The 139,887-nt window shown below is 37.2% G+C and overlaps 17 protein-coding genes, 2 non-coding genes and 5 pseudogenes across 36 annotated transcripts in view; 12 read left to right on the plus strand and 12 right to left on the minus strand.

Annotated features, from left to right (window-relative positions):
• The first annotated feature begins 7,656 nt into the window (after positions 1–7,656).
• Positions 7,657–12,902, plus strand: LOC125218916 (protein CORTICAL MICROTUBULE DISORDERING 2-like). 2 transcript variants are annotated; one of them, XM_048120720.2, is made up of 4 exons: positions 7,657–8,928; positions 9,115–9,411; positions 9,851–9,942; positions 11,740–12,902. In XM_048120720.2, exons 1-4 carry the CDS (start codon positions 7,978–7,980, stop codon positions 12,599–12,601), a joined length of 2,202 nt encoding a protein of 733 aa, XP_047976677.1. In that variant the 5' UTR covers positions 7,657–7,977; the 3' UTR covers positions 12,602–12,902. The 2 variants fall into 2 exon arrangements, with proteins under 2 accessions (XP_047976677.1, XP_047976678.1); XM_048120721.2 differs by having other exon boundaries at positions 7,657–8,913.
• Positions 12,903–13,089: 187 nt separating this feature from the next.
• On the plus strand, positions 13,090–13,162 carry TRNAE-CUC (transfer RNA glutamic acid (anticodon CUC)). Its single transcript has one exon. It is a non-coding gene; the product is annotated as a tRNA-Glu (tRNA).
• A 2,690-nt stretch (positions 13,163–15,852) lies between these two features.
• Positions 15,853–16,689, plus strand: LOC125199996 (glycerol-3-phosphate acyltransferase 1-like). Its single transcript, XM_048097815.2, has one exon. The coding sequence runs from the start codon at positions 15,868–15,870 to the stop codon at positions 16,687–16,689; it is 822 nt and encodes a 273-aa protein (XP_047953772.2). The 5' UTR covers positions 15,853–15,867.
• Positions 16,690–18,014: 1,325 nt separating this feature from the next.
• LOC125220417 (3-isopropylmalate dehydratase small subunit 1 pseudogene) lies at positions 18,015–20,506 on the plus strand (annotated as a pseudogene). The gene is made up of 2 exons (XR_016135492.1): positions 18,015–18,823; positions 20,248–20,506. The product of XR_016135492.1 is annotated as a 3-isopropylmalate dehydratase small subunit 1 pseudogene (transcript).
• A 4,949-nt stretch (positions 20,507–25,455) lies between these two features.
• Positions 25,456–26,875, minus strand: LOC125222621 (RHOMBOID-like protein 13 pseudogene; annotated as a pseudogene). Its single transcript, XR_016137643.1, has 2 exons — positions 26,708–26,875; positions 25,456–26,617 (listed from the first exon to the last, which is right to left on the minus strand). The product of XR_016137643.1 is annotated as an RHOMBOID-like protein 13 pseudogene (transcript).
• A 1,093-nt stretch (positions 26,876–27,968) lies between these two features.
• LOC125222619 (fructokinase-2-like) lies at positions 27,969–29,609 on the minus strand. The gene is made up of 4 exons (XM_048125335.2): positions 29,111–29,609; positions 28,688–29,020; positions 28,491–28,607; positions 27,969–28,359 (listed from the first exon to the last, which is right to left on the minus strand). The coding sequence occupies exons 1-4, from the start codon at positions 29,498–29,500 to the stop codon at positions 28,171–28,173; spliced, it is 1,029 nt and encodes a 342-aa protein (XP_047981292.1). The 5' UTR covers positions 29,501–29,609; the 3' UTR covers positions 27,969–28,170.
• Positions 29,610–32,531: 2,922 nt separating this feature from the next.
• Positions 32,532–34,549, minus strand: LOC125222620 (putative fructokinase-4; annotated as a pseudogene). The gene is made up of 4 exons (XR_016134623.1): positions 34,097–34,549; positions 33,323–33,644; positions 32,839–32,955; positions 32,532–32,766 (listed from the first exon to the last, which is right to left on the minus strand). The product of XR_016134623.1 is annotated as a putative fructokinase-4 (transcript).
• A 3,180-nt stretch (positions 34,550–37,729) lies between these two features.
• On the minus strand, positions 37,730–41,608 carry LOC125222622 (phosphopantetheine adenylyltransferase-like). Of its 3 annotated transcripts, none has more exons than XM_089065369.1 (8): positions 41,452–41,608; positions 40,224–40,367; positions 40,074–40,145; positions 39,524–39,583; positions 39,138–39,232; positions 38,563–38,632; positions 38,379–38,484; positions 37,730–38,034 (listed from the first exon to the last, which is right to left on the minus strand). In XM_089065369.1, the coding sequence occupies exons 2-8, from the start codon at positions 40,332–40,334 to the stop codon at positions 38,009–38,011; spliced, it is 540 nt and encodes a 179-aa protein (XP_088921495.1). In that variant the 5' UTR covers positions 40,335–40,367; positions 41,452–41,608; the 3' UTR covers positions 37,730–38,008. The 3 variants fall into 3 exon arrangements, with proteins under 3 accessions (XP_088921495.1, XP_088921504.1, XP_047981295.1); XM_089065378.1 differs by having other exon boundaries at positions 40,074–40,162; positions 40,224–40,293; positions 41,452–41,591; XM_048125338.2 differs by lacking the exon at positions 37,730–38,034 and having other exon boundaries at positions 38,036–38,484.
• Positions 41,609–48,985: 7,377 nt separating this feature from the next.
• LOC125220414 (putative protein phosphatase 2C 22) lies at positions 48,986–50,373 on the minus strand (annotated as a pseudogene).
• A 4,065-nt stretch (positions 50,374–54,438) lies between these two features.
• On the minus strand, positions 54,439–54,512 carry TRNAW-CCA (transfer RNA tryptophan (anticodon CCA)). Its single transcript has one exon. It is a non-coding gene; the product is annotated as a tRNA-Trp (tRNA).
• Positions 54,513–57,390: 2,878 nt separating this feature from the next.
• LOC125220413 (uncharacterized) lies at positions 57,391–58,300 on the plus strand. Its single transcript, XM_089062184.1, has 3 exons — positions 57,391–57,809; positions 57,889–58,010; positions 58,152–58,300. The coding sequence occupies exons 1-3, from the start codon at positions 57,391–57,393 to the stop codon at positions 58,298–58,300; spliced, it is 690 nt and encodes a 229-aa protein (XP_088918310.1).
• A 657-nt stretch (positions 58,301–58,957) lies between these two features.
• On the minus strand, positions 58,958–60,785 carry LOC125219696 (perakine reductase-like). Its single transcript, XM_048121738.2, has 6 exons — positions 60,631–60,785; positions 60,112–60,282; positions 59,817–60,020; positions 59,585–59,740; positions 59,399–59,495; positions 58,958–59,313 (listed from the first exon to the last, which is right to left on the minus strand). The coding sequence occupies exons 1-5, from the start codon at positions 60,688–60,690 to the stop codon at positions 59,466–59,468; spliced, it is 621 nt and encodes a 206-aa protein (XP_047977695.1). The 5' UTR covers positions 60,691–60,785; the 3' UTR covers positions 58,958–59,313; positions 59,399–59,465.
• Positions 58,996–59,431, minus strand: LOC148934096 (perakine reductase pseudogene; annotated as a pseudogene).
• Positions 60,786–62,258: 1,473 nt separating the features above from the next.
• On the plus strand, positions 62,259–71,642 carry LOC125221869 (clathrin interactor EPSIN 2-like). Of its 2 annotated transcripts, none has more exons than XM_048124181.2 (14): positions 62,259–62,549; positions 63,009–63,091; positions 63,411–63,462; positions 63,649–63,728; positions 63,813–63,891; positions 64,112–64,195; positions 64,288–64,433; positions 65,148–65,501; positions 68,306–68,347; positions 68,435–68,542; positions 68,620–68,831; positions 69,439–69,614; positions 69,846–70,794; positions 70,870–71,642. In XM_048124181.2, exons 2-14 carry the CDS (start codon positions 63,057–63,059, stop codon positions 71,343–71,345), a joined length of 2,793 nt encoding a protein of 930 aa, XP_047980138.1. In that variant the 5' UTR covers positions 62,259–62,549; positions 63,009–63,056; the 3' UTR covers positions 71,346–71,642. The 2 variants fall into 2 exon arrangements, with proteins under 2 accessions (XP_047980138.1, XP_047980137.1); XM_048124180.2 differs by having other exon boundaries at positions 62,260–62,549; positions 68,617–68,831.
• A 185-nt stretch (positions 71,643–71,827) lies between these two features.
• LOC125221870 (uncharacterized) lies at positions 71,828–73,885 on the plus strand. Its single transcript, XM_048124182.2, has 4 exons — positions 71,828–72,590; positions 72,658–72,916; positions 73,250–73,338; positions 73,425–73,885. Exons 1-4 carry the CDS (start codon positions 72,534–72,536, stop codon positions 73,725–73,727), a joined length of 708 nt encoding a protein of 235 aa, XP_047980139.1. The 5' UTR covers positions 71,828–72,533; the 3' UTR covers positions 73,728–73,885.
• Positions 73,886–77,483: 3,598 nt separating this feature from the next.
• On the plus strand, positions 77,484–81,571 carry LOC125220412 (2-isopropylmalate synthase A-like). The gene is made up of 12 exons (XM_048122586.2): positions 77,484–78,091; positions 78,237–78,450; positions 78,516–78,596; positions 78,940–79,032; positions 79,108–79,194; positions 79,891–79,991; positions 80,388–80,421; positions 80,508–80,582; positions 80,653–80,736; positions 80,812–80,946; positions 81,043–81,176; positions 81,248–81,571. The coding sequence occupies exons 1-12, from the start codon at positions 77,484–77,486 to the stop codon at positions 81,363–81,365; spliced, it is 1,764 nt and encodes a 587-aa protein (XP_047978543.1). The 3' UTR covers positions 81,366–81,571.
• A 1,008-nt stretch (positions 81,572–82,579) lies between these two features.
• LOC125185666 (protein CYTOSOLIC ABA RECEPTOR KINASE 5) lies at positions 82,580–87,280 on the plus strand. 6 transcript variants are annotated; one of them, XM_048082234.2, is made up of 8 exons: positions 82,580–82,931; positions 83,981–84,158; positions 84,908–85,161; positions 85,273–85,399; positions 85,471–85,744; positions 86,309–86,441; positions 86,559–86,642; positions 86,756–87,280. In XM_048082234.2, the coding sequence occupies exons 2-8, from the start codon at positions 84,065–84,067 to the stop codon at positions 86,873–86,875; spliced, it is 1,086 nt and encodes a 361-aa protein (XP_047938191.1). In that variant the 5' UTR covers positions 82,580–82,931; positions 83,981–84,064; the 3' UTR covers positions 86,876–87,280. The 6 variants fall into 6 exon arrangements, with proteins under 6 accessions (XP_047938191.1, XP_047938190.1, XP_088920865.1 ...); XM_048082233.2 differs by having other exon boundaries at positions 83,987–84,158; XM_089064739.1 differs by having other exon boundaries at positions 82,580–82,870.
• A 1,131-nt stretch (positions 87,281–88,411) lies between these two features.
• Positions 88,412–89,485, plus strand: LOC125185668 (uncharacterized). The gene is made up of 2 exons (XM_048082238.2): positions 88,412–89,182; positions 89,318–89,485. Exons 1-2 carry the CDS (start codon positions 88,774–88,776, stop codon positions 89,374–89,376), a joined length of 468 nt encoding a protein of 155 aa, XP_047938195.1. The 5' UTR covers positions 88,412–88,773; the 3' UTR covers positions 89,377–89,485.
• Positions 89,486–89,676: 191 nt separating this feature from the next.
• Positions 89,677–91,294, minus strand: LOC125185667 (chitinase-like protein 2). The gene is made up of 3 exons (XM_048082237.2): positions 90,813–91,294; positions 90,348–90,507; positions 89,677–90,274 (listed from the first exon to the last, which is right to left on the minus strand). Exons 1-3 carry the CDS (start codon positions 91,189–91,191, stop codon positions 89,863–89,865), a joined length of 951 nt encoding a protein of 316 aa, XP_047938194.1. The 5' UTR covers positions 91,192–91,294; the 3' UTR covers positions 89,677–89,862.
• Positions 91,295–98,949: 7,655 nt separating this feature from the next.
• Positions 98,950–107,996, plus strand: LOC125222463 (putative E3 ubiquitin-protein ligase ARI8). Of its 2 annotated transcripts, none has more exons than XM_089064758.1 (14): positions 98,950–99,394; positions 100,029–100,153; positions 100,396–100,501; positions 100,589–100,679; positions 102,263–102,435; positions 102,714–102,818; positions 102,903–102,991; positions 103,830–103,937; positions 104,120–104,210; positions 104,332–104,421; positions 105,282–105,329; positions 105,855–105,926; positions 106,298–106,397; positions 106,497–106,627. In XM_089064758.1, exons 1-14 carry the CDS (start codon positions 99,161–99,163, stop codon positions 106,625–106,627), a joined length of 1,563 nt encoding a protein of 520 aa, XP_088920884.1. In that variant the 5' UTR covers positions 98,950–99,160. The 2 variants fall into 2 exon arrangements, with proteins under 2 accessions (XP_088920884.1, XP_088920888.1); XM_089064762.1 differs by lacking the exon at positions 100,029–100,153 and adding an exon at positions 107,520–107,996 and having other exon boundaries at positions 99,223–99,394; positions 106,497–106,623.
• Positions 107,997–111,092: 3,096 nt separating this feature from the next.
• GUN4 (protein GENOMES UNCOUPLED 4) lies at positions 111,093–112,041 on the plus strand. Its single transcript, XM_048124074.2, has one exon. It carries the CDS (start codon positions 111,230–111,232, stop codon positions 111,977–111,979), a length of 750 nt encoding a protein of 249 aa, XP_047980031.1. The 5' UTR covers positions 111,093–111,229; the 3' UTR covers positions 111,980–112,041.
• Positions 111,217–118,243, minus strand: LOC125221812 (protein FAR-RED IMPAIRED RESPONSE 1-like). 5 transcript variants are annotated; one of them, XM_048124077.2, is made up of 4 exons: positions 118,040–118,243; positions 116,869–117,296; positions 114,168–114,384; positions 111,217–113,123 (listed from the first exon to the last, which is right to left on the minus strand). In XM_048124077.2, coding segments are annotated over exons 1-3 (645 nt in total). In that variant the 5' UTR covers positions 118,041–118,243; the 3' UTR covers positions 111,217–113,123; position 114,168. The 5 variants fall into 5 exon arrangements, with proteins under 5 accessions (XP_047980034.1, XP_047980035.1, XP_047980033.1 ...); XM_048124078.2 differs by having other exon boundaries at positions 111,217–113,167; XM_048124076.2 differs by having other exon boundaries at positions 111,217–113,171.
• Positions 118,244–131,495: 13,252 nt separating this feature from the next.
• Positions 131,496–132,901, minus strand: LOC125217909 (uncharacterized). The gene is made up of 3 exons (XM_048119482.2): positions 132,830–132,901; positions 132,405–132,757; positions 131,496–132,280 (listed from the first exon to the last, which is right to left on the minus strand). Exons 1-3 carry the CDS (start codon positions 132,882–132,884, stop codon positions 131,681–131,683), a joined length of 1,008 nt encoding a protein of 335 aa, XP_047975439.1. The 5' UTR covers positions 132,885–132,901; the 3' UTR covers positions 131,496–131,680.
• Positions 132,902–139,777: 6,876 nt separating this feature from the next.
• LOC125223972 (CRIB domain-containing protein RIC4-like) overlaps positions 139,778–139,887 on the minus strand; it is a 1,438-nt gene continuing 1,328 nt past the window's right edge. Inside the window, exon 3 of the mRNA XM_048127297.2 lies at positions 139,778–139,887. This exon is cut by the window's right edge and continues 173 nt beyond it. Coding sequence (XP_047983254.1) covers positions 139,843–139,887 — 45 coding nt within the window. The 3' untranslated portion in view covers positions 139,778–139,842.

Raw genomic sequence — 139,887 nt, forward strand, 5'->3', positions numbered from 1 at the left:
TATTCGGTCTGTGAATTTTTCGGGTTATAAATTTTCGGCCCTAACCCTAAATCTCCGGGTTTCGAGCTAACCCACGGGCTATTCGGATCAATAGTAATCTTATATGTTATACTTTCTACCCAATCCAATATTCTAAATTATTAAAAAAAAAAAGATTGTCGCAAATAGTAGAGTATTATAAAAATGATCAAGAGAAAGAAAATAATGGCAATTGAAAATTGAAACAAAATAGATAAACATATCATTTAATTAATAGCACATATGAATCGACTACAATTAAATGGAAATCATGCATTTCATATAACTCTAACTTTCAATTTGAGAGAGAAGACATAATTACCATATATTGAATATTCTGCATATCAATGTTGTATTTAATATTGATATTACCATATATACTTCATATAAGTATATATAATCCAAAATTTTAATTACTCCCTCCGTCCCCCATTAGGAGTCACACTTCCGTTTCTGCACTCGTTTTATAAAAGTGATAATAAATAGTTAAAGTGGAGAAATGGTAAAGTAAGAGAGACAGAGCCCACTTCTGAATATGAGTTGCGATTTTTCGGCCCTAGCCCTATGATTTTACCAGGTAATTCGGGTCGACCCGTGGGTTTCAGGTTAGATTGACATCCCTAGCTCCGACCCTTCCACTGAACATGCGCGATTTTCTGGGGTTCGCCGGGACCGGCGGCATGCACGAGACCACCCTCGTCTGCATGTCGCTGGCCGATCGCCTCCCTCGCTCCCACTCAACTCGACAACCCTCTGCACATACTTCATTCAAATAGTTTATTACAACATTCGATGTGCTTATTACACCATTCAATGAGATTATCGTTCCATTTTGTTATCAGTGTCGTGGCAGCGGTGATAGACATTGCAGAGAGAAACGGTACGCGACGGCGAAACAACATGTACGCACTGAAATGAAGTAATAATCCTATTGGAATGAAGTAAAGACATATTTGAATGAAGTACTCTCTCCGTCCCAATTAAGTTGAGACAAATCTTTTGGACATGAAGATTAAGAAATTGTGTTGAAAAGAAGTAGAGTGGAATAAAGTAGGAAAGATAAAGAGAGATTAAAGTAGATGGTAGAATAAAGTAAGAATGATTGGATGTTTTGTTATCTGTTAAAAAAGGAAATTACTCAACTTAGTTAGGACATCCCAGAGAGGAATATGACTCAACTTAGATGGGACGGAGAGAGTAATATATATTCTGGAATGAAGATAAATTCTCCTAATATGTTATGACTTATTTATCCCAGGCTGAAATATGATAGGCTCGTGATAAAGACGAAAATAATTTATACTACATTTGTTCATCTCATCCATAAAAAACTAGATCTAAAAACTTAAATTTGGTCTATTTCTATAATTTTGCAATAAAGAGTGAACTTGGGAACACCATATCAAATTAATTAGAAATAAGTATACCATCCAATGATACAATATTTTAAACGATAAATTACTATCGATTTATTCATTATTATGACAGTAGTAAAACTGTAAAAGTCCATACGTGATGAATGTAACATAGAGAATTATCTCACTAAAATAAATAAATAATTACACACTGACACCATGAAATAAAATCCAGAATTAGGAATTTGGGAATATATTGTATTTATATAATTTTTATTAATTAAAAATTATGGTTTAGATATATAGAGGCACATAAAAATACTATGTGCATCTCCATTCTTCATGCACATGCTATCGCGCTAGAAATGAACAACCTGTGGGTGCTCCGTCTCGTCACTTAACTCGGGGTTGAGGGACGGTTGGCGGGCTGTCTCGCCACGCGCCAGCGCCATGTGGAGAGCTTTGGTGTGCGGCGTGACGCCCATTCACCGGCCCGCGAGTGGCCGTCGATTTTTTGCTACTTTTTTTTAAAATATGAATAAAAAAAATAACCGTTTTTTAATGTTTTTTTCTGATTTTTTTTTTAGAATTTAAGGGTGCCATTTTTAATTTCTAGTATTTTAAATTTTTTTTTTTTTTTGTTTTAGGATTTTAATTATGTGTTTTTTTTTTGTTTTTTTAGGATTTTAATTATGTGTTTTTTTATATTTTTTTAGGATTTTAAATTGTATTTTTCTTTTATTTAATGAAGTGTGTTTTTATTAATTGAATTTGTTGGAAATAAAAATAAAAATGAAATTGAATGAATAGTTAAGAGATGAGATGGTTACGAGATGGATGAGTGCAGGTGGGGCCCATGAATAGTTAAGGGATGAATGATGTCTCTTAGTTAAAAGATGGGGTAAAAAGTGCAGTGGGGCCCATAAATAATGAAAAGATGGAACGATTAAAAGACGGTATTGAGACACGGATGCGGATGGCCTTAAGAGCATCCGCAATGGTCGGCTAGCGACCGGCTAGCCGATTCGTCGCGCTAGCCGATCGGCTAGCCGAACCATTGCAGTCGGCCAGCGGCAAATCGGCGAGCGCATCGGCGTGGGCTGGCCGATCGCTCGTCGCTAGCCGATGCGCTGGCCGACCGGCTAGCCGCCATTGCAGCGGCCCGATCGGCCAGCGGCAATTTCCGATTTTTTTTTTTTAAAAAAAAAAAAAAACCTATATAAACGCGATTTTCGTTTCATTTTCATTTGCACCACTTGTTTTAACGAGTTTTCTCTCTCTCTAACTTTCTGTACAAGAGCATTATCGAGCGATGAGTAACGCGGGTAGTAGCGGTGGTGGTGGTGGTGGTAGTGGTTGGGATGCTGAGGAGTACGAACGGAGGATGAACGAGGCTATGAATGCCTACATGGACCGCGAGATGGAGCGGTACATGCGTATGGTGGAACAGCAGGGGATACCTCGCCCTCCACCGGTTATCCACCACCGAGCAGTGATTGAGCGGGATCACGTTGCTGCACACCAGCGGCTGTTCGACGACTACTTTTCAGAGCACCCGCGCTTTCCCGCCAACATGTTTCGACGGCGTTTTCGAATGCGCAGGGAGTTGTTTATGCGCATCGTTGGCGCATTAGAGCGTCGCTATATGTGTTTCCGCTTCAGGCACGATGCGGCTGGCAGACCCGGCCACACACCTATTCAAAAGTGCACGGCGGCAATCAGGCAGTTGGCCTACGGAGGCGCGGCAGACATGTGGGATGAGTACCTCCACATCGGCGAGTCGTCAGCCCTGAAATGTCTGAAGGAGTTCTGTGGGGGCGTGATTGCCGTTTTCGGTGAGCAGTACCTTCGAAGCCCTACTCCCGAAGATTGTCAGAGTTTGATGCAGATGCACGGGGAGAAGCATGGGTTCCCCGGGATGTTAGGCAGCATAGACTGTATGCACTGGGAGTGGAAGAACTGTCCGACTGCCTGGAAGGGGGCCTACACGACCGGCTACAAGTCAAAGAACCCCACGATAATCCTCGAGGCCGTAGCTGATTACCGGCTGTGGATTTGGCACGCGTATTTTGGGGTAGCCGGGTCGAACAACGACCTCAACGTCCTAAACTCGTCTCCCCTCTTCAACGAGAAGTGCCAGGGCGTCGGTCCAGCCGTCTCTTTTGTTGCCAACGGCAACCGGCATGATATGGGCTACTACTTGGCGGATGGGATATACCCTCGGTGGCCGGTCTTTGTGAAGACGATCCGACAAACAAGCGATGAAAGGAAGGCCTACTTTGCGCAACGACAGGAGTCGGCGCGCAAGGACGTGGAGCGCGCATTTGGTGTGCTCCAGTCTCGATGGGCGGCAATTAAGGGTCCCACGCGTTTGTGGGATGTCGGATGCGTTTCCGAAATAATGTACGCCTGCATTATCATGCACAACATGATTGTCGAAGACGAAGGCGTACAACTGACTAGTTGGGTCAGTGACGATGAAGCCGGTCCAAGCCACGGAACGGCCACCCCTAGTGTACGCCAGGGGGTACCTCTCGATGAAGCCGGCCGCCTCAAGGAATTTGCCAACATGCGCCAAGTTGAAGCTCATATTCAACTCCAAAAGGATATAATTGAAGAGTTGTGGGCACGGAGGACTCGGCGATAGTTTTTTTTCTTTATTATTTTTGTAATTTTTTTTTTAATCTATGTAACTTTTTTTAAATGCATTTAATGAATTTTCCCGTATATGTGTCGTAAATTTAATTCCGTATTTTAATTCCGTAAATGTAGTGTATTTTGAATTATTTTTATTGCGGCTGGCCTAAATTTGATGTGGCAGGTGATTTTTTGAGTGTTGCTGACGTGGCAGGGGAGAGAATGGCTGGCCTATGGCTGGCCTATTAACCATTGCGGATGCTCGGGGTTGAGGGACGGTTGGCGGGCTGTCTCGCCACGCGCCAGCGCCATGTGGAGAGCTTTGGTGTGCGGCGTGACGCCCATTCACCGGCCCGCGAGTGGCCGTCGATTTTTTGCTACTTTTTTTTAAAATATGAATAAAAAAAATAACCGTTTTTTAATGTTTTTTTCTGATTTTTTTTTAGAATTTAAGGGTGCCATTTTTAATTTCTAGTATTTTAATTTATTTTTTTTTTGTTTTTTTAGGATTTTAATTATGTGTTTTTTTTTTGTTTTTTTAGGATTTTAATTATGTGTTTTTTTATATTTTTTTAGGATTTTAAATTGTATTTTTCTTTTATTTAATGAAGTGTGTTTTTATTAATTGAATTTGTTGGAAATAAAAATAAAAATGAAATTGAATGAATAGTTAAGAGATGAGATGGTTACGAGATGGATGAGTGCAGGTGGGGCCCATGAATAGTTAAGGGATGAATGATGTCTCTTAGTTAAAAGATGGGGTAAAAAGTGCAGTGGGGCCCATAAATAATGAAAAGATGGAACGATTAAAAGACGGTATTGAGACACGGATGCGGATGGCCTTAACAAAAGGCTAGATTGCTACATGTACTTGATTTCTAATAGAATCTCGATAAGTAGTGGATAACGTACATGGAGTATTTGTTTTGAACTTTCTGTTAACTGTAGGCACCAAACTATAGCTGCTATTCAATCTAATTAGGTAATTTCTTGATTCATCAATGTTTGTCTAGTTAATTTAAGTGGGTTTGCAAATTAAATTCGATTTTTTTTAACTTGGCACATATCCTTCGGTTTTAATTAAATGGTTGAGATTTTTCCATCACATGTATTATTATTAATAACAAATGCAACGAAAATATCAATTCGAATTTATGCAGAAACTACCAATTCATTAACAAATAAAATTCTAATCTATGAGAATGGGCAGAAAATTATAGTATACTATAAATTGAATTGGTACATTAACTCAAATCAATTACTCCCTACTATTTTATTTATTAATATTATTAAAATATATCCCAATTATTGCTACCATCCATATTATTGCAGTATAGTATTTCGCGTAACGAAAATAAAAGGTTCCCTCTACAAGAAACAAAATACAACGAAAGGTAATTAAATCTTTAAATATATATGAAGAACCGGAAAAACCCCTACAGTCCACCATTCCAATTTATAGTTTATCCTACTATTACAAAAATGCATGATCATATGAAAAATAATTTGTCAAATATATAGATATAGCTTCACGAAGTAAAAAATGGATTTTTTTCAATGACAAATACTTGAAAAAACTAATTCCATTCACAAAAAATGAGCAACGTGAAGTTTGTTGCTTTGTGCAGACAGAGACTTAATAATTAGTCCATATGATTGTTTTATAGTAGGTCATGCCTATGATTCATTTGTAAATAAAGAGATACGAAAAGGTAATTTATAACTATTGAGTAAGCCTCTTTTTTTTTACCAAAAATGGAAAGTTGTTGGAGATACATAATGCTATTTCATCCGTTTTCTTTTTCAGCAGAGTTTTCATAAATGTTTAATTGAAAAATAACTCTATCGAACGATGTAGTAGCGTAAAGTTAATTAATTGGACATTGTCGACCAATGGTTAATTTTTAATTGAAGTCAATATATTATTTCTTTCTCTCCAAAAATACATATATCCATATTTTTTACTCCACTCGTACTGGAAAAAATAAAATAATTTGCACTGAAGCCATGCAATAATTTAATCCCTAAAATCATGCTTCACCTCATATAAATAACATCCAAAATCAGACAATTCACACACGCGCAACAATTGCACAAACAAAGTCATATGTTCATATTAGTATGCACTACTGCAACGAGTGAAAACGACACTCGTACCAAACTCCAGGGCCAAATTGAGAGCTTGGATCCCCTATTGTGGCAAAATGAACAACAAGAGATGCTGTGTAGATCAAAGTCACCAATTTATGAATAAGAGAAAATAAAAAAATGCACAGTAGGAGATCCAAGTCCCCAAATCGAATACCAAAATTCCATTTGCAAAAGATAGGAAAAGGATGATTTTGATTGATTAGATGGATTCCAATAGACTAATTTTTTTTTGTTTGAGCACGTGTGTACCGAATCTGCCTTTGACGAAATTCGATTAATCGTGCTCAATCGGATTTGCGAATTAAGGCCGAAAGTCTTCCTATAGGTGACGGAATTCCAATAGACTATTTTAATTGCCGCAAACGTTGACCAATAATTGATCCAAGCTATCAATACCATGCTACTCTTATTTCACTCTTTTACTAAGTAGAAGTATAAAATATTCTACTCCACTAAGAAAAAATATACTGCTCTCTCCGTCTCAAAAAAAATGTCACACTTTTCTTTTTAGTTTGTCCCACAAAAGATGTCATATTTTCCTTTTTAGAAAAAGCTTTCTCTCACATGAATATAAAAATTAGAGGGAACATCTTTTTAAGTCCACGAACTTTGCCAAAGTATCATTTTAGATCCGTAAACTTTGAAAATATCATTTTAGGTCCATCAACTATGGGTTAATATTATTTGAGGTATTTTGGATTTTTTTTGGACGAAAATGCCCTTAAGACCTTCAAAGATCAATTTGGACAATTCTTTCGCTAATCATCTTGCGTCAGAGACATAGAATCCAACTATTTTTAACGGCACATTTTTATATTTAAATTCAGTTTAGATGTTAATTGATCTCCATTTTGAAATTTATCTCCAAATGACAATCCAAATTAATAGCTATCCAATTTCAAAATAAATAAACTAAATAGAATTCACTCATCACCTATTGCAAGTTATTAAAATGCAGTTTAGATTGAAAAAATAAAATAAAGTATCAAGTCCCAATTCACTATTATTAAATAATTAGTCATCTAATAATTGGAAAACTAACACATATTTTTTATGGCAAATTTTAATTATATTTAAATTCAATTTGGATGATAACTGAATTAAATAGTAGTAAAAATATTGTTGGAGTCTAGGTCTTGGACGCAAAATGAGTAGCGAAAGTATTGTCTAAATTGTCCTTTGAAGGCCTTAAGGGCTTTTTCGTCCAAAAAAAATTCAAAATACCTCAAATGATATTAACTTGTAGTTCACGGACCTAAAATGATATTTTCAAAGTTCACGGACCTAAAATGATACTTTGACAATGTGAACCTAAAAAGATGTTCCCTCTAAAAATTATATTTTCTCTCTCCTTTTAACACATAAAATAAAACCTCCTAAAATCCTGTGTCGTCTCAAGTGTGACATTTTTTGCGGGACGGAGGGAGTAGTACGTATGAATATACGCACACAACACGCAGTGAGTTGTAAGTCAGATAATCTAACTGAAACCAGAAAAAAAGGATGTCTGCACCAATCATTCATACTCTTCACTATTGCATGCTGTTTGTTAGCCTATTTTATTTGTCTTGCTTCCAAACCTTATTTTATTAATTTTTCCAATCAGGGCTGACGCCTTTGAAATGCATTTGCCTCTTCATCTAATTCACAAATGCCCTTTTAGTAACACCACAATAAATTAGGTATTGTTTTCCCAGCAATGAAGAATCACCGCAGATTTGGCTGATCCATATGCATCTTTGAATGAAGAAATTAATTGCTGTTTTTCGGTTGTCAACAACCATAAATGCATTTGAGGTTGGCTTGTGAGTGAAAAATGGCAACTTTAATCCCCGGGGTTTTGCTAAAGCTACTTGAGCACGTGAACACGGACGTCAAGGTCGCCGGGGAGCACCGCTCATCGCTGCTGCAGGTCGTCAGCATCGTCCCGGCGCTTGCCGCCGGCGAGCTCTTCCCCAATCAAGGCTTTTACCTCAAGGTATCCGACTCCTCACATGCTACTTACGTGTCTTTGCCTGATGAGCATGATGATCTAATTCTTAGCGATAAGATTCAATTGGGTCAGTTTGTTCATGTTGAGAGGCTCGAGGCCGCCTCCCCTGTGCCCATTCTCAGAGGCGTTAGGCCGGTGCCGGGCCGCCACCCGTGTGTAGGAACCCCTGAGGATATAGTTGCCACTCACTCTTTAGGATTCTTGAACAATAATGGCAATCCTTCTAGATCAATAGATAAGAGTAGATCAGGGTCCATCTCATCGGGCAATGTAGGGCTGAGGGATGGGAAATCGAATCCTTCGCCATTGGATGCTGGTTTGAAGAAGGCTCGTGGATTGGCTCGATCCAAGTCTCAGCTGTCGAAGCTTTCTTTGGCTGTGGATGTGAAGAGGGAGTCTGTTGGTGGTAAGGTGAAGTCCTCAGTCTCAAGGTCGATACCCTCGTCTCCCACCAGCTGTTACTCGCTGCCGACGTCTTTTGAAAAGTTCTCCAGTGGTGTTAGGAATCAGGCGAAGATCAAGGGGCTGGAGAGGTTGGAGAAGGCGAGTGGTGTTTCGGGGTCGAAGGAAAAGCCTAGCCCTCTTCGTGGGGCATATTCGAGTGGGAAGAAGGTCTCTAATGGGAACTTGATGAAGAATATTGTTCAAGGACTTGAATTGGGGCCAAAAGTATTGAGAAAAAGCTGGGAAGGGAATATGGATGCCAAGAATAGGGAGAGCCCCAGACTGAAAGTTCACAGGCAGGAAATTAAGCCAGATGTAAGAAGTAACTCCGTGAGTATCTCTCTCTCTCTCTCTCCCTTCGTTTCCTGGAAGAATCAGAAATTAAGCCCCAGATTTTTCTCATTTTTAAGGCTTTTGTCCTTATTTCATCTGCTTCTCTTCATGTTAAATATGGTGTGAATTATTTTTTCACAAATAATATTTCTTACATTAGCCATGTTATTCTTCACCGTGTAGGCACCAAGAAAATCAGTGAGCGAGAGATTGCCATCTAAAGAAGATAGCAAGCCTTCAAAATATACCAGAGATGAAAGCAACGTTAATGCATCTGTCAAGAAGGCTTCTGTTAATGGGGATGCACCTGGTGCTGTTAAGGCATCTGCACGAATTTCTATGGGAAAGAATTTATCTTTAGAAGTTGCTAAGAATGGACTGCCAGGAAATTTGGTCAAGGTTTCTGTTAGTAATCGGCGACTGACCGAAGCAAATGTTTCGTGGGCCTCACTGCCATCTACTCTTGCAAAGCTTGGGAAGGTGCGATACCTTGTTTGTTTCAATATTTTTTAACAGGGGCCTAGGTCTGATGACTTTCTAGAATATGATCCAGTTAATTTATGACCAAGTTTTCACCAGTGTGTGTAATATCTGTAAACAATCTGTTAGAAAGAGTTATGAGGTCTTATATTGTATGCCTTTCTGTTGGACATAAGTTATAGGTGCTGATGGTGGCTTTTAGTTGTACTGTAATGACAAATTTTACTACACACTGAAATTGAATGTATGCAATATGCTCATAATAATTTGGAATCTGTTGGGACTCGTGGAGATTCTCTTAGCTTAAGGTTTTCCATTCATGAGAAATGCTTGAGATGTATATTATCCTTACCGGCTAATTCGCATGAGCTTCTTTGTTAGATTTCCGGGGAATACTTTTTTTATTTCTGATTGTGAAACTTTCTGACCTGGATAACAGGAAGTCTTGAAGCACAGGGATTCGGCACAGACGGCTGCTGTAGAAGCAATGCAAGAGGCGTCAATTGCTGAAACTCTGCTTGGATGCTTAAGGTATTGTCTTTATAAAAGAAAAAACAACTTACTCCATCAAACTATGTATTTTGAGATTGCACATATATGAGAAAAACCAACATATATTACATATTTATAATATTGTGATTGCACAAATACCTACCGTACTATATGGAATTCAAATTTTCTCTAGTCATGTGCATTTAGGAAATTTTTTGTTCGGGTCAAGTATTGTTAGGCATCTCACTTCTATCGCAGTTTGAGCATATGGCTACCAACAGAATTTGTCATGACTAAATGCTTCCAGACACTACACATGTTAGATGATTATAAATGTTTTCTAGCTATGTTTTGTAATATTTGACCCATTATGAGCGCCAGTTCCTAACCTGGCGACTGTTTTGATTCTAAATGCAAAGAACTTTCTTTAAGCCTGAATATAAGTTTCTAGCTGTATTTTTGTTTTTCCGGGACAAAGGATCGCTCATGAGAAATCTGGAGATTCTTGATACTACTATATTTTTAGAAAAATGAAGAGTTAAGTTGTGGGGTTATACTTAGGAAGCATTATAAGGCTTAGAAGCCTGAAAAGGTAAGCAGGTATAGACTAATAATAGTAAAATTATTCAGTTCCTTTATGTTTTCAGTGGTTGATCTTTATAGGAGCCAAAAACACGATTTAACACACTGTATATTTTGTATAGTTTCAATAGAAAGGAAGCTTAGTGTTCTTTATGATACTTAACTTGAAACCCTACTGTTTTAATGCTGAATTGACACTAAAAGACCTTTGAATTTGAACGAAATTTCAAATGAAAAATATGCTTAGTTATATCCAAATCTGTTCTTTATAATAGTAACAAAAAGCTGCCTCGATTAAGTTATTAAGTTCAATGGGGTTCCCATTGGAACAATGAGTCATGCTACAGTGTGATTCTCCAATCTCTGATATGTCTGATACAATGAAGGTTTTTGAGTTCTTTGTGTTGCTATCCACTAAGCAACCTTAAATCTAATCATACACGTCCTCAAAGGTAGGCACCTCACAATCTTCAAAGGTTCTCTCAGTTCTTTCTAACCAAAGAGACCAGAACATTGCCTGCGGTAGTAATTAGTACTATGTGACTATGTTGTCATTGATCTAGGGATATATCTCCATTCTACAGTTTCATTTCTTTGAGTTCTGTATCCATTTTCTTTAAATGAAAGAGAAAAGCTCTTCATGGAAGTATGGCTCTTTTGCTTAATTACCAAAATTCAAGAAGACCGTATCAAGCTTGTGGTTTCAACTCTTATAATCCCAGCTCCTTGAACCCTGTACCATAAAATCAGAGCGATGGACAGGTGTAAAAGTATGTGGTTCGATCTAATCTTAGTCACTTCTCTTGTACACGATCAGGATGCTTTCACTAATCCTAGAAACAACTTACCCTGTTTTTAGAGTACAGTATCATTGTGAAAAGAAATTAAACTATAGAATTTGATGTTTCCTTAATCATTAGTATGAAAACTGTCCTGCACACTGCTATTCTCCCGGTTATCCTTTTTTCGACAAGGTGACAAGCACTCATATCTGAATTCTGTTTATTATGTATCTTGCAATATTGCTGAGGTAGCATTAAGAAAATGATTGTGCTTGAACCTATGATCCAGTAACTTTCCACAATTAATTTGAGATATGATGCACTTGTTTGTGCAATTTCCTGGGGATCAGAGTCCATCTATCTAGTACTTGATTGCTCTACATGATGTACGCATATTATCATATTTTCTTATCACGGAGAGCCTTGAGATAGTATAACTAAAGTTCACTCATCCATTGCATTTACTTGGCAGCACATATTCTGAGTTGAGTTTGTCTGCCAAAGAAGATAGCCCACAGCCTGCAGTGGATCAGTTCTTACATCTGCATGCACGGCTGAGCAAAGTGCACCTTGTTGCAGATTCTTTATTGAAAATTCTCTCTCATGATCCAGATAACGAAGAAAGTCCACCTGAAGAGGCATTAAAGGTGACTTCAGATGGGAGTAAACAAGCTGCTTCTTGGGTTAATGCTGCATTAGCTACCAATTTGGTTTCCTTCACGGTGTACAGAAAACCTGGCAGCCTCAGCCCGGTTGCATCATCGGCTCCCTCTCCAGTTTCAAAGACAAATACAGGTAGCCAACCTGTAATAGTCCTTGAAACCTCTGCTAAGAATACAGCAGCAGCTCCAAAAGCTCTTTCAAAACCCCGGCAGACAGCAAATTCCAAGAATGCTTTAGCTGGGGCACTGCGCAAGCCGATTGACGGGGTGGCTGTCGGTCAGAGCGTGAGAAATTCGCCTCCGATAGAGTGGGCTAAAGGAGATGGCCTTGATGAGGCTGCAGAGCTCTCTGAGAAGCTGCAGTTGGAGTCTCAAGATTGGTTCTTGGGATTTGTGGAGAGATTCTTGGATTATGATGTGGACACATCGGCTTTGTCAGATAACAGTCAGATAGCTGGAATGTTGAGTCAGCTGAAGAGTGTGAATGACTGGTTAGATGAAATAGGATCAAGTAAGGAGGAAGAGCCACCTCCCATACCCACAGAGACGATCGATCGGATACGAAAGAAGATATATGAGTATCTCCTGACTCATGTGGAGTCTGCAGCAGCGGCACTGGGTGGTGGTAGCACACGCAACTCTCCAACAAAAGAAGCAAAAGGAAGAAGGTGATATCAAACTAAGAAAATATGTGTAATTCATCTCCTCTTATTCTACCTGCCAAGCAGTTAGACACATCATATATTTAATGTGTATATAATTTTTTAGCAATGCGTTAGAGGCTCTCTTTCTTATTTAGGTCCCTTTTTGTCCTTTGGGTGGATGGAGAGAGGTTTCACTTTTTTCACAGGAATTGTTTATAAAGTGTTTTGCAGAAATTAGGAATTTGTTGACCTTTTAAGTGCAGTACTATACTCTTGTAGTGGGGCTTTTTATCTTATTTATATTGGTTAAAAAATGGTGATTAATTACATTTCCACCTTCCGAAGGCGCATATTGATGAAAATAAAAATAAAATTTTTATTTTTAGATTTTTGATACTATATCATATAGATGCTCAAACGATATGAAATTAATTACTATGAATTTCTGGGCAGTGTGCTTATTTTAACTCGTCATTAGATCAGCTATGATTACATTTATAGAGAAACATTAACAAATCCGTTGTAGTCTAGTCGGTTAGGATACTCGACTCTCACCCGAGAGACCCAGGTTCAAGTCCCGGCAACGGAATTTTTATCCTTTTGTATCCTTGTTTTATACGTATTAATATATTTTTTTGCTTATTGCTCACCATTATCTTTCGTCACACCCATTAATAAAATAATGATAATAGTACTAATTAAAAGTAGAATATGAATCTCACTAACACGTAAGTATATTAACTTTAAATGAAATGTGAATGGAATTAATAAGTAGAATGTTGAGCCATATTACCATTTATAGTAAAAATTAATCGGGACAGACTCAAATGGAAAAACGAGACTCCTTTCATGAAGAAAAAGGATGCACCAACTGACATGGCCAAGAGAGAAAATGCCGTAGTATCATCTCAAGTAGTAGCATAAAACTAGATGCATTCTTGACTGAGAACAACCAGAACCAAAGCAGGAAATATGCATGCATTTCAACTAGAATGAGTGAGTTAAATATATCACAAACTATAGAGGTTCACTGCAGAAAGAAATGCAGCCACAAACTAACTAAAGTTATTATGGTTGTCTCCTATGGCGCCCTTCCCGTTCGCCCGTCGGGCGCCATAGTGTGCGGGAAGGGCGCCCACGCCCGTCCCGACTGCCCCTGCGAAGAGCTCGCCCCTCCCGTCGACGGGCGAGTGGGACGGGCGCCACTGTGGCGAAGGTCGCCCGTCCCAACTCGGACGTCCGACATTTTTTTTTTTTTTTTTTTTTTAATTAATAAATAATAAACTCTATAAATAGGGCTCCCCCAAATTCATTTCATTCACCCCACTTGTGTTAACAAGTTTCTCTCTCTCTACACATTTCATTTCTACTACAATGGAGTACAACAGAAACTCCCCCACCACGAGCGGAGGGAACACACCCTCGATTCCCATCGGCGCGGAGGGAAATGTTGCGGGGATGAATCCCCAAACGGGGATGAATCCCCAGATGGCGGGGATGGGCGGTATGCCGACGATGACTCCCCAAATGTTCTACAATATGTACACTTGGATGAGTCGAATGGGTCAGATGATGCCGGGGGCAGCGGGTATGCCGGCAAATATGTCGGGGATGGGTGGGACTGCGGGGATGGGCGGTATGCCGCCAAATATGGCGGGGATGGGTGTGACTATGCCAGGGGCAGCGGGGATGGGCGGTATGCCGCCAAATATGGCGGGGGTGGGAGGGATGGTGCCCGGGGCAGTGGGGATGAGCGGTACGCCACCAAATATGTCGGTGAGTGGGTCGATGCAGCACAGGAGCCCGAGGACGCCTGGGGAATCTGTCTATCGTCCATATATAGATTTGTTGGCCGATGACTCCCCTTCTTCTGTTCCGGAGACTCAGTACGCCGGCATCGAGACATTCTCTTTTGAGGATCTGGGGCTATCGCCGATCCGTGAGACTCCCCAGGAGGAGGCGGGGCCTGTAAGGGGCCGGAGAAAAAGCAAGGCCACGGCCAGGAGCGCGGGTAGGGGCAAGGGCAAAGTCCCGAGCTCTTCCTCACACACGGGGATGGGAGGGGAGGAGGGTGTGGATGAGACTGAGCGGAGGACGATCTGGACCGTGTGGGAAAATGCCGCGCTTGCGAAGGCATGGGTCGGTGTTGTAGAGGATCCCTACACCGGAGCGAGCCAGTATGTTGACCGAATGTCGCATCGCATCAGTGCCGCCTACTGCGCCAACAAACCGCCTGGGGCGAAGCCTCGCATCCCCGAGATATGCCGGAAACAGTGGCTCCGGTTGAGGCCTAAGCTCAGTCGTTTTGCCTCAATCTACCAAAACAACATGCGCATGGTATGCAGCGGCATGTCTGAGGATGATGTGCGGAGACAATCCTTAGCCCAGTACCCCAACAAAGACTTGGGGATCAAAGAGTTTGACCAGTGGGAGGCATTTCTCGCGATCAAGGACTCGCAAAAGTTTGCGGTTGGCGTCGAATCGGGCTGGAAGCGGACGAAGATCAACTCTTCCGGTGAGTACAGCAGCAGTGCTGGTTCGCACGAGCTCCCCGAAGCCGATGAAGTGGCCCCGCTACCACGAACAGACACTCACCGTTGTCGTCGCCCGATGGGGCATCAGGCTGCGCAGCGGATGGCGAGGGGAAGCGGCAGCGGGTCCTACGAGGTCGAATCGGAGGTCCCCGCCAGAGAAGATGACGACAGCCTCGCCCGCGCGCAGCAAACGAAGACCCTGATGCAGATCACTTTGAAGTGGTATAACACGCACGATCCAGTCTTGAGAAGGCTGTGCAAGGAGATGGTCGACCGATGTCGGCGCGATTTAGGGATGCCGCCCATTGATGATGATGGCGTCGAGATCGGGGGCGGGGACGTCGGAGGTGGCAGCGGCACGGGCGACGGGGACGAGGACGAGGAGGAGGAGTGAAAGCCGAGGGGATTATGTAATTTTATTTACTATGTTTTTTTTTTAATTATGTAATTTTTTTAAATTATGTAATTTAATGTAATTTTCGTATTTCCCGTTCGTATTCGTGTCGAATTTTATTTCCGTGAATTTACATTGTGAATTAATTTAATTGTGGGAAGGGCGAGTGGGAAGGGCTAGTGCAATGGGAAGGGCTAGTGATGTGGCAGTGGAATGGGAGGGGCTAGTGCTGACGTGGCATGGGAAGGGCGCGTGGGAGGGGCGAATGGGAGGGGCGCCGCCGGAGACAACCTAAATGAGGCATATTTTTTGTGAACATATAAACAGGAAGCATATGTTATAACAGGAGACGACGACGTGGCAAAAATGTCAAGAAGCCGTTATCCGAAACCCCTAATTTTCCACGACGGTCGGCTGGCGTTCCTGCCAACGCCAGCCGCGAAGTTATGGATGTTCACATGGCTCCCCGTAGGGATCCCCATTGCCATCTTGCGTCTCTTCATCGGCTCTGTTTTCCCCTGCCACCTCATCATCCCCCTATGTGCCGCGACCGGCATGGACCTCCGTGTCTCCGGGCCCACGCAGCCCGCCAACGGCAACAACAAGGGCAAGGGCATCCTATACGTCTGCAACCACCGCATCGTCTACGACCCAGCCTTCCTTACCGGCGCCCTCCGCAAACCCCTCACTACCGTCACCTACGGCCTGAGCCGGACATCGGAGATCATATCGCCAATGAAGATCGTGCGCCTCACGCGCGATAGGAAGCGCGACCACGATACGATGCAGCGGCTGCTGGTCGAGGGCGATCTCGTGGTATGCCCCGAGGGGACCACGTGCAGGGAGCCGTACCTGCTCCGGTTCAACTCCCTTTTCGCGGAGCTCGCGAACGAGATCGTGCCGGTGGCAGTCGACTCGGAGGTCAGCATGTTTTACGGAACGACGACGACGGGACGAAAGTGGTTGGACCCGATTTTGTTCCTAGTGAATCCAAGACCGGTGTACAGTATCCAGATTCTCGACATGGTACCAAAGCAGCTAACGTGCGCAGGGGGGAAGACGAGCCACGAGGTGGTGAATTATATACAAAGGGAGTTGGGGAAGGCGTTAGGGTTTGAGTGCACCAGTCTCACGAGAAGGAATAAGCATTTGATGATGGCCAGCAACTATGGCAAGAACAAGAATTGATGCAATATTCTGATTATTCTTGTTTTTTTTTTGTGAAAATTTATTAATGGTTGCTTGTTATAATCACATTAGTGTTTTTTAATTTTATGACTGGCTGAGCATATATACTTTTGCAAAATAAGATGTTTGAGAAATCATTTCATGGACAAAATAAATAAAAACAATTATCAACACGAGGATTTAACATTGAAAATGCTAAATAGAATTTAATTTGTCATTGATTGTGGCATAATTTTGAAGTTATGATTCAATGTTGATTTTGATTTAAATACTAGAATCGATTTTGTGTGATTTTGTCGCATGCAAACCCCTCAATAGTATTATCAATATACTCCTTCATCAGTGTGACCTTCTAATCTAACCACTCAATTTACAATACATTTATCTAATAAAAAAAATGGAGGAAAGTGAATATTGTAAAAATGCGTTAGTCACTATAGCTTTGTTTAAATTAACGATGCATGAGTGATGGATATTAATTCGCGAATATTGATTAGAATTCAAATGCTATTAGGGATGAGAATTCGGTCAGTTCGGTTTCAATCGAACCGATTAGTCAGTTAACCGACTCCCATTTTTTCCAAAATTCAGAACTGAAACCGAACCCTCTGTCGGTTCGATTCCTCAAGGAACCGATCGGTTCATTCTTTGGTTCCAACGAAGGAACCGAACTCAAGTGCAATATAATACATTAAGTAATAAATCGTGAAATCAAAAGGACAAAAGTAAAAAACCATGATCATCAAAAACCAAAATTCCAACAAAGTTTACAAAACTAAGTCCAAAACCAATATAAACCAACATCATTCATCAAACTAATTTTTACTTTTCTAAAACAATAATAATAATACTAAAACAAATATATATAAATTAAATATTTAGAAAATAACGATTATTCGGTTAGAACCGGAACCGAGATTAGCTTAAACTTAATAACCGGAACCGAACCTTAACCTTATTTTTTCGGTTTCCAATTAGGTTCGATTCTCGATTAAACAAGAACCGAGAACCGTTTCCCCAGTCGTAAATGCTACAACGATATTATACAAATTGGATGATCAAAAGATGACTAAGGCTGTCATACAATTAAAAAAAACAGCCATTCATGCATTAAAAATTGAAATTGGATGATAAAAAATGATTAAGGCTGTGATACAATTAAATAAAAATTGAAATTGGATGATCAAAAGATGATTAAGGCTGTGATACAATTAAAAAAAACATCCATTCAGGTATTAAAAATTGAAAATAATATTATTACTTGTAAGAGTTACCAAAACTTATTTTTATTTATAATAATTATAGAAGATGAACACTATATAAATCTTACTCCATTTTTAATCTCTCTCACTATCCCACAACAATGGCGGCTATCTCAACAGTAACACCACCCACTTTCAACCTCTCCTCCTCTTCCCGAAACCCTAATTCCCCTTCCTTCTCCTCCCTCAAGCTCGCCTCCTCCAATGCCAATCGCTCAATCCCCAACCCCAAATCCCTCAAGCTCCACCGCAATTCCCGATTTGTAACCGCCGCCGCCACTTCCCATCCGCCGCCTCCCCCGCCGCAAACCCTACCAACACATTCCACGGCCTGTGCTACGTCGTCGGCGACAACATCGACACCGACCAAATCATCCCCGCCGAGTACCTCACCCTCGTCCCCTCCAACCCCGACGAGTACGAGAAGCTCGGCTCCTACGCCCTAATCGGCCTCCCCTCCACATACGAATCCCGATTCGTCGAGCCCGGGGCCACCAAAACCAAGTACTCGATCGTGATCGGCGGCGATAACTTCGGCTGCGGCTCGTCCCGCGAGCACGCTCCCGTGGCGCTGGGGGCGGCCGGCTTGGCGGCGGTGGTGGCGGAGTCGTATGCGAGGATTTTCTTTAGGAATTCGGTTGCTACTGGGGAGATTTATCCGCTGGAATCGGAGGGGAGGTTGTGCGAGGAGTGTACGACTGGGGATGTGGTGACGATTGAGCTTGGGGAGAGTAAGCTGATCAATCATACTACGGGGAAAGAGTATAAGCTGAAGCCGATTGGGGATGCTGGCCCTGTCATCGAGGCCGGTGGGATCTTTGCTTATGCTAGGAAAGCTGGAATGATCCCTTCCCGCGATGCCTGATTCCTCGGTAATTATACAATATTATTCCTTCAGTATCAACGCTGTTCTGTTGTGTTATTTGGTGAACCTAAATCATGGACTGGATAAAATCTATCTCCATTTTATTGAGCAATTGAATGAGGTCTGTTGTGAAATTTGGCCTAAAGTAGTGAACCTGAATCATAGAATGCATAATTTGTTGGCTTTCGTAGTTGATCTATCACTGTTTTCTCGAGCAATTAAATGTGGTCTTTGTGTGTTTATTGCGTTTGCTACTTATCTTGACATATAGTAATACAGAAGAAGAAAATTGAATTTTGAAGAAAATAGTTTTTCTTGACTGGTTAAGAACTTGATTCCCCTATTTAGAACGTTGAGATATCCATCATGCTCATGAGGAAGAGCATATATACAAACTTAATCTAAAACATTTTGCATTATGAAGGGAATAGATGACTTGTGTTTGTGTAACATGTCTACGGCCGAAGTAAGACTCTGTTGGATGCCTGATAGTTCCCACATTTAAAGAGGATTAAATAAAACAAACCTCTCTATATCTTCCTGGGACTGGTTCACCATGGTAGACCACTAGACCTATAAAAGTTTGTTGGTGTCTTGCGTTGTAGTCTTTCTGGTTTTCTTATGGATCCAATATCCAGTTTGTTTGTTCAGTGGCTTTCCGTGGTTGATTGATTGTTGTAATACATGTTTGTTTGAACCCCCAAAAGGTATGCAAAATCATGCTGCGTGTTTATGGCATTTAATTGCTATGTTCTACAATTTGAAGCTACCAGACACAATTTAATCTGTAGATTCATCTGTATTCTTCGACCCCATTTTGGGGTTACATCTGTTTCTATTTTGTTGATACTATTTAAATTCTAAAACAAGCATGGCACTTCTTGCGACTGTTACTCCTTGAAGTTTTTTAATATGGATTTGTTAGAGCTTTTGCAAACAGAGCCGTGGTTTAATCTTTTCTTTGCAAATAGTTTAACTTCATATATGTGTACACAAAAGTATTCTGGAAAGCCTAATCTGCATATTTTTAACCAAATAAAGAGAAAGAAGCTGAATTGTGCTTTTCTTTGGTACATGGAAATGGTAGCAATGGGGTGGTAAATTTTTTCATTCCTGCTAATTATTTGCTGAAGTGCATCAACAGTTACTATTGATTAACATATACAAATAAGAATGTTAACAAAACATTTACTTTTCTTGCTTTGAAACTTAACAAGATACTGGGCTCACAATTACAACCTTATGGAAACCACAAACATGATTCAAGACAGGTATGAAGCTCACACTCGAGAGTGAAGGAGATCAAATGTGTTTGATTCTCAACGCTCTCTTTGTTGTGCATCTCATACAAGCTAGGAGTCTTAACTGATTGGTAAATCCGTTATCAGATGCTATGCTTCTCATCGTTTTTTTCTTTTTATTTCGGTGCAGGTATCTTCACATCCTGACACCGTACGCCACCATGCATCTCCATCAGTCTTGAGAATTGACATTGTGATTTCTAAATAGATTCATGTGTGCTTGTAGTGTGATAGAATGATGCTTCTTTATCCTACATTAGTTTTAGTGATTCAAGTTGGAACCTTATTAGCTGTGCTGTGTTAAGACTTGAGATCAAATTATTGTAAGGCTGTTTTGCTGCATTTAAACTGATCTAAATAAATGTGAACAAATGTTTTGTGATGCAAAATCATCTTTCTTCATCCTATTATTAAAACGCAATTTTGATGATTTAATTAAATAGTATCAACTGATTGAAGCCATCATCATCCTTGCAATTTCTTTGTAGCTGACTTGTCCATCTCTGTCTAGACCAACTTCTTTAATCATTTCTTCTACTTCTTCATCACCCACTACTCCCAAATTCATCAACGCATCTTTCAACTGTTCGAAACGGGCCATGATAGATATTTTAAGGTATAGTTCGTATATGAAGATATGTCTGCGTTCACCTCAATAAACGATATAAATCCATCTTTTCGCAGTTGAAAAATGTGAAGGCTTGTTTTAGCCTCTTCATCTACATCTTCCTATTAGATCATCAAACTAAACTAGTACATCAAATTTCTGAAACTTTTAACCTAAATGGAGTACTATAAATGCTACTTTACCTTCATTTTGGCTCCATAATAATTAAAAACTCTTGGGGTTCGTTCAGTACACGGAATTAGAATTGAATTGGAATTAGAATTCTGCAGAATTGAATTTGAAAGAATTGAATTAATTGATAATTGATAATTGATAAGAATTTGAATTCAAAAAAATTATATAGTGTGTGTGGGCTGCTATGTGTATTTGCAGGGTGTGTGTTGTGTGTGTGTAGGTGCAGGGGTGTGTGATTATGTGTAGGGCTGGGGAAAAATATCGAAAAAATGATATATCGCTCGTATCGTATTGAAAAATATCGAAAAATTATCGAATTTTCGATATATCGTAATTTTCGATACGATACGATATCGTATCGTAAGTTTTCGATACGATAACGATATGAATTTCCTTATATCGCGATATATCGTTTTATATCGAAAATACGATATATATCGAAAATTTTCGATATATCGATATTTTCGATATATATCGTTATCGTATCGATATATATCGATATATATCGAAATTTTCGATATATATCGATATTTAACGATATATCGAATTTCGATACGATATATCGAAATATCGATACGATAACGATATGAAATTTTTTTATATCGAAAGTTCGATATATCGAAATTCGATATATCGAAACTTTCGATACGATAACGATATGAAATTCTTTCATATCGATATTTTCGATACGATACACGATACAACGTTTTCGATACGATATATCGTATCGACCCACCCCTAATTATGTGTGGTGTGTGTGTGCAGGTGTCAGTATGGGTATGTGTGTGTGTGTAGGTGTAGGTGTGTGACTGTGTGTGCAAGTATGTGTTGTTTGTGTAGGTGTAGGTGCGTGACTGAGTGCGCAAGTGTGTTGTTTGTGCAAGTGTGTGTAAATGCGTGTGTTGTGCGTGAACGTGCAATTTTATTATTACTTGAAATTCCAATTATCTACTTCGCATATGGAATTTAAATTATGAAATTGAGAGGAATTGGAATTGTAATTCAATTCTAAATCCAAATACTTTGTGGTATCGAACATTGGATTTGGAAACTCCAATTCTAATTCTGCATGTCCAATTTCATGATAACGAACGGAGCCTTGAAGATCAATGAATCCATCACGATCAATATCGACCTCATTCATCATTTCTTGAATTTCTTCTTTGGCACTCATAGATGAGATTGCTGATTCTAGATCTCAGCCTACAAAAATATAAATAGTACACTAATGTCATGTTTGGTAGGGACGATAATATGAAAATCCATGAACAAAGTGATAACTCATCTAGGGATGGAAATCCATGAACAAAAAATTTATTCATGGATTTCTATCCCTATATGAGTTATCACTCTTACTAAACATGCCATAACTCACTTAGTCCTAGTATTTTTATTATTCATAGAAAAGGAAAAAAAATAAAATAATAATACATGTATAGACAAAATCAGTAATAAAACAATTATATGTAGATAAACTCATGGAATAAAGTTGGTATGAGTTATGAATAATGCATGACTTTTCAATAGACGCTTTTTTTTTTAGAAATATGTTAGAATGATCAAATATTATCCGAACTGTTGTCATATATAGTAGTAGTTAGGGCATTCACAATGGGGCGGAGGATGCGACGCCCTAAGCCTTGCCCTATGCGCTGCCACATCAACATTTTATCCTTCGCCTATTCCACCTGCAATGAGGCGGACTATAGCTCGCCATAAGCCCCGCCCTAAGTATTTTATTTATTTTTGAATATTTAAACACTACAATATTTATTTTTTATGTTTGCAAACATATCAATTAGCAAGAATAAATATAAAAACACTATAAATTAAAACAAATCATATTGTCAATATTTATTTTTTATTTTTTATTTTTTGTGCTTGCAAAAATGAAAAATTGTCGGAATTCATTATTGAATTTAGAGAGAAATTGAGATGAGGAAGAGAGTGGACTGAAAGGTGTGAAATGAAGAAAAAAAATTGGTGATATATATAGAAGAAAATACAAAAAAAAATAAAATGTGTGCATCCTCCGCCCTATAGTCCGTACCGCCTGCAATGGCGGACTAAGAGGCGGAGGATAGGCCGGAGGATGCATCCACCGTGTCATAGTCCGCGGACGATGCATAAGGCGCGGAGGATAAAATATGCATAGTCCGTGGTGCTGCAGTGGTGGACTAAGGGGCGGAGGATGCATCGTCTGTCGCATCCTCCTCTCAATTGTGGATGCTCTTATATATAACGTATACTCGTCCAGATTGAATATTTTTTATTATGAACTTCAAGATTGATTACTGGTGTTTGCAGTGATTTGGCGTCTAAGGTTATCTTCTACGGCGTCCTTCCCGTTCGCCCGTCGGGGACGGGCGACCCGACGGGCGCCATAGTGGGCGGGAAGGGCGCCCACGCCCGTCCCGGGTGCCCCTGCGACGAGCTCGCCCCTCCCGTCGACGGGCGAGTGGGACGGGCGCCACTATGGCGAAGGTCGCCCGTCCCAACTCGGACGTCCGACATATTTTTTTTTTTTTTTTTTTTTTTTTTTTTTTTTTTAAACTCTATAAATAGGGCTCCTCCAACGTCATTTCATTCACACCACTTGTGTTGACAAGTTTCTCTCTCTAAACCTCTTTTTTCAATTATCTGTAATGGCGAGTAGTCGTGCGGGTGGTAGTGGCGGAGGCGCTAGTGATAGTGATGGCTTTAGCGATGATGAATTGGATCTCGCTGTGCAAGCGGCGATTGATCGACGGATCCGGCAGAGGCAGCAGCGGCGGCGGCGGCCGTGCCTCGGCCAATCCATCGCCGACGGCATGTACCCCGGGACCACATTGCTGCACATCAGCGGTTGTATGAGGACTACTTTGCTCCAGAGCCGCGTTTTGGGGATGCCTTATTCCGCCGACGTTTTCGGATGCATCGTCCTCTGTTTATGCATATCGTTGGTGCATTAGAGAGGAGGTACGAGTTTTTCAGGATCAGGGAGGATGCGGCTGGCAAACCCGGACACACGCCAATACAGAAGTGTACGGCCGCAATCAGGCAACTGGCGTACGGAGGGCCGGCCGACATGTTCGACGAGTACCTCCACATTGGGGAATCTTCCGCCGTCCAGTGTCTGTTGGAGTTTTGCGCGGGCGTTAGAGCGATATTCGGGGATCAGTATCTTCGACGTCCGGGCCCCGAAGAGTGCCAGCAACTGATTAATATGCACGGGTCGGTGCACGGGTTCCCTGGGATGTTGGGCAGCATCGATTGTATGCATTGGGAGTGGAGGAACTGCCCCGTCGCCTGGAAGGGGATACACACTTCCGGCTTCAAAGCCAAGCATCCCACGATGATCCTTGAAGCTGTAGCTGACTACCGGCTGTGGATATGGCATGCTTATTTTGGAGTAGCCGGGTCGAACAACGACATCAACGTCCTCCAGTCGTCGCCCCTGTTCAACGATCAGTGCAATGGCGTTGGTCCCGCCATCAGTTTCATCGCCAACGGCAACCAGCACAACATGGAATACTATTTGGCGGATGGGATATACCCAAGCTGGCCCGTCTTTGTGAAGTCGATCAAGCATCCGGTCGGGCCAAAGAAGAGCTACTTTGCGACCCGGCAAGAGGCAGCGCGCAAGGATGTTGAGCGCGCATTTTGTGCGCTCCAGAATCGATGGGCGATGGTGAGGGGTCCGGCACGGCAGTGGTATATCCCCAACATCGGCGACATCATGTACGCGTGTATCATTCTGCACAACATGATTGTCGAAAGTGAAGGTGACGAATTGACTCAATGGAACAGCGAAGATGACACGGGTGCCGGACCCAGCCACGGCGTGGCCACCGCGAATGTGAACATGGGTGTACCTCATGGAGAGGTTGAGCGGTTGCGCGCATTTACCGACATGCGGCAAATAAATGCCCATATTCGACTTCAGGAGGATATCATCGAAGAGGTTTGGACGCGGAGGGGTGGACACTGATGTGGTTGTTTTTTTTTTCGCATGATGTATGTTTTTTTTTTCTACTATGTAATTTTTTTTTTCGAATTATGTATGTTTTTTTTTTAATGAAATATTCGTATTTCCCGTTCGTATTTTTGTCGGATTATGTCTTCCGTGAATTTAAATTTTAATTGTGAATTAATTTAATTGTGGGAAGGGCGAGTGGGAGGGGCGAGTGGGAAGGGCTAGTGCAGTGGGAAGGGCTAGTGATGTGGCAGTGGAATGGGAGGGGCTAGTGCTGACGTGGCATGGGAAGGGCGCGTGGGAGGGGCGAATGGGAAGGGCGCCGCCGGAGACAACCTATGAATATAGTTGATTTAAGAAAGTGAGCATACAACTCTAAACAAAGTCAAAAACCACCTAAAACAAGTAGTATTAATCACATCAAGGCAGATTCTGATGTAGCAGAATATTATCTTCTACCATGTTTCATTATATCATAAAAGCTCATTTGTAAGGGTTACTACTCAATCTATTCTAAAAGAAAAAATAGGTACAGGTACTTCACATGCAAAATATGTGCTTGATATCTGTACAGCATAAAATTCAATCAATATCTTTTTACCCATCCCAATAGTCACCACTAATATGATACTACTACATAATAATCCAGTTCAAATCCTATCTGTTACTAGCAAGAGGAGAGAAAACCTTGATACATGAATATGACGGCTAAGATCCAAGAAATAAGTGCTGCTTTTCGATACAACATCAAGAAACAGCATGCCAAAGAAAGCTTATTCTTAATCCAATATTCTGAGACATCCTTATAGTTGCACATTCAGAACCTATTTCTTTATAAAGCTACACAAGATTCAAAACACCATCAGAGGCACTCATCTGCAGGGTTCTACCATTTCCAGAAGAGAGAAACCGCACAGATGGTAAGGAAGAATCTTCCACGGATTCAATCTTGAGAAAGCTGAAATTGTACTTACCGGACTTTTTCAAACTAAAAACGAAAACAAGAACAATCCATCCCAACATCGATACAGCCCAGTAGTTGGTCATCCCATGTATCACGCCCCAGGCAATGGCGTACCCAACAATGATCCCAGATAAATGACCAATAAAACTTGCTTGTGGCACAATTATAGACGTGAAGATGAGGGACTCAAAAGGTGCAAAACTGATAGGAAGGGAGAGGAACCCGAAAAGCTCCAGCTTCGAAGAGGGCTGCTTTGTCGACAGTATAGTCATCCACCCAAAAACAACACAGGAGTATCCAACAGCAGTCACTCTCCGGAAGTAATCAATCTTGAACTTATTGATCAAAATGTGGTATATACCGAGAACTAGCAGCCCCGAGAGCACAACCAGCAACATCGTGTAATGAAGATAGTATTCGACACCAAGCCCTAAATGCCCTAACTGCTCTATAACCCCCAAACTCCAGAGTGCACTCATATTGAAAACAAGATGAAGGATGCTAATATGAGAGAATGCAGATGTGATTATCCGCCAATGATGGCCCTCCAATGCAGTGTCGTAGTTCAACCCCACATGTGAATACCCAATCCCCTTTTTCTGAATATAGAACCAAATCAAACTGCATATCGCAATCATACAACTCGTTGCTGGTTTTTCGCAAATCTCATAGATTAAGGGTTTCCCCATCTACACCAAATTGAACTTCTCTATAGCAACTGATTCATATGCTTAAAAAAACACCAATCTTTGAGGGCGAAGCATTTGATGAATCGACGACTGTGGGGATAAACAAACAGAATTCGACTTTAAGATTTCACAAATTCAGTTCAATTAAATTTAAACCAAATAACGGAAGCCCAATCTCACCGAAATTCAAATAGAGTAGCATCAAGCAGAGCCACGATCCTGAATGAATAGAATAGAAATCAAAACATTGAGTACAGTGATCGAGATCCCCTAATTCGAAGGTAAAATCAGCGAGCGAAATTATGGGCATATCTATTTGGGGGGTTTCTACTTGCTCCGGGGCCCACAGGATCAGAGGGACATGCGACAACACAACTTCTATAACTCCAATTCCTTATAAATTTATTTATTATTCACATAATTATTTTAAATATTGGTATTTAAAATAAATACGCCGTGAATATTGGAACCAAGGGAGAGTATATTTTTACTTCAAATTTTAAACTTTATTAAATCATGCCAACTTATAAATTCATACACAAACTATATAATCTAAATTATTGGTAAAAGTTCTATTTAAAGAAAAAATAATTAATCAATTTTGATTTCTTGTTGCCAAAATTTCAACCAAAACACTGTTGTTCGTTGGAATTGAGAGCACCTACATATGAATACCCTCCAATCAGTTTCCCAATTCAGCGTCAATTTAATATACTCCCTCCCTCCGACTCCCACTAAATATCACATATTTAATCGGTGCATGTTTTAAAAAATTGTTTGAAGTAATAGAAAATTTATAAAGGAAAGTAATAGAAAAGTTAGTAGAATATGGACTCCACTTTTATATACAATATTAGTTTTATAATTTATGAGTATAATGAGTTAGAGATATGCAGTATGCACTTACCAAAAATAGTAAAAGTGAAATGAGACATTTATTGAGGATCATTCAAATAATGAAATATGTGATATTTAATTAGGACCGTATAGCATTAGATTCCAAAGTCTAGAGAATTTGGATTGTGGATGACGGTCCCAATATCAACAACTTAGAGCATATCTAGGGAAAGAAGTATGCAAATATAATGATAAAGAGAAATATATACACATATTTTCCTATTTTTTGAAAAAATTATTTCTCCAATGAAAATAGTAATTAAGAAGGTATTATATCTTCTTTAGTTTTGAAGAAGTATATTTAGTTATCTACATCTTCTCCAAACAAAAGGTAAATATGCTAATTGTTTTTGTACACTTTTTTTCAATTCACCTTCTTAACCATTGGAATTTACCATTTTTAAAGAAAGTATATCAACTTTTTTGTAGAGGCGAATATGCATGAGCTCTTTCCTTTACAAATGATCTTACGATCGAAAAAATTAGATTTGATGCTGCTAAAATGAATGTTGAAATTCATATAGAATGAATTGTAATGACGAAATTAAGGTTATGAATTATGATCCCTCCGTACTCTGTATATAGTATATATCGGGTGTCACACCCTGCTCAATCATACAATTGATGCGAGTTTATTGAATTAGAAGATGCATGGCAGATGAATACACAGCAAGACTTACAATTTGATAAATTTCAGACGCACATAAAATATTGAATTAGAAAATAATACAATAGTAGATCATTGGTTAGTTGTCTTTGTTGGCGAAGGGAAAACAGTTTGAAAAGCCGAAAAGGTTTTTCTTGTTATGATCTTGGTTGAGAAGAGTGAGGACTTGAGAGTGAGTAGGAAGAGCAGGGATGGCTCCCTTCTTGGTTGTCGTGATCGCTCCGCATGCACTTGCATACCGAACCACCTCTCTCAGCCTCTCCTCATCCTGTCCATAATTTAACCGTTTAATACGATAGATAAAACACGATAAGAATACACAATTTAGATCATACTATTACTGTAAAATAACAAAGTTATCTACCCTAAACAGACAGATCATTTGAATTGGAATTTGACCTCGATGATGGAAAGATCATCCACGATCTTACGTAGGAGGGCTCCCATAAATGCATCGCCCGCTCCAGTTGTGTCCACCCTCTTTAGACTATAACCTTCCACTGCTCCCTTGAAATTCTGCACCACCATCAACTTGATTAAAAGTTGAAACAAAATAACATAACATGTAATCAAATGCAACCGGCATATCACCTCACCTTGGTGTAGTATCGACATCCCTTTTTCCCAAGAGTGAGAAGAAGAAGCTTCAAGTTGGGGCGCCAAAGCGACAATGCAGATTCATCATCGAGGCTGGAGTTGTGTGTGAGGAAGCACAGCTCATCATCACTCATCTTTATCACATCAGCCTTGTCCCACACACTCAGCATCCCTTCCCGAGCCTCCTCCGCCGACGGCCACAGCGGCAGCCGCAGGTTCGGGTCGTACGAAAGCAGCGCTCCAGCGGCCTTCGCCTCCGCCATCGCTTTCAGATGTGCCGATCTACATGGCTCCCCAATCAGGCTTATGGATCCAAAATGGAATATCTTCGCCTGTATAGAGTCCCACCCGGTTCCAATGCAAAATTGATAAAGTAAAAAAGAAATATACAGAGACCAAATTTGATGGACGAACATACTTACAGATTTAATAAGTGGGAGATTTAGTTGGGGTGGAGTTAGAAGCATGTCGGCGCTAGGATTTCTATAGAACATGAACTCACGCTCCCCATCGGCGCGTAGGGTCACGAAGGCCAGCGCGGTCCTCGCGACCTTGTCGAAGCAGACGCCTTCGGTGGAGACGCCGTTCTCTTTCAGTATTCCGGCGAGCATCAGCCCGAACTCGTCGTCGCCTAGCTTCCCCACGAAGGCCGTGTTCCCGCCCAGCCTCGCCGCGGCTATGGCCACGTTAGCCGGCGCGCCTCCCGGTGCCTTCACGAACGCCGGCGCCTCCGCGAGAGACACTCCAGTCACTGTGGGCACCATGTCGATCAACATCTCGCCGAAGCTCACGATAAGGCCGCTGTTAGTCATCGCGGATATGAATGCAAATGCACCAACAAAATGTGTATTTGTATGTCAAAATTAGCTATAGAGGGGCTCATATATATATTGTAGTACTATAGATATATGTGTGCATATGAATTTCAGATTAAAAAGTAAGAGTACCAAATTGGATATGTTTATGTTATAAATAATTAATAGAGCTATAATATTTATTTTAACATTGTATACTCAAAATTAGGAATATGAATAACTTGTAAGCTACTTACGAGAATCTATCGGCTTTCATTAAGTATACGTGTGGAAAAAATTTGATTCTATATACCTTTCTCAACTCATTGTAATTCTTCAAGTTATTCTGCATTTTTGTGGTCCATGACAGCATCTTGTTTTATTTATCAATCAACAAAGTTTATTCTATAATGTTACACCACAATTTGGTTATATAGTAGGGGAAATGGAGCGATTATGATTGATATACCTCAATCTTTCACATTTACTGCAAATTAAAGTAATAACTAAACCACTTAATTAAGGAGCGTTTACAGTTGGGAGACAATATCCATAATTGACTATTTTTATTTTCAGCAAATAATTCAGCAATCCTAATCGTTTCAAGGAGATATGAATTAATTTTAGCATGAAGATACTATACAAAATGAGCTTTAGTATGTCATGTACTTCAAATCGAATAAAACTCTATGGACATTGACTCATTGTTCTTGCTTCAAATGTGTGTTACTATTTAATTGGATGAAAGTTGTTCTTCTAACAAAGTTCGACTAGTCCCAGTATTGTTTTTGCGTTTCGTCTTTTACTTTTGTCTACTTGAAATACTATAATAATCCTTAATTATAATTTATCGTCCTTAATTATAATTTATCGCCTTGTAATTTTCCTCGGTAATAGGTATACTTAATTAATCCATGCTGGTTATATATATTAAGATAAAATCTGGGATATAATATAACTTATTGATTAAGTTGTTAATCTTTGTAAAAGAAAAAATGTCGATATTAGATTGTTACTATATTTTTCTATTCTTTTTTTCTCTCGCTGTCATCAACTAATCTTCATTTAAGTATGTTTATTAACTACCATGGCCCATGGGGAATCCCACTTTATCGAGTAAGAGAGCATCCATAAAAACTGATATAGGAATAATTTGTTTGTGAAATGCTACTTGTTAATTATTTACTCGGACATACTATATATATTATACTCAAGAATAATTATTTAAAGAAACTTATTGGAGACAAAATTAGAGACACAATAGAAAGTTTTAAATAATATATAACCGAAGTTGAAAGCGTAAGTAAACGCTACACTTTAATGTTTTGTATTTTTGGAACGTTTTGTGTCCCTTAATTTTAAGGGACTCCCCAAGAATGGAACTTATTTTTAAGAGGTAACATTTTTTTAGGTTCATGAACTTTGTCAAAATATCATTTTAGGTTCGTGAATTTTAAAAATATCATATTAGGTTCATCAACTATAAGTAAATATCATTTGAGGTATTTTGAACTTTTCTCCGGACGAAAATGCCTTTAAGGCATTCATAGTGCAATTTGGACAATTTTTTCGCCACTCATCTTGCGGCAGACACCGACCTGGAGTCCAACAATTTTTAACGGCAAATTTTTATATTTAAATCCAATTTAGACGGTAATTGATCTCCATTCTTCATATAATTAATACTCCGAATGACAATCCAAATTAATAGCTATCTAATTTCAAAACAAATAAACTAAATATAATTCATGAATCACCTATAGTAAATTCCTAAAATGCAGTTTAGATTGAAAAAATAAAATAAAGTATCAAGTCACAGTTCACTATCCCTGAATAATTGGTCATCTAATAATTAAAAAAAATAGTAAAAAAATTTGTTGAAATCTAGGTCTTTGATGCAAGATGAGTGGCGAAAGAATTGTCCAAATTGCCCTTTGAAGGCCTTAAGGGCATTTTCATCCAGAAAAAGTTGAAAGTAACTCAAATGATATTAACTTGTAGTTGACAGACCTAAAATAATATTTTCAAAGTTCACGGACCTAAAATAATATTTTCAAAGTTCATGAACCTAAAAAGATGCTCCCTCTTTTTTAAAAATATACATGGTATATTTATAAATACAAGTTAATTTCTTAATAGACTAAAAAAGAATTCCTTATACATTTTTAGTGAATCAATAAAATAAAGGATTAATTTTAATACTGGAAAACGAGATGGTCAGTTAATTCATTCAAATAAATTATGTATTTATGTCCCATATAATACCATATTAGTCGTTGAAACGCTAAGAGCATCCGCAACGCTGCCTCGTTGCGGTCTCGGTCTCGTCTCGACGAGACGAGATGGCATCGAGACAGCGTTGCGGCTCCCGTCTCGTCTCGACGAGACGAGATGTCTCGACGCCCGACGCGTTCGGAAGAGGCCGGCCTCGAGTTGGCGAGACGACGCGCGCGGCCACGTGGCGCGCGCTAAGCGATGGCGTGACGCCCACTAGCCGGCCCGCGAGTGGGCGTCGGAATTATGACGTCATAAATTTATTTTTTTTTAAAAAAAATTGAAAATTCGAAAAAAAAAATTGTAAATTTTAATATTTAAATATGTATTTTTAATTATGTATTTTTTAGTCATGCATTTCTAAATTTTTTAGGCCTTTAAATTGTAATTTTTATTTTATTTAATTATATTATTTTTTAATTATGTATTTTATAATTATGTATTTTATAATTTTTTAGGCCTTTAAATTGTGATTTTATTTTATTTAATTAAGTGTGTTTTTATTAATTGAATTTGTTGGAAATAAAAATTAAAAAATGAAATTGAATGAATAGTTAAGAGATGGTTAAGAGATGGAGGGATGCAGGTGTTGTCTCTTAGTTAAGAGATGAGCTGAAAAGTACAGTGGGGCCCATGAATAGTTAAGAGATGAGACGGTTAAGAGACGGATAAGAGACAGCGTTGCGGATGGCCTAATAAACTAAATCGAAGTAGATCCAAAACTGAAATAAACACCAATGACTAAAGAAGAATCCAACACATGAACTTTGTTCTAAACCAGAAATAAAACCCTAGCAAAAAGAAAATTTCAAAAGACTGTACGGAAACTGGAAGTAAATCCAAAAGACTAATTAACTAAAAGAGGTAACTAATACTAAAACAAAAATCTAGTTCATGAGATCACGAACTTGAGATGGAGTAGGAAGAGCTGGGATAGCTCCCTTCTTAGTAGTGGTAATTGCTCCACACGCATTTGCATAAGCCAACACCTTCTTCAACTTCTCTTCATCCTAAAATCAAATTATTCAATAATTAATATACATTTTAATACATATAGTTATATTTTAGTAAATGTATTATACCTCAATAATAGACTGGTCGTCAACAATCTTACACAGGAGAGCTCCCACGTAAGAATCACCAGCGCCGGTCGTGTCAACGGTATCAACCCGAAAACCATCTATTGTTCCACGAAAATTCTGCCAAATTAATCACCAAAGTAAAATTATTAGTAAATAATTTATTTAATCTAATTTTTTTGTCTATAGTAGTACTCCCTCCGTTCCATAGTAATGGAGGCAAAACTTTTCGGTACGGAGATTAAGAAAAATTGTGTTAGGTGAGTTAAGTAAAGAGAGAATAAAGTGGAAAATGCAAAAGTAGAGAGATGAAGTGAGAAAAAAGTAAGAGAGAGTAAAGTAGGTGTGGAAAAATGTGTTAACTTTTACTAAAAATGGAAATGACTCTATTACTATGGAACGTACCAAAATGACAAAATGGCAAAATGACTCTATTACTATGGAACGGAGGGAGTAGTACTTAGTAGGAGTATATAGTATATAGTACCTTGGTATAGTATCTACATCCCTTGGCTCCGAGGGTGACCAAAAGGAGCTTGAGCTTGTCGTGGTACAGAGACATTGCAGCGGCATCATCAATGACGTCGGTTTGAACGAGGAAACTGAGCTCCTCGTCGCTCACCTTGATCACATCGGCCTTGTCCCAGATGCTCATGATCTGGGTCCTTGCCTCCTCCGCTGGGCAGCCGGAGATTCGGATCATACGAGAGAAGAGCTCCGGCCTCCCTTGCCACTTCCATTGCCTTTAGATGTGCCGATCTACACGGCTCCACGATCAAGCTTATTGATCCATAGTGGAACACTTTGGCCTACACACATATACATCAAATCTATCATAAATATGTTCCAATACAATCATACATACAACTAAATAATACTCCCTCCATCCCATAAAAAGACTCCGTTCTACAATAAGAGTCTTATTCACATTCCACCACCTTATTCCACTCACATTTTGTTATAAAACTAATATATATAAGGGTCTACTAACTTATTCAACCCACTTTTCTTTACATTTTATGACTCCTATGGTGGAAAAGAGGGAGTACTTGTGAATGCATAAAATGAGACTCTTATAATGAAACAAGAAAAAATATAAAATTGGAACGAAGACATTATATGTATACTGAGAACCATATATGTTTATGGTCGCAGTTCCTAATTGAATATAGTTGGTTGATTCATGAATATGAGTAGGGTTTTGAGATATTGAAAGTCAACAATTAATATTAATGAATCAACGAACTAATTCAAGACATACCGATTTGATGAGGTCGAGATTGAGTTCATCGGGCGTGAGCAGCATATCGGCGCTAGGGTTCCGATAGAACATGAACTCACGCTCGCCGTCGGCGAGTAGCGTCACAAACGCCAGAGCCGTCCTGGCACCTTTGTTGAGGTTGACCCCGGCGGTGGAAACGCCGTTCTTCTTGAGGATTCCGACGAGCATGTGGCCAAACTCGTCGTCACCGAGCTTGCCAATGAAAGCGGCGTTTCCACCGAGCCTCGTCACCGCTATGGCGACGTTCGCCGGAGCACCGCCTGGAGCCTTGAGGAATCCAGGCGCCTCTGCCAGAGACACGCCGGAGACCGTTGGAACAAAGTCAATCAGCATCTCGCCGAAGCTCACAATCAAACCACCATTGCTTGATGAAGTCGCCATTGCTATAATGATATTGAAGAATTATGAAAATTTTGGTAAATATATGAGTGAGAAAGTGGTGTAGAAAAGATTAGAGGTAGACGGAGTTTATATAGAGTTCTAGAATTCTTTTTACTTGGATATGGGACATAATATTGCATCAATATCCACTAAAATCCTACCTGGATATATCTATATCCAATTAATCTTAACTAACGATTTTTTTTTTTATTTTACTTTGATGCTTTCCACGGTAAGGAGGATAATGATTAATCAAAGCTAGCGACTGTTAATCAAAGTTAAAGATAAGCTTAAATGCGAAATAATTCAAAAGGGAGACATTTTTAAAGATTTTGTTATCCCATATATATAGTACTACAACGATATCCTCTATCCGATAAAATCTTATAATCATATCCATTATCTGATTTAATTAGGGTATACGGTTGTTCGGTAAGAGAGTGTGAGAACAACTATTTATCTAAGTTTTTGGTACAGGGAAGTTACTAGTCTAGTCTAGATGAGAAATAGTTGAAAAGAAGTAATGTTGATCGATAATGAGAGTGGTTGCTCACAAATAGAATCGCGGTTAATTTACTTTTTCTTCACTAATTAGTCTTGGGCCTATTAATCGACTGTGTTATCTATTTTATCTATCATACTACTCATTTCTCGATTTCATAGCATACTACTAGATCATCTAATAGTTTGTCAAGAAATTTGACACATTAGCTATCCCACAATAACAGATAAAGTAAAACTAGGTCTTGATATTAAAATTAAATTATTAAAAGAACATAGGGTAGTTTCAAATCCTAAAATTCTACTAATTTAGCCTAGACATAACACATGGACTAACATAAAGAAACAACTAGTAGATAAAATTGAATGGATTAATCTTGTGTTCTTCAGTCTTCTCCTTCTTACCTTGAACTTTCTTGATCCTTTGATTCCTGTATGAATTTATCAATGTCGAATTACGATCTTCAGGGAGGTTTATATAGGACTCAAAATCGTCCTCTCTAAATTGGGATAGACTTGGACTTTAGAGAAAAAGAAAAGTTCACATCATAGTCGAAATCAGATAGGCGTGCGACATGTCTTCTGTACGCTCACCGGCAGACTGTGGAGTTCATATTGGGCAACTTCTATCCCTTGCTTCAGCTCTGATCTTTGTATCTTCTGTATTTAACCTTTTTTACTATAAAAACTCAACAGACACGTCAAAATACAAAATGATGAGAATATTAAGCGGATGCAATTTGCATGATGTACTCAAAAAAACTTAAGACTAACCCCTTGAAATATCTTAAGACCCGGCCGAATAGTGCTTTCTGGAGACAATTGCCATGAAGCTGAGCCCTACCAGGGTGCTAAGTCGGCACAGTGTTACCAGGTCGGGTAACACCCATTAGATCACACTAGAAACATGCGCCACATCTTACGATCTTTCACTTTCCTTTCCAACTTTCTCCGAGCATCTTTACCAAATTCTACTCTTCACTTATGCAACGAAAATACTCCCTCCGTCCCACAATTTCTCATGTTTTCACCCGACACAAGTTTTAAGAAATGTACTTAATAGAAAGTGAGTTAAAAAATTTAGTTAAATATGAGTCCTACTTTTATACATTAGTTTTAAACTAATAAAATGAGAATGAGAATGAGTTAGTGAAATGTGAGATTTAGTACCAAAAATGGTAAAAGTGAAATATGACAAACTTTATGGAACAAATAGAAATGGAAATAAGTGACAAACTTTTTGGTAGATGGAGTACATCCTAATGAGTCCAAAAACACTCTAAAATGCTTGAATTCAGTGAAGAAAGCATATTTGATTGATATCACTGCTCTCATTCTACTCCCTCCGTCTGCCAATAAGTGTCACAAGTTGACCTGACACGGCGGGTTATAAGAAATGTGAAGGAAGTGGATGGAAAAAGTTAATGGAATGTGAGTCTCATTTTTATATTGATTTGATAATAAAATGTGAGTTGGAATGAGTTAGTGGAATGTGGAACCCATCATCAAAAGTACTAGTAAAAAATAAGTGTGGCAAGTATTGGCGGATGGACCAAAAAGGAAACTAGTGACAAGTAATGGCGGACGAAGGGAGTAATTTATAATCCGCCTCCTGCTCACATTGCCTATTTTTAACTATAACTTAGGCTGTAGATAGAAATAGTATTATTATTTTACAATATTTTCTTTCGTCGCCAAACAAAGGAAAGTTGTGTTTCCTTATTTTTTTGGCTTACAACCAAACGTCCGAATGAGATATACATCCTGGCCAAGAAATCTAAGAAGAACTTCACTTTTCTTTCTTACACGTATTCGTGAACGGTTACATATGCGCGATGGTGCATAGGACTATAGGAGGCAGTCTAAGGAAGAACACGTTCAGGTGAAATATATTTTGAAAGGATAGTGATAAATGTACATTATTGTACATATATAATCGAACTTTTTTTAACTATGTTACATTGAAAATTGATTTTTAAATATTAATTGATTTAAAATAAATTGCATAGTACTAATTATTTTGTAATAGTTTTAAAAAAATTGAAACTTTTAACTTAAATATTTGCATATTTAAGAACAAAAAATATTTTTTAACTAAATATTTGAAATTAATTGATATCAAACTCGAAATCATGTTACAACTTAACATAAAGTTTCTATATCATTTCTTTAATTTCTTAGTGCTACGTAATAATATACTACTCCCTCCGTCCCAGATTAAGAGTCACTTTTTGCTATAAAAGTCCGTCTCAGTTTAAGAGTCACTTTTAGAATTTTCCATATTCGGTCATATAATTTTACCCCATTCTTCATCAAAATTACATAAAAATGCCATTAGCTATATTAAAATAAATCAAAACAAAAATCAAAAGTCAAAAGGAACCCACCTTCAACCAACTCCACCATCTCACTTCATTTATTACACACTCTACTATCTCACTTCATTTATTACACACTTCAACTCTTTCTTAAAATCCGAATCATAACAATAAGTGACTCCAAATATGGGACGGAAGGAGTACTTGACAAATAACAACACTAATTTTGTACATCTACACACAAAACTCAATTCATTAAAGTTAAATTCGTACATCTACAGACAAAAAAGTGACAACGTTTTGTGTGTTTTGTAACTTTGGCTAGAGTTGATCTTTATCTTTTATCTTTTATAATATCTCCCTTTAGATGAGAAATACCAAATTGTTGAACTGATATCTATAAACACAGAGGTAAAAGCGTTTCAATCATATCGTTGGATAGCTATAACAAAGAGGTATTGGGTTTCAATCTTACCATCCCCCACAGCATGTCATGAAAATCTTAATCGTTACCCTATGATAGTTACATCTCTCGAATTTTTAGTACAACTATTATATAATGTTATTATCAAATAATATATTTAATTATTTACCTTGAATTATTCATAAAATAAAAATTGCCTACGATCTAAATTCTTGACCCAGAAAATATAGCAGTACTCTTTTATTCTCCGATCAGTTCTCGGCAAGCTTATTTGGTAGTACTATAAACATACACTGCAACCAATGAATGATCAATAGATTATGATTCGCAATAATACAAAAGCAAAACTCTAGAAGAAAATGTTAATTATGTACTCACATTTACAATGGAAAAAGTAATCTATGAATTTTCATTAAAATAACATGTAAAGACTATGAACAAGAACATTGAGAACATTTTTCAGCTGCTTTGAGTAAAGATAACAGTTTAGTGAGAACAATTTTCTATCTGGAATTTGTTTGTTTGAGCGAGCTAGTACAACATATTAAGAATATTTTTCTGGGTATTGATGGTATTATTCATTGACTGCATCTGCACATCTGAGAATTTATATAGACAACCATGGATTAAAGCTGACCTTCTAACTGAAGCTTCCTTGCCTTCTCAGCTTCCATTTTTCTCAATGCAGTAGAACTCAATTTCTCCCCAGTCGATTCTTCATGGACTAAATCGATAACCTCAATCTGCAAAAATTACTAATATATGAATTTTGAATGCATATGACCACAAATTAGCTCACGCTGAGAGGTAGGATGGGAAACCTTTAGCTGCGAAAGACCTCTCTCAGCCCTCTTCTTGTTGACAGATAGTCCTCCTGGATATGTTTCCTTACTGTCACAACAAAATTTGAGTTAGCTACTGCATACCATAGATTTTCAAAGGAGAACCTTCTTAGTACTACTGTTTAATAATCACCAGAAAGAAAAAGATAATTAGATATCTAGAAATAAAATTCAGTCGCTGCATATGTTGTCTGCATTTATAAGAAGTAGAGTTTCTATCACACAACCTATTAAATATCTTCAATTTTCATGAATTCTTGAAGATTCAAAATTCTCAGATTTGTGTTCCTTATGAACTTTTTTTCTTTGTGGGACATCTCCATGTTTTTTATATGCAAAGCTTCACAGGCTTGTCAAAGAATTCCAAACATTCCAACCTTAAGCATAGATATGAAACAGAATAGGAGGTTCGAAACTAAATCATATTCATGGAACTATAAATCCAGAATTAAAGAAAATGAAAGAAGATCAATGGTCAGAAACAAGTAGGATGGATTTGCATCAATGTGGTATTAGAAAAAAAAAACAGATTATTGCAGAGAAAATGTATGGACCTGACAATGATAGCCTCCAAATTTTCATCAACTATAGAAGGTCCATAAGGATCCACAATTGGTTCTATTTGCACCACAAGCTCCGATTTTACTGACTGAAGAATGTGTTTCCACACACAGAAAAAGAGTTATCTTACTCATAATACAAATGAAAACATCAGATGTTCACAAAATAAACAAAGATACTACACATCAGTTGATCAATAACCATAGTTTGCCCGCATATCATATGGTAATCATTATCATCCCTTGATAGATCTCAGCAAATCTCATCACACCAGAGGTGAGTTAAAGATTTTTTTGCAACTAAATCAGAAAAGCACCAGCATAATTAAGATAATTATAAGACATAATAAGAAAGGTTAAAGTTGACATTTATCAACTACCTTTATGTAATCTTCAACATTTTTCATTCGTTTTTCAACAGGCTCGATCAGATTAGAATACTGCAAAAAAAAAAATCAAATGGATCATATATTCTTAAATTCTTTCCAATTTTCTAGCATAACTAAACTAAGTACAATTAACTGAAAAATGTACTCCCTCTTAACAACTAGTCCAATCTTATCTGAAAATTTGTTTGGATCCAAAATCTCACTAGTTCACAAAAATATCAGAACATGTACAGAAAATTCAATTTAACGCCTTGCCAAACCAGATCCTTGAATACTTCTGTGAAGCAATCACAAAGATTAACAGACATAATAGTACTCATTCTCAAACAACCTAATCCTAATTCGATATATGGCACAGACAAATTAGCATCCTTCAGCCAGGAAACCATTGCTGGTGAAGAAATTATAAAAATTTGCCGTTTTATCAAATTTAGATAAGACAAGTCATCACAGCCCATTCAATCATGACTAGGTGTTCTTAAATTAATACCAGATTAATTTATGTTTTTTCCAAAACATGAAACATTGGACAACAACCAACCTGCTTATTAACTAGCATATGGCCATCGCAGACACCAATCACAATTCGATCTCTAGCTACTGTTGCTGCAGCCTGCATTGTCACAATAGCTAATGCAATTCGATCAGTGCATTTAATTATGTTATAATTAATAGCTGCATACTCACAGACCTTAAGAAATTGACGGTGGCCATCATGCAAACGATCAAAAGTGCCGCCTAGAACCACCGCACTGTAAGAACTGGGAGGAGACATGCTTAAATTACTATCCGAAGTTGCCATTTCTTTCAAACTGTTGGACGATATTTATGTTGACTGGGAAGTGGATCGAAATTAGATGGATAAATATATATACATGTATCCAAAGAGAAAATACAACTATATACTCTTGACACTGTAAAACCTGACTCATAAATCAATTACACACTGTCTATGCATGAAAGGAGAGATCTTTTTCAAGGCAATTCAAGTTACATAACACAGAAGAATGGTAACCACTGGACTATTTTCTTCAAGACATGACAATCATTGGATCAACTTCTTCAAGTCTCTTAACTACTTTGCTTCCGTATTTTCTGAAAGGCCTGGAGCTCTCCATAGCTACTTCAGTCCTACCAACAAGTGGAGGAATAGAAATTGTTTTGTGCTCACAGTCTAACACCTACTAAAAAGTTGAATGGCATGTTCAATCAATCCGAATTTGCCTAGGAAGTTAATCGCAATATTCCACATGACATGTTTACCTATAAGTCAGTTCTTCTAATATTTATAAACTAATCAAATGCATCTCTGAACCTACCTACATGGCAATGGGAACTCAAGAACTTTTGAAACTTAGGGAAATAGGAAGTCAAGAGTGTTTCGTTGACATTACAGCACCATATATGCAATCATGTCTGCATTTTGGAACTAATCCCCAGGCAAACATATTCTGCTAATGATATAGATATACTCTTGCTTCTACGAAGATAGCTGATAAGAAATTAGTAAGAGACTGGGAAATTGATCAGGGTGTTGTGTCATTGCAGCAGTAATATATCCTTCCATGTATAGCCAGTGTATAAATGAAGAATAAAAAGCTGAGTTTGGAATCATACTAATTTCAGCCCATTCTATTCTATCTATCTATCACACAGCTTAAATACTTGTTTCTCAAAATCCCAATTAGGCTTCACACCCCTCTTGATTTAGGACTGTCCGATTGGGTATTTTTCCCCACCCATACCCGAAACCTTTTCGGTAGCCAAAGACCCAAATTGAATAATCCGATTAGAAGAAAAATTGAACATGTACATTTCCAGATTACAAATTTACAACCTAACACTTCCAATTTCCAAATCACAAAAATGACCAAAACCAAAAGCAAAAAGAGTGAAGACAGTGAGGGTCGCATATTTACAATTAAGTTGGTGGCGAGCTCGGAGTCGGTGGTCGGCAGTCGAAATGGAGAGAGGCGGGCGTCGAAATGGAAGGAGGCGGGTGGCGAGCGGAGTCAAAGTAGAAGGAGGTGCAAGGGAGGATCTTGACCATAATAAAATATAATCATTAAATAATAAATTTATATCATATCATTGGAATTTGGAATGTATAACGAGCATCTAATTTTAGTCTCTTAACTCCAAGAAATCTAATCCCTCCGTATTCAAAAAATATAAACATTTAAAACGGCATGGGTTTTAATACACAATTAGTAAAGTAAGAGAGAAAAATTGGTAAAGTAAAAAAGAATAAAAGAAAATTGAGTAAAGTAAGAGAGAAAGAAAAAAAATAATGAAAGTAGAGTTGGTAGATTGTGGGGTCCATGTCCTAAAATAGAAAGATTCTAAATTTTCTATTTTTTAGGAACGACCCAAAATGGAAATAGTTGTTATTTTTTTAAAAACGGAGGGGTAACAATCTCTGGCCACTTCGGATTACATGTAAATGTAATAAACAAATTTGGATAACCAATCCATCTATAAATAGCCATCGCATCTTGATAATTTTGGATCATATATCTTGCACCACCAACAGAACTGGAAGGCAGAATGATTGATTTACCATGCATCTAACCATCTGTCTCACCTCGCAGTACAACCTCCGCCAAACCACTATACATCATAGCACATAATTTTTTTTGCTGGGTTCTAACAAACAGTAGACGACCAGTCTCAAGCATAGTATAAGCATCAACAACAAATTATTGGAATAAATCAATATTTAATTTGAAAAAATAGATTAAAGTACTTTCAATCAAATAGAAAAATTCAAATACACTTTGACTATAAAAAAATGTTTTAGTAAACAACATAATAATAGAATCAAATGTAACATCAACATCATCATTATAGAATAGTAGTATATAATTTTGTCTCTTGAAAATAAAACATATATTTGCCCATGACTAAAAACATGCATTTTAGAAATAGGCCAACATGAGCAAGCAAATACTAAAATAACCTAAAATTTCCACAATTAATATACTCGCTTTAGCATAATTTAAGTCAATAGATAATAGTACCTATAGGTATATATCTTGAATAAAATATGATTAATAATTTAATTATTATATACTTATATTATATCTACAAATATTCATTACAACAATTTAATTATACCACAATAAATTCTGAATCGTTCCGAGATAGGCACTGCATCAAAAAAATTACTTCACATAAATAAATGCAGTCTCAATTGATTGCACACCTATTTATCAGTGTTTCAAAACTTGCTTGGGAAGTCTCTCCAATGCATTTGTTCACTGTTTTTTTTTCATCAATAGTTTTATATTTGTATATTAGTATTAGTATTGGTGGAGGAGATAGATGTAGTATAGAAGTATAGATATTCAATACTACACTTTAGGAAAAGGAGAGAAAAGAAGAAAACGAAGCAGTCTGTTCTCTCTCTTCAAACTACCGTCATTACATAGAGAAGAGAAGAAGATGAGATGGCAAGTATGGGCGACTACTACAGTTATAGATAGAAAAAGGTGTCATGGCAAGCATGAGAGGCTACAAAGCCTAATTATTCTGAACTCAGTTTTTTACTATAATAATAAAGGTATGTCATTCTTTCTTTTTTATGGTTGCACATTAATCCTATGACTCTACACATTCTATCATCTATGATTAATACAAAAATATTAATCATATGCTTATTACAAATTCTACACATTCTTTCTTTTTAATTGAGGTACTTATTAGTTCCAAATTTTATAAGTCATTAATGTTTGCTTTGATTTTTCATGTTGCAGGTAATTAGAAGGTCAATTATATTTTGTAAACAATATTTAATACAATAGAAATTTACTAATGATGTGTATTTAATTTTTCAGGATGGCTTGCAAAGAGGCTTAAAGGATAATGGAATGCTTTGGCAGATTAGAATAAATATACATTGCACTCTTAAATGTTGTAATAGAGTAAAAATAGGCCTTCATGATAACATATATAGGCCTGCTGCCTCTACACATTTTTCCAGAATGGCCGAAAATTGTGCAAAAAATAAAACATGATATAGAATATTAACATAAAATGGTGCAAAAAAAAAAAACGCAAAAAGCAACAGTGGTAATGCACAGTTTCCTGCCAAAAAAGGTAAAATTGGTATTTAAAAAATTTCTCCAAAACTCTCACTTTATATATTGATAGATTTTTAGTTTTATTTTTAATTTTATAGGTGTTGATATTTGTGAGTTTTTATATTAGGTAATTTAGAATGGTTTTTTTTTATTCTTATTTTATGAGTTTTGATATTAGGTAATTTTGAATGGTTTTTTTTTATTCTTATTTTAAAGGCTTTAAAAGACTCTCGTAACTTATTTATTTTACTATAAATATCAGTTATAGTAGTACTAATCTATAAAAGGTTTGGGAGTTTTTGAATAAAAATTATATGCAAGAGATGAAAATTATTAAGTTTTTTTTATGAAATTACCTTCCATTTTAGTTGTAACGGTCATAATTATAGTATATTAATAATATTCAATGCATTGTTACACTACTAATCATATAATAAACATTATGTAACCAATGAATGACAATTGACAATATTTGTCCAATTAAACGACATTATTATGACATAAATACCTATATAACAACATTACTTTAAAAATACATCATGATACTATTACTAACATACAAATACGGAGTGTTGCTTATGTTAGAGTTTGTATACTAGAAATCACCTTTCGAGTGATTGAATACTGTTAAAACTTTCATTTTATTTTTCAAATGAATAAACAGATTATTTTTGTCATAATGTTGTTATATTTTACATTTAATGGATGTTAATTGCATATTTAAATGTATAAGTAATTTAACAAAGTCTAAGTCTTTGTTTTAGTAGATCGGTTATGGGCGTCGTCCACTTTAAGGTAACACGGTCAGTTCTAAACAAAGAAAAAGAATAATTTCACAACCTAGATAGGCTTAGACTACCTATCGTGAAAGGTTGCAATGTCAGTCCGATTATTTCTAAGCCTTACTGAAATAAGATGACGTTGGTGTGGTATAGCACTGAATGGATCTAACAGCGAGACAGTCTTTATGCTATCTACTGAAAGACGAGGTCTCGTAAATTATTTCTCAATCAATGTACGTTAGCATTGAGCATACGGTATTGATTATGCACTACTTTGACTTACCAAATGGTGCGGGTTTTTCGCAACCCAATAAGCCTGGTATATTGGGTAGTGGTGATTAATATCTAGCGGTGCTAGGATTGCTATTATGTTGAATCGTGCGCGAGGTGAGTCTCGTTTGATAACATCCTCAAGAGAAGCTTGAAATAAGGTTTTATTATTCGGAACCTAGCTAGTTGGAGTTTAACTACTCTATGAATAATAAATAAGATTTTCTTGCTGAGTCCTCTCTTGGAATAAATAAGATATTAATTAATTAAGTCCATAGCAAACAATAATTAATTAATGGATGTTTCTATCTTAAGTGCGGGAAATAAATATAAAGTATTGGAAACCCGAAGTACTTGTAATTTCGGATTTGGATGGGGAGTGCAGTATTACTTCTGTAGTGGTTGCTCGTAATATTCCAATTTTAAGCTTATATTAAATTGGGTTTAATTTAATTAGTAAAAAGCTAATTGGAGGAACCAATATCCAAAGCCTTCCATAGATCCCTGACTGGGCCCAATATGTGACTTATTATAAATAGGAGAATAAAGGAGACAGAAAATATACTTAATTTTCTCTCAAAATTTTCGGCCCTCTCTATTCCTAGTAGAGGTCGAATTTTTCTCCTCCGTGGGAAAGGATTTCTGTCTTCTCTATTTAAGTCCTAGTGCGCTGGTGAGATCAGCCCACCCTGATATCAGTTCACAGTCCGGGAACCAGTCAGAAGATCCGTGGTTTTGTACTGAAGATCTTCACGTGGAGAAGGCGCTAGCCATCTTCGATTCTTTGGAGAATCATCAAGGTATAATGGCTAAACCTTAGAACAGCATGTTTTAGGTTTCTATTAATTTAAAGCATGTTATTATTTGAGTTATCAGCATGATACGTGAGATAATTACGCGAATAGAATTTGTCTAAATAATCCGCTAAATAGATCTGATTATTATGTAATTGATTTATGCATGCGCTTTCGCTGCCAACCCCTTCGGCTTATTCATGTGAAATAACATATGCACATAACTATTTTAATCTTATAATTCTCAAATCTTCCAGCTTCTTAATTCTTCATCATCATCATAAAAGTCGAGTTTTGAGATACTAACCTAAAATATATTTCTATTATAAAATATAGTGTATTAGTAATAATTGGAGTATGATAATTTAATATTGCACCAATCACATTTGTGGAGTGGGGAAATAAGTTTTGCTTGGTTAAGCGTTAGTAATAAATAGAAATCCACCGTATAAATTGATGGATCAACGTAATCTTAACACCCGTGTGTATCTTAATTTATTTCAATATATTGAACAAATTTATGTACAAATTATTTTTGTGAACATTGGAAATCGCTAAGCTCTCATTTAAGTACCAAACAAGTATATATGTGTTTTACATAAAGGTTAAAAATTTAATCAAAACTCATTAATACACTGCCATTTTAACAAGTATATATGTGTTTTACATAAAGGTTAAAAATTTAATCAAAACTCATTAATACACTGCCATTTTAGGTTAAAAGATATAGTTTCATAAGTATCAAATAATATAAAATTATCTTAATTAAATGTCATTTATCTTCTTTTTAACACTCAATTTGATATCAAGAAGTTAATACTCATCATTCTTTTACCGTTACATTTTTGCTATCGTGAATTATTAATGAGAATAGAAAAAAAATTAAAATATTAAATTCATCTTATAAGAAAAAACGTATGCCCCTATATAGTTTCCACACGTCAATAAAATTTTAAATTAGTTATTCAATTTTTTAAAAATTATTATTTATATTTAAAGGTGCAAATTTGTAGATTTTAATTTGGAGAAGTTAAATCATCCCATGGTTATTTTGTTAATTTAGATATTTGAAGGCTTACTATTCCTAGCTACTTACCTTACAAATACAATTTTTGTTCATGGCATCTATACATATATAAGAGTGAACTACGTAAATGGTATCTGATCTTCCACTTTCGCACATAAATGGTATGGTACCTGGTCTTTATTTTATATCGTTTTTGGTACCCCATGACAAAAATAACCCTTGGTACCAAACATATGACTTTTTTGTTATGGCGGATATTTTTGAAAATTTTAATCAAATAGTACCAAACATGTGATTTTTTTCATCCTTTCTTATTTCTTTTTTTCTTCTTTATTTCCTTCTTATTTCTTCTTTCTTTTTTCTTCATTTTCTTCTTCCTATTTAGTATTTTATCTTCCTTTCTTTTTTCTTCTTTTTATTCTTTTATGTAGTGTTTTATACATACATTTAATTGCATATAATATAAACTAAGAACAAAATATCTAATTAAATAAATTATTTAAAGTAATTAAATCAATTGAATATTTTTTATTAAATTATTTTGTACTCATTTTAGGGTTGAAACACCTAACTAAAAGTATTCAACTCTTTATATCATTATGAATACAATTCAAAATTAATTAATTTTTTATTAAAACTATATTGATTAGTTATTAATTACTATAAAATAATAATAATAATAATAATAATAACAAAATTAAAATTATTATTATTATAAGAGTTAAGGTCAAAATTGATCCTAAACATATGGCTATTTTACCTTTTTGGTCCTAAACTTTATTTTTTAGATTTTTTGGTCCTTCACATATGGAAATTTGATCATTTTGGTCCTCCGTCAATAGTTCCCTTAATTTTTTACCGTCAACAAGTTTTGCCCAATTTTGACCAGATTAGAATCTTAATTATAGTTTTTAAGTCACTACTTATTCCCTAATTATTTTAACAAGTATATTCATTAAAAAACAGAAAGATATAAATAAGTAAATAATAAAATGAAATGCGTCTCTCTCTCTCAACATTTCACTCAATTCGACGAAATCTTCCTCCGATCGGCGACTGACGGCAAATAGGCAGATGACGGTGAAACCTAGTCCTAGAGCTAACCTCCGATCGGGATAGGGATCCTGTTCCTCCACCTGGTGGAGCGCCTCAATTGGGTGGATTCCGTTTACCTGTCGGTGACGACGGTGGGGTACGGCGACAAGGCGTTCAAGACGATAACGGGGAGGCTGTTTGCGTCGTTGTGGCTGTTGTTGTCGACGCTGGTGGTGGTGCGTGCTTTTCTGTACCTGGCGGAGGCTAGGGTTGACAAGAGGCACCGGAAAATTGCGAATTGGGCGCTGCATCGGGAAATGACGGTGGAGGATTTGTTCGCTGCTGACCTCAACAACAATGGCTTCATTAGGTAAACACTAATCCTAATCCCTAATTCGTGCTTCCTGTTAATTTTTTTTTATCAATGTGTTGATGGATTTGAAATTGGGGCAGTAAATCGGAGTATGTAATCTACAAATTGAAGGGTGTTCTCGATGTTGAGAGGAGGTCCCGTCGTTTGCCTTGTATTTCATTTTATTATTTATTTATTTATTTATTTATTTATTTCTGATTTTGAATGGATATATTTATTAAAATAATTAGGAAAAAATTAGTGACTTAAAAATCATAATTAAGATTCTAATCTGGTCAAAATTGGGCAAAACGTGTTGACTGTTAAGAAAATTAACGAAACTATTGACGAGGACCCAAATGATCAAATTTCTATATGTGCAGGACCAAAAAATCCAAAAGATAATGTTTAGGACCAAAAAAGTAAAATGGTCATATATTTAGGATCAATTTTGGCCTTAACTCTTATTATAATATTATATGATTCATAACTTAAATAATTATATTATAATTATTTATTAATTACTACTAGTTTTTAGTATCACAATAATAATATTATTATTATAATTAATATAATTATAACTATAATAATAATTCAATATATTGAATGATATTAATAAACAAATTAATTATTAATTTATAACTTCAAAAATAATATAAATATTTATTAATAATAATAGCGTAAAGGGTGAGGAGAATGAGATAAAATATTATAATATCACTTTTGGTACTAGTTTTGTGTATGCCTAAAATATCCTCTATGACACAAATGGCAAAATGTATTTGTTTAGAGGGAATTTTTGGGTGAAAATCTCATTGGGTACAAAAAATGTGATTTATAGGTAAAAAAAAGTTTGTTTGGCTTTATTTTTGTATTCTAAAAAAGGTGAAAAAAGTTAGTAAGGAGATTGTTTGGCTTTATTTTTTTCTACACTAAATCAAGAAAGTAACTAAGGAAATGAATGATTAATAAATGTTAGTCCTAGTTTAATTTAGTAGTTAAAAATGAGAAAGAAACCAAGGGAAAGGAAAGTGGAAAAAGGGAAAGCCAATGCCAGTAGCCTCGTTGTGCTCCTTGAGTCTTCTACGAGCAAAATCCACAGAATTTTTGCTCAGAAACACTTCCCACATGCCATCACACCCGATGAATTATCTCCACTCTTTCTCTTCAAAGCTTCGTCCACGAGATCCTTGCTGCACATCAAGGAGTCGTTGTGCTCCTGGAGTCTTCTACGAGCAAAATCCACAGCGTTTTGGCTCAGAAACACGTCTCACATGCCATCACACCCGATGATGAGAAACTCATCTTCTTCAGTGAGCCTCGTGGTCATGAGTTCAAGCTCTACTGTAAGTGGTCCGACATCATCACCTTTCAGTCCTTCATGTGCCAGTCGCCCAATGCACGTGCAACATTTATCTGCCTGTTGAGAAAGTCGTTATATACATGATGCCTCTCCCTCAAGCAAACAAGTTTATGATCTCTCGACATCTCTATCGTTTTACCCCTTCGACAGAGTACTGCTCTGCAGTCTCCAACATTCGCCACCACCAGTGACCTACATTGAGACAAGATCTGCATCCGTGGAGCAATCTTCTGCAAAAGCAAATCAACATCCTTTTGTAAAAATGCCGACGACAACACCCTCTCAATGTCCTGCGGAAAAATCTCCATCCTCAACAATGAACCTTGTCAAATTATAGCACGCAAAGTCAGCAGCATGTTTCCCTCCATGTCCATCAAAAACCCGACCAATACAGAAAATATTTCATTACATACTAGCCATACAAACCTCCCTAAACAAGATTCTTTACCACATCCAAGAATAGCTACGATTCCACATGTCGAAAGTAAGAGATAAACATATTAAGTTAGTATAGATAGAAAGAGTTACAAACTCCATAGAGCCGCTAAAACCATAGTCATTCATCATGTTCTCTGCACAAACATATACATCTTCCATGTCCGAGCGAGAGCCAATATCAGCCCATGCTCCCGACCGGAGAAGGGGCACATATTCAGCATCACTATCATCTAGGTTAAGTCTTGGTTCAAACGAAATTTCTGATGCCATGCTTCTCACCTGCTACCATTCCAGTCAAAATCTATTTGAGAAAGCAAATGTAACGAAAACTGAGTCAATTACTCAAGAATTGCAGTAAACAAACAAATCTTGTTGCTGCATACGGACAATGACGTCCACCGTAAAGACAACGGCCTCCGTCTCCTTTCTTTTTCGTTTCCTGTCTTTAACCATCCTACAACAACAGGTCTGCAGTCTGAAGCAAAAGTAATGGTGTGAGTAAATCTACAACACACACACACATGGTTATCGATGGGCAACCATATCCTCACAAATTTGCACAATCAACACCAGCAACCAAATAGCCTTTTCAAATTCAACATCATACACCCATATATCCAACATCAGCGCTAAGTGTACAGGACATGATCACTTAAAATGTACAAAGCAACAATAACAAATGCGAACATCACAGCCATTTTTTGCTTATGGGTACGAAAAACACCGGGGGTAGTGACTATTGTCTATGCATCAAAAAGGGATGGTATCAATCATGGCTGACCATCAAAGAGAGTGGGGAATTCATACCTACCGACCTGCTACTCGATCTACTGGGGTAGTCTGCGTCGAATAAAGCTCGACAAATACCTTACACATAATGAAATTGCATCTATAAATTCAATTCAGATCTCACTAGTAACTGTTCACATATCATGAAATAAATCAAAATTAGAGTCGATGTGTTCATGTGTAGCACTGTATAAAGCTATAGTGTTGAACTTCAGTCATTCAGATTAGCGATAAGTGTAACGGCATACATGTGGTTGTCGGAGACCTCAATTTACCGCCGACAAGGAATGACCGGTGTTGCCTCTGTGTTGTAGAGAACGAACAGTAGGAGGGCAATTTGGGCATACAACTCCACTTCACGAAATCGGAGAAGCGGAGAAGAATTAATACCACAAAATTTGTGAGATAGTGAATTGCAAGAATCAACGAATCTATTGTCGATCTCCGAGAGATCCGGGAATTTTGTGTTGGGTCGTCCGACTAAATCGACCTCTACCAAACGGCGGAGAAGGTGAGATAGCTCCACCTTTTTTGGGCTTTTGCGTGTGTTTATGGGATTTTAGGGCCTACCAATCATGCCCTAAAGGTATGTTATGGTATCATTTCTAGCTTATATCACTTTCTCATTGTATTTTCTCTGTTGTATCACTAAATTTTCTATGATCATCTATTTTAAGCACTCTTTTTGTGTGGTTATTATGTTCATAATATGTGATCTTACTATAGAAAAAAAAAACGATGGAATTTACCTTCCTCGATGATCTACATCCTAACATACTTCTGAGTCATCAAAAGTCTAGTGAAAGAGGAAGGAAGGACAAGGGGTTGTTGTGAGTCTTGTGACTAAAATAGGAGTAAAGAGTGAGTGAGACTGAGACGGAAGATGCTTACGTTAACAGCGAGCTAACAACAACATTCGAAAGAACCAACTACTAGCAAGAAATCTTCTAAAAATAAGGATGTAAATTTGTGTAAATTTTTCTAATTGAATTTTTCTCTTTTCTCTTTGCATTAAGTAAATATATGTAACCTATAACATGTTTTCTAAATTTTCATACCTAACTAAAATTTACTTTGCACACCTCAACTTTTAAATATATAAATTTAATTAAAAGTTCAATGTCACACTTTATTCATACTCAAGTTATATATATTTATGATTTAAAATTCCGTACAATAATATTTATCTTCTCATAAAATTATTTCACAATATAAAGTTAATAGGAAGAAAAATCAATGAGCCGTGCGAGCACGGGGTTGATACTAGTAGGAATAAAGGTCGACATCATGGAACCATTCCACACACTACTCAATGATTTGGAGCCTTCCATAATTTATTCGGTTATCAAAGTTCATTCCATTCACATTTATGAAGCTACCGCTCATGGAGCTAAGACCAATGTTCTCATTTTATAGTGTGTTTTTAATTACCGGGCAGTATGTTGTTTAATGCGTTGTTTTATGTTTGTAAGAAGATTATCTAAAATCATTAATTATAGACTTTTTTTTCCTCAGGGCGTTAGTATTTAGACAACTTTTTCGTCAAGTTTACACGAGAGGTTTAATGCAATACTTAAGGAAGTGAGGATTTTTTTGTTCAATTTCAAGTTTATCATTTATAAAAATTTCCGTAAAGTGTACTAAAAGTATCATTTTATGCACCAAAAGTATCATTTCTTCAAAAAGACAATAAGAACAAACATCAATACCACCATATCATTTTATAAACATTATTTTATGCACCAAAAGTATCATTGTATGCACTTACAATATCATTTTTCCATGAAGACAATTATAACAAACATCAGCAACACCATATCATTTTATAAACGTATAATATCATTTTTTCCAAGAAGACAGTTACAATAAACATGAACAACAACATAAAATTTAAAAACATTATATTCATTTTATGCATAAAAAATATCTTTTTTTTTCAATAAACAGTAACAACAAACATCAAAAACACTATATCATTTTATAAACGTATAATAGTACTATCATTTTTTTCATTTTTGATATAATACCATGCAATTAGGATCTTGTTGGAATCGTCATAAAATTATCTTTAATTTGATATATTTTTTGTAAAAATATAATTTATATTTATAAAGTTATCAAATTTAGAATTTTGAATTATTTTAGGAGAGAGAAAGTGAATTCCTACTCCCTCCGTCCCGTTACAAGTGAGGCGCTCCAAATCGGACGTTGTTTTGCAAAAATGATAATAAATAGTTAGAGTAGAGATAAAGTAAAGTAAGTAAGATAATAGTGTATATACGACTCTCTTCTATATTATTTTCTCTCTTATTTTACTTTCTCTTCACTTTAACTATTTATAAGAAATGTCTCACTTGTAGTGGGACCCTAAGAGTATACGATTTGAATTGGTATATTCGTGGCCTTTTATTTTCCCGACGTAGAGGCAATCAAGAAAGCTGCATAAGTGAATATATAACCTACAGAAAAATGGGCTAATCCAACCAATCTTGCTTGCACAATAGAAAGCGCCACGGGTTTATCTCTCCATCGAATCAAATTCGCCAAAGGTGTGCGTTCATGAGCCCATGCTAAAGTTTCAATCAATTCTTGCCAATATCCCCGCCAGGAGATTAAGAACATAAATCCAGTAGCCCAAACAAGATGTCCAAATAAGAACATCCATGCCCAGACTGATAAACTATTCATACCAAAAGGGTTATATCCATTTATAAGTTGTAAAGAGTTCGAATATCCAATCAGCTGTACCTTTTTCCATTATAACTAGGAAAGAAAGGTGCATGATCTCGCGAATTACTTTTCTTAAGAAATTATATGCAAGAACCACAGCATTTCGTGATTAATTGGCAAATTCACTTTGATTCTCTAGCAACCAATAATGTGGGGCTCTTAAGATGGTTAAAGCAAACTGTTTGAAGTCTAGACGCAGCATGGTACCCTTTCTACCACTATGTTAATATAGAGATGGGTTTAAAATAAAATGAATATTTTATCGATATAGAGCACTCATCTCGATAAAATGATTTGAACCGCTTATTCTAAATTAAAGGGTATTTTCTATCTTTTATCCAATGCGGAATCGACGACCTATGCCTTATGTATTATGTATAAGTAAGAAGCATTTTTGGATTTGAACTGAAGAAAAAAAAGAAACAACTTTGCTGACAATTACATATTTTTTATTTTGTCAGAAGAGTCCTCTAAGTATTTTGGTTTTGCATTCGATTCGTTTTTTTTTTTCATTTTCTGGACTATGAAGAGGATAGGCTCATTACATTCATAAAAAATTTATTAGAATTTACCCCAAGTAATTGAGCGTGAGAGCCAAATGAATCGAAAGATTCATGTTTGGTTCGGGAAGGGATTATAGAAGTTTTAAAATGAACGGAAAGATAATCTACTTTTATTAAGTGATTTATTAGATAATCGAAAACAGAGGATTTTGAATACTATTCGGAATTCAGAAGAACTGCGTGGGGGAGCCATTGAACAGCTGGAAAAAGCCCGGGCCCGCTTACGGAAAGTAGAAATGGAAGCAGATCAGTTTCGGGTGAATGGATATTTTGAGATAGAACGAGAAAAATTGAATTTAATTAATTCAACTTATAAGACTTTGGGACAATTAGAAAATTACAAAAATGAAAAGATTCAGTTTGAACAGCAAAGGGCAATTAATCAAGTCCGACAACGGGTTTTCCAACAAGCCTTGCAAGGGGCTCTAGGAACTCTGAATAGCTGTTTGACTGACGAATTGCACTTACGTACCATTAGTGCCAATATTGGCATGTTGGGAGTGTGAAAGAAATAACAGATTAGTCTTTCTACTTTAAATCTACTAACTTTATCAGTTGGACCTTTGATTAATTCAAATTTGATTGGCCTCCTCCTTTCTTTAATCCACAGGAGGTCCAATTTGAATTGTTGTGCAAGCGACTGAATTCATTTCATTTTAATTGGATCCATGAAGAAAAAATCACGCTCTGTAGGATTTGAACCCACAACATCGGGTTTTGGAGACCCACGTTCTACCGAACTGAACTAAGAGCGCTTTCTTATCAGAATAGAAAAGAATGTAAAGAAAAGATTCTTTTTTTTTTAAAGAATCCATTTTTATTTTATATGCATATATGCTATAGTTTCATAAAAATGAACAATTCCGCGCAACGCAATTTGAACCGATCTTGGTTGATTCCTCGTTACTGCTCAAAGGGTCAGTAATAGGTAGGGATGACATGATTTGAACCTGTGACATTTTGTACCCAAAACTTTTAACATTATTTGCTTTTTCAATTAAGATGGGACGCAACTTTGAATCAAAGAATGATCAATAATATCAAGATCTATTGTCTCCTGCTTAGACTGATAGATCCAAGAAAAATTACTATATCCTCGATTCAAAAGAGAGCAATGAGTTTGGATATAATGTTGATTCAAAAGAATTTGACTCTCTCAGAATTGATGAAGAAAGGAGTATTGATTGTAGAACCACTTCGTCTGTTTGGCAAAAAAGACGGACAATTCATTATGTACCAAACCATAGGTATTTCGCTGCTTCATAAGAGTAAGCATCAAATTAATCAAAAATATCAAGAGCAAAGATATGTTTCTAAGAAAAATTTGGATGAAACTATTTTACCACATCAAAGAATAACCAAAAATAGAGACAAAAAGCATTTTAATTTACTTGTTCAGGAAAATGTTTTATCGTTTAAACGTCGTAGAAAAGTGAGATTCTAATTTGTTTCAATTCAAAGAATATAAATTATATAGATAGAAATATAGTATTTTGGAATGAAACGAACGTAACAAACATCAGCCGAGTTTCACATGAAAATAACCATCTTGATAGAGATAAAAATAAATTAATGAAATTAAAGCTCTTTCTTTGGCCTAATTATCGATTAGAAGATTTAGCTTGTATGAATCGTTATTGGTTTGATACCAATAATGGCAGTCGTTTCAGTATGTTAAGGATACATCTGTATCCGCGATTGAAATTTTGTGAATAATACATTTTTCTATATATCCTAGATCCTATTTCTATATACCCTAGAATAGAAAATAGAATTTCTAGGGTATATCAAAGTAAACACATATATTCACCATCCGCTTTTATTGTCTCACATCTCGTTCTAGTATCCAATATGAAATTACTTTGAATAATATCTCAATTAGATCTCGAAATGAATTAACAGAAACTTATGAATTTTAGGTCTAAATTCTTCCATGTGAAAATGTACCAATTGTTTTCTATTCCTATCTAAATATAATTTCAAATTCGATTGATTGGATTGAATTCAGAAAATTAGGAGTTTCTTACATTAAATTATTGTATATACCACATACAAATTAATAGCATTATTATTACTGATCGGTAAAATCCATATCCGTACAAGGAAAAAGGAGCATTTTTTTATGGTAAAAAATTCCGTAATTTTGATTATTTCTCAAAAAGAAAACGAAGAAAATAGAGGGTCTGTTGAATTTCAAGTATTCAGTTTCACCACTAAGATAAGGAGACTCACTTCACATTTGGAATTGCACAAAAAAGACTTTTCATCTCAGAGAGGTTTGCGCAAAATTTTGGGAAAACGTCAACGACTACTAGGCTATTTGTCAAAAAGAAGTAGAGGACGCTATAAAGAATTAATTGATGAGTTGGATATTCGAGAAATAAAAACACGTTAATTTGAAGCATGATACTTTTTGATGAGCTTAGTCATTTAAATGGGAATGAACTTTTTACTTTCAGAAATGCATGGAAGACTGACTCGGTAAAAACTTATGATTACACCAATTCCAAGAAACGACCTTATGATAGTGAATATGGGGCCTCACCACCCATCAATGCATGGTGTTCTTCGACTGATCGTTACTCTCGACGGTGAAGATGTTATTGGCTGTGAACCTATATTAGGTTATTTACATAGAGGAATGGAGAAAATTGCGGAAAATATTCAAAGGTCAAAATATCCTTTTTATATTTAAATACTCCCTCCGTCCATAAAGAATATGAACTTTGGATTCGACACGAGTTTTAATAAATAACAGGAAAAGTAAGAGAGAGAGAGAAAGAAAATGGTAGTGGAAATAATGTTAGTGGAGAGTGGGGTCCACATTATTATAATGGTAAAAGTGTTAATGGTAATGATATAAGTTGTAAATAAAATGATATGTATGGGTAGTATGTTGTTTGAATATTTCAAAATTAGAAAGTTCATACTCATTAGGGACGAACGAAAAAGGAAATAGTTCATATTCTTTGGGAACGGAGGGAGTATTAGAAAAAAGATGGATTAATTCTAGCCACTAGAATATAAAATTATATGGTCCAATTAAGTTATTTTGTTATCACGAGAGATAGTATGAGTTATCACATGATTATATCACTAATATTATATACTCCCTCCGTTTTAAAGAATATGCACTTTGGGTTCGGCATGAGTTTTAATACAAAATTGGTAAAGTAAGAGAGAGGTAGAGAGAAAAAGTAATTAAAGTATTGTTAGTTGGGAATGGGTCCCACCACATTAGAGAGAAAAGAGTTTCCAAAAATGGAAAGTGCATATTCTTGTGAGACGAACTAAAAAGGAAAGATTGCATATTCTTATGGGACAAAGGGTGTATATACTTATTTATTAGGGCATCCACAATGGGGCAGACGATAGTCCGCCCGATGCATCGGGCGGACTATCGTCTGCCACTGTAGCTATGCGGACGATGGGTAATCCATTGTCCGCGGTATCATCCGCCCCACTGTGGGCGACGAGGACGATACCGCGGACGATGCAACGCGTTTTCAAAAAAAAATTTATTTTGTTTGAATTTTTATTCTATTTAAACACCGAATTTCCCCACCCATTTATCCCATCTCCCAATTTATTCTCTCCTATCTCTCAAACTTTCCAACTTCCTCACTAAAAAAGATGAACCTCGGCGATGACTGGAGTACATCGGAAGACATTACTCGGGCCTTGATTCGGGCCTTATTCGATTGCGTTAATGATGCTGCGGCGGAATGCTTGGCGGAAATGGAGCGTGAGCGTGAAGCGGTGGAGCAGGCGGCGGCGGCGCAGATCCCTCAGCTGATTCGGCGTCAGACGTATGTCCGCCGCGAGCACGACGTAGCTCACCAACGTCTATTCGACAACTATTTTGCCGAGCAACCACGGTGGGGCCCGACGGTTTTTCACCGCCGTTTTAGAATGCAGCGTGATCTTTCTGTCAGCATTGTCCATACGTTGGAGGCACGTGATGAATACTTCCAGTCGGGAAGATGGCATCAGCAGACCCGGACTTACGCCGTTGCAGAAGTGCACAGTTGCGCCCCGACAGTTGGCCTACGGCACCACAACGGATATGTTCGACGAGTACCTTCACGTCGCGGAAAAAGCTGGCCGCAATTGCCTAAAGAATTTTTGTAGGGGAATTGTGGAGGCTTATAGCAACACATATTTGCAAAGGCCGACTGCTGAGGATTGCCAGACCCTGATGAAGATGCACGAGACGGTGCAGAGCTTTCCTGGAATGCTAAGGAGCATCGACTGTATGCACTGGGAGTGGAAGAATTGTCCGACGGCGTGGAGAGGCCAATTTACTAGTGGATACAAGGGCAGCCACCCGACGATGATCCTCGAAGCCGTCGCTGACCATCGGCTCTGGATCTGGCATGCTTACTTCTGTGTAGCGGGGTCGAACAACGACATCAACATCCTCAACTCATCCAACCTCTTCGCTGATCAATGCAGGGGTCGCGGCCCGGCCATCGAGTTCACTACCAACGGACGCCAATGTCATATGAGGTACTACTTGGCCGATGGCATATACCCAAGGTAGCCTGTTTTTGTGAAGACGATCAGCTGCCCAATGGGTGACAGGAGAGTTTATTTGCGGCAAAGCAGGAGGCTGCGCAGAAGGATGTGGAGCGGGCTTTTGGTGTGCTCTAATCGCGGTGGGCAATAGTGAAAGGTCCGGCGCGTTTCTGGTTCAAGGAAGTCATTGCCGATGTCATGTATGCGTACATCATCTTGCTAAAGGTGGAAGTGTCACCGATTAGGTGATGATGAAGGTGGATCTAGCTCCACCACGGCGACCCCGCCTCACGTTCGAGTATTACCGATGGGCTTTAATGAGGTTCTAGCTAGACAGACCTCAATGCGTAGCCAACAAGACCTTGCTCAACTCATAAAACGACATGATTGAAGAAGTTTGGAAGCGTATCCGCCATTGAGAATTTGTAGTTTTTTTTTCGTAGTGTAATTTAAACATTCAATGAAATGAAGTTGTTTTTTTCAATTTTTGTAGTGTTTAAAATATCAAATAAATAAAATGCTTAGGGCGGACTTTAGGGAGTCCCACTACAGGTGGAAGGGTAGGAGGATAAAATTCTGATGTGGCGGTGCATAGGACGCCCTATAAGGGCCCATTGTGGATGCCCTTATGGTTCATGTCGTTTGAATTTAGTTCACTCAATAAAATATCCATATACCTAAATATTAAACGCAGTTTTGTTTCAATAATTATGTAAGTGGTCATACAGTGGGGGTATCTGCCAGCTTGTAAGTATACTTAGAAAAGATGTCATATTCCCTATCACCACCAATTTGATCAACAACTATTTCTCTCAATTCCTCTGCTTTGAGCTTCACCCCCATCGCCGCAATGTTAGCTTCAAGATTTTCAATCTTGGTCGTTGATGGGATGGGAACAACGTCGTCGCCTTGATGGAGAAGCCAAGCCAGAGCTAGTTGAGGAGGAGTGCACGAATGCTTAGCAGCTAAGCCGGCAAACTGGGTGTAAATACCTCTGTTCTTTACTTGATTGTCACCCGTAAACCTCGGATGCAATGCCTAACAAAACAACAACGTCAACAATAACAACATCACATAATGAGAGTAAGTCTTTTGCACCCATTTACATAAAAAATTTCCTTACCAAGAGGCTCTGGGATGGCAAGCTCTCCACCATTCCCTTTCCACCAAAAAATCCACGACCAAGTGGACTATAGCCTACTATACCAATTCCAAGTTCCCTGGGGAAAAAAAAAAAACATGCATAACAATAAAATACTTTGCTTTTGCATCCACAAAGAAATCAGACTAATCTACAAAGTGGAATCACATCCTCCTCGATCTCTCGACTCCAAAGAGAATACTCCATTTGCACTGCAGTGATGGGATGCACCGCGTGTGCTCTCCTGATCGTGCCAGCACTAGCTTCAGACAACCCAATGTACCGTATCTTCCCCTCCTCGACTAGCTTCTTTAGCTCCCCCATCTTCAACAATGCCAAAAGTAAGTAAGACACGCCTTGGTTGGCAAAGTTTTAATAAGTTTGAGCTGAAACTACTCACAGTTTCCTCTATTGGCACGGCTTTATCAACGCGGTGCTGGTAGTACAGGTCAATGCAATCCACGTCGAGGCGCCTGAGACTGGCTTCAACACATTGCCTCACGTACTCAGGGTCTCCCCTGACCTCAACATGGTTCATGTCGGCCATACAGATGCTGAATTTGCTTGCTAGCTGAACTTGCTCGCGAGGGAGATCTTTCAGAGCCTTGCATCAAGTTAACTGCGGAATAAGTAAAAGTAGTGAAGAGATTGAAATTTTGAAGAGAGAATGAATGCTTTTTATTGTGTTATGTTACCTTCCCAATCATAATCTCATTGTCACCATCTTGGCCATAGATATCAGCAGTGTCAAAGAGTGTTATGCCTTTGTTGAATGCTTCTTTCAGTATGGCGGCCCCGACTTCATGGGAGAGGGGAGCATTCAGTATGCCTGAGAGGCTCCCACAGCCGAACCCCAGTCTAGACACCTGATCAACAAAATGAGTAATCATTTGAATACTCTTTCATGCTATATAGGGTGTGGGGTTATGAAATTTCTTGATCACCAAATTGATAATTTTTTTTACATCACAATCTTGAATAGGGTGCACAATCATTAATTATACTCTAAGATTGAGTTCTAACAAATTTATTTCCAAAGAATACTTTCATGAAGAAAAGTGGAATTCGAAAATAAATACGGAGTAACAAATTACTTTCCATATAGCTACAAATTCATAGTTAAAAACAACAAGCATGAATCTATTGTATCTTGTATATATGTATAATGTATTAATCGATGAAGCTAAAATTTGCTACTTTTTGTCTTTAGTTACCTCCAAACCTTGGGAGCCCAGTTTCACCCTTGGCACTCGAATCCCAGAATTGTGCTCCATTGTTCTCACCCACCAAACTCTCTCCTTGAAGTTAAGTATAAGTGACAGAGATAGAATATAAAGGAAATTGATGATGATAGCATTAATTGGGTAGAGACATGAAGAGGACATTTTGTTTACTAATCAATATATTTAACATTGTTGGTAGAGACATGGCAACTACTTTTAATTAGGAATTATAGTTTAGCTATATTTGTCAGTATTAGCTATAAGTCATGAAATTTCAAACTCACAAATTAGTGTAGTATTTTATAGATTGACCTCTTTTAACAGATAAAATTTGTCTAGTATGTTATTTTTCTCATGTGAAAAGATGATCAAATGCATTTCACTTCAACAGTTTGGCATTCATATTAAATGAAATAATCACATCCAATAATGGGTTTTCATTAATGATATAATATGATCGACTTGATGAAAGGCAGATAGCCAAATTGCAACAGTGACTCAAATCATCCAAATGAATTGAATTAAATTTCAAGAAAACAAATAAATAGATGTATATATTGTCTGAAAGTAAAGTATAAACATACTTAATTAGAACCTCAACGTAATGCTTATAAACACAATATTCGTTATTTCAGAATGTCCAAACGACCAGTAAACAGAATGAACTTGGGATTAACCCCACATGCTACTCTAAAATTTAAAAATGGAGTATAAAAAAGCTCGTTATTGATAAAGATACTATTTTTTAAGAGGGATATACCTTTCGTAAGAAAGTAGAGTCCAAATTTACAATAGCATAATTTTCATAAAGTTCTATATGCCACTCTAAATGGAATCTTTTATTGCTTTGGTATGGTACCAATGAATTTGTAAAGAAACAAAAGTGTACAAATGAATTTAGAATTTTATCAAGCAACAAAGGATTCCATTTATTTTATTTATTGTTATCAATGGAATGGCACATTGAACTTTAGTTGATTAAAAAGGGAAGCTTTTTTTATTGAAAAGTTGACAGCATTATTATGAGCATTATGATCCCCTTTGCATCATACGATATAGCATCATTAATGTCACTATTGCACGTTCTACCAAAACTAATATGGCTAATAGCATTTAAATAAGTAACAAATAAATACAATTATATTTATACAGTTTAAAGGCCATTTAAAATAGATACAAGTTGGCTTCAACTTAATACTAGTACTATTCTATATATCTATACTTCTATATTTATTTATTATTAAAGCGGGAGTTTTCAATTTACAAAAAATTAATTTGAATGACAATAACAAAATATAGCATACATAAATAAATAAGTCATTATCCTTTTTATATACAAAATGTCGTATTTTGAAGAAATACATGACCACAATGATGCAACGTAAATTGTATTCGAAAATATAGTGAAATCGCATTCCTCTATTTATCTTGTTTATATTTGTGATTATTTGTGCGTTAAAATGTTTGTGTATCTTAATCGATTTGATTCTACGTATCACTATTACACTCATCATGCATAAAATTCTTATTCTAGAAGAAAGAAATTAAGATTTTGGAAAACAAACATTATTTATACATAGTCACCAAAATTTTTCATTATATTGTTTTTGTATGTATCAGCAATTCAACATTTAAATATTTTAAAAATAGTTTCTGAACGTGTAAATTGCGCTGGCTACAGCTTGATGTAGCTGTAAATTATTTGATAATTTTGCTGCCACAGTGATTTTAAGTTTTACTTGTAGAATTTCAAAATTCCAACCACTCAATTTGACGAATTTTCTACAGGAAGCTTCTGTTTTTCCTTATTCATTTCATCTTGCAATCCCCCCCACTCGATCTCGTCAGCAATTCATCAACGCCGTATCTTCAGATCTAGCATACGTTGAAGGAGGCTGTGAATTTCTCAGGCGTGTTTTTTTTTATCGTATTTACTACTTCAATTCACTCTATGCGGCTCCAGATCTCATTTCTGTAATCTGTATCCATTGAATCCAGCTTATTACTTATCTGTTTGATTGTAGCTGATGTTTTGGATCTCTATTAAAGTTTTATTATATGTAGAGGGAATCGTTTGCTTATTAGGGGATTTTTGTTGTTGTTTTACTTGCATTGTTATTGGATTATGACTGTTCCTTGTTATTTTTCTTCCGTCGATTGGTATCCCGTTTTGGTGGTAGGTTTTTTTAGAAAGATTGTTGCTTGTTGGACTTCACTTTTATGTGCTCTAATTGATTCCAGTGAATGACGATTTTTTTTTTTTTTTGAAATTGATCTGTATCATTTTGAACCTTGCATTTGTGATTCACTGAAGAGAAAATGTTTTCTTGTGCTTTATTGAAATATACTATTTTCTTTTTGCTGTGCAGGCAAGTTGATCGAGTTAGCTAATTCGGCATCTCTCAGGCAAGGGTGGAATGAAGAAAGTTTTTGATCAAACTGTCCGTGACATGTCAGTTTCTCTTTTAACTTTATTTACTGAATATGCTGTCTTCGCAGTTTACACTTTATTTCATGGTTCGTCTTACCACTATTATTTTACCAGTTTATCTTCACTCAAATTTCTCCAGTAGTCCAGTGTCTAGATTATAGAAGAAGGTGTTAGGAGGCTACTCTGAATATAGAATTGTTGAGCTATCAAGCTTGCACAAGCACAACTTATTTAGATATACCATTCAGAATCTTAGATATTGCGGTGATTTAGTTAGATCATATCTTAGTTTTGGTCTGGCAAACATTTTCTTAGGAATGTTTTGTTCGTCATCTTGCAGTAAGAGAGGGGTCAACAAGAAAGTTCTGAAGGTCCCTTCAATAGAACAGAAGGTAATTTATTTTTGAATGACTTTTCTCTTTGTACTTCACATCTTTTTTTCTTCTTCTTTCTATTGATTTTGGCCAGATTGTGATTTTTAAAATATGATTGTAATAATGAGCCGCTGTGTAGCTTTTTCTTGTTAGTGGTTTTAACTAAGTGGTGCTTGTTTTTTTTGTCCCCCCCCCCCCCTTCAGGTTCTCGACGCAACTAGCAATGAGCCCTGGGGTCCTCATGGATCCCTTCTTGCTGATATTGCTCAGGCGACTAGAAACTAGTAAGTATAGGCTGACTCAAGTCTCAATATACTTCACTTGGGTTACTTTTCATGTAGATGGTATTGAGCCTTGCTTTTTAACAGTCACGAGTATCAGATGATCATATCAGTAATATGGAAGCGTATAAATGATACTGGAAAAAATTGGCGGCATGTCTACAAGGTTTGTCTTTCTTTAATTTGAGATTTCCTTTTTGGTAACCATTTTAATGTTTTAGCTTCTTATTTTGTTCATTCATGAGCTCCAAAGCATCAACTCCATATATAGGGAGATAACTCTGATTCATCTTCTGATACCCCTGTTTTGGAATATTTTAATGATGTTACTTTTTTGCCACCATTTTTAACAACCAAATCATATTTTTTTGCTGATTTCTCTACAGGCATTGATTGTCTTGGAATACCTAATAGCCCATGGGTCTGAGCGTGTCATAGATGATATCAAAGAACATGCATACCAAATATCAGTTAGTTTCTTTATTATTTAAACTATTTCCTTATAGAGCTTCACCTTGGCTGTAAGTTGATGGGTGGTGTTTCTATCTTTTCCTCTTCACAGACATTGTCCGATTTCCAATACATTGATTCCAGTGGAAAAGACCAGGGTAACAATGTTAGAAAGAAATCTCAGAGCATAGTAGCTCTTGTAAATGATAAGGAAAGGATACAAGAGGTTCGTGAGAAGGCTGCTGCTAACAGGGACAAGTAAGTAACACAACATAGTACATACTCTCCTATTGCTTCTTCGACTTATTCTTAATGATATATATATTAGGTTCTGTACTATGACTTATTATTTTCGGTAGTTATTTTGCTATTTGAAGGCTGTATTTGGCTATTTGCAAAGATTCGTTTGTTACTAAATGTATGTATGCATAAGTGTTCCTTGAATATGCTTCATCTGGCTTAACATCTCCCATTTTGAGGCATAGATTTTGAAATTCCATAGCTATGCTTTTATTAATGTTTTAAGGGATGAATCTACTTCGGGTAGCGTTTGTAAATGAAATTTTTTCAAGCATAATCTTTGTATTAAATTGACTCATAGTCTCGTATTCAAGTTTCAGTCATGTGACCAAGGCCTTTCAGGGAGCTGTGCCAACCCTGTTCTATGGGCTCCTTAGGGTGCAATTATGTGTTTTTTTTTCCTGCACAATAGAGAAAAAACAAATTCATGGTATACATAAAGTTAATTTATCTCTTAGAATTTTATTTTTGTTTCTTTCCATATTTTCTTTGTTCATCTGCCTTCTCTTTGCATATTGTTTAGGTTCTTATGCAACTTTTACTTGTCTGTGTGTTTGTATTACATAATTATTTTTCTAATCATGCTGCAACTTATCATAAACCAAAATATATTATATGGTTTATCTTTGGTAAAGCTGTGTACTTGCTTTTATAAACATTATATATCAACAGATTCCGTAGTACTCCTACCGGTGGTATGTACCATCCTGGCTCTGGAGGGTATGGAGACAAATATGATGATGATCGATATGGAAACCGAGATGATGATAGGAATGGCTATGGGAGAGATAGAGAATGGGGTTCTAGAGATGAGGATAGATATGGTCGGTATGGAGAATCATATGGCCGTGATGGTGACAGATATGGTAGAGATAATGAGCAGCGATTTGGCCGAGATGGGTACAAGGATGATGACTACCAAGAAAGAAGTCAAAGCTATGATGATTATAATTATGGGTCAAGAAGTAGAAGTGCTGATCAAGATAGAAATCCTGCAAATGAAGTTGATGTCCAATATTCATCCAGGTTTGTCGAGTCTCTTTTTTCTCATAATCAGTAAATTTCTTGGACCTAATTTCCTTGGTGGCCAGATTGGACCTTTTCCGTGCTACGAAAAGAGTGATTTTACCAATTGTGATAAATTTAGCCCCGAAAGTAATAAAAACATACTCCCTCCTTTTCCTAAAAATAAGAACTCTGGAACCGGCACAAGTTTTAATGCAAAAATGGTAAAGTAAAAGGGATGAAGAGAAAAAATTGGTAAAGTATGAGAGAGGAAGAGAAAAAGTAGTGAAATTAGGGTTAGTGGATTGTGGGGTCCATTTCGTAAAATGGAGAGTTTCTATTTTTAGGAAACAAACTAAAAAGGAAAGCTACTTTTAGGAAACAGAGAGTATTTGTTTGTGTTGAGATCTGTTTTAAGTAGTTGTTAAGGGAACTAAAATGTCAATCAAATATTAGGCTATGAACAATGTTGAATAATACTCCCACGTACCGTCCGCCAAAAACTGTACAGTTTTGCCATTTTGGACCATCCATCAAAATTAGTGTACTTCTGTTTTTAGTAAGTTTTTCTTTCTAATGAGGTGCTCTCATTCTCTACTAATAATACTTCAATCATTCTTTCTTACTGTCTCTCTCCTACTTTACCAATTTCACATTAAACCCCGAAGGGAGTATAACTGAGCCAAAATTTTAGTATCGATTGGCCTAAAATGTGTGTTTGACTTCTAAAATGTTTTGCTGAGTCTGAAGAAAACAATTTATTCATAAATGTTTCTCCAGCTTAATCTTTTTAACTCAGGCTTATTATAAGTGCTTTTAAAGTTGATTTCATTATGGGAAGTGTGTTAAAATATTCCTCAACGTGAAACCTTTTCGTTTAAGCTTATATAGTTGGCCATTTGGATTGTAGAAATGCAATGGTTAAAAATACAACGACCTACTAGTCTGCAAACTTCAATATTTGTTGTGAAGATTGAGGAACCTAATTATGTTGGACGAGTTGGTGAAAACATGTAAAATATTCCTCAACAAAGTAGCATATGTCTTGCCTTGCCAATACTGGTGTGTGCAATATAGAAACAAACCTATATAAGATTTCAATCGGGTCAACCCTACTTGGGTTGCAGGCTAGCCCAGCCCATCGGGCTAATGGAGTGTTAACATGTTAACATGTGATCTTTCTAATGTATAATGATGAAAATTACTCATATTTATAGAATGTAAAACATTTCATTAGAATTTTCGGAATATATACTTTAACTCAAAAACTATTAAATACTAGTACTTGTGAAAAAAGAAGATGACATATAATATGACTGACGTTTGATAAATCTTGAGTTGTTGAATCATTTAACATATATAGTAGGTCATGATGGATCTTGACATTGAAAATTTAGTTCAAGATTTGTAAAATTAAAATGGAACATAAACACGTTTTGATAAATTTTGAAGTTTGTTTTGGAATTAAGACGATTTCTTATACTGAATTTGAATTTTCAATTCAATTATCTATTAGTATTATATTATATCAATAAAAATTAAAAATCTAACTCTATGTGTATTAAATATAAAATAGAAAGTTAACTTTTTTGAATAGTTATTTATATTTTAACTATCATCATTCAAGTCTCCAATCAGTTTCACGGAGAAGAACATTACACCTATATCTAACCTGCTGAGCCAGGTTCCAGGTCATGCCCTACTTAGGTTACGGGCTGATCTGTTGTAATTTTACCGGGTTAGAAATTTCCAAATCTAACCCTCTAAATTTAGTGGCTATTCGGGCTCCATGGATTTTTGGCTGCACCGACATCTTTTACCTATAATTATTGCTTGATATTTTCTTTGAAAATAGGACTTGACATCTAGTAGAAGAGAAACGAAACCTTGCTGCTGAAATTAAGATTTGAGTACTTGTCAAAGCACCTTATGCAAACACTTAAATACTCCCCCAGTTCCATGTTAATAGAGGCGTTTCATTATCTGCACTCGTTTTAGAAAAATAATTATAAATAGTTAACGTGGAGAAAGAGTAAAGTAAGAAAGAGAATACGGTAGATAAGACTCTTCTCTACATTGTTCTCTTTCTTACTTTACTCTCTCTCCACTGAAACTATTTATTACTCCCTCCGTCCCCAAAGAGTATGAACTTTGGGTTCGACACGGGATTTAATAAATAAGGGGAAAAGTAAGAGAGAGAAAGGGTAGTGGAAATAATGTTAGTGGAGAGTGGGGTCCACATGATTATAATGGTAAAAGTGTTAATGGTAATGGTATAAGTTGTAAATAAAATGATGTGTAGGGGTAGTATGTTGTTTGAATTTTTCAAAATTAGAAAGCTCATACTCTTTAGGGACGGTCGAAAAAGGAAATAGTCCATACTGTTTGGGGACGGAGGGAGTATCATTTTTTCAAAACGAGTACAGAAAATGAAATGACTCTACTACTATGGAATGGAGGAAGTATTATTTTTCCAAAATGAGTGCAGATTATGAAACGCCTATATTAACATAGAACGGAGGGAGTACTAAATATGGCTGACAACATAGTTAGTAAGACGTTTCTAATCAGTAGGTTGAGGGTTCATGTCACCACAGAGGGAAAATGGGCAGCCATTATTGATTCTCTATAATGATAATAATAATAGCTACAATGTGTAGCAGGTTCATCTCCAGAATCTTTGTTGATAATGCTCCTTTGAATGGTTTTCTGCCCACTAAAATAGTGTGGTAGCTAGAAAAACTACCTTGTCAATTTTGTGGCCCCACCAAGTATTCCTCAGTTCCTCTATATAGAAATATAAATTTTATCCTTTTCCTTTTCAGAGGAAGTGGTACAAAAGTTGACGAGCAAGCTCAAGATGGAAGGTATGTTCAATTGATCTATTTTGATGTAGTGTTCTTATGAAATGATTATTAACTGAAGATGTCTAACTTGTTTGATTTTTAAATCAGTACTACCGGTAAGAAGCTTGAAAGTAGATATTCTGGGCAAAGTGCTGGTGCACCTCCTAGTTATGAGGATGCCATTACTGGAAACCACAGTCCTTCATACAATGAAAGGTATGATTTCATATATATTTGCCTTCCAGTGTTTTCAGTAGTGCATTAGTTCTGAACCCATATCATCATATCAGTAGTAGGGATGGAGAATCTTCACAAGCATATGCCCCAAAAGCTTCCTCCTCCAAAGATGCTAGCCCAAGCCATACAACTGCAGCTGCTCCACACCCTATTCCTGCCTCACCTCCTGCTTTAGCATCCCCTCCTAATTTAATTCAGACTACAGCTCAGCATAGCAACAGGGAAGTTGATGGATTTGATGAATTTGATCCTAGAGGTTCATTTTCAGGTAAAGATCTAGTAATGCTTGGAGCTGTACTTCACTTTATTTCTTAGAGCTGTACTTCACTTTATTTCTTAATGTTCTTTTTAGTTCCTGGACTATGTTGATTGTTTGGATTGATGGTGCTTCCAGATGTCTGTCATGCCATAGACTCTTGTAGTTGTTGAGATTATAATTCATTATTGGTTAAAAGACAATGTTTTGATTGAGCTTGCAATAGTTAGGGTGTATCTAAATGATATTATTATTTTAACTCATATAGGTTGCTTTCTCAGTCATAATTTCATTTGGAATTTTATTTTAGTCACTCTATGTTGGTCACGATGGAGGCATTTAAAATTAATGACTGTAGTTGAAATTTCAGTTTCGTTTTTATTGCTATTATTGCATAAAATCTATTAAATGTAACTTTTGATGAATAATTGATTTTGTTTGTTTTTTGGCCGCAAAAAATATAAAATTGAAATATTAGATGCTATTTCTCCGTGATCTGACGTCATATGATTTCTTTGTACTACTTATTCTGGACTCGTGATTTTTTTCCATTTATTTACATGCTATTGGCAAGTTCCAGATGTTGGGCTCATACTATTTTCTGTTTTCATAAATATAGCTGCCCCTGCTATCTCAAATGGCATAACTCCTGCCTCATCTGCTGTGGAAATGGATTTGCTGGCTCTCGTGCCTGTTGGGCAGCCTGATGTTGAATCTGAAGCTAAACCAAGTGCAGGCTTTACCTCTGGACCCACATTTGCTGGTGGGCCGCCACCACCATTGACTAACAATCAGGTAATTTACTGATATTGCTTTCTGACTGATGACATGTTTTGTGTACAAACAATTTTGTAGTGTATACATCTAGTGAAGTGGTTAATTGTGAGAATATCACATGCCAAATCAGAATGATGAAAATGGGGCCAGGAAAAAAAATTCCTTTTGCTTGTTACTGTGAACTGGACATGTGGTTTTGGTGTGAACATTATGGAAATTTGACCCCATTTATTCCTGAATTTGTTTCAGCCTTTCGATGATCCATTTGGTGATGGTCCTTTCAGAGCTATTAGATCTACTGGTGTACCAACTGACCATCAGATCAGTACATCCTCTAATTCCTTCTCTGCAAATTCCAATCAGAGCCTCAATGTGCCTGATTCAGCTCCTCAGAAACCAGCAACTGAAGTTGGGGGTGCATTGTATAATGCAACAGACATGCCGTCGGGTCCTTTTGGAATGCCACCCACTTCAGGCACATCATTTCCACAACAGGAGTCATCAACTACCAGCCAAAATATTGATATATTAGCAGACATTCTACCGCCCTCGGCCCCCCAATCTTTTGTTAATACACAAACTGGTTACCAAGCCGCACCAAACCAATCTGTGCCTCACAGCGGATTTCCACCTCAAACCAATCAACCCACAATGCAGCCATCTCTAACTGGTCAGTATGCACCCCAAAATGGTTTTCAAGCACAACCTGGCCAACCTACTGGTTTTCCTCCTCAACATGGTCAGCCTTCATTACAAGTGAATTATCCTCAACCAACACAGTCTACTCCACAAGCAAGCTTTCCTTCTCAAACCATGGCCTTAACCCTTTCTGGTCAAGCTGCTCAGGCACCACATTCAGGTTTTCATTCTCAAGGTGGTTCTATGCAGCCAAATCAGCCAAACTCGAACTTTTATGGAGCTTACCAAAACCAATCAATGGCTGCGGCCCCATCTGGTGGGTACATGGTTCCTCCTACTTCCACAGGAGTTGCTACAAATCAAAATTTCCTTTCACAAAGTGGTTCTCAAGCTCCACAAGTACAATCAAGCAGTCTTGTGGCTCCAGTGTCAGTTACTCAAGCTTCAACAGGTTCTTCTGCTGGAGCTCCTAAACCATCCGCAGACAAGTTTGAGACTAAGTCCACTGTTTGGGCTGACACTTTGAGCCGCGGACTGGTCAATCTAAATATTTCTGGATGTAAGTTTGGCATTTTCATTTTCTGACCGAGCACATTTCATCACTGAGCCTAAATCATTATTGAAATTTATGCAGCAAAAACAAATCCACTGGCTGATATAGGAGTTGATTTTGATGCCCTAAATCGCAAGGAGAAAAGGATGGAAAAACAACCAGCAACTACTGTAGCATCTACAGTTACCATGGGCAAAGCAATGGGCTCCGGATCTGGGATTGGACGTGCTGGTGCTGGTTCTCTAAGGCCTCAGCCTAACCCAATGATGGGTTCTGTTGGGAATTTTAACATGGCAGGTGGACCTGGTGGGGGCATAGGGATGGGCATGGGTGGCTATGGGAGAAGCCAACCGATTGGGAGAGGGATGGGGATGGGACCGGGTGTAGGTATGAACATGCCGGGAGCTATGGGTATGGGAATGAACATAGGTATGGGCCCGGGGATGAACACACAACAACCTATGGGACATCCTCCTAGAAGTACTGTACCTGGGAGCTACATTCCGATGATGGGAGCTGGAAACTACAGCCAACAACCATATGGTGGCTACCGATGAGCTTAGAACCACTACATAGAACCATGGTAAACTGAGGTGATATTGCTGGTTTATTTTATGGAGAAAATGAGTCCCCACCCATAAACGTCAATTGACAATCAGATATTGCAACCAACAAGTTTATGTTCACTTGTAACTTTTTATGTTGGCTGTGTGTAACATGTGTATTAATTCTTTTTGGGGTTCTGTTTTCTATATGATATATTTTTAGGTCGCAATGAGCTACTGTACGTGCCCCATAGTAATATAGTTGTTGCTTATTGATCTTGTATAATATCAGTATTTAGGTTTACCTCTCTCAGGTGGCCAATTTTTTTGTGATGTTCTTATGCACCATTTTGATAGTACAGTACTTGAAAGGTGGTTGCTTACCATCAATAAATTTGACATTCATTTTTAATTCCATAGTTATGCTTTGGTTGTTGGTTTCTCCGGTATGATTATGTCTCAATGAAACAATTGTTTGCATTTGATTTGGATGAGGAATGCACAAGAATGTGGCGAACTTATTATTGTCTGAAGGTAAATCTGGATTTTTGTGAAACTTGATGGAACTTGACCAATGTAAAACCTAGAAATTTGTTTAAATTATTTGTGTGCTCGAATCATTTGACTGGGTAAAGTCTATTAGCAATGCAGGATATAATGTTTTCACTTCTCTAGCCTTTAAAATCAGAAAACGGAGAACATAGTACTACTTAAATTGGTTGTTAACATTGCAATGCAGGATGTAAATTTTTAAGGTTAAATATAATTTTTTGGATTGTTAATGGAATGAAGCAAGGATGTCCTCATTTCTTCCATATCCGTCTCTGCCTTTGTCTTTTTCCCTTGCTTATCAAATTATCAATTGGTGACATTGTATTGAATTGAGTATGCTAAAAAGCACCTGTAATTGTAGATAAAGTTTGTGTCCTTGCATCAAATCTGCAGAACCACAGCGATCTCTCCTTTGTAAAACTGGTAATAAAATTGAATGCCCCCTCAAATATAGGCATGCATGAAACAAAAGCTAATTGAGGAAAAAAAGATGAAACAAAAACTAAACACTAAAGAGGAACAATTCCTGATCTTACACATTTACTACTGCACAGACACAGCACAACCCCCTCTTTATTTCATTTCCCTCTGCATTAATCCGAGAGAATAGTTGTTAGTTCCGGCTAAAGAGAGAGAGGAAGAAGAGAAATGGCCAAACCAAATTCCTTCTTCATGTTCTGCTTCGGAGATTTTGCCACAAAACTGGTAACAATTCTTATAGTTTATACTAACGTTCATGAATGTCTATGTCTTACGGTTTTGAAACATGCAGGCTGTCCCAACTACGTTCGTAGAGGATCACGGATTGCATCGTCGATGTCAAGTGTCGCTGCGCCTCATAACCCAACCAGCGGCAGCATCTTGGGCCGTCAAAATCAGGAAAATCGACAGCGATTTCTACATGGTCGATGGTTGGTCCAAGTTCGTCGAGGACAACCACATCCTCGAAATGAAGCTACTTAACTTCCACATCGTTGGAAATTCCATTCTCCACGTCGCCATTTACGGCCATGATTCCTGCCTTGAACTCGGTAAGCTCTTTATCATTAGGAATAGTTACCATAATTTACACTCCATATATAAATAATTTAACTTATTATAACCGACTTCCTATTTTTACTATTGTATTTTTTTTTACCGATTTTAGATAATTTAAACAATATAAAATGTCTATGGAATTTTTCAGAAGAAATAAGAGAATGGAAATATTTAGGCTAAGTTGTGCGTTTAGTTTATAAAATGTTGTGTTTTGAGCAAAGCATGTCATGTTGTGTTTTTAGCAACAGAGATCCTCCCCTTGTTGAACCCTTTAAATACTTTGTCTTTTGGTTTTAATGGGAATTTTACAACTTTTATGATTAAAGAAACAGAGCTACAAAGTGTAGAGCAGCAAGTAAGGCAGTTGAGATTCATTAAGAGAGTGAAGGAGTACCATATCTTAGATCAAAGACCGGTGATCACACTAAACTTTTACTATACAGTATTTTGTACTCCATTTTTTATGAAAATGTATTATTGAAGTTTGACGATTTGTAACAGGAGATTCCAAAAGAGTTTTCGGATGCTATGAAGATGGGAAATAAGGGGAAGATACTTCTAAAGGATTGGAAGGGAAGGAAGTGGGCGATCAGCATAACACATCGGAATGCTGGGATTTGTGCTTTTAGCGCTGGATGGAAGAAATTCCTCAATGCTAACAACTTGGAGGTTGGAGCAATCCTGCTCTTCGATTTTGACATGGAGGATTCTAGTGATGTGCTTAAGGTTGTGTGCCTCGGAGCTCAAGATGGAGAAGAAATGCTCGCTCGAGCTACTTATGGAGGCTTCATCCCCTCTCACTAGTTATTACTATTGAGCATATTTGGATCTCACATTGCATTGATATAATAGGGTGGATTGTGGGTTGAGTGAGTGTAACATTGTTCTTCCCTTTCAGTGCCAACATGTTGTTTACCATCTCAACATTGTACTAACTAATGGTGTGCATCGAACACATGGATTATTATGTTCAAGAGTACTCTCTTTTTTTTTTACTTGTATTGTATGTGAACAAATGGTTTACTTTAGGTCTCTTCTTAGGGCATCCGCATCGCTGCGGGATGTTGTCTCGATCTCGTCTCGACGAGATGAGACGGCATCGAGACAGCGATGCGGGATCCGTCTCGTCCCGACGAGACGAGCTGTCTCGATGCGTGACGCGTCCCGGCGAGGCCGGCCTCGAGCTGGCGAGACATGCGCGCGGCGCCACGTGGCGCGCGCTGGCGGATGGCGTGACGCCCACTCGCCGACCCGTGGGTGGGCGTCGGAATTATGACGTCATAATTCATTTTTTTTTAAAAAAAATCAATTTTTCGAAAAAAAAAACTTAAAAAAAACGGTAATATGACCGTTCAACGGTCATATTTTAAAAAATTTTATTTTATTTTATTCTGTAAATATTCTTCTCATTCTCCATTTTACACACATCTATTATTCTCTCATCTCTATTTCTTTCCTCTCTAATCACTTCTAAAAAATCATTCCTTTATTTTTTTCTTCTCCCAAATTTAATCCATTATGGATCCATTTGAGCAAATGCGTCGAATAATGGAAGAATCGCTAGAAGAAGATCGACGTAGGGAGGAGGAAGCCATCGCGCCTCCTCAAAGGCGACCCCGAACTTACATCCATCGTAACCGGGAGGAAGCCGCCGCAAAGTTGGAACGTGATTACTTCAGTCCGAACCCGGTATGGGGAGATATCTACTTCCGTCGCCGTTTCTGTATGTCACGCGCGCTATTTTTGCATATCGCAAATACATTGGCGGGGCGGGAAGAGTACTTCAGAGAAGGGTTCGACGCTGTTGGCCGTCTTAGCCACACGACGCTCCAAAAATGTACTGCAGCGATCTGCCAGCTTGCTACTGGACAAATGGCGGATTCGTTCGACGAATACCTGCACGTCGGAGAATCCACTGGAAGACTTTGTTTGTTGAACTGCTGCAAAGGCGTCCGGGCAGCCTTCACCGACGAATTTCTGAAGAAGCCAACCACCGCAAATTGTCAGTTTCTGCTCCAACTTCACGAACAAGTGCACGGATTCCCCGGGATGCTCGGGAGTGTCGATTGCATGCATTGGCAATGGAAGAATTGATCTGTGGCGTTGAGGGGGTCATACACGAGCGGCCACAAAGGCACCCACCCCACCGTTATACTCGAGGCCGTCGCCGACTACCGGCTATGAATTTTGCATGCGTATTTCGGGGTCCCCGACTCGAACAACGACGTCAACATGCTAAACAATTCCGACCTCTTCAGCGAAGTTCTGAATTGAAAAGCGTCGGCCATCAACTTCATCGCTAACAATCGCCAGTATAAAATGGGGTATTATCTTGCCGACGGCATCTATCCGAAGTGGCCAACCTTCGTGAAGACGTTCAACAGGCCTGCGAACGAAAAGCAGTCTCTTTTTGCGCAGAAGAAAGAGGCTGCTCGCAAGGATGTGGAGAGAGCGTTCGGGGTTCTCCAAGCTCGATTCAACATTATCAAAGCCCTGGCTCGACAGTGGTTTATGGAGAATATGGTCGACATCATGTGTACGTGTATAATCTTGCACAACATGATTGTCGCCGACGAAGGACCTGAGGCGGGAAATTGGTTCGACCCTGAAACCCCGGGAAGCTCAACCGCAAGTAGTCCGCCTCGAAGGGGAGTGCATCCGTCTTTGCAAGAGCGGTTGTCCATTCGGGCAAGGACACGTGATTGTACCGCCCACGCCCAACTCCAAGAGGATCTAATGGAGCACATTTGGGCAAAATTTGGCAACCGTTAGATGATCGTCACTAGATAACTCCTTCTTCTGCTTCTTTGCCTCCATTTTTTTATTTGAATTTAAGTGTGCAATTTGTAATTTCTAGTTTTTTAAATTATGTCTTTTTTATTTTTTTAGGTATTTAAATTGTAATTTTATTTTATTTAATGAAGTGTGTTTTTATTAATTGAATTTGTTGGAAATAAAAATAAAAAATGAAATTGAATGAATAGTTAAGGGATGAGATGGTTAAGAGATGGAGGGATGCAGGTGATGTCTCTTAGTTAAGAGATGAGTTGAAAAGTACAGTGGGGCCTATAAATAGTGAAGAGATGAGACGATGAAGAGACAGATAAGAGACAGGGACGCGGGTGGTCTTACCTAACCTTTTGATGATTATGAACTCTATAAATTCTAACTTTTAATGCATACACATGATTAAGAGTTGTTAAACTGATCTGATGGATTTTTATCTATTCTTTTTTACAACTTTTTTTTTTCTTGGCAAGGTACTAACTTCTAAATTCCAATGCATATTAACATCAGCATCGAAGAGTCGTGATCATTTATATCAAGAGAATTTCATAAAAGATAAGTTTCTTAATAAAGAGGATATGTTCTATAAGGAAACGTCATCAGTGTTTGCTGTTTGCTACTTGACTAAATGTGTATTAGTGTTTATTGCGTGTGTTAATAATAAATTTATTATAATAATAATAATAATAATAATAATAATAATAATAATAATAATTATTATTATTATTATTATTAAATCCTCTCTCAAAAAATAAAATTCTATTCAGTACTCCGCAGTCATACTAAACTTTGTCATGCATGTAGGAATTTTTCTAACGCATTAATTTCATGTACGTTTATCAAATTATCTTCACATTAAAAATTGTCAATCCTAATTAGATAAAATAGGAACAGCAGGTCTATTTTAATTGCGTTCGATTTAATAAATAAAACAATAGTAGAATATAATAAGGGATAATTCAAGATGAATTTCATATAGGACTAAATTAGTTTGGAATTTTATGATATTATTTGGTTGATAAAATTATAAAAAAGATTAATATAGATTTAAGCTTATTTATTATCGTGAATCAATAAACAATTGGACAAAAATAAAGAAGCAAACAACACATGTAGCTTATTAATCTCATTAATCGAGAAGCAATCAACACCCATTAATTAACTACTATTACTACTACAAACCAATTAATCTCTATTAATCTAGAAATAATCGATCAAAATTAAGAAGTACTAGTAACCAACAGGCATTGATCATTAAAAATAACTGTATAACTTTTAATTACAAAAGATGCCATTTACATGTAACACAATATAGTAGAATAATCGAGTTTTATTCAAAAGAATACTTATTTTATTTATAAGAGAAATAATTTGTACGTAAGTATCAAAATAATTAATTTTAACACACTTTGATGTGAAAACTTAATAACTTTTTTGTCGAGAATGGTAATAAAAGGGAGGTCACTAAGTTTTGTCAAAATACAAATAGAAAGAGATAATTATTGAATCCACATCTAATCTGAGTCATTGACATAAATGTTTTAAAATTATAGCAATAATCCATTAATATCAAAATGAAACAGAAGTCTCATATAGTCCAATGAGTGCATCGTAATTTAGCAGTTAATCCGTGTTGCTCTGTAAACTAATGTGCAAGTTATAAGTATCGATAATTGAATTGATTAGTCATAATCCAAATTATGATTAATTAATACCCCTATAAAACCCCGCCCTTTCAAACTTTCCTTAATTAGAATCTGACTCTCCACATCAATGGCGTCTTCCCTTTGCATTTCCCGCCACCCAATCTCACCGCGCCTCTCCAACAACACAACCCTCCTCCGCTCCACCAATCTCAGAACCGCCGTTCGCTGCTCCCTCCCGCGCCCTGGCTACGTCCCTAATCACATCCCCGACCCTAGGTATGTCCGCGTCTTCGACACCACCCTCCGCGACGGCGAGCAGTCCCCCGGCGCCACCATGACCGCCGATGAGAAGCTCCACATCGCCCGCCAGCTGGCCCGCCAGCTCGCCCGTCTCGCCGTAGACGTAATCGAGGCCGGATTCCCTGCCTCCTCCGCCGCCGACTTCGACGCCGTCAGGATGATCGCCGCCGAGATCGGGAGCGCCGGCGCCGATCACGTCCCCGTCATCTGCGCCCTCGCGAGGTGCAACCAGAGGGACATCGAGAGGGCGTGGGAGGCCGTCAGGGTCGCGATGAAGCCGCGGATCCACACGTTCATTGCCACGAGTGAAATACACATGAAGTACAAGCTGAAGATGACGCCGCAGCAGGTCGTTGATAAGGCTAGGTCTATGGTGGCTTATGCCCGGAGCTTGGGCTGTCACGACGTCGAATTTAGTCCCGAGGACGCCGGAAGGTATGCCTGCCCGCCCTAATTTCATCGTTATTCATGGAGTGGAAAAAAAATTGTTCCGAAATCTAATATTTGGTCTATGGTTGTGAATTAACGCGACATTTTGCATCAATCTCATCTTCTCTCCCTCTCTAACCTTCTCTCACAGATCAGACAGAGAGTTCCTTTACATGATTTTAGGAGAAGCTATAAGAGCAGGAGCAACAACTATTAATATTCCTGATACAGTTGGCTATACATTGCCCACTGAATTTGGTCAACTGATTGCTGATATAAAATCCAACACTCCTGGAGTTGAAAATGTGATAATCTCAACACACTGTCAGAATGATCTTGGACTTTCTACTGCTAATACCTTAGCGGTATGCATTTATTTCCTTGCTGTGATTAATATGCATGGGTTTGTTGTGAGCATATCTGACTACAGGGGGCACACGCTGGTGCAAGGCAAGTAGAGGTTACCGTTAACGGCATTGGTGAAAGAGCTGGGAATGCCTCGTTAGAGGAGGTGAGCTTCTTCTCTCACTCTTCATTTTGGTGAGTCTCTTACATAGCACAGGATGTAATAATCAAATAAGCCTGACATAATATGGGGAGTGTTACTCTGCTTTTTTGCACATCGAATATGTGAGGTTTTTCTCCTTATGAAGACTGAATGAGATGCATTTGTGGAACTTCTGTCAGATAGTGATGACATTAAGTTGACTGGTTTTTGAATGATGAAAGAACAAATAAAAGTTGAGAGAGGAATGGAGAAGCATTTAGGCCTTTTTGCCTCATGATCCCTGCCCCCTGTGGATGCATTTATCATTGTCTTCTGAAAACTAACCAAAATATTCACTTCCCTGAAGGTTGTGATGGCCTTGAAATCACGCGGAGAGCAATTATTAGATGGTCTTTATACAGGGATCAACACACAACACCTTACTATGGCTAGTAAGATGGTATAATCATACTACCTTTTAGTAAATTAAACATTTTTTCCCTTTTCTATTACACTTCTAATATTGGAATTACAGGTTGAGGAATACAGTGGGCTGCGCATCCAGCCACACAAAGCAATTGTTGGAGCTAATGCATTTGCCCATCAAAGTGGCATCCATCAGGTTGGTGTTTGAAAACAATCTATGTCTGGGAACTTGGTTTTCTTTCATTGGCAGGGGAAGAATACAGGGTAATAACACACTCCTCTTTGTTTTTCACTTTGTTATACACATGTAGGAATGCCCCCTCACATGCATAAAAAGATCCAACTAGTTGCATCCATGGTTAGTATAAACAGTATGAGAACTATGTGCTTGTCAGTCCTAGTTTGCAGCTGTAAATTGTCCATCCTAGTTTTAAACATATTGTCTATATCAAAGTTTTCATCAGTCATTTGAGTAGTAACCTGAGATTATGATATGTGAATTATGTGGCCATTTGTGTTAGTTCTGAACTCATTTAATCTTTATCAAAGTTTTATAAGGACATAGCTATTTCGTCCTAGATAAGCTTTCTATGCATAAGGAACAAAGATCACAATGTATTCATTTTCAATATGTTCATTATATTTCCAGATAGATTACTACTGGTGAAGAAGAGGCCACGCTTTAACCTAGAGCAGTATAGTAGTATACTATTTTCTTGTTATTGTTTTTTAACATATTTTTTTGTGTTCCTTGGTGCAGATATAACTATGCTTTCTTGCAATCACGTTTCAGATGCTTTAAATGTTTAGTTGTACACATTTTGTGAAACTGGAATAGTGTGCTCTCTCATGTCCTTTTTATATCACATACATTGGTCTTTTGTTTTTTTAGGATGGAATGCTTAAACATAAAAATACATACGAAATTATATCTCCAGAAGAAATTGGACTTGTTCGCTCAAATGAATCTGGTATAGTGCTTGGGAAACTCAGGTATACTGGACGTACCATGTTAACACTACTTTAATGGTCTTTGATGCATTTTCCTTTTTCCTTCAGTTCATGCACGTTCAAAATTTGTGATTGGTTGAACTCTGTTTAGATAAAAGAATCTATAATGATCTTGTCAGTTCTAGATATTGAATTATTTATATGCTTCCATGGAGAGGAGGCTTAATGACACCATTGTCCATCTTCAACTACATAACATTTTCTAATTCATTTTTTGCCAATAATATTATGCGTAAAGTTGCTTCTTTTCTATATAATCTACTTTTTGGTTTGAGATTTTCCAAACATCATGCAATTACCTTTGCCTTCATGGGCCAAACTGTAGATCATTCTGTGCATGCAAGAACTTTATGTGTTTCTTTAACATTCTCTAAACAGTGGGCGCCATGCTCTGAAAGCAAAAATGTTGGAGGTAATCGAAAATGCAACCGATTTGGAAGTTTATAGTGATTTGTCCTCGATAATATTTCAACTTATCTATGATGAATGTGGTTGTAGCTTGGATATGATATTGATGGCAAGGAACTTGATGGTCTTTTCACACGCTTCAAAACAGTAGCACGAAATAAAAAGGTGATGTATGAATTTATCTCTTGTTACATTCGTATGGTCTGACGTTTTTTGAAATTCTTGATGTACGCAGGGTATCACAGATAATGACCTAATTGCTTTAGTTTCAGATGAAATCTTCCAATCACAGGTTGTTTGGAAACTCATAGACATACAGGTATACTACTTGCAACATCAAGGTAATGATTGGCCTTATTTATCTAGCGCTGGCCTGAATCTTCCTCGTGTACAGGTCACATGTGGCACCCTTAGCCTTTCAACTGCAACCATTAAACTCGCTAACGTGAATGGTGAAGAGCACATGGCTTGCTCAGTTGGGACCGGGCCAGTTGATGCAGCATATAAGGCGGTTGATCTCATTGTTAAGGTCTGAAAATGTTGCTTCACATATCTAACTCATATGCAGATATATAATATTAATTGTCATATTCCATTAACATAGTTCAGCTTGGGACTACGGCAGGTTCCTGTAGTGTTGGTGGAGTACTCCATGAATGCAGTTGCGGAAGGTATAGACGCTACAGCAACGACGAGGGTTTTAATTCGCAGAGACGATGCTGCTGCATCTAACGGGGTTGCTGCCAGCCGAGCTTTCAGGTGGGTCGTATATGCAGACTGCAACAAGTAAGCAAAACTAGAAACTGCACTTTGACGTTTGTTGACATCAGTGGAACGGGAGCAGCAATGGATATTGTCGTCTCTAGTGCTCGTGCCTACATCGGAGCACTCAACAAGATGCTTGGCTTCCAGGCTCCTGCTAAGTCAGAGACTACCAACCAACTCTAAGGCATTTCCTCTCCTGTGGCTGCTTTTAGTTTCTTCTATCGCGTTTCATCAGTCAATGCCTGGAAGCTGCAGCTGGCCACCGGAGATGAGCCGTGGCCTTGGAGTTGAGGGGATGATGTATGTTTCTGGTGTGCTTCCAGATACTGTAAAGTGTAAAGTGGAGTAATAAACTCTCTACTATAGTAAGTAATGCTATTATACTACTACCTCGGTCCCAATTAAGTTGGTATAAAACTTTTGGGCACGAAGATTAAGAAATTGTGTTGAAATAGATTAAATGAAAGTAAAATAAAAGAGAAAAGAGAAAAAAAAGCAGGGGAGAGAAAGAGAGAGTAAAGTAGATGATGAAATAAAATAGAAGTGATTGAATATTTGTTTTTAATCAAATGGGGAAATGACTCGACTTTGTTGGGAGTCCCAAAATACGACTCAGTTTAGTAAGAGTTATATTAGTAAGAGTTATATTTTCTCGGTTCTGATTGGCTGTTTTAATTGAGGATCTGCTGTACCTTTCAAAGGTGGAAATAAATGAAGCAACCAAACATTCCCTACTACATTAGAGAAAAGAAATCATTCAGTATTATCTAAATTGTTTTTAATAGATTCCGTTTTACTATGAATGGCTATCTGTATCATTTTGTTATAGTTTTACTCTTCAAATATTCGAAGAAGATGAGTTATTGGATTTAATAGAAACAAAATGAAATAAAGAGTAAAATTAGCACGATGGATGAAAACTTTTTCACTGTCCCCAATATTACTCAATTTTGTTATTTCCAATTCATAGCCTAAAAATCAAATACTGTCTATGTTCTAAGTACTTCTACCGCATGTCATTTTGAACCATCCCAAACTACTTGTTCTACTTTATTTTTTTATAAACACTTTATTTTTTCTTTTCTTTTATTCTTTCTCTATTAATTTTTTAAAACATGTAGTAGTACTTTTAAGAGAAACGGTGTCAAATATTTTGAGACATATGTAGCAAAATGTAAATTCGGATAACATAGGCGCCTTTTAAAAGAACAATAATAACGTTCACTTGGCTTAGAAGTTTAGAACAATTAAAAAACAAAATAATTTTATACATAACTGGTTTGCTGAATCATTGAACTTTGATTTTGTATTTTCCTCTTTTTATAAAAAGTACAATTGCCAGGTATTTTCCCCCAAATAAAAAAATGATTGAGAATATATGATAGTATTGAGTTTAGAAGGAGGAAAAGATGTGTTTGATTGGTAGCGAAACGAAACCAACAAATCAAGTGCCTTTTTCTCCAATCCACTCTACGCCACCGCCCTCTCTCAGCTCAGAATATCTCTTTCTCTCACACACATAAAAACACACACTTGATTGATTCGTTGGTTCAATTGCTTTGCTTGGCTGTCCGCTCACCTGTCTTCCCACCCCCAATTTCTTTCTTTTTAAATCCATTTTAAACCTAATTCAGCTTGGGTATTAGTAGTAATTTATTCAGAGTCGCGCACAACGCAGAGAATTAAAGGTGAGGGGGCAGTCAGGAAATACTAGTACAATTACAATTTAAAAGCGCCCCATGAATTTCGGTTGGTTTTTTTCTCTCTTTAATGCCTTTCATTTTCTTCAATTTCTGATTTTGAATCGCATTTATATGTATCATTGCTTCCGCCTCTCCCCCGTTTTTGAGGTCTCATTTTCGCCTTCTTCTCTTTCTTGGTTCATCGCTTCTCGTTCAACTGTCATACTGTTGCAACGGCGATGGACAATCCGCGTGGTCTGGTAATTGGAGTCTTGATGAATTTAATAAGGCTCTGTGTGGTTGGGTTTTGTCTCCGATTGATTTTCTACGTCTTGGGATGTGGGCGACTTCTGATTCTTATAAATAACTTTTCTGCCACTGCGCTGTCTCTCAATCTCTCATCATTTTGCCTATCCTTTTTTCTTCTACCTAAATCACCTGGCATCGGAATATTTGTCTCATCCTTTCAACTACCTACTTTTGCGTGGTCGTTTTTTTGGGGAATTTTAGGGCACTGTGTTGTGATGGTGATTGTTTGCCTTGGGATGTAACGCCTTTGTCGTATATCTATAATTATCACTGTCTTGGTTAGATGTTGTGTTTGGAGGCATGTGTCCTCCCTCTAGGGGAAACAGAATGTGCTGTGACGTGACCAAAATCTTGATTTTTGTATCGATGTATAGAATTGGGAAGAATTATCTACCTCTGTGGCTTGTGCTTGTGTTTTGCCAAGTTCCTAGATACAAGAATGCATTCCTGTTAAATTAATGTGAGAGTGAAATGAAACTTTGATGCACCATATGATAGTTAATGGAAGCTTTCTTTTGCCAATAAGAATTTCTGGGACATGTCTATAAGTTAATGGAAGCTTTCTTTTGCTAAATAGCAGCTCTTTTGTCATAGAAACACTAGTATAAGATTGCTATCTGCAAAGTTTTTTGTGTGCTTGGAAGTTGGAATACTTTGAATAAGTTGGTGATGGTCTTAATTTCTAATTGAAGCAATATGTAGTCCAATGGATGAAGTTTTTTGATAATATGATATGCATAATGTAGTCGGACTGTGTGTCTATTTGCACACCATATGCTATACTTTCAAGTTGACTGATGATGTTAGGCGCAGGCACCTCCTCCCGGTCACTTTGTACGCTTGGAGAATAAGAGTGCTGAAGATAATCTTTATTTGAGTAAGAGAACAAGGATGCGTAGGTGGTTGTGCTGCACCTGTCAAGTAGAGGAGTCCTATCAACCTGACGAAAATGAGCACCTCAAGAGCCCGAGGGATAATGGTGATGGTATGTTTTTTTATTACAGAATTAAGGTTATATGCTATTATTATGGAATATTTTTCATTATTATAGAAAAGGATAAAAATCCACCTACTTGCATGTTCTACTTTATGCTTTCTCAACTTAATTGAGAGAGAGAGAGTTAGCTGTGATTTCTAGTTCTGTTAAATTGGTAAATACTTTTCTCTGCATGCTTTGGTTACAGCAAATATCGCACATCTTTCCTTCAAAACTATTTAGTGTCCTAGCAGTTACTATGGAGAATAGATCAGACTTCTTAAGTGTGTATGAGCACATTTGTCTTAAAGTTCAGCTCGATAAAAGTGGAGACCTATTAACTAGTTCTAAGAGTATTCTCTGAAGTTTGTAAATCTGGTAATTTTTCTTTGTTGTTGTTGATCTCACATCCTTTGGTAAGTTCATTTTTAGTATGTTGGTCTCGGTCTTTTATGATGTGAGCCCATGTTGTTCACGCGATCAGCAGAAAATAGCTCTGGCAGAATCACAATTCTACCATTGGGTGAAAGCAACAGTTTAAGTTGGAAACATTCAGATAGATAAATCTGTGAATTTTGTCTCCCAATGTAATATTCCTTCTCTGCTGTTGGACTTTATGACATCTGCTTTCTGCCCACAATTAAATAAAATCTAAATGTATCAGAGTTGTCTTTGGCTCCATGATTCTTCATTGAGATTCATTGCATAGTTTCATCATCTTCTATCTGCCCCTCATCTGTTTTTGTGTACACTACTAGGGTATCAAAGAGGCTCAAAGGTATCTGCTCCGGTGAAACCTGAAGTTCAGAAGGCAGTACCTCCTATTGAGGTACCTTCTCTCTCCCTCGAGGAACTGAAGGAGAAAACAGACAATTTTGGATCAAAGTCACTTATTGGTGAAGGATCATATGGGAGAGTTTACTTCGCACAATTGACCGATGGGAAAGAGGTTGCTGTCAAGAAGCTTGATGTCTCTTCTGAGCCTGATTCAAATGTCGAGTTCTTGACTCAGGTATACTGCATTTGTTAGTTTGACACGGAGCTTTATGGTTCCCTGAAATATGCAGTTTTATATTTCCATTATGGATATTGATCAGTCTGGACATGATTGATTTCGGCTTAGGTTTCGATGGTATCAAGATTGAAGCATGATAATCTTGTTGAATTGCTTGGCTACTGTGTCGATGGGAATATCCGTGTCTTAGCTTATGAATTTGCCACCATGGGATCTCTTCACGACATTCTCCATGGTATGTGATAACTTGCTCTTGATTAATTCTTTCACTTACTAGCTATAGGAACTAAATCCTTTTTGATACAGGAAGGAAAGGAGTGCAAGGGGCACAACCTGGTCCTACACTTGACTGGATGCAACGGGTTAGAATTGCTGTTGATGCAGCCAGGGGTTTGGAGTATTTGCATGAGAAGGTTCAGCCATCAGTTATTCATAGAGATATCAGATCCAGCAATGTACTTCTTTTTGAAGACTACAAGGCAAAGGTTGCTGACTTTAACCTTTCAAATCAAGCTCCTGACATGGCTGCCCGGCTTCATTCAACTCGAGTTCTGGGAACCTTTGGTTATCATGCTCCAGAGTAATGATCATATCTTTCTCCATTCGACAATCCCCCTTCTTTATGAATGTTTATGTAGAAGATGTGATTAATATTGATTGATCTTGGTTCCTGATAGGTAGCAAAATAAATTCATGATACTGAGTCAATTTACTAAAACACAAGTTTTACTGTCTAGACTGCACAAGAGAAGAAAATATTTATAATGGAATCTGAATCTCTGGTTGTGCCACAATTTTTAAGATTGTGTGGGATGCCAATTTTGCTGAATTTGGTGAATGATTTTTTATGACTTGGGACAGTTTGGAGTATTGAAATTGGTTCAGAACTGTGGGGGGCTTAAAAGCATTTTTGTGCATTAGGGCCTCCATGTTTTATTGGCTAGGAGGAAGGACATGTTTTGCATGTATTGATTTTTAACGTTGGCTCTCTAAATAACCTCTACAAATTGGTTTGGTTGATTATTGATATTTTCATTGTTTTGCTAAAGTAGGATTCAGTAACTTGTTCTCTCTGCTTAGTTGGCAGTGTATTGATTTTGAATAACTCTGATGATATTCACTTGAATTTTCTTTCTGACTACAGGTATGCAATGACCGGACAGCTGACACAGAAAAGCGATGTTTATAGCTTTGGGGTTGTTCTGCTTGAGCTTCTGACTGGAAGGAAGCCTGTTGATCATACCATGCCTCGTGGACAGCAGAGTCTTGTTACTTGGGTGAGACTTTTACTATGTGTATTCTCGTAAATTTCTGATTTTTGTATTTGTTTTTAGGATTCCCCCTGTAGTCTGCATTTCCGGATGAATCATGAAATATCCATATTTTTCTTTCAGGCCACACCAAGATTGAGTGAGGACAAAGTAAAACAATGTGTTGACCCAAAGCTCAAGGACTATCCACCAAAAGGGGTAGCCAAGGTCTCTCTCTCTCTCTCTCTCTCTCTCTCTCTATGTGTGTGTGTGTGTGTGTGTGTGTGTAAACTGAAACTAATAAGTAAGCTATGTATGCTGCGATATTTTTTGTCCTCCAGTTGGCAGCTGTTGCAGCATTGTGTGTTCAGTACGAAGCAGAGTTCCGCCCGAATATGAGCATTGTTGTGAAGGCTCTGCAGCCTCTTCTGAAGTCAACTGTCCCTGCTCCTGAGACTTGAGAGTTGCATCATTGTTTGGTTCGATTATGACATACATGAGGTGCAGCCTCAGCGTTTTTTCCTCTGGGTTTGAGACGTATTTGGGTTACTATCGTGATTCGATTTCTTTTGTTGGTAGTGATTTATCACTGGGTTATGGGATTGCAAGGCAAAAGAATTACGCTATAAACTTGGAACACCCATATTTCCATTTTATCTTTTGAAATTGTTTGGATTGATTGTGAATGTGGTAGTGCCCGTCTGTCTTGTCTTTGTGCCAAGGTTTGTAAGCATTGCAGTTTAGCTTTGATTGGACACGCAGAAGCTTCTAACTTTTGAGTCTATTTGTGAGTATTTCTTTTCATTGACACTAAAATGATCTTGCTAAATTCTTTACTTTTAAGGGGGTTGATTCGGTTTGCTTCATTCAAATCTTCCTTTCAAAGTGAAGCACCTTCTTTTATGTATTTCAAGCTTTAATGATTAGAAGTAGTTATAATGAGTTCCCCACACCTCCATCTACTACACATCCATAGAAATTAAAAAAATGTGGAAACGTGTTTTAAAAATAGAAATGGAAAAATATTACTACTATAAAAAAAATTCATTGACGCCTTGTCATGCTTGGAAAGATTGATATATCATATATGTATTTATGACCAAGATGGATTTCTTTTGTTTTTTCGATTTTATCCTTCATGGGTATATTTGAGCAGAACTTTTGTTTCTCACTTATATGTTCCAGATAGTGTCAAAATGAAATTCTCTGCTTATTTCACTTATGGTGGCTCAAGTTTTCAATTAATTTCTTCATATTAGTTTCTTATGTTTTAGTAGTACAATTTTTAAATTATTAGTACATATAAGTATTAGTTAGAAACGCGTCCAAATTAACATATTTAAAACTAAAAGAAAATCCCAAATCACGCACGGAAAAAATATGTCACGTACTGTCGGAATTTTAAAGCATGCTACAAAGCAAAACATTAGAAGTAGGGGTATTAAATATAACCAAAAGCATACAATCTCTCACTTGATCAAAAATTACCATTCATGGCTCGAAATTTTCCCATATTTCTAACAATTGTTAAGTTATAAATTATTGTAATCTTCTGAGATAGAATTATATCAACCAATATTAAAGGAACGTGAACACCAAGGCAGCAAGGCTAGAATGAAATGAAGCAATGGATACTTGCAAGGTCTTTGGACTATAAAATGGTTTACTCTTTGAGATTATATTTTTTTATGGGTTGTGTTTCTCATTTGTTATTGGTAAGCAAGATCAAGTTAGATTTAATATTAGTAATTGATATAAATGTATTATTGAATATAAGCAGTGTACCCAGAGTTTAATACTACTATAATTATGTATGAATAGTTGAAGGCAACATTGTGCATATTGTTTAAATGTGTTGTCAAAGACCACGAGGGCAAAGAGAACTACACCAACAATCCAAATGAATAGTTTGTTGATACGGGTTTACATGTCATGTGTTTTGGTAGAGAGTTTCTATTACTTACAAGTCTCTTGGATGTAAAAACTACTTATAGGAGACCAAATCTCTTCCGATGTGATTGGGTAATGCGTTTCTTCAATTTTCATCAAAAAATATTCTCACCCTTTACCGTTCTAGACATCCAACGAAACTAAACTTGGTGACGGGTTTACTTCTGGTAAACCATTTATGAGTTGAGAAAAGTTATGTCGACCAAGCATTTAAAAATTTGAAAAATGAAGTTGGGATTGAATAAGGATATATTTAGATGGAGAGAGAAGAAAAATGGAAGCGAAATAGAAAATGTGAAAGGAAAATGAAAAAAGTAAAAAAAGAAAGTGGAGTGACTCAATCTATAAATATGTGAGAGACGGCTGCAATTCATATCATTGATCATTCCATTTCATTTGAATTGTGTATATGCGTGTGATGGCGACTGCGAAATCGTCCCGTTTCGCGAGCAGCAACAACCGTCAGTCCGGCCCCGGCGTGGGAAGCTCCATCGCGGCGGCATTGCTCATCTCCCCCAAGAAGCCTGAATCAACTCAAGGAGGAATGCGATTCCTCAACATCGAGGTGCTCGACGACACCGCCCTCATCGACACCTCCATCTTCTCCAAGAAAACTACTCGCCCTCGCAAGGATTGGAAAATCAAGAACATCAAGAAAGCCTCTTCCTACTCCTATTCCAGGGCGGAGATGCTCTCTCTCAATCTCCACCACCCTCACTCTAACAAGTGGTCCCAGATTTACCACGCCCTCCCCGCCTCCGTCGCCGCCGAGTACGACCAGCTCCTCGCCTTCTCTCCTCGCCCCATCTTCTCCAACGGTATCATCATTATATTAACACTTGCTTTCTTTCTTTTTTTTTTGGTTAATTTGTTTATATATTGAGTTTATCATTGTCTTGCATTACTGCTATGATTAATTGTGATTTTGATTTATAATTTTTGTACGTTTGCAGATGGTGGTGTGACTGCAATCGGGAAAAGAAGAAGCCCTCTCAAGATCTCTGTGCATTGAATTTTTTAGCTTCTTTGAAATTGCATGTTATCATTGTTTTCAAATTTAGACCATTATGACTACTGTTGACTATCAGTCGCCTATATGCAAGTAATACATTTCTGTTCCACATTGCAAGTTTCCCTTGTGTTTCAATGTTATTATTCCGCATTTTTGAGGATAGGAAAAAGATACCAAGAATTCACCATTTAAAATCTTTAAAATAGACACTAGAAAGGAACAACACCAACTCACATATTGCCATTCCCTAATCCAATAATCAAACTGGTTGTATACTTTGTATCAAGGTGAGATGTGATGTGGCTTAACATGAATCATCTTTGAGAAAAGAATCCAGAGAGCACATGGTGTACATTACAATTCTTCATTTCATAGCTGCTAACTACATAGTATAAAACAGCTCAATTTTGACAAAATCTGCACAATCACACAACCATAGCTAGGGGGCCTCATGCACCCCCTCTTATTCCATCAAATGTATACTGTTCAAGAAGACGATGATTTTGAGGCGACGGTGAAGGGTTCCTGCTCAGCGCACGTGAGCAGCTCGTGAGGCCCGGCCTTCTCCCGGCCAATGCCCATTAGGTCAAGATAGTGCTGGTAGTGAGAGATGATGGTGTTCATCTGATCAACATCACCCTGCCCACAGACACTATCCCCATAGAGAACATTCATGGTGGTTCCAAAGCCAGGGATGCGTTTGGCCAAAGTGTCGTTCTTGGTGGGCTTCCACGTCCCCACAAAGGCATCATGAGCAGAGGGAAGGCCCTTCTTGGGAGGGGTCATCCACCTCCAGATAGCGGCTTGGAAGGCAAGAGTGGCGTTCTGCTCAATGTATTCAGGATGGTTGAGCAAGTCTTGCTTGAGGGCTTCACCAGCCGCCCCATAGTTGTAGTTCCTGGTACAACACACAGAATTCAAAGGCTGTTTGATGACATATATATAAGCGTTGAAGAGTGTATATATTCTACCAGTAGAGAGGTATGGCACCACGGCCATAGTATTGGGCACCCGGGGAGCAGGGGTAGTCGTATTTGAAGTAGTCGTCGCAGTAGTCTTTGTCGGGACTCATCTCCTTGTTGTAGCACAGCCCCCACGCCTCCGGTCCTCCGGTGGCTACCCCATAACCACCTGCATTGTTGTATTTCTCTAGTATCAATCAATACCTTTATAACATCAATGTCACAAGTTTATTTGATGATAGATCGATTATTGCAGATGCTATGCCTAGTTCGAATTCAACACTTCCAGAATTAAATATGTATAGCTTCAAAGTTCAAACATTCATCCCGCGCAAATTCAATTTATACACAATTGATTTAATTGCTGGTAGATCTAGGCACAAAATCAATGTTTCGATCGAAATCGGATTAGGCAGATGAGATGTGAGCATCAATTTGATAAATTGAAAAGAGAATTGGGGAAATGCAGCTTACATGAGGTTTTGGCGCCGACGTGGCCGAGGAAAGCGGCGACCTCCTTGGCCTGCGTCTCAGAGCCGCCGGTGGTGCCGAAGCCGTGCGGCTGGTAGAGGGCGGCGGAGGTGATGAAGGACTTGTAGTCCCAAAATCCGACGGCGTGAGCGACGGGGGTATTCCTCTTGGCGAAGAGATCCTCGAACTGATAGGTCTGGAAGAAATCGGAGATGGTTTGATTGCAGCAGTATTTGGAAAGGCCTTTACACTCCCACCCTTGATCGCACACCTTCTGCCCCTTGACCGTTTTCACGATTATCTGCTTCGACGATTCCGCCTCTGCCGCCCAAAAACCTGCCGCTGCCGTCAGAGCTAGGATTGTGATCGCGATACCCGCCATTGTTGTTGTGGAGAGAAGAGAGAGATATGAAAAGGTAGGTGTGAGGTGTGGGTGTTTAATAGAATGAGAGAGAAGAGAAAATTAGGGAGAGAAAGTGAAGCTCCAACTGCCATCTCTGCTCTGGAGAATCAATTTCTTTGCAAGCAAGGTTGAGCTGACGGCGATCACTCATCTCATTACTTTTTTCAATATTTTTTTTACTTTTATTCCTTAATATTTCGTTTAATTTTCCAGATAGATAATTATGTTGTAAATAATTATAATCACTCTCTCCAGTTAGAAAATAATTTCATAATTTAATTATAGATGGATTATATGTGATAGTTAGTCATGCCAATTGAATGATACATTATATAATTACATAGTATCCCCCTTCGATCAGTGAATAAGAGTCTCATTTATTTTTGGCACACAATTTAAAAAATATTAAGAAAAGTAGTTAGGAAAAAATTTATTAGAATATGAGCTCCATTTGTTTATACTGCCAGTTTTTAATGATATGTGAGTGGAATGAGTTAGTGAAATGTAAAGTCTCCTTACCATCTGTAGTACCCCTCCGTCCACAAATGGAGTCTCATTTCTATCCGGCACGGGTTTTAAAAAATATTAAGAAAAGTGAGTGGAAGAAAGTTAGTGGAATGAGGGTTCCACTTGTATATATTAGTTTTTAAATGATATGTTAGTAGAATGAGTTAGTGGAATGTGGGGTCTCTTTACCATTTATGGTAATTATGAACCGGGACTCCTATTAGTGGACAGGGGGAGTAATAATGAACTGACACTCATGTTCGTAGACGGACCAAAATAGTAAAAGTGGATTCTTATTCGCTCGTGGGCGGAGGGAGTATTATTAATTGATACTCCCTTCGTCCGTCATTAGAAGTCCTAGTCACTTTTGCGTACTCATTTCATAAAAATAATTATAAATAATTAAAGTGGAGAAATGGTAAAGTAAGAGATAGAATAATGTTGAGACTCGTAACGGTAAATGAGTAAAGTAAGTGATAGAATAATATTGAGACTCGGCACACGGAGAGAGTAAATGGCAAAAGCGTTGTTAACATAATGATTTTAATTTTTTTCTTTTTACGGAACTTCCTTTAATCACAAGTATCAGAATCTTCAATGGTGCCGATCAATTTTTTTGAGGAACATGCGGAATACACAAAAATTGGAAAAAATGATTTAATTTTTGGTGAGATGTGAGTCATGTGAGCAAGCGTAATAGAAGAGCGTGATGATGTTGTAGCGAAGCAATCCAATGGAAGGTAGACGCGGGCCCACTCCCCTCTTTTTCCTTTTTCCACTTTTCTTTTATGTATGTATTTAAAATAATTATGTTTAGTTTTCAAAAATTATATCCCATAATTAAATTGTATCTTATATTCAATTCATGAAATTAATATTCCCTTCGTCCCAACTAAATTAAGACATAATTTTTATGCACGAAATTATGTTAAAAAGTAGGAGAGAAGAATAAGTAGAAAAGATAGAGAGAATAAAGTAAATAGTTGAATAAAGTAATAGTAATTGGATGTTTTGTTGTTTTTTTTTAAAATAAAATGACACAGCTTAGTTGGGACATCCAAAAAAAGGAATAAGACTGAACTGAGTTGAGACCGAAGGAGAACCACAATTTAATCTTATAATCAGTTATCAATTCCTATAACTCATTCTTAGATTATAAAATATCTTGGTATTGGTACTATTTTATCTAAGAAATCAAATATTATACCTTAGATGTTTTCTCAAACTTGTGAGGAATTTTTCAGATACTATTAACTTTTATCCCCACAAGACACTCATAAAACAATTTATCGCACACGATTTCATTTCAAATAAAATACGAAATATATATATTAAAATATCCGTGTAACAGGTAGCATATCCAAATCGTTACCTACATTGACACAAATTTTGCTTGTACAAGTGCTTCTCTACACACAAAAAAAAAACAAATTATTATGTTCATTTAAATAAAATTTGTTATTTTATTAATAGTAAACAACAACCAAATGTCACTACCACATCATCGACGAACATGTATTAGAAAAAAGTTGTCCACGGAGACAACACACGGAGACAACACAGTTGATTTTAAAGGGGCAGAATTGCAAGAATGTATTAGAAAAATTTTTGGAGTACATGGCATTAGAGACATAATCCACCTTTTATGGACTTAAAACCACCAAAATCTAGGACCTAAGAGCATCCGCAACGCTGCGGTGCTCGTCCGTCCGTGCCGCTGAGCACGGTGCCGTCCGTCCGCCGATGATGCTCGTTCGGCCGTGCCAGCGGCACGGCGCTGCTCTTAACTAAGAGCACGTCCGTGCCGCTGAGCAGCACACGTGGCGACGCCTCATTCGCCAACGGCACAGCCGTTGGCTTATTTAATTTTTTTTTAAATGCAAAATTAATTGAAAAAAATGTTTTTAAATAAAAAAAAAATATTTTCCCACTTCCCAAAAAAAAATATCCGTTTTCTTCTCACTTTTAATTTATTTTTCAATTTTTTTCCAACAAAATTCACATTTTCATCTATAAATACCCCCACTTCAACACAAAAAAATCACATTCTCATCTATTCTATCATCATCTACATTCTCTCATCTTTTTTCCTCATACTCTCTCATCTAAATTCCCACCACACTACACAATGTCCGGCTCCGGCGATCACCCCTCCGGCAATCGCAGTTGGAACCACGATTGGTTCGACTCTGAGGCCGGATTTAGTCCGGAAACGCAATTTACGGCCCCTCCTCAAACCCAAGGTTTGCAAGCTCCGGGTGGCTACCGTCCTTACCCAGTGCACGACCTAAACGCCTCCGGGTTCGGGTGGACACCCGAACCCGGATCGGGAGGGAGCAGCAGCTCTACTCCTACTCCTACTTCTGTTCCTACTCCTACTGTTCGTGGCACCCGCACCCCATACACTCCGGGTGAGATGATGGCGATGTTCAAAGCCTACTTGGCAGTCTCCGAAGATTCGGACGTCGGCACGAACCAAACCGGGGATACGTATTGGTGGCGCATCACTCGCCACTACAATGAAACCCGGCCGGGGGGAACCATCTATCGCAATGATAGTATGGTGCGCAATTGCCTCTTCAGATGCAACGAGGCAATTAGTAAGTTCCAGGGGTATTACCTCCAGGAAGAGCGGTCGGCGGGGAGCGGCACGAGTGAGCTCGACATCATCACTGCCGTCTTGGCGACCTACCAACGCATGGAGTTCAAAGCGTTCAAGTACCTCGATTGTTGGCAGGAGGGGCGCCTACATCCGAAGTATAGGGGCGGCATAGTAACATCCTCCTCCAGCTCCTCTAGCAAACGGTTGAGGTCGGTAACCCTATCCGACGGTGCCTCCGATGATGTGGCTACCCAGCTTGCTGGAACTAACTTGGGTAGCCCCGACGCTGGCCCGAGCAGTTCCCGCCGACCGCAAGGAAGGAAGAAGGCGATGACCATCCGCCGTCGCGCCCCGACTCCAGCCGCCCCCGCCCCCGCTCCGGCTCCCTTTGTGCCTCCTCCACCCCCGAACAATACGTTGTGGACCCTCTTGGGTCAACTCTATTTGAACGATACGTCTAAGATGACTCCGGAGCAACTTGCAACACATGAGCAAATGATCCAGGGTCTCAAGAGGCAATTGGGGTTAGAGGACTAGTCTTCCACGTGTGTGATTTTTATTTTCTAGGATTTTAATTATGTATTTCTATTTTTTAGTATTTTAATTATGTAATTTTTATTTTTTAGGATTTTAATTATGTAATTTTTATTTTTTAGGATTTTAATTATGTAATTTCTATTTTTTAATGTATTTTTATAATGAAGAAATGTTTTTAATAATTGGAATATTTAAATTGAATAATAGAATGGTGGGACCCTTGAGTTTGTCCTTAGCTAAGAGCACAGATGTGGGTGTTGTGCTCTTAGCTAAGGATAAGGAGTAAAAGTGGGTCAGGGCCCACTTTCGTGCTCTTAGCTAAGAGCACGGATGGGGATGCTCTAAAAATATGTAAATTCCATGTTAATCAGTAACTGAAGACAAAATAGACAAAGAAATAAGTTCGTAACGTAAACAATAATCGACCCACAATTATAATTTCCAAATGATGTTTTAATACCGACCAATATCTCATCTTTTAAGACGGGAAATAGTTAGTTAGTACTCCATTATACTAATAAGTTGGTAGTTGACATTACTATTCCTGCGTTCTTTGGTTGATACTTAGAGCATCCGTAGCGGTGCCTTGTCCGTCCGTACTAGCGGCACGACACTACTCTTAAATAAGAGCATGTCTGTGCTGTTAAGCAGCCTTACGTGGCGCCGTTTGATTGGCCAACGACATAGCCGTTGACAAATTTGATTTTTTCTTTTTAAAAAAAAAAACTCAAAATTAATATTAAAAATAAAAAAAAAATATTTTTGGATTCACAAAAAATAGAGCCGTTTATGGATGTTTTTTTAGAATTTTTTGATTTTTTTAGTCCCAAAATCATCTATAAATACACACATTCATCATCCATTTTTCACATCAAATTATCTCTCATTCAAAAAATTTCATACTAATCATCTACATCTTCCTATCTCACTCAAACCGTCTCTAAAAAATTCAAAAATGAATTTCACCAATCTCATTGCGGAAGCGGAGCGCGAAGAACAAGAATACCAGGAACAATATCGTGCCGCCTACGAAGCCTATGTTGCCGCCGATACCCCCGCCCCTCCTCCTCGACCAAGTAGATCAACTCGCCGCCGCTACATCCATCGTGATCAGGAGGGAGCCAACGAAAGATTCGTTGCCGACTATTTTTCCAACCAGCCGCGGTTTCCAAAAGATTACTTTCGGCGCCGTTTTCGCATATCAAAATGGTTGTTTATGCGTATTGTCAACACATTGTCCGCCCGCGTTGAATACTTTCAATCAGGTGTAGACGCAACTGGTCGGCAAAGTCTCTCAGCGTTGCAAAAGTGTACTTGTGCCATCTGACAACTTGCTACTGGGCAAACGGCTGACCTCTTCGACGAGTATTTGCATGTGGGTGAGTCAACTGGAATCCTATGCCTCAAAATTTTTTGCGACAGCATTCGTTCTGCTTTAGTCGAGGAATTCCTTCGGACACCCACCACCGAAGATTGTCAACGATTGCTTCATCTTCACGAAACAGTCCATGGTTTTCACGGTATGCTAGGCAGCATTGACTGCATGCATTGGAAGTGGAAGAATTGTCCGACTGCTTGGAGGGGGCAATACTTAAGCGGCCACAAAGGCGGCGGCCCAACGCTTATCCTTGAAGCGGTCGCCGACTACCACCTATGGATTTGGCATGCATATTTCGGTGTTGCCGGATCCAACAACGGCTTGAACGTGCTCTATTCTTCACCACTCTTCGATGATGTTTTGAATGGTGTAGCACCGGAGATCGACTTCACCGTCAATGGAAATGCATACCACATGAGTTACTATCTCGCCGAGACAGATTCTTTTTTGCGCAGCGTCAAGAGTCTGCTCGGAAAGACGTCGAAAGAGCTTTTGGGGTCCTTCAAGACCGATTCAACATTGTGAAGGCCTCGTCTCGGCTATGGCTCGTTAAGAATATCGCCGACATCATGTACACATGTATTATCTTGCACAATATGATTATAGCTGACGAAGGACCGATGGCGACTAACTTTTACGACGAGGATGAAGCCGGAAGCTCAACCGCGAGGTCTCCCCCACGCCGAGGTGTGCATACGACGGTGAATGAGAGGATCAAAATAAGACACACAATGCGCGATACAAGAACCCACATTGAGCTTCAAAAAAGACCTAATCAAACACATTTCGGCGAAATTTGGCAACGAGTAGTAGGTCTTTTTAATTTTATGAATTTAATTATGTACTCCGTATTTTTTTATTTTCTAGGATTTTAATTATGTATTTTTATCTTTTTAGTATTTTAATTATGTGATTTTTATTTATTAGGATTTTAATTATGTAATTTTTATTTTTAATGTATTTTTATAATCTAGAAATGTTTTTAGTACTTGAAGTATTTAAATTGAATAACAGAATGGTGGGACCCTTGAGCTTGTCCTTGCATAAAAGTACGGATGTGGGTATTGTGCTCTTACCTAAGGACAATGAGTAAAAGTTGGTATGGGCCCACCTCCGTGCTCTTAAATAAGAGCACGGATGGGGATGCTCTTAGAGGAAGTCGATGTTGTGCATTAGTACAATCTAAGGGTTAATTAGCATTCTGGTAATAACTTATTTTTTTTTTACAAAACATATATCACATTAAAGATAATTTTATAAGAATTTTAATAATATTTAAATTGCATATATTTGGATGATAAAATTTGATAATATTGAGTTGAATTTTCTGATATTTTGATAATCAATTGAATATCAACAAATTTAACATAATAATATGTATTCCATGTGAATATAATATATCTACAATATTTATATTAAATTATGTTAACATGCTAATATCAATATGTTAATATTTTTAATATATTACTATAATAATATAATGATCTTATGCCCTGCATTTGGTACTTGTTATTATTTTTTTGATATTAAATAATAAAAAATAATATTATACATTAGATACTATTAGATCTCTAAAATTTTATAGCATATATTCTGATAGACTTGTGATTAAATGTTTTTTTTTTTACTTGTAATTAAATGTGAACTCATCCTAAAATGCTAACTAACACTTCAATTTTAATTAGAAACGTTAGTTCAACTTTAAGGGTCGCGAGAATCACCGACAACAGTAAAATTCGTGATATCTATGACCTAACTTTTAAATTCAAGCAAAATTTTTGGCTAACAATCAATTGATCAATACTTTAAAGTCATGAAAAAATATGAATTATTTCCTTATTACACCGTCTTTGAAAATAAATAAACTTTTCAATTTTGCAGTAGTTAAACAACACATTAATCAAACACATCATTTTATTTATAACTACATTAGACTAGTAATGACGTGGAATTCACTCTCCATTAACATTATATTTTTTTTTTTCTCTCTTACTTTACTAACTATATATTAAAAACTCATATTTTTTCAAGGACGGAAGAAGTATTTAATTTACACTTTTTTTATTTCGGGAGTCATGAAAAATTAGTAACAATAACAAAGTTCATGATCCTTATGATCAAATTTGAATTCGTAAAGGATATACATTTTGGTAAAAGTTCATCATATTAGCATATTGCGACCAATTAATCTAATTTATATACACTCTGTCCGACCCAAAAAATAGTGCTATATTTCCATTTTCCGTCCGTCTACTTACTGAATTTAATTTGAAAGTTATTAATTACCCAATTTATTACCCAGTTTTTATTTTCTCTCTTATTTTCTCTTTCTTTTTTATTTTTTTCATACCCTCTCTATTAATATCATACTATTAAAATTCACGTCATCCATTAATGAAAATTATGCACCGATTCACAAACTATTTTTTATGCACTCGATTCAGTAATTTTTTTTTAAAATATTAGAATGTTTAAATTAAAAAAATTAAAAAGTTAAATAACTATAGTACTCCCTTCAATCTCTTTAGAAATGAAATCTCTTTACAAATGAAACGCATTCTTTCTTAGAATGTTCCAATAAAAATGACATATTTTCTAAAATAAAAATAACACTATTTGTACTTTTTCTTTTCTCTTACTTTATTTGTTAATTTACAAAATAACATTGCATATAATCTCGTGTCAAAATAAAATATTGCATTTATACTGGGATTAAATTGGCAAATGAGTTATCCGCAATATCAGCAGAGTGGATTCCATTTCCATCTGCAATTGCAGCAATCAAAAAGATGATCGCAACATTACTTTACACCTAACCTGCTGGGAAACTGAAATCACTGATTCCGTCCCCCAATTCTCAGCGTCTCTCAAATTTCTCTCTCTAGGGTTTTCTCTACTCAATTTTTGCGTATCCTGCGACCATCATGGAATTGGAGTCCGACGACGATATGCACGATGCCAATGAAGTAGCCTCGCTTGATGAGGATGATGACTACTACAGCGGCGGCGAGGACGAAGACAATATGGTCGAAACTGGGGAAGACGAAGACGAAGACTATGGCTATGACTATGCCGATGAAGAGGACGACGACGCCGCTGATTACGACTTCATCGCCAACTCGGATGACGGCGATGACGCACTCGTCAGTCGCTCGCAGGTACTACTCGTAAAGCGGCGCCTGCCTTGTTGTCTGATTGATTTATTTAGTTACTGCAATGACAGACGAGTAGCTAATTCGTTCAATTTGCTTGATTCAGTGTGATTTAAGCTGGGAGCAATTATGTGTATGTATGTATGTACATTACAGTTGTGCAAGGTGAAAATTTGGGTCTGTACAAGCCAGTGTCTTCTAATTATTTTTGGTTTTGTTGGGTGGTTACTAACGTTTTTCTGCAGGGAGGGAGATTTTTAACTGTAAATTACCGTTTTTTTTTTTTTTTTTTTTTTTATGTATGAACGGGGTTTACTGCTTCCATTAATCAAAACAGATGCTGTGTTTGGTGGAATAGAATTTAGCTATTGTGTTCTAGAAACAAGATTGATCAGTATAGAAATAATAAGTAAAAACCAAAACTTGAGTTAATAATTGATGAGGTCCAGCTTAGCTTTGACATTTTATGCTCCTAAACTCAGGGGCATTGCAAAGAGTGAGGGTCAGAGAAAGTTCTGTTTTGTAACTAAGAACTTTGAATTATAGTTATGTGCTTACTGAGTTAGCATTTACTTGAATGCCTTTCATATTTATGTTTCCACCCTCCCTCTTCAGAAACTCACTGTTGTATGTGCTACAGAAGAATTATACTATCTTAAAAGAGGAAGATATACAAGAACGTCAATTTGAAGACATTACCAAAATATCTACTGTTCTTTCTATTCCACGGGAAGCAGCATGCATACTATTGCGGCGTTATAACTGGTAACTGATTGTACTTTACTCGTAAAACCAAGTTTTTGTAAGGCTAAATTTCCATTAACTTGGGTCTCGAGTAACTTAATTATTGTCCTTTAAGAAAGTTGAGGTACCTGGTGTGGGAAAATTGTTTGTAGTGCTTAAATATTTGGAAAATGTCTGATTTTTTTTCTTTCTGTAATATATATGATCTGGTTGTGTTATTTCAGTTTATACATCTACAAACTATTTTATATTATTGTTTTCAGGAGTGTGAATAACGTGCACGAAGAATGGTTTGCTGACGAAGAAAATGTTCGTAGAGCTGTTGGCATATTGGAGACACCAATTGTTAAGGCTCCAAATTTTAAGGAAGTAAGTTATCAATTAAGATGATTCCTATCTTTGTTTCCTTTCAGGATGTGTTTCCACATGTGCTTATCTTACTTTTTATCCTAGTAGGTGTCCTGCGGGATCTGTTTTGAGCGCTACACTATTGACAAACTACGAACTCTTGCGTGCTCTCACCTTTTTTGTGACACGTGCTGGAAAGGTTTGTGAATCAGTTGCATACTTCAACTGACTTATTCTTGCAGATACATCAAAAAGGAAAGCTATATCCATATCCGCATCTTTGCATGCCCTTTATTTGGTCAATTCAACAGAATTTCCCTAAAGCTGAAACAAAAATTTCATCAAAAGAAAATTTTGCTTTCTTTGCTTGTGTTGGAAACTCGGAGAGGGAATTTCGTGATCTTCTAAGACACTCTTTGTAGATTGAAGCCGGGAGGGGAATTGAGTACAATGAAAAACTCTCAGTTGTTTTATAGAGGGGGCACCATGGCTCCTAAGCCCTAAGGCATTTTAGTGTGTTGCCCCCCCCCCCCATGTGGTGTTATAATTTATTGACCAGGCGGCAGTCTGGATGGATCATTGATTGAATATGATTGCTTAACTTAGTTGCGTATACATATTCTCATTCTGTGCAAAATAGATTAAAGTCTTAAACTGAAGATCGAAACCTGGTTTATCAAGCAGAAATATAAAGGTGCATGTGAACTCGAAGCAGATATAAGTATCTTGTACCATGCCCTATTTGGTTGGAACATAGTTCTAACTGAGTCGGGACTTGCTTAGAGTATAGTTCTTAGGACTCATTAGAAACAATTTGATCGCTGCTTATCAATGTTTAATTTGCATGTTGTTAATATAGGATAGAATTGATCTAACCAACCTGAACATCTATTAATTGGTATAGTTGCTTAAATAATTGAATGGTAAAGTTCTTCATATTTCAAATTTGACATCAAACCCTTTATTGTAAGCTCAATTATGGTATGATTTATTAGAAAGTTTACGTTAGTGTGTGTAGAATTACACAACTAAGTCATACATATTACACATGAACTTATGATACACATTACTGACTATGGATGTACACATTGATGAGCATATGTTCCTTGGTAGCTACAAGACCCAATAAGATACTCCTACTAGAAGTATAAGTTATTGGTAGTTGAAAATATTGAACAGTATAATTCTTAATCTGGTAATTGAGGTTGGGTGATTAGGCTGATTGAACCGATGAGTTCTTAATCTGGTAACTGAGGATGGGTGGTTAGGATAATTTTGTTTGTTCTAGTGGTTGACTGGGATATACAAGTTGTTTATTATAGTGGAATATATTCAAAAGTTGCTTGGCTTTTGGTTTTGAATATATGGAGGATTATTCCTTATGCTTTGATTTCCTTTTGGTGATTTTCAAAAGTGAGCTGGTTTGTGGATTTCATATGAGGGCTGAAGTAAATAGATTCAGAAGTACTCATTTTTATGTTTAAGGGGCAACCGAACATGATGCCTGAATGGATGCCTTAGAGGTGTTGTAATACATTCACTGTGGTGTCATCTGATAAATCTTTTAGTTTGTCAACCTTGTGATAGGAATGAACCTATTATGGCCAATTTTGTCTTTGACCTCTGAAACGTACACATTGGATTTATTGTCTCTAACGAGAACGATGTGATCTTTGTTATTTTCTGATGATTTTTATCTCTGCAATGTGTCTCTTTGAGATTTGCATGTGTGAGTGCTAAAAAGTCAAACATATCTGATCTATTACCTGGCTGTACTTTTAGCATACATAAGTACTTCCATCAATGACGGTCCTGGATGCTTGGTGCTGAGGTGTCCAGATCCTTCTTGTGGTGCTGCTGTTGGCCAAGATATGATCGATAAGTTAGCTTCCCATGAGGATAAGGAGAAGTACCGCCGCTATCTTCTTAGATCTTATGTTGAGGACAGCCGTAAGGTAGACAAATCACCTCTTGAATCCTTGCTAGTCCTTCTGATTTCTGTATGAATCTTTAGGTTACTGACTTTATACATTAGATGCTAAGTGTAGAAGAATCTATAGCATCATCTTATTGAAAATTAACATCCATAAAAGGCATCATTCTGCAAACTGTATAAGTTACAAAATTGTTACTGCTTCATCTTGATAATAGGCTTATAATGCCTTAGTTAGTTCTCCTCGTTCATTTAGGAATGTATTTGGAAGGTCATTTTTTCTGTTATCTTCCCTTACAGATTAAGTGGTGCCCTGCTCCTGGTTGTGATTCTGCTGTGGAATATGTTGTTGGTAGTGGAAGCTATGATGTCACTTGCAATTGTTCATATAGCTTCTGTTGGAATGTGAGTTGGGGTTTGTTATGTATTTTACCGTATTAATTTTCTTCATGAGGATAAGTTAAGTAATATGAGCTGTGCTATGATCAGTGCGCAGAAGAAGCTCATCGGCCAGTGGACTGTGAAACTGTGGCGAAGTGGGTTTTGAAAAACAGTGCAGAATCTGAGAACATGAACTGGTACACTACTTCTAGAATGAATCTGGTGAAACTGACATCATAAGTGCGTGTTCATGTAACTAAGATATTTTCTTGGTATGGATATACATATCAGAGATTCAGAGTGTTTATTTCTGAAATGCACGCGTGTTTGAATTTAAAGCAAAGAAGTGTTAGTATCATGTGCTGTTAATCTCTAGTATTTTTATTTTAAAATAATCCTCTTTTTGCATTATCAATTATCTTGAGTCATGTTGCAGAATATTTTGCGAACTATGTCATTCTTAGCCATCTAGGTAACATAATTGACGATGTTGAAATGTTAATTGATATTGAGTCATGTCAGATTGATACTCTTGCAGCCGGTGTTGTGTATCTCCCTATCAGTTAAAAATGTAAAATATTTCTTCCTTAGATGCAAACTTTATGTTTCCTGCCTGGGTCTCCATATGATAATTGTATAATGTATATATGGCGTATCAAAAGGCTAGCTCATTTTTAATTACATGATACATACTTCTTGGTGGTGTTCTTGGCCTTGTAGTTTGTGTCCTCCTTAATTTTCACTTACAAGATACTCCCTTCGTCCCATAAGAATATGCACTCTTTCCTTTTTAGTCCGTCCCATAAGAATATGCACTTTCTAATTTTGGAAAATCTTTTCTCTCTAATGAGGTGGGACCCATTCACCACTAACAATACTTTAACTACTTTTTCTCTCTACCTCTCTCTTACTTTACCAATTTTGCACTAAAACCCGTGCCGAACCCAAAGTGCATATTCTATGGGGACGGAGGGAGTATTATTTACTTATAAGATAGCATACACGGCATTCCTCATGCTGATTTGCCATTTTTAGGATATTGGCCAACTCCAAGCCATGTCCCAAGTGCAAGCGTCCGATTGAAAAGAACCAAGGCTGCATGCACATGACTTGCACTCCACCATGCAAGTTTGAATTTTGCTGGTATGCTTCTCTACTATTCTGCATTTAAACCAAAATATTTCACGAAATATGTATTTCCCTTTGTGTGGCTATGCTATGGCCCATGGCTGAATATCGTATCTGTTTCAATCAAATCCCTAATCATAGTAACTACATTGATTTTCAAGAACTGTTCCACTCATTGGCATTTTGTACTTTTTCAGGTTGTGTCTTGGTCAATGGTCAGAGCATGGTGAGAGAACTGGAGGTTTCTATGCATGCAACCGCTATGAAGCAGCAAAGCAAGAGGGAGTGGTGTGTAATACAGGCTTTTATGTCACCAGCATCTTCGCTACATGTCATTTTGTTATGTAATTGTGCATCGAATATTTGAATCTGATTGCTTTCTTTTGACTGAATTGCAAATTGGGTCCAGTATGATGACGCAGAAAGGAGGAGAGAGATGGCCAAGAACTCCTTGGAACGATACACTCATTATTATGAGCGATGGGCATCCAACCAATCGGTATGCAAGTCGATTCGCAGTTATCTCATAAAGCCTAAAAGGACAATGTTTCTGTAAAATAATTGCTTATATTTAGTCATCAGCCTCTTTTGAGTAGTCAGTGCATTAGCATGAAGATTCCAGTTGAGAGATAGTTATTCCATCAGACCAAGGCCAAGCACATGAAAATAATTTACCCTAAATTTGAGATAAAGAGAATGTACAGGAAGAATAGGAAATTGTGGCCAAAAATGTGGAGATCTACTTGAATCTAATCATTTTATTTATTTATTTTGTGTTGTGGTAGTGTTCAGAAAGTCAACATCTAACTATTTAGCTTAGTCTTAAATTCTGATTGGCTAGAAAGCTATGTATCCTTCCTTCCTTTGACCTATTACTATGAAGAAACTTGGAAGAATGATTTCTGTGATCATATGAAAGTCATTGTAACTGTTTGGCATGGACATTTTACTAGTTCAATACTATATGTGGATACTGCCCCCATTCACTAACATATCCCAATTTTACATGTCTTTCTTTACATTATGAAGTTTGTTTTGGGATGTTTCTTAGTGATAGAAGTTTGGTATCCTTCTTACCCAGCAAACAGTTTCTGTAGTGGGTTCTCTAGGTCTGCGCTCAGTTAGATCAATTGGGATTGGCTCACTTACATTTTGAAAACTACCTCTAAACTTTTTATTTTATTTTATTTTATTTTTTTATTTTTAATGCCATTTACCTAAAGATTATCATAAGTTATTGAACCTATTTTGGCATTCCATCATCATCACAATGAACTTACGTGCTGTTTCCTTTTTTGAGTCTTGAGTTATTTTTTCCTTTTTCTGCATAACGTGCAACTTTAAGCAAATTCAATGCAGTCAAGGCAAAAGGCACTGGCGGATCTGCATCAAATGCAAAGTGTACATGTAAGGATTTCCATCCTCCATTAGTCTATCTGTCTATGTCTCCAAATGATAATGGATGAATGTTGTGTTTCTCTATCTGTCTCCATTATGATTGTTTAGAAAGAATAGTCATTCAGGATCTGCTACAAAATGTTACATCAGATACTGAGCACTTAATCTTTCTTGTAAAGCATTCCTGCTCATTTAGAGGATGGGATCAATGTTGTCAATGGAATATGGCTGTCGGCATGGCGGGATATGGCAGTTGTTAAATATACAAATAAAAATATTATTAATGTATGTAAAAATAAGATATATTTCATCTTGGTATAACTGTTTGTGCATTTTTGGAATATCAAGAGAACTAAACCAGTTTTAGGAGTGCCGTAGTCTTGTGGTTTCTGTAGTCTATGGGGATCATCACCATTGTTAAAATATCCAAAATTGAATCATTTGAGGTCTTATTCACCCCCTTGTATTGCTCTATAAATTCCCCCCACCCCCTTGCAATTTGGTTTTGTGATATTTATTCATTTTCCAATCCAGCTTGAGAAGCTTAGTGAAGTTCATTCCCAGCCTGAGTCACAACTGAAGTTTGTTATTGAAGCTTGGCAACAGGTAAGCTCTGGACAAGTACTCTAAGTTAATAAGATACTTAATATGTATTTCCATCTTTTCCTTTTTGTTTGATTATGAGAGTACAAATTTAGTTGTGAATAGAATTGTTTCCAGCTCTTTGGTATCATTGTGTCTTGTCTAAATATTTTACATATGCAGTTCGAAACTGCCTACATTGGTTCATTGGTGCCTTACTTGTTTTTGCAAGTTGCAAAGTAGTTTACTTTTCATGTGAACAGATGGTCCTTATTTTCTATACTACCTGGAAAGTCTTGTATCTGACTCTGCTTTCTCCGAAGGCATTATATTTGCCCTTTTTTGTTCAATTTCTTTTATGTATACTGATGCATGAACTTTGGACAATTGTGCAGATTGTTGAATGCAGGAGGGTTCTAAAATGGACGTATGCATATGGATATTATCTACCTGAGGTTGAACATACAAAAAAACAGTTCTTTGAGTATTTGCAAGGTATTTCTACATTCTCTTGCAACCTGTTTGTGCTCCTGAATGAAATCCTGGGTCATTTATGTGATTTTAATGTGACCACCCAAATATTTATACCTCTAGGGGAGGCGGAAGCTGGTCTGGAGAGGCTTCATCAATGTGCAGAGAAAGAGCTAATGAATTACCTGAATTCCGAGGGGCCATCAAAAGATTTTAATGACTTCCGCACCAAACTTGCTGGCCTGACAAGGTAGTTTGTGGTTGCATCAAGAAGTATGTGATTATTGATGTTTTGAAACTCAGAGCTGTGGCGTTGTCTCTATGGGAATTCTTGCATGTCTGTCTTATGTTGAATTTTTCTTTGCCAAGTTGACAACCTCTTACTTGTCTAGAGCTTAAATCTTAGTACTTCCTCCGTCCATCAAAAATAGACCCCAAAGGGGGTCTGCCACATGTTTTTATAAAAGATGGCCATCACAGATTTTAATTTAAAGTGGTTGGAGTATTGTGAGTGTTCAATGGGTCCATCTTTATTATGCGTGAGTAATGGGTCCATCTTTATTGGGGTAATATGTTGTGAGGTAGTTACTCTAAATGGAAATGGACTAAAATGGCAAAAAATGGACTATTTTTTGTGGACTGAGGGATTAGTTTACTGGGTAGGAATTAGGAAACACAAGAGTTCAACTCTATCAAGGTTGCTTTTAATATAATTAGCTAGTTTTAGCAAACAACTGTTCAAGTTGCTAACTCTGATTCTTTTTCCCTTTCCTCTAAAAATTAAGTTTATTCTCAATCTCCAGTCACTAGTTTATTCTCATCTCCAGTCGTTGTCCTTATATATGCTGAGTTATCTAATTTAAGTTAGGAGTAAGATGGCATGTTTTGAACTAATTTAGATTAATGTTTATGTGGTGTCAGTGTGAGCTTATTTTACTCTTGTACGAGTGATTTTTTATAATTTATACCCCCCTATTTTCTGAGTGTGATGAATCTCGTTTGTTTATCTTTTCTTTTAGTGTCTAATGCTTTCAGTCAATGAGAGGGTTGGAATTATGCATGTAACTGATGCCTTGTTTGTCGGTAGAAGTTTTTACTAGATGTATATTTTGAACGAGGATATGACTTTTTAGTTTGTTTTTACAGCGTGACACGGAACTACTTTGAAAACCTGGTTAGAGCACTGGAGAATGGGCTTTCAGATGTAGATTCACAGGCAGTATGCAACAAGATGAGCTCAAAAACTGCAGCAGGAACTAGCAAGAGCAAAGGGGGAAGAGGGAAAGGGTCTTCCAAGACAGGCACATCAGTCAGAAATGCAGATGATTCTGGAAGTCGATAAGTGGACATATATGAATGCTCGATCTGCAGCTGCATGCCAGGTGTGTAGCCACCGCAATCGAGTTATGCTCTGGATGCACAAAACAGAAACCTCCTCAGTAGCCTGTTTTGTTGGAGATGCACATGATTGACGACGGTAGCAGTTAATTATTGGGTTCGGGTAAAATGTTTGGGGTGGGTGTTGTTTGTATATAGTCTGTATTATGACAAAATGGAAGTTACCTTGGTGCATAGATACATTGGGGAAAAAGAAAAAAGAAATGTGACGATATTCAGACTTAATCTTGGTGTCAAATATCCTTCGATATGCTGGTGCATGATGATGTGCTTGTGATAACATGTTCTACTTGGTTCTCTTTCCATTACTGTGGATTTGATGTTTGGGGCATCGTCTACTAGCTTCGCGGTTTACATATATAGGCGATTACCAGTAGACTATCACTATATATAGGCGATTCTAGTCCTAAACTATAGGAAACAGAATAACAACTAATTTGGAAATAACTGCCGAGATAATCATGCTAACTCTAATCACACTTCATTCAACCGTATCCTCCAAGTTTGTTGGACAAACAACCTGCCGCTCCCCTCTCACTTTTAGAAAGAGGCGATAAAGAAGATATATGACTTTATAATCCTACCCAAAGGTTGTAAAGACATGGGGAGAAAATAGATCTACAAGAGAAAGAGTGGCCTTGATGGCCAAGTATTCTTCGAAGAAGATATCAATTAAGAAGAGCTTTTATTTCAAATTAAAGGAAAAGAGCACAAGCTCTAAAAGCTCAACAAGTCCATTTATGGACTAATGGATAATTTTTAACTTATGTTTTTTTTTTAAGTATTATGTAATTTTTTAATGAAGTATTCGAATTTTTCCGTATTCCGTGTCGACATTTTAATTCCGTAAATTAAATAATTGTGAATTTAATTTTATTGCGGGAAGTCCTAGTGGAATTCCTAGTGCAGGGGAAGTCCTAGTGATGTGGCAGTGGAATGGGAAGTCCTAGTGATCATGACATGAAGTTTTTGTGGGAAGTCCTAGTAGAAGTCCACCAACGGAGATGCTCTAAATACATTGCAATCTCCACCATATAAGTTGAAGAGTGAATTGCATATTTAGGACCTATACTTATCACGACGAACGTTTACGGTCCCTATACTTGCAAAATCATTTGCGGTCCTTATACTTGTACTTATGCACGTTTTAAGGTTCTTTTCACTTTTTGATCTTTTTTTTTATGAAAATACCCCCAAAGAAAAAATCTATACACTATTTGTCTCTCTTTCATCCTCCTTTCTTTTTCCTTTGTCTATAATAAAATTAGAACTAAAATTATGGGTTTGTTAATCTTATTTCCTTGTGTTCTGTTAAATTTTTTGAGAAATTTAATCATATGATGATAAATTTTACATTTTCACATCATTTTCCTTCATCACACTAGAGTATTTGTGATTATGATTCAAATGTGGAGTATTATAATTAATGATCCCATAAATAAAAGATTAAAAATTTGAACGACGAATTTCAACAAGTGAATATTTGAATCTAATTAATCGTAAAGTGAGGAATAATAAGCGATAAATGGAATGTATGAAATTATGGTAATTTTGGTTGTGTGTGTTTAGCAAGTGGGTAGCGCCCGCGACTTATGTGGGTTCTCACGTCAGAAATTTCTCTTCGCAATTCTAACAAAATAATGTAAAATAAACTTCTTAGCTGAACATTTGATTTGTCTAATTTCCTTCTTCAAATATGTCTCATCTCAATTTTTCTTGTAATTATACAAGTCATTTACAGAAAGAAAGAAGAAAGAGAAAATATGAAGAAGAAAGAAAAAGGAGAGAAAATAGTACTTAATATATAAATTTACCCTTCATTTATTTGGGGGTATTTTTGTCCTAAAAAATGTCAAAAAAAGAAAAGAACCTTAAAACGTGCATAAATACAGGTATATGGACCGCAAATGATATTTTGCACACCGCAAACGTTCGTCGTGATAAGTATAGGTCCTAAATATGTAATTCACTCTAAGTTGAATATGTGATATCATCAAAAGCCGCAAAAAAGGTTGTGTAGCTCTTTAGAGTATGAACATTTGATTCTCACGAGTTTTGATACATAATTGGAAAAGTAAGAGAGAGAATAAAAAAAAAAAGTTTTTAAAGTATTATTTTCCATATTAAATTATGAATAAGTACTTATAATTCAGTAAATACGTTTTGTTAAATACTACTATTATCTTTATCTGTCGAAATTACCAATTGCAGTCATTATAACCATCAGTATTTGTAAAAAAAATTCATGGAATTCATTTTCTAGAATATCGATGTATTTTACGATAGAGTTATAATGAAATTTTGTACTCTCTCTACATTCAACATCCACACTTCTTCCCCTTAGTCTGCACCCATCTAACGAGTCACGTGTTTTGTAGTCTGAAAATGAACAAGACATATTCTACTATAAATTATTAGTATTTAATTGATATTTTCAACATTGAAGACATATTTTGATTAATTACAGATAGTTCATAATTATACTAAGCGATTTCCAAGTCCAATAAAAATAGAATATAATTTATAAATAAAAATAATCTGAGATTTTGTAATACTTTTCATAAAGAATCTACAATCCAACATCTCGAAACATTTATAGTTGGTTTGTTTTTTTTGTTTTTTTACTATCATTGTTATTCACTTAATTTCAGTTTGTACAATTGCATCTAAGTAGAGGTTTAATTTCATTTTCGAATTCATATTCAAAATTACAAGCCATGAAATAAATATGTTCGGAATTGGTTCATTGCATTATATTTTAATTTGTGGTCAAGTTTTGATAGTACGAAAAAGTATACGTGAATTGTTATTAAACCACAGGCACAAGAATTGGGATATGTGGTGGAACCAACATAAATGATGATGCCATATTGAGATGGATGGCAGAGAATTCATGAAATTATTTTTACTAGCTCTACCTAATAATGGAAACTACATATCCAAAAATAAGAATAGGGACTGGAAAATAAAATACTATAGTAATGGAATTTAACTAGTACTATTCCACTTTCAATATTTATAGTTTTTCTCCTTTTTTCTTGTTTAATCTTAATCTAATTTTGTAAATTGTGACATAGGATTGTGCTATTAGAATGTTAGTACATAAATTAAACATAAATACAAAACAAGATGATTTTGCATTTTAGTCCCAAAGAAAAAGACAGCAAGACAAAATCAAAGTATCCAACCTCACCCCAACCCAGCCAATCAGAATCCAGCATTGTATTTTATGTGGAGACCTCTTCACTCCACTCTTCACACATTTCTTATCTCTCCCCCCACATGCAAATTTTCTCTTATCTCACTCATTCTATAACTCCATATCCCAAACAACAAAATCCAAAAAAAAAAAAAAAGTATAGTCGTGTTGTAGTAGTAAAATGAATCAACAAAAATTGCTATAAACAATTCCATTTCCATTTTCCACCCACAAATTCTTGAAAAACAAAAATAAAATAATGTCCACCAACACCTTAAACTCCATACACCACCACTACCACCGCTCTCTCCGGCGGCGCCACTCCCTAGACTCCCCCCGCGCAACCTTATTCCTCCGCCGCACCACCACCACCGCCACCACCTCGCTCTCCCACTCCTGGACATCCTTCGCCGCCACCTCCGCCGCCACCTCCACCCCCACCACCGACCCCTCCACCTCAAAATACTCAACCTCACTAGACCTCCTCCGGCAGCACCTCGGCGGAAAAGACCTCCGGCAGGCCGACGAGGAGACCCGGCGCCTGATCATCGCCCTCGCCGGCGAGGCCGCCGTGAAGCGCGGCTACGTGTTCTTCTCAGAGGTCCAGTTCATCCCCGCGGAGGCGCTCCGGGAAATTGACTCCCTGTGGCGGCAGCACAGCGAGGGGAAGTTCGGGTACAGCGTGCAGCGGAGGATTTGGAAGAAATTGAATAGAGATTTCACGTCGTTGTTCATCAAGGTTGGGTGGATGAAGAAGCTGGAGAGCTCGGAGGTGGAGCAGTACAATTACAGGAGCTTTCCGGCGGAGTTTACGTGGGAGATGGAGGAGGGGCCGCCGGAGGGGCATCTGCCGCTGACGAATGCGCTGCGAGGGACGCAGCTGCTCAGCTGCATTCTCAGCCACCCGGCTTTTGACGGAGAAGATGATGAGACTCAAAGTGATGATGAGAGAGCTGTTAAGCCATTGAGTAAGAGACCCACTCCCTTCCAAACTAATTACTCTTTCTGATTTATGTAATCCCCTCTTCAATATAATGCTTTTATATATAAAAGGATTCAATAAATTCATTACCTTGCCTTTGGAATTTATTTATAATTCTTATCGTACACTAAAATGAGACTCTTTTAATTTTAATTGTGTTTGTAAAGTAAAAGTTATAATAATTAGAGTATTATGAGTACCTGTTAGGAGACACAGGAAATTGGTGCAAAGAGGACAAAATTGCAGTACTAATATTTTAAATTCTTTAGAGAAGGAATATTTCACAGGAGATTCTATGGAATTAGAACAGAAGAGGTAAAATATAATAATAGAATAAATAAAAGTTACTCCAAAAGTACAAAATTTATATGCCTTGTTTATAGGAGAAACACTGAGGTTAGCAGACTGTTTAATTTATATGTTGACTGCTTTTGTATGTCACTCTAAATACAAACAAATCATAACTTTCCGTTACTCCAAAATTTGCCGTTATGGATTTCGATTTTCGGTCATTCCAATGCAAGCTCTCAAAAATAATAAATTTCAAACGCCAAATCATCTTAACTTTTGTGAAACTGTGAAGAGTTATACTTCAACTCACATCCATCTTAGGAGTATAAAATTTTACTTTCTATTTCCATCGACAAAAATTAATCTCATACAAAAAAGGGCAATCCAGTATAAATATTCAATAAATACCATCTACATATATACTGTACACCATAAGATGAGATGAATAAGGTGAGCAGGTGTAGAATAATGAAAAAGAAAGTGAAATTCATTGAATCTCACCTAAATGGCGCAGATGGTATGAGACATGTAGAGGCACAGCCTCCCCATAGCTGTTGGTTTTTTCAGAATATAGCTACAGGACATAGCAGTTCCTGTTCAATCCATAAATCATTTCACATTCGATCTCCTCCTCACCAAGCATAGGTCTCGGAAGAACATGCCAACAACCCACTATAATATTATTTGTACATCTTGGCAAACAATCTCAAGACTTGTTGCACATAAAAGCCATCTCTCAGTAGAAATGCAAAATAATTTGGACTTCCACTAAAATTCTCCAACTCAAGATGCCTTTTGATTGCTCAGCAGCTTCAACAGTTTCTTCCTTCAGGTTAACTATATGCGTCTACAAGCTGGCGTGCCACCGCTTTTTCTGCATCTTTCACAATATTGATTAAGCATTGCTCCAAGAGATGGTTAAACCTGGCTTTAGAGAGAATATTGTTCTGAAATTCAGAGTCAGAAAACACAATTGGCAGCCGGATATGACTAGCGGCTGTCAATGTGGACAAAATGACGCTGTTTCTTCTTTAAGGTGAATTCATGAGTTTAGCCAAATAATATGGTTTCGTGACAGTTTGTTAAGGCCCTATAAAAGAGTATTTTTTTAAAAAAAATATGCTGCTGAATTATTGGGCTAAAATTGTCACAAATTCATATTATCCGGCCAAATCAGAGTATTCCCCTCGAACATGAATTGACACCATTTATCCATATTTGGACCGATGCGTCATTTCCAGTTCCCATTCATGTTTTCAGATGATGAACATCACTGTAAAGCTAAAATTATTCAAAAAATAGTCATTGGGGATTAAAAAATGTATTCAAGATTTATCTAAAACTGTCAGAAAAATATATCATCAGCCTACAACAATGTATTTTCTCTTTATTTTATTATTGTTTCTTATTAATTACTACTATTCATCAGGTATTAGTTACTGTGGATTGTGGGCTCCTATCTAAGCCTGATAAAGTTGAGACTTGTCTAGGACTAGGAGATTGATCAATCAGAATTGTACGCTTGGGCAAGAGGAGTCTTCCTCTTAATTGTGTGTTTCCTTCCATTCAACTCATTTTCTAGTTTATTATATTTGGTTCAGTTTAGTACTTGCTTGTTCTTTACTCTATAATATGGTATAAACCCACTCATCAGAGAATTGATTGGAGAAGATACACAAACATTTGCACAATCATTATACATGCATAAGCACAAAAAAATCCGCACATGCAGCAGAAGCCACCTACTGTGTATAAGATCACTGTTTCACATATATTCTCAGTTCTCACCAATTTGAATGTATGTTGACAGTTAGCAATAGAACTAAGTTTAGTAACTGAATAAAACCTCAGCAAAGCATATGCATAATCAAGATGGTAGAAAGGATTGCAGGTTCATTTCACAAGACAAGGTAATGGTACTCACCCTACAAACTTGGCTTGTTGTGGTTTGAAAGATGCTGCCTTCTTTCTTCGAGTTCTTTAAGATTATTACGGGTCATTTGAACCTTTGATGTTAGATGATCAGTATGACTTTCAACATCTTTCATGAGAATAAGTAGCTGCTCCCTATATGCTGCACTCAGACGTTTCTTTACCCTTATTTCAGCAGTTAACTCCTGAATCCTTTTGTCTTTCTCATCCTACAATTAACATAGTATGAAACTCGAGAGATTTCAAATTGAAAAGCAATTATACTCGAGTAATTTCAGATGAGTAATAGACAAAAGAAAATTTGTTGTAATAACAGAGATTTTAAAAAGAAGATGTTCTCAAATAAAGAAAATAGAATCAAGCATACTTCACCCTCGCTGACTTTACTTAAATAAGTAATTTTTACCCAAAATCCTAAGGCCCTTATTGGTACGATGGATAATAAAATGGACTGTGATTCCAACTTCCATTTATTCATTTGCTTAGTATGTTGGAACGAAGGAGAGAATGAGACGAAAATGCAAAGAAATTATCATTTCATTCCTATCTTCATTCCTTTCCTACCTTCATTCCATTCCATCTCATCATACCAAGTAGGGAATAAGAGAGCGGAGCTATTAAATGAAATGGCATAAATGAGATATAATGGTGATAATTTTAACAATAAGAGACATAAAAGGCCAATCACAAGCAGCAAACAGAATCATTAGTTGAAGTCAAGAAGTGTTTATGTTTAACGTATGTATCACAAAATATTACACAGTTCGAGCAGAAAGGCCAGGACCAACAGAGAATTTAATATTCCTTGGCCAAAAAATAAAGAAATTTCACTCCATAATCATATTTTAGCATAACCATGTTCTTGAACACAGTTTAAATACAATAAAAAATGTTGTGCCATAGCATATTAAGGTTACATGAGGAACTTGCATAGGATCTCAAAATGAACTATTGTGTCGATGTTTATTCCATTAAGTATTAACACTATATGAGGAAAAACTCAAAACTATGAGACCCCAAAATATCCCTTGAAAAGCAAAACTGCTGCAGCTTTGAGCGAAGCGATGAAATAAAAAGAACCAAGTTCTTGAACTTCAATTGACAGTTTATTTGGTTCTTGGTAGTCAACCTTATAGGGCTATACCATTCTTTCAGTCAGTATTCTGAATTGTGATAGAGGTTGTTGTCTACTAGGTTTCCCTACTACAGACGTCTCGTGCATTCCTTGTGCTCTACTTAGTTGTTAATTGTTGTTTATTGTGGTTAGGAGTCTTATTATTGATAGAATTTTAAGAGATAGGTATATCTAGTAGAGTTTGAGTACATGTGGAGTCTTTATGTATGATTGGGAGTGATAGGCGGAACTGCAGAAGCACTGTAAGCATTCACCAATATCTCAGCATACAAAACATATGGTACGATTTGCATGATAAATAACAAAGAAGTTTAACCAAAAAGGCAAAGTCCTAACCATAGACTGCAAAACAATAACTCTGGACACTTCAAACCTAGAATACAGCCCTATCTATATAAGACTACAAAAGACTCCAACTTGAATAAAACTCTAAAAGATAACCCTATTTCTACTCTACTAATAACAAGACTCTTGATAACAATAAACAATTAAATAACATATAATAAACTAAAAGATAGCTCTACTGCAGATCGATATCAATGTAATTGTCATAAATAGCACCTCGTTTGAAGATCTATTAGTATGAAGTTTTTCGATTAGGAATCGTTTATAGTCTATTTTATGTCCCACGTTTCTTTCTCGTTGTTTGCTTTTTTTATTTTTAATTATATGTTCTCGTTCCAGTCCAGCAGTTATCCATTTACCCACCTTTTACTCCATATCAATTGTGCGGTGAATGATGGCTACCTCCCGTAGCACGGAAGCAAGCTCGGTTCAACTAATGGAGGAGAAATGATATTAGACAACTCACCTTCCTTTCTTTTTCTCAGTATAGGAAGAGGTTTCGGATTTCATTTGGATATTAAATGGATTACCATATATAACATAAAATTTCTCCGCCGATTCCTTCCAGTCGAGCTCCCGATCTGTCATTATACTCCGAGAAGTGGAAATAATTACAATCCCCATTCCACCTAAAATTCTAGGAATTCGTTGAGAGTTAGAATAGATTCATAGACCAGGTCGGCTGATGCGTTTTAGATTTAACATTTTTAATGAAAGGTGAAGGCGGTGGAACAACTCAACATCAAGTTAGACAGCATCGATGCCAAGTCCACAACATCGACACCAAGTTTGAAGCAATCATGCAGGAGATACGGATTCGCCAGTCACCCACCCCTGTTCCTGCATTTTATTATTATTTACACCCACTTTGCACAGTCTTGCACACCGTTATTGCTTCATGGTAGTTGGTTCAAATAAGTGCTTTACAGAAAAACCTAAAAATAACAAAATCTACCTACTATTGCTTATACTCTAAAATCTATCCAAACGCAAAGGTATATATGGGTCCTCTCAACTTTCAGGAGAAAGCAATAACCACTAGTTGAGCAAACATAATATACTAGGTACCAAAAACAACAAGTAAATAGTGCGATCTTATTGTAATGGTTAGGAGCAGTATGAGGAAACAGGAAAAAACATAGATAAAACTCATGTTTGTAAAAAGATCGAAGATGCATGAATAATCAGGGAATATCCAAATTTAGTTACTTACAAAAGTAGGGCATCTCCTGGGAAGTGAAACTACCAAAGGATGGTTGTGGTCTCGCACGAATTTCTTGACAACCCACCTCCCTCCATTCTCTCGTTTTACTAAGAGTGTTGCAGTACAACCACCCCTTCGTTTTTGTCCACCTTCATTTGACATATTACCTGTCTTTTGGTTAGTAGGAACGTTTCTACAACCAAACCCACGTGATACGAATGAGCCATCCCCCTCTGATTTACTGGACGATATAATGCGGGTCAAAAATCCTGCTCGGCCAGCATATTCATTGTAGTATGCTCTAGCAGCAGCTTCTGTTTCGAACACCATACCAACATAAGGTTCTTCATTTCTCTCAGCTTCACCTGTCGTTACGTCCCCTGGTACCGATGCTTCCATCAACCCATTACCACCATCGAGTGCTGCATCTGCATCCACTGAAAAAAAATACTGCACTGCATAAGTCCAACCATGAAATTCAACAAGCATTCCATAAGAACTATAGATATTACACATCCCACCGACAAAGGATAGATATTCAAACTGAGATTCTAAATATCATGTCTGTAACTACTCTCAAAAGTGTGCACTAGCAGTTATTGAACCGTAGTTAATAAAAGAAACTTGGTAAAAGTCTTCACCCTTGCAGGAAAACATCCCACAGAAGAAACCAAGCTAAAAATTTTCCAGAGCATGAAAATTTTAAAGCAGAATTATAAGAGCAATAGACTACTGAAACAAACTCATATACACATTCATAATTAGGGAAGAAGCAAATCTAATGCTTCATTTTCCTTCCCTACTCAAGGCATCGTTTCTTATTGGTAAGTGAGCTTCTTCTTAGTCGATCAAATATGAAATAATTTACAGTACATTGTAACTGGCAAAACACGATATTTGCAGACTACCCTCTTTTACACAACATTTGCTTCAATTTTTTCAAATTTTCTTAACAGCAACGAGCACCACAAATGGAGTCGAGTTTCATGAAATTGTACAAAATTAATCAAATTCTGGACCGGAATTCATATAGAAAAGAAAAAATAAATAAATCACTCCCATACTACAGAATCCCGGATCAAAATTACTAGACATGGAAACAAGATTCGGTATTATTAAAGGCATACACAAATAAACACTAGAAAACGAGGAAAGAGAGCAAAAGAGGAGGGTTTAATACTGCTGAAGCTGCTGCTTATCTCAACTCCGCAATTTCTTGGTTTTCGACTTTTCAAAAACTTATGTTTGAGCTTCCAAATTTCTCTCTTTCATTTCCTGATCGACTTATTAACCAAATTAGTTTAAAAGAATAAAAACACGATATACATCGGATTGGATCACCTACAACTTTTCTTATACCACCCCTTATTCTACCCCTCACAAACATGAAATATGGGCCACTGGATATACATTAATAGGAGAGCACTATAGTGACACAATCTAATACTCCCCATTCTAAGCCATCCGATCTCTTAAATAGATGGGATAATTACACTTCTCGTACAAAATACTTTACACTAGTTTCAATTAGATATAAAAAGTTTCAAGTTTAAATAATTAGTACAAAAACTTATGTCGACGTTTCATTTTAATACAAACCGTTACTACAACACTAACTCCGTTAATTATATGCTTATGTGCCACGTGACTCATCAACTAAATAAAAATAAATATCAAAATTCTAGATAAAAACTCCTCAATTACCATGAGCAACTGTTGACATTCTTCAAAGACTAGTAAACCAAGAGCAGCATTGCCTCCATTTCTCACGGTAAAACTTCTCTATCTCTCTCTTTATTTCATTTTTTTGTCAATTTTCTGTTCTTTGTTGTTATTTCTCGTAAAAAAAAATCTGTATTTGTGTACTTGAACTGCTACATTTTTTTTGTTAGAAAGATAGTGTTGGTTGAAAAAGTATATGAGCAGAAACTTGTGCATAGGAACATAAAAGATTATGGAAAAAAAATATAAATATGCTTTAGTATATTGCATAGCCTTTCTCTAATATGCTTATTATTGTATTCATTTTGGTGTATTTTGATGAGTCACATGCTACATAAGCATATAATTAACGGAGTTAGTGTTATGGTGACGGTTTGTATTAAAATGAAACGTCGACATAAGTTTTTGTACTAATTATGTAAACTTGAAACTTTTTGTATGTAATTGAAATTAGTATAAAACATTTTGTATGAGAAGTGTAATTACCCCAATAGATGGATGAGATTGAATTGTAGAATTAGAGTACGAATAGCTTATCTTTTAACATAATATTGCTTGCATGGGTATTTTTGTCATTTTCACATAAAAGAAACTGATATGGGATTTGAAAATTCCGGTTATTTTGCACTTTAATTTACAATTTCTCTCCCACTCCTCAATAAGGCAATCCACATCTCTATCTCAATACCGTCTCTTAACCGTCTCATTCCTTAACTATTCATGGGCCCCACTGCACTTTTTACCTCATCTCTTAACTAACAGCACCTGCATCCCTCCATCTCCTAACTATCTCATCCCTTAACTATTCATTCAATTTTATTTTTTATTTTTACTTCCAACAAATTCAATTAATATTTCATTGAAATATTAAATTAATACTAATAATTCATAAAATCATTAAATTTGGGAGAAGAATTGGAGAGGAATGAATGATGATATGATAGTGATGAGAAGATGTTTGTGTGTAAAATGAAAGAGGTTAATAGGATTATTAATAGAATAAAAAAATAAAAAATAAAAAATTATCGTTCTAAACAGTGATATTATCTTTAAAAAATTTTAAATTAATTTTTTTTTTCGGAAAATCGATTATTTTAAAAAAAAATATTTATTGAGTCAGCATGACGATGCCCACTCGTGTGCCGGCGAGTGAGCGTCACGCCGCACGCCAGAGTCACGACGTGGCGCTGGCGTGTGACGAGACAACCCGTGATAGGAACCTCGACATGGCAACACCAGAACCTGTCAACGAGCAATCCAAGCAGGAGAATAACAACGTCGACGACACGCAAGAAGCAACGCCGAGCAAGCCAAGAGGAAGAGCTGGGGGCGTCGCGCGTAGCAGGAAAGGCGGGCTGAAACGAGTGTCGTCGAGACCAGCACGTTTTAAGGATTTCATGACTTATTGAAGATAGAGATGGAGTAGTCACCAAGTTATTTTATTTTATTTTTGCTATGCTTTTATTTCCTTTTGAACGAACATTATATTAGGATAGTTTTTTTGATAAATCTTTTCGGGTTTTCTTCTTGATTCTTTCCCGAATCGTAGAGTCAAATCAAGCAGGGTCCGATCTCTATAAATACTAGAGATCATTAGAGAGTCAAAAATATCGAGAATTGAGAAATAAAAAGATCTTCTTTCTCGAAACCTTAGCTCTTTACAAACCCTAGCGCGGCTTGGGCGTTGTCTAGATCTTTCATTCATACAAAACAGGTGATCAGCTCTCAAATAGGCTCTTTGTGCCTATTAGCCCGCCACCCCCTTTCCCCCCGTGCTACGCGACGAGACGGAGCATCCACATCGGTGTCTCGATGCGGATCCTCTAACTCTTTTCCGCCTTTCTCTCTCCCCTAGTCTTCAATTAATCGGCTCTATCTCAATCCTGAAACCCTAGGGAGAAATCTTCAATTAATCGTCGCTCTTCTATCGGTTCTCTCCGCCACCAGTTTTCGATTCTAGCGTTGACACTGTCCACGGAAGAAGGAGCGTCGCTGCTAATCAATTTCCAGCTTTTCTCTCTCATTATTTCTCATCTGGTCATGTCAAGGTTAGCGGCACTTTCTAATATTGATGTATATGCAATTTTACGAATCAGTAGTTGCTTCTAATGGATGGGTAATTGTTGCATATGCATTTTATGGGAATTGGTATTGACGTGTATCAATTTGTTTGAACTCTATAAGCAATTTTTTCATTAAGATTCTAGTGGTTTGGTAATTACTGCTAAGGTTCGGTAATTCAATTATTCATTAGTGGTTGTTCGTCGGGTCAATCATCGGGAGTTGACCGATTTGACTGACACAATGCACTGCCGAGGTCAGCTCGACCTCGTCCCGTTGCTTACATTTCGAATTATCTATTGTATTGTCTCTTTTGCTTGGTATGCGGTTAATTGTTCAATACAGTTATTTAGATTAATTATTGCTTGTTCAGTACTTTAGAATTGCTTGATACAATTGATTAGCTTGATAATTATTTGTTCAGTATTTTAGCATTGCTTGTCCAGTGTGCTAGAATTGCTTGATAAACGTATTGCTTGTTCAGTGTGTTATAATTGCTTGATAAGCTTTGAAAATGTGGGTCAAAAGACAATTCTTGTTCAGTGTGTTATAAGGGCCGGGAATATGCTTGTTACTCCCTCCGGCCCGGATAATTCGGGTCACTTTGACCGGGCACGGGTTTTAAGAATTGTAATGAAAAGTGGGTTGAAAAAGTTAGTGGAATGTGGGTCCTACCTTTATATATTAGTTTTATAATAAAATGTGAGTAGAAATGAGTTAGTTGAATATGGGGTCCACTACCAAAAATGGTAAAAGTGAAATGGGACAAATTATGTGGGACGGACCGAAATGGAAAACTGAGACGAATTATCCGGGACGGAGGGAGTAATACATTAGTATTTAGTTATTTCGAATTGTATGCCAATTGGAATTGCTTGATAAATGTATTGCGTGTTCAGTGTGGTAGAATTGCTTAATAAACGGGTTGTTTGTTCAGAGTGTTAGAATTGATTGTTCAGTATGTTCGAATTGCTTGTTCGGTTTATTAGAATTGCTTGTTCCAGCTTATTAGTTGCTCCTTTAATGTTCGTTTTAATAAAGCATTGAAAATGTGTGAAAAGACATGTGTATAATTTTCTTACTAATGGATGGAAATGTGCTTGTTAATACACGATAAGTGTAATGGTTTACATCGTGCAACACATGACACAATTAAACAATGGTTGAAAGTGGAAGGCAACTGCAGGCTCTGCAGAAGAGGAGATCTCTCGAAGGAAATCTGCAGAAGCTCAAAATAAGTTTGTGGATGACGTAATGAGTACGACAATACGCAACTTTGAAGAGGCGCAAAAGAAAGGATCTGTTGATGTTAAAAAGATGGTGGCAGAGTTTCCCGGACCTTGAATAGTGAATGATATTGTTTTAGGACAATGAACGTCACTGTGTTTTGTTTAAATTTTTTTTGAATAAACTAACTTTTGATGGTCAATGACTGTTGATTTTTTTTTTGGAGTATACATTGATGATTTTTGGATTTCTATTTTGTTTGATGTAGACATTAAATGTTAAACACGCATAAGGCATGATTTACAATGGTAAACAAATTCTGACACATTAGCAAGCATAACAAACTCTTGTAGCAAATTCTAACACATTGGCAAGCAAATTGCGATACAAATCCTGAGTTGAGTATAAAAAACTTCAAGCACTAATCAATTTAAATCATTGGTACTACCAAGCACTAAATTATAAATTGACATGCAATATATTTTAAATTGACACGCAATATGTGATGCAATTAATTTATAAAGAAGAATATGCAATGTCACAGACAAGCAATGCCGAGGAGTTTCTCTCAACTCTTTCGGTGTCTGAACTTCAATTACATACGGTCTACCAATGAAATAAAAATCTTCTTCCACTCTTTTCCACTTTTCAGTTTCAGGCAAGGCCAGATGTTGCTCTCAACTCTTTCTCAAAATCTAGCATTACAGCTGAAAACTGACATGCAATTTAATACCCATAAGTAAGCAATGTCACATATTTAAACAAGCAATATGGCATAAAAATCTATATGGAGAAATAAAAACAATCAATCTTTAAATCGAAATTCCATAAAATTTAATTACAAATACATAAATTTCATTTGCAAGCTCATGAAATCAGATAATTTCTTCAATTGGTCATTAAATAGTCTAGGAATCCCAGACATTGACATGCAATTTAGTAAACATGAGCAAACAATATAACATATTCAGTCAAGCAATCTGACAGACGAAATCTATAAAGCGTAATACAAGCATTCAATCACTAAATTGTACTCCCTCCGTTCCACAGTATCAGAGGCGTTTCGTTTTGAGCACTTAATTTGAAAAAATAATAATAAATAGTTAAAGTGGAAAAAGAGTAAAGTAAGATTGAGAATACTGTAGATAAGACTTTTCACTACATTATTCTCTCTCTAACTTTACTTTCTCTCCACCTTAACTATTTAATATAATTTTTTCAAAACAAGAGCTCAAAACGAAACGTCTCTATTACTGTGGAACGGAGAGAGTAGTAAGTTAAACCTCACGATTCAATTCCCAATACATAAATTTCATTTACAAGAGAAGATACAAATATGTGAGTTCAATAACATATTAAATTCGCGAAATTCAATCATATATCAAACCCATGATCTGTAATAAGCAATTTAACAATCACACGATTATAAGTAAATATTTACCGTTTGCGAAATCAGTGAATTGGACATCAACAGACACATTATTCTCTGTGGATTCAGTGAAGATGGAAGATTTAATGAAGAATTACAAAGATTGAATATCTGCAGAACTGAAGGAAGAATTGCACAGATTGAAATTAGTAGAATGAAAGTAGCGCAAGCGATTGAGAGAACTACAATTATTGAAGGAGATTTTTTGCTTAAGATTTGATGGATTAACTACTGAAATTGAAGAAATAAGTTGAAGAAAGAGAGGAGGAGGAAACACCGTGATCTATGTTTGGAGAGAATCTGCTAGAGTGTTGATTTCCAATTATACCTTTTGCTTTATTTTTAATTTTTTTATTTAAAATCAAGACTGCCACATGGCAGAATAAGGATGAATTTGGTTGAGAATCTAACTATTCTAATTAGTGGTACAATGTCATTTTAATTAAAATTGTCATTTTAGTATGAATAAAATTCATCATTTTCTATGGTTTCAAATTACTATCATTATCAATATAATAATCAAAATTTTCTCTTTATTTTTCTTCTAATTAATCAATTTTTTTATTAAAACTAATATCATTCAGTTTTAAATTAAGTTTCATTAACCACCATAATACTCTTACTAAATTTCATTTTGGGTGGTCTTCTTCTTTGAAAACTAGTAACAGTATTACTTCTATGATCCAACAAACTCATTCATCAACTGTCAAAACTAAAAATGTCAATTTATTCTTGTCTCAGAGATCAAAAATAGACTTTACTCATATGTATCTCGTGTCATTGCCCTGACTACACTGGCCATCGTGCAACATTGTTGATCTTCCAGCGTGAACCTCGATCACCACTAAGCGTCGAAAAAATCAAACAACGACAATGTTACAACTTAATTGAAGATATGGCGAATACGAACAACAAGAAAATGAATTATAAGAACTATAATAGGAATTATAGAGGATTGTTACAATGGATTCATTGCAGTGAATCACCAGAATCTTGCTCTACATTTAACATGCAGCTCTCATGAATAAATACCATTCATCCTATAAAAATAGGCACTCCTCCACAGTTCTCAAAGAAGATGTAACACTTTATGTTGATTACTCGGGTTCGTATCAAGTGGTATACATGACCAATGTTGTATTATCCCACGGGCATGTTTTGTAGTTGGGAATAAGTGTGACTTTGATAGTGATTCCCGATTTTCTCATTGTTTTGTACCTCTGATAACTAATTACCCTGTCCCGGGATATATGCAATTTTATATTGTTTAATTCACTGTGGGACCAAAGTAAATAATATTTAACTAGTAGTCAACCTATGAATTTTCCAACGATTAGGGCATTTATATTTCATCTTCGTGTAGGAGACACCCACGGCGGACTTTGCAGATCCTATTCATCAAAATACAAACACCGGCTGGAGTCGATATCTGGTAATTTTGCTCGACCTCCACACTCCAATATATGATTCCTATCGAAATTCTTTTTGTCCCTACCTGGATCGCAATTTTGTTCCGATCAGATGCATTTAGATGTTGATGAGTATGATTAGTTAAGTTTTTGGGCTATTGGTAATGACAATTACTCTGTTCGGATGACAACTAATCTAACCGGGAATTTTATTGATTTCTCCTATGCGGATGGGACCCCCTTTTTTTTGTGCTTCTTGTTTGTTACAGAGAAATTTTTTTGTTGAACTAATGTTGCCCTTTTAATTTTTGTGAACAAGCGTCGTAATGGTGAATGGGAAAACCAGTTCCGATTTGGTATTGCAGTCTGTAATGGATGTTGTCCGAGACCATCAATTTAATGTTCTGTGTCTGATTCTAGTTTGCCTTCGGTATAACGGCAAGGGCCATGGCAAACATGGCACTTACAGATCGCGATATACATTTGTGAGCAGAATTCCGGGGCAGCTTCGCTACATTAACCGTCTAGTCAGAGTGAATGACAGGGTTTGTTTGGACAATTTGAGAGTGGACAGGAACGCATTCGCGAGGCTTTGCATCATGCTACGTGAGACCGGGGAGTTAGCCGACGGTAGGTATGTTAGCATCGAACAACAAGTCGCAATGTTTTTGGGAATACTTGCCCATCATAAGAAGAACCGTGTGGTCAAGTTTGAATTTTGGAGATCTGGGTACACAGTTTCTAAATACTTCCACGCTGTACTCAAGGCTGTACTAAAGCTTCACCGAACATTTTTAGTCGTCCCTGATGCTGTGTCCGAACATTGTGATGATAACAGGTGGAATTGGTTCCAGGTATAAATATTGTTGTGCTTTAGCGATGTGACAATAATAAACTATACCATCTAAAAGTTACAATGTTGTTATGCTCCTCTTTACTTCTATCAACAGGGATGTCTTGGTGCCATCGATGGCACTTATATCAACGTCCATGTGCCGATTGGTGATAAACCACGTTATCGTTCGCGTAAGGGTCAGGTTTGCACCAACACGCTAGCTGCACGTGATCGTCAAATGCGCTTCGTGTATGTATTGGCTGGTTGGGAAGGTTCAGCTGGTGATGCGCGTTGATAAGGCTAATTTCATGCATCGGTAATGTGCGAAAAATGTTATAATTTGCTGGGTCTAACACGTTTCCTAAGCCAGGTGTGTGAAGAAAATCGCTAGATCAAGGAAGTACTGAAGGAGATGGTCTAGCGAAGGAAAGGAACGAAGTGAGCAGGATTTACAAGGAAATTTGGCGTGACAGAGGAGTCTACAGCTGAGGGCAACAAAGTCTTATCTATACCTCGCTGGGCCCACTCAAATGCCTATATATATAGAAGAGCATGCAACGCAAAAGAGGGGAGTTAGATAGTTTTTTTTCACTCTTCTTAGCTCACACACTTTACACACACTTGGGAATGGATCTGGGGTGGTCGTAATCGGAAGGGTACTTTCTAGAAATCTCGTGTTTGGCAACACCGTCCGAGTGAAGGCGAAGATACAATTACCTTTAATTTCAGTTGTTTTGCTTGTTTTCATCGTCGAACTTCACTTTTGGGAGTCGACCTTGATGTTATGATGCTTAATTGTTTTACCGTTCGTGGATCTGCGTTTAGCGGTTAAATTTCAAGTCATTTTGCATAGATTTCTCTGCTGTTAGCTTATTTCTTCAATTATTATGTCGATCTCTGTTTATTTTGATGTTGAGGTGTTTGATGTGGAATTTGGTGACGGATCTGTGGTTGTTTGAGTATTCGGAGTTCTTTTTTTTAAAAATCTGACGTGATGGAGAGTTTCTGTTGTTTGGAGTTCATGTCAGACGCTTGGATCCGGAGTGGATTTAGCGTCGGAGGTTGGATTCGACGTGTGGAAAGATAGTAGTTCGATAGATCTTGTTTTTTTTCTTCTTGGTTTCTATTTTACTTCGTCTAGGGTATGCAGATCTGTTAAGTTCTTCGTTTATTATGCATAAATTTGATTTCAAGTCAGTAGCTCTGTTTTTATTTTGCTCATGCTGCTTTTCTTAAGAAGTTTTATGCAATTTTGGTTGTGGAAGACGATGTCACTGTCAGTCGATACGAGAGTTAGTTATTCTGCCAACTTTTCAGTCGTACCTTGCTTTTTCGCACATGGTCCCCACAGTAGGTTTATTTCCTAGGTCTAGCTGTTAGTTTAAGAATTTTTAAAAGTTCCCAAGTCAAGTTAATTTTGATATTCCTCAACCCAAGAAAATGCGTGGCAGCAGCCAACACCAAAAACACTCCAAAATCCTTGAACATGAGTATTACGCATCCTTCTCTGTGGGATCGATCCCTACTTCCCTATACTAGGTTTAGTAAAGTGGTTGAGGGTTTTTGAAAGAAAAAGTGCTATGTGTGTCCGACGACCGGGATTCCTCGCGACCCACGAGTTCCTAGACCGAGTGATCTGGTGGACTTGCTGGATCTAGGGAACCTGCTATTTCCTATTTGAACACGCATAGACCTGAGAACCTTTCACGCGTGTTCTTCGTGATGCAGTTACTCGACCTAATGGATTTCGGGTCCCCAAAGGTACCAACATGGTCGATGAGGATAAGCATCAGAATATGTGTGGTTTTCTTTATAACATATCAGCTTACTCACTTATCTGTACGTTTGTATCTAGGCAATTATTACCTATGCGATAACGGATACGCAAATGCTAATGGATTTCTAGCGCCTTACAAAAGCGTTCGGTATCACCTCCAAGAATGGGGAATCGGTACTGAGGCTCCACAGAATGAACGTGAGCTCTTCAATATGAGACACTCTCGAGCGCGCAACATAACTGAACGAGCGTTTGCCGTTCTCAAAATGCGATGGGGGATCCTTAGGAGTGCTTGTTACTATCCGCTCACTATACAAAACAATATAATTTTGGCGTGTTTCTTGTTGCACAACTATGCCAGATCTGCTATGCCTTTTGACCCTATTGAACAATCGATCCATGGTGGAGAGGATCACCTAGACGAAGACGTTGGTGTCAACGTAGAAGACGATGGTGGGGCTGTGGAATACGTTGAAAACGTGGAACCAACCAATGAATGGACCGCAATGCGCGATGAGCTGGCCACGTCTATGTGGCATGCGGTACGACTCATTTTTTAAATTCACTTGCATTATGTGCGAATATATAGTTATGTAGTTGGTGTTGACAATTTCTTAAACTTTATTCATTTTTCTTAGTCCAGTGCGAATATATATTTCATTCACTTGGTTATATATATTTCATTCATTTTTCTTGGTTATGTAGTTGGTGTGTTGACAATTTCTTAAACTTTATTTGGCGCAGTATGTTAACCATGGTGTTTGAAGTTAATCGTTGACATCTCGGTTGCAGGCGGATGCCGTCCTCCTTTTGATGAATAGTTTATCATAATATGTACTCCCTCTGTCCCATTAAAAATGCAACGTTTTCCTTTTTTGGTTGTCCCATTAAAAATGAAACGTTTCCTAAAATGGAAACAACTCTATCTCTACTTTTTCATCTCTCTTACTTTACTCTCTCTTCATTAACTCACAAAACAACACTACATAAAATCTCGTGCCGATTTCCAAATGTTGCATTTTAAGTGAGACGGAGGGAGTATTACTTTTCTAAACTGTGTGGTATAAATACTTGAATGTGTGTGTATGATCACATTTTTTTGTGTTTATTATCTTCACGTTATTAGTGAGGTATTTTTGTTTGTTAATTAATAGTCAAACTAATTTGATGGCCCATGCCTTTACTGGATGCAAATACAAGTATTTACATAACGATAATCATATTGAAACCCATATCCTACACATTGCACTTGACCAATTAACCCACAACATACTACTACAAAATAGAAATACAAAATATTACTACAAAATAAATATATACTTGTCAACTTATGTAAACTTCATACTACATCCACATCATGGGTTGCCTTTGCGCTCATATCCCAAGGGGCTACATGACGCACATGAAGAACCACCAGGGGAGCATTTGTTAGGCTGGAGGGGACCATGGAGAGTGCGTCCCAGGCTAAATGCAGCCTTGCGAACCAGCCCACCATCGCGGTCTCGCACGTAGTAGTACGGAGGTGGAATGCTTGTGGATTCACGATCAAGGGAGTCATCGTCCTCATCGAATAACTTCCGACGCACCGGGTGTTGAAGTGGAGATGCTGGCGAGTTCACTTCATCTGCATCTACAGATGGAGAACCGTCAATGACAATTATTTCAATTCCATTACCAACGGTGTCCGATATAACCATGACATTTGTTTCCATCTCCTCCTTAACATCGTCGAGACCGAATAGAGCGGCAAGCCGAGGGAACTCCGGCTCGTCGTGGTGATAGTAGGCACGGCGAGGGAGTCAATCTTCTCATTGTGAATATAAAACACAAAACATACACCGGAAATAAACAAAAAAAAATATGTAAGTTTTCCCCTTACCCATTCATGAAATATATACTGCATGAAATATATGTGGCGGCGAATGACAGATTACCTTCAACATTTCAGCCCAAATTGCATCAGAAGCATCGACGACCTTGTTGGTTGTGTCCCATCTTGCCCCCGGAGTCGCCACGACACGTTTAAACGTGCGGTACCGTGCCTCATATAGCGTCACCCTTTCTTTCATTTCCGAAAGACTAAAATGGACACCTAAGTCAGATACCATCTTCACCCCCGCCTCGAATATGGCTCCGTCTGGAACGCCCATATTATTGTCATGAAGGGTGGACTTCACTTGCATAGCCGTAGACAACAACAAGTCATCCGCCTGGGGAGACCATTTGCCCTTATAGAGATACATTGCCTGAGGATGAATATTCATTTTGTTTTACTCTGTATGAGATGGTATATTTGTATGCGATTGTGTAATTGTAGTGGAGATATGTGTTCTATTTATAGTAAGGTGAATGTGTTACAGCTAAAAGTCACTAGCAGTGGGTTATTAATGGTGTTGATGGACAGGTTTCTACCACTTAGCTATGTGGACGAAAACACATATCAACTACTCCATCTATATAATGAATGAAGTGTACTCAATAAACACCCCAACCTTCCACTCGGTGACATAGTGACGGCGTTTTCAGCAGGTGAAATAAATCATCCAATTTAATAAGGTGGTTGGACAGTTGGCTCCTACTCGCCTTAAACACCTACCAACCACTTTTGTAAAGCTCCATACAAAAAATCTAACTAAATCAAACCAAAATATATACGCTATTTTACTCAGCGCAGACCCCCACCCTTAACATGGCTGATTCTCCAGTTCAACATCCAACCGGGTAAGGCTCTCATCACATTGCCTGTATATTGGTTTCATCTTCTGTATACACTATGCCCTGACCTTGTGATATGGCTCGGCGGGAGATCACAGATCTGACGGTGTGGACGATGCAATAACCCCGCCTTTCTGCAAGACCTTTTCCGTAGATACCTGCCTCGAAAGTTTAGTAAGTTGTTCATTTCATTGAACCACTTATCATAATATGTTTATTATCGTTTATGGAAAGATGATTTAGTGGTTGATGTTATGTAGAAGTTGCCTCCGGAGTGGGTATTGCGTCACGGTCGGGACTTACCGCAAAACTGCACCCTAATCATGCAAAATCGCCGCCGTTGGGCCGTACGATTGGTACAAGTTGAAAACGGGTTCTATTTTAGGACCGGGTGGCTCGAATTTGTACGCGAAAATTTCGTGGCTCAAGCAGACTTCCTTGCATTTCATCATATGGGGGGGAGGGGGAGAGTTCCACGTGTATAGGTTCAACAGCTTCAGTGGATGTCCACCGAGACCAGATTATGATGGTGAGTGTAGTTAAAAAAGACATTGTATATTTTATTACCTTCTAACTTTATACTTTGTAAATGTTGCTATATGAAATTTATGTAGCCTCACTGAGTCCTGCATATGAGAGTGACGCCGATCTAAATCCGGATGTGGATACTGGTGATGACTTCGAGACTTCTGACGAGGAGTCCGAAGAAGGGGCTGATGAGGACGATGACTTAACCTCAAGTGTTCGCTTTCTTTCCATCGGGGATGGACTTCCATCATTCGGTGTTATACTTGCTGCAGCCCACTTCAATGGCACTTTGGTAATAACCTCATTCAGATTTATTGCACGCAACTTTGTCAAACAATAGACTCTGCCTCACTAGTGTTACCACTTTGTATGTTTGATTAGGAGATGCCACTCGATTTCTGGAAGAGATACTTATACCCTCGATGTTTCCCGTGTAAGGCATACTTCACACTATATGGTGCAACTTGGGAGATGCAAATTGCTAAAACACATGGGAAGATCCGAGTCAAACGCGGGTGGTCACTCTTCCGTCGCCGTAATTCACTAGTGTGGGGTATGACCTTGCATTTCCTTCTATCTGATGTCAACGGTATCCACTTTTACGTGCTAATCAAACCATGAATATGGCATGTTCTTGATCGTGGTCATGGAGTTTGCATGAATTAAGTATTATGTAGTTGTAATATTTGGGGTAGACTGTGAAGTATGAACCAAATCATGCTCTGTTTTTGTATGCTTTGAGTATGGTATCGTTTTGGTAAGACTGCTTATTATGAATGTTTCCACTCTATTGTTGCATTGTGTTTGTAATATATGAGGTGCTTTTAAGCTTTGTAGTGCAAGAATTATTCAGCAACCCTCAACATAAAACATGGAAAATTCACAGAGCATTACTTCATATAAACTAAGGTGCTGATGCATAGTAAGGTATAATACAAAACAAACATCAGCATTCATACGGCTACAATACTTATATACCCAAAAGTCTACTTATATTCCTAAAAAACTACTTATATATTCCAAAATGGTACTTATATGCCCAAAAGACTAGGTTCCTAAACAACAACTTCACTACTAGTAGTCAGAACACCCACCCACCCACCATTCAGCATTATACCTCAATTACCCACATAATTCTCCAATGCATGCCACACATACGCGTGACGAGCATTCTCGGGTAGGCTCATAAAGTAGTCAAGACGTTCTCCCTTAGCGAGGATCGCGTCAGATGCCTTGAACACTTGAGAAAGAGTGAGTCCCGGAATAGCAGAGATAAGCACAAACAGCTCCTTACGTGCCTTTGTCACGTCAAACTCATACCCAATACGAGTAGACAAATATTCCAGCCGAGCATTTGTGTCCTCATGCATTTTGGTGAGTACATCCACGATCCCATCCAGAGAATCCCCCCTTCCTCGCTTTTTAGTAGCCTTAGCCGAGTCCGAACCACCTGACGGTGTGCTATAGATGCTGTCCTGTCCACCAATCGGCGAGGAACTGTCGTTCCCCTCACCTTCATCAGACACATCATCACCTGCATAGTTGGACCCATATCCGCTGCCCAATAGCCAACTGTCGCTGTTCAGAATATACATAGAGTTTGCCCGCTCCGTGTCGGTTGCACTAAGACCAGTCGCTCGGTCCTTCCCAAATACAGCTTTCCAGTCATCATAGTACGGCCACGATTTGTTCCTTAACGCCCGGGCACCTGGATCAGCCTAAAGACAACGAACAGAGTGATCAGAGGAGCGCAATACCTTGAATTAATGCCTAAATTTTAAATAAGGCATCTATACACCCATGAGAGGGTACATATGTTCGATCTAATTAAATGTAACACACCTTAATGATCTCAGCCCACTGGTGTTCGTCGCAGTCTATCTTGTAATCGCCATGGATATTGAATCCAACACCGCTCTTATCCAACAATTGGGCCACGGCACCATAGTTCTTCTTCCAAATATGAATTTTGGATTGTATATGGGGATTAGCCCTCAGTCCATAGGTTGGAAATTCACGGCGCATGGCCTCCTCCAGCTTTGCCAAATAGCCTCCTCTAAACCCGTTGTCTGCCTTCCATCCGAGACTGACTAGTTCCTTCAGTGTTGCGAGCAAAAACCTCTCCTCGCTGTCAGCCCAGCACCGGCGTGTGTGATCCGGCTTGGGGTAAGTACGCGGCACACCGCTCCACCCAACTAATAGGACCAAAAAATAACTCAATGCAAAAGTTACATCGAAATCAAAATATGGAATAAGAATAGCCTCACCTCGACTACCACCCTTCAAGCGCATAGCAGCATTGTTGTGTCTTGGTTCAGCCATCAGTACAGAGTTGCAACTTGTGTCTACACAAAACAGAGGTGAAATTTAATGCGATTTGCATAAAAGGGATGAACCTTTTATATAGAGTTTTTGCTCTATTTTGTGATCCGCGTCACAGCCTAAAATGGCGCCATAAAATGGAATTTAACTTTTTTCGCCAAAAATAGAGGCGCCCAAAAATGGCGCTTACAATTGTGAAAATTTAGCTTTTCTGGGAGAAAGCGAAAAGTTGAAAAAATTACCTCCATAAGCATGTGAGTCAATATTCTATTCCTAAAAGCAGTGGGCCCGCCTAAAAGCAACCAAAACATGTGGCCATATCATGTAATCCGGATCACAAAATCCTAATGTATAAGAAGTTGGGACATATCCAATCCCGGCTACAAAACCAGCCCCAACTATATTGTGAAGCTTGCATCGGAAAATAAGGTAAAAGAATGGTACTCTATTGTCTGTCTCAATCTGCCAAGCAGAATTAAGCAATAGATGAGTGTCCATTGCAAGTACCTATAAGGTGGAAGGTCACAGTTAACGGCTCATGCAACATTTCAAAAATGACCCTAGACGGAATTTGTTATTTCGATTGAAAAATTGAAAGAATTAAGGTGTATAAAGTTTATAATTTAGGTTTTAATGATTATTTTTATGTGGAAAAGTGATAAATTGATTAGAATAATTAAAGGGGATTGCTGTATTCTTATAATTAATTATAAGAAGTATAATGTGAGTAGTATTGAATCATAAAATTAGAAATAAATTGGGGAGAAATTAATGATGCACTTTTTATTAGCACTATAAATATTTGCAAGTATACAAAGTAGGAATAGTATAACTAAAGGTCAGTACCGGATATCGATCACGGGAAAACAATCACAAATTGGCTACCTTATACTAAAACTCAATTACTATTTGGAAAACCGAAAGATTTTGAGAATTTTGAAAACAAAGAACTTATGAAAGCAAATAACAACTAATTGCAAATAAATCACGGAGATAAAAGTATAGAGATAAGAGAATTCCAGGGATGTGAGTGTACAAGTTCCAACTACAATACCCTAGCACGGTTATTATTACTTTGATAGGATGAGTCACCTAGTTTATGCTCATGCGATACAAACGTTGATTACTAACATTAGGGTTGTCAATCCTAAATATGTAACTCCTAAAAGCTACTAAGACCCTTGAAAAGTCTTCACTCTCAATTAACAGTGTCGTTTTAAAGGAAGCTAATTGTAGTGTCTACTAAGTGGATCTAACTCGTCAACCTCCTCTCACGATTATGTAGCAAGTTATATTAAATCATCCAAGATTGTGTAACTCAATCATGAAGCTTTATTGATTACTTAGGGAAGAAACAAAGTAAAAACAAAACACATATTAAATAGAAAAGGAATTGTATAACCAAACCCTAGAATCCTATGAATTTAGTTACACATGATGTAATAACCTAAAGACATAGATTGAAGGGAAAACAATTGGAACATAAAACTAAAGCAAATAAAACTCAAAGGTTGAATCCTTGTTAGCTTTGATGTTCTTGAATCCTTCCTCAACTCCTTGCACAATGAAGCACTCTAACTTTTAATCTCTAGAAAATATGTTGCAAAAAGAGGATCCTAATAATGAAGCTTGAGGGGGTATTTATAGGGAGAAATTCGAGCTCCTCAAATAAGGCAAAGGATTGTAAAATATGGTAGATCTTGGAGAGGAAATTAGGGCAAATCTGCTCGCCGCTCTTTTGTGGCGGACCGCCGCACCTTGGCCGGCGGTCGCCGTGCAATTGATCTGAAGCTTCTGACTCTTTGGTGGCGGTCGCCACGCACTTCCCGGCGGTCCCCGGGCGTGTCTTCATTCCATGCACAGATTTCCCGTAACAGGCAGATGAGTGTCGGCAGTCGCCGGAAGTGTTGTTGCGGTCGCCGAACGCTACCTGAAACTCCAGATTTCCTTCTTCGCGTTTTGACTCCCTTTTTAGGCTCAAATATGTATATTTCTCACAAACCATGTCAAAAATACCAAAATAGATAAAATATGTAAATAATGAACATATAATATAACTTTGATATTAAAAAATGACCAAATAATAGTCTTAAAACCGTGCAAAATCCGAGCATATCAACTGATAAAAAAGAAAATTAATAATTTTACAAAAATAAAAACTATTTTATGGAGTACTAATTAATTAGGGACGGTTTTATTAGTATAAAGGGACCTTGCGACATCTAGTTTTGTCTTGAATATAGTGGAATAATCTAGAAAAGAAAGTAAGATGTGCAAAAATATATTAGTGACACTTGTACATTTAGGGGAGTGTTATATTGCTAACTCATACATAATTGCTAACTATAACTAAATAATAGCCATTAGATATTCAAATTAAGGGCTTAGATCATCAATCCCTAAATGTCAATACGATCTACGAAAAACGTCAATAAGGCCATATGATTAATTCCAAAAAATATCAATAGGGGTATTAATGTCAAATAACTACATGTTTAGTTATAACTAACTTTTAAAAGAAATCCCAAAACTTTAAATTCATATAACATATATCAAATTAAAGATAATTTCATAAGGATTCCAACGATATACTACATGCATATGTTCCGACGTTAAAATTTGAAAAAAAAATCAATTTTTTTTTTATTTTTTCGTACAGCAGAAATGTCAACATACTATATAAAATATATCAATATAATACATGTAGAATGTCAATATAAGCAATGGGTTGACATTCTCAAAGCATTGTTTTGACATTTTTATCCAAAACCCTAATTTGGAGTTTTTTTTTATCTTTTTTTGATTTTATTAATAAAAATAAAAATTACACGTGGAAAATTGTAGACCACGCGTTTTCTAAAATCCTATGACCTTAAATTAGTTGTAGTTAGCAATTAAATGATGAGTTAGCAATTGATCACTCCCCTGTACACTTATTTTTCTCAAAAATTTAATAATGAAATTGAAGACTTCTATATAAATAAGAAATAACACTATTCATACTCACTCTCTCTTCCCTCAAAAACAACCTGCAATCCTCTCCTCTCATTTTTGATATTGAGCATGTTGATAAGGTTGCCAAAATAAATGAATTAGGCAGGTTTACAATAATTCTCAAATTTTCTATTCTGTGATCAGAAAAGTTGGGTCTATTGAGTCTGCCTCTGTTATGTGGACAAAACACAATATCCATGTTTATTGCTTTCATAACATAATTTATAAATTAATTTGCTTATGCAATGGAGTATGAAATTTTGTTAATGAATACGGATGATTATTGTATATTGGCCATTCATTTGAGCTGGTGATTCAGCTAGAGTGTGAAGAAGTAAGTAGAAATGGGGATTGCAGTGTAGGCTGTTGAGTGCAACTGAAAATGGCCGAGAGTGTTCAGGGATAGTTGGATCATGAACTTATTGATCAATCTAATCTGAGTCGTTAATTGCTGACTAATCTGAGCCGATGATTATTGGCTGGTCAATGACTGTTTGTTAGCTAGTATAAAAGGATTTGCATCTTCTATTTTTCCCAATTCTTTTATCTTCTGCCCTAGCTGTGAAATGTACATGTGATCTTTGAAGATCAGTCTTTACTGCTTTATCAATAAAAGTTTCGATTTCGTTTTCATTTGGTTTGTTCTTCTTGTTCGTTCGATTGATTCTGGCATTCTCACCAACAAGTGGTGCTGTCTGTGGGAAGTGAGTTTGAGTTGAGAAGTTGAGGATTTGGATCGAGCTATGGCATCTCGTTTCGAGGCTGTGGAAAGAATGACTTTGCTCTCTTGCGCATGAAGATGCGAGCGATGTTGATTCAACAAGGGCTAGCGGATGCTCTGCTAGTCAGTGGGGGTAAATCGGATGAAAAAGAAGTTGGATGAAAAGGTGGTGGCGAAGAATGTAGAAGTTATTGCGAAGGCTCATGGCGCAGTTGTCTTGTGTCTCGATGATAAAGTGTTAAGAGAAGTTACAAAGGAGACCACTACAACAGGGATTTTGGAGAAGCTAGAGGCTTTGTATTTGACAAAATCGCTTGCCAATCGGCTACTCATGAAGCAACGCTTATACTCTTACAAATTTCTGGAGGATAAGGGGATTCTTGAGAAGTTGGAGGATTTCAGTAAGGTCATTGATGATCTTGAAAATATCGATGTGACTATCGGTGACGACAAGGCGATCTTGTTGCTTAATGCTTTGCCAAAATCCTATGATGGGATGCCATCATATATGGAAGAGAGGGCACCATCACTTTGTTGGAAGTTTAATCGGCTTTGAGAGCCAAGGAGCAACAGAAAGGAAATGCTAAGTGTCAGGAACCAATCTCTGAAAGTCTGACCATCAAGAAATTCAAGAATAAGAAAGGTTTCAAGATGGATCATGAGGATCCAAAGGGAACTTCGAAGGGTTCAAAATTGTAAGAATGAGTGCACATTCAGGTCCTAGTTCTAGAAGAATTAAAGGAAGAAGGAATCAGAAAACTAGTCGTTAGGAAGTTAGTTATTCTGTAATGAAAGAGCAGTTATTAGGTCTAGTTCTTGATTCTTGTTTCTTGATTATTTTTCTGTTGGTAGCAGTTACCAGATTGTATAAGCTTTATAAATAGCTCGGTTTTACTTGTATCTTAGAGTAGTTAGTCAATCAATAAAAGAGAATACCTTTTCTCCAAGAAACCTCTCTTTCTTCTTCAAGATTAGTGCGTGTCTCTGTATGCTCTGTGTGTGTGAGTTCATAACTGAGTGTGTGTGAATTCCTAAAGAGTGTGTAAGTCTTGTGTGCTGATTTAACAAGTGGCACCGTATAAAAGGATTTGCATCTTCTATTTTTACCCAATTCTTTTCTCTTCCGCCCTAGCTCTGAAATGTACATGTGATCTTTGAAGATCAGTTTCTACTGCTTTATCAATAAAGTTTCGATTTCATTTTCATTCGATTTGTTCTTCTTGTTCGTTCGATTGATTCCGGCATTCTCACCAACAAGTATTAGTAAGAATTATTGTCACTCTGAATTAACTGCAAACCATTCACATAGAAAATTTAAGAGATATTGTCAAAAAAAAAAAAAATTAAGTGATTCACTCTATATTTTGATGAAATAATGCCAAGTGAACAAAAGGGCATATGCTATAACAATTTATATACATAGATTTGATCATAATTAAGCAAGAAAAAAAGCATAGAGTTAGGAGGAAGAATTGCAAAACAGAAAAATAGAAAGAAAAAAAAGGAGAGAAATGTTATAATTACTATACTGTGTAGAGTAGAAGGGATATTATTTCAAATTTTTGTGAGTTGGTTGAATGAGTTGTGGAAATTCTCATCTTTAAGTTTCTATTTGTATACGAAATATTTTGTTTGGTTAGCATTGTAGTATATCATACAAAGCTGAGAAATTGCTATTACACATTTTTTGATTTTTTTCCAATTAGTTATTTGAGTTGTCAGGTTTTTTTTAGCTTTGAGAATATACAAGAATGAACAAGTTTTTCTCCAAATAGTCATACGTCGTTAATGCTATATTTCGTGGAGTAGAAGTAAAATATTGTTCGTGTAAAAGATTAGTGTATTATATTTTACTTTTATTGAAAATATAAATTGTAATTAATGCATATATTTAGTTCAAAATTTGATTACTAAGAGAAGAGGGAATTCTTATAAAAAAATGAAAATAACATAGGAGGTTAATAAACTCATTTTAATTTATCCACTAACTATAATTAATATTTTAATATATAAATTATATACTTCAATTTACTAATATAATCTTGTGTGGATGACCATGACTATTTAGCACAACTTTAAATTTACTAATATAATCTTGTGTGGATGACCATGACTATTTAGCACAACTTTAAGTCCGTAATACATGACAAATTGCAAATAAAAAATCATGAAATTTAATCAAATTATTGTTTATCCCGCAATATTGAAAATCCATCAATAAAACTATATATGAAGTTTAGATTTGTTCTCAATTTTCCATATATTGTTATTGTTGTGAAATCGTATGTGATTTGTAAGCTGAAAAATCATAATACATGAATGTTAAGGCCGATGAATTAAACAATGTTGTCTATTTATAAAAAAAAATGATAAAAAAATGTGAACAATATACTATACATAGGTGACTTGAATGTTTCACCATATGATGATTGAGAACAAATTAATTCAAACTTTATAATTTTTCTAGCTGATTTTAAAGAAATAAATCAAAATTTAACTAAACTAATTCGTGATTTTTAGGCAATTTTACCTATTATAGTACTCCCTCCGTTCCATAGTAATGGAGGCAAAACTTTTCGGTACGGAGATTAAAAAAAATTGTGTTAGGTGAGTTAAGTAAAGAGATAATAAAGTGGAAAATGAAAAAGGTAGAGAGATGAAGAGAGAAAAAGGTAAGAGAGAGTAAAGTAGGTGTGGAAAAATGTGTTGACTTTTACTAAAAAGGGAAATGACTCTATTACTATGAAACAGACGGAAATGGAAAAACGCCCCTATTACTATGGAACAGAGGGAGTATATACGTACTCTCTAAACTTAGTATGTCATTACTTCAGTGGTTTTTCTTCTTTCTCAAATATGCCTTTTCAATATTATAATGAGTGGAATTTCTTTTATTCGTAGCTGAAAAGTATTTCGGAAACTAGGCATATTGTTTGTGTTTTGTCTTATTTATAAAGATAAGCAGGCAATTCTGGCTCGTGCTTGTCATAAAAATTTATTACTGAGGCTCCACATTATCCTAGCTAGTTTGAATTGGAATTGGTTGCTTCTAATAGATATTCTTGTCACTGTTTAAATGTTAATCATCGTAATTCATACATATGGTTTGAGTAACATGGATCCCCATTTTTTTTTCTTGTTACTCTTAGTAGTGAATAAGATGTATGAAGATGAATAGTGGCCAAAGAGAAGATTGTGATTAGTGGTAATAAAAAGAAATTAAGTGATGGTACAGAGAAAGAATTAAAGGGATTGGGAAGCCATGGCAAGCTCGAATTGCTCCAAAGA

This window comes from Salvia hispanica, chromosome 1 (assembly GCF_029641045.1).
Source record: "Salvia hispanica isolate PSC_SH4W2 chromosome 1, Shi_PSC_v1, whole genome shotgun sequence".
In the NCBI taxonomy this organism is placed as follows: Eukaryota; Viridiplantae; Streptophyta; class Magnoliopsida; order Lamiales; family Lamiaceae; genus Salvia; species Salvia hispanica.

Coding starts and splice junctions, on each gene's coding strand:
- LOC125218916 (XM_048120720.2), top strand. CDS start 7,978: ATGGCAACTTTAATCCCCGGGGTTTTGCTAAAGCTACTTGAGCACGTG. Junction 8,929..9,114: donor CAGATGTAAGAAGTAACTCC/GTGAGTATCTCT, acceptor TTCACCGTGTAG/GCACCAAGAAAATCAGTGAG. Junction 9,412..9,850: donor CTCTTGCAAAGCTTGGGAAG/GTGCGATACCTT, acceptor CCTGGATAACAG/GAAGTCTTGAAGCACAGGGA.
- LOC125199996 (XM_048097815.2), top strand. CDS start 15,868: ATGTCAAGAAGCCGTTATCCGAAACCCCTAATTTTCCACGACGGTCGG.
- LOC125222619 (XM_048125335.2), bottom strand. CDS start 29,500: ATGACTAACAGCGGCCTTATCGTGAGCTTCGGCGAGATGTTGATCGAC. Junction 29,021..29,110: donor ATCTCCCACTTATTAAATCT/GTAAGTATGTTC, acceptor GACTCTATACAG/GCGAAGATATTCCATTTTGG. Junction 28,360..28,490: donor ATGATCTTTCCATCATCGAG/GTCAAATTCCAA, acceptor AATTATGGACAG/GATGAGGAGAGGCTGAGAGA.
- LOC125222622 (XM_089065369.1), bottom strand. CDS start 40,334: ATGGCAACTTCGGATAGTAATTTAAGCATGTCTCCTCCCAGTTCTTAC. Junction 40,146..40,223: donor GCCACCGTCAATTTCTTAAG/GTCTGTGAGTAT, acceptor GTGACAATGCAG/GCTGCAGCAACAGTAGCTAG. Junction 38,633..39,137: donor TTGGAGGCTATCATTGTCAG/GTCCATACATTT, acceptor TTGTTGTGACAG/TAAGGAAACATATCCAGGAG.
- LOC125220413 (XM_089062184.1), top strand. CDS start 57,391: ATGAACCTCGGCGATGACTGGAGTACATCGGAAGACATTACTCGGGCC. Junction 57,810..57,888: donor GCCCCGACAGTTGGCCTACG/GCACCACAACGG, acceptor GAATTTTTGTAG/GGGAATTGTGGAGGCTTATA. Junction 58,011..58,151: donor AATGCTAAGGAGCATCGACT/GTATGCACTGGG, acceptor ACTTCTGTGTAG/CGGGGTCGAACAACGACATC.
- LOC125219696 (XM_048121738.2), bottom strand. CDS start 60,690: ATGGAGCACAATTCTGGGATTCGAGTGCCAAGGGTGAAACTGGGCTCC. Junction 60,021..60,111: donor ATGAGATTATGATTGGGAAG/GTAACATAACAC, acceptor ACTTGATGCAAG/GCTCTGAAAGATCTCCCTCG. Junction 59,496..59,584: donor GTCGAGAGATCGAGGAGGAT/GTGATTCCACTT, acceptor TTTTTTCCCCAG/GGAACTTGGAATTGGTATAG.
- LOC125221869 (XM_048124180.2), top strand. CDS start 63,057: ATGAAGAAAGTTTTTGATCAAACTGTCCGTGACAT. Junction 68,543..68,616: donor AGTCCTTCATACAATGAAAG/GTATGATTTCAT, acceptor TCATCATATCAG/TAGTAGGGATGGAGAATCTT. Junction 70,795..70,869: donor CAATCTAAATATTTCTGGAT/GTAAGTTTGGCA, acceptor AAATTTATGCAG/CAAAAACAAATCCACTGGCT.
- LOC125221870 (XM_048124182.2), top strand. CDS start 72,534: ATGGCCAAACCAAATTCCTTCTTCATGTTCTGCTTCGGAGATTTTGCC. Junction 72,591..72,657: donor GAGATTTTGCCACAAAACTG/GTAACAATTCTT, acceptor TGAAACATGCAG/GCTGTCCCAACTACGTTCGT. Junction 73,339..73,424: donor ATATCTTAGATCAAAGACCG/GTGATCACACTA, acceptor GATTTGTAACAG/GAGATTCCAAAAGAGTTTTC.
- LOC125220412 (XM_048122586.2), top strand. CDS start 77,484: ATGGCGTCTTCCCTTTGCATTTCCCGCCACCCAATCTCACCGCGCCTC. Junction 78,597..78,939: donor GGAATGCCTCGTTAGAGGAG/GTGAGCTTCTTC, acceptor ACTTCCCTGAAG/GTTGTGATGGCCTTGAAATC. Junction 80,422..80,507: donor TGAAAGCAAAAATGTTGGAG/GTAATCGAAAAT, acceptor ATGTGGTTGTAG/CTTGGATATGATATTGATGG.
- LOC125185666 (XM_089064733.1), top strand. CDS start 83,104: ATGGACAATCCGCGTGGTCTG. Junction 85,400..85,470: donor TCTTCACGACATTCTCCATG/GTATGTGATAAC, acceptor TTTTTGATACAG/GAAGGAAAGGAGTGCAAGGG. Junction 86,643..86,755: donor CACCAAAAGGGGTAGCCAAG/GTCTCTCTCTCT, acceptor TTTGTCCTCCAG/TTGGCAGCTGTTGCAGCATT.
- LOC125185668 (XM_048082238.2), top strand. CDS start 88,774: ATGCGTGTGATGGCGACTGCGAAATCGTCCCGTTTCGCGAGCAGCAAC. Junction 89,183..89,317: donor TCGCCCCATCTTCTCCAACG/GTATCATCATTA, acceptor GTACGTTTGCAG/ATGGTGGTGTGACTGCAATC.
- LOC125185667 (XM_048082237.2), bottom strand. CDS start 91,191: ATGGCGGGTATCGCGATCACAATCCTAGCTCTGACGGCAGCGGCAGGT. Junction 90,508..90,812: donor CGTCGGCGCCAAAACCTCAT/GTAAGCTGCATT, acceptor ACAACAATGCAG/GTGGTTATGGGGTAGCCACC. Junction 90,275..90,347: donor GGTGCCATACCTCTCTACTG/GTAGAATATATA, acceptor GTGTTGTACCAG/GAACTACAACTATGGGGCGG.
- LOC125222463 (XM_089064762.1), top strand. CDS start 99,225: ATGACTACTACAGCGGCGGCGAGGACGAAGACAATATGGTCGAAACTG. Junction 102,436..102,713: donor ATGTTGAGGACAGCCGTAAG/GTAGACAAATCA, acceptor CTTCCCTTACAG/ATTAAGTGGTGCCCTGCTCC. Junction 102,992..103,829: donor GAATCTGAGAACATGAACTG/GTACACTACTTC, acceptor TGCCATTTTTAG/GATATTGGCCAACTCCAAGC.
- GUN4 (XM_048124074.2), top strand. CDS start 111,230: ATGTCCACCAACACCTTAAACTCCATACACCACCACTACCACCGCTCT.
- LOC125221812 (XM_089064777.1), bottom strand. CDS start 117,554: ATGCTCTGGAAAATTTTTAGCTTGGTTTCTTCTGTGGGATGTTTTCCT. Junction 117,297..117,484: donor AAGGGTGAAGACTTTTACCA/AGTTTCTTTTAT, acceptor ATTTTTTTTCAG/TGGATGCAGATGCAGCACTC. Junction 114,385..116,868: donor CCAGGAGATGCCCTACTTTT/GTAAGTAACTAA, acceptor TGTTAATTGTAG/GATGAGAAAGACAAAAGGAT.
- LOC125217909 (XM_048119482.2), bottom strand. CDS start 132,884: ATGGCTGAACCAAGACACAACAATGCTGCTATGCGCTTGAAGGGTGGT. Junction 132,758..132,829: donor CTTGAAGGGTGGTAGTCGAG/GTGAGGCTATTC, acceptor TGGTCCTATTAG/TTGGGTGGAGCGGTGTGCCG. Junction 132,281..132,404: donor AGTGGGCTGAGATCATTAAG/GTGTGTTACATT, acceptor CGTTGTCTTTAG/GCTGATCCAGGTGCCCGGGC.